We start from the raw sequence: 144179 nt of genomic DNA, 5'->3' as shown, positions 1-144179 counted from the left end.
GCAGACCCACCAGTGGGCTATTACAATGGACCACTGTAGGGTAATGTGGACCTGCACTAGAGGAGTGGCAATGTTAGAGGAGAGAAGGGGATTCAGAAGGAGAAAAGCATAAACATATTTGAAAATACACACACACACACACACACACACACACACACACACATTTAAAAATAAAGCTATCTTTAAAAACAACATGGTGTGGTGTCTAGGCAGTCAACCTTGGAGCCAGAAAGACGTGGATTCAAGTCCCAACTGTGACATGTGTTGACTATGTGACCCTGGGCAAATAATTTAACCTCTCATTGCCCTCAAGCAAACCCATTAGTACTCTAATGTACTGCAATAGGCATATATAAAAATATGATGCTATGACAAGAGCTAATTCTCATAAAGATTTTGAAGAGATGGAAAGATAGGGATCAGTTTATGTATATATATTTTTTCAGTCAACTTTCTTTTTTTAAAAAAAAATATAGGGTATGAGTTTTTTCCAAGTGTTTGGTATCCTCCTTCCTCTTTCAAAGGCATTGAGCCTTCAATGTCCTCAAAATTGCTTGGCTTCCTAAATGGACTTTCTTTAGTGATACTTGGTCTAACAAAGCTAATTACTGCCAGGACCAAGGAGTTGTGGCCCTATATCCACTTTCTTTTCTGGTAAGGGGCCCCAGTCTTCTGGACCAACATAGGCAGTCCAGATCAGATTCTGTTCTAGGGTAACCTGACTTTTAATGAGAGGAATTAGGCTCTCTTTTCTCCCACTCTTTGGCTCAACCTCTCCCTGGTACCTTGGAACAGTTTACTTAAACCTTAAGTTTGGACTATGTCTAGCATCTCCCCAAAAGAAGGGGAATGGAAAAGTACTCAATGAATAATATGAATCTGGAATAGGGTAGATATTTATTTCCAAACACAAAAGAAATGCTAAAAGACCTAAAAGACTCACAGCGCAGACTGGTTAGACTTGAGCAATCAGTAATTTATGACTTGGAACTACTATTGCAATCTTTTGGGAAGTTGAGTTAAAAACATTGGAACATAAAGCTGTAGAACAACTGACTAGGCTGTGTTGCATTTCACTTAAGTTATACATTGTTCAAACAACACTTGGTCTATATTTTCATGGGCTTCACCAGGGTTTAGGTGGTCATTTTCTCATGTGAAAAAAAATCCTCAGATTATTGCTGGTTGGCTCTCCCCAGTGGAGCTAGAACCTGTGGATATCTCAGAAAGAACTCATTATCTTTCTCCCTAAACCCTTCTCCCATCCTACCTTCCCTATTACTGTAGACAGCAACGTCATTCTGCCAGTTCCCCAGACCTGCAACCTAGGAGTCATCTTGGATTCCTCACTATCCTTCCCACTCCCTGCTCCCCATTCAAGCTGTTGCCAAGGCCTGTCTTTGCAACATCTCTCATCTTAGATCTGGCCAACAGGAAAATGGGCTGCTTTTCTCCTTCTGAATCCCCTTCTCTCCTCTAACGCTGCCACTCCTCTAGTGCAGGTCCACATTACTCCACAGTGGACTATTGTAATAGCCCACTGGTGGGTCTGCCTGTTTCAAGTTTCTCCTCACTTCAATCCATTCTTCATTCAGTCACTAAAGTGATTTTCTTAAACTGCAGTTTTGATCTTGTTCCCCCCGCCAATAAACTCCAGTGACTCCCTACTTTCCCAGTCTTCTTATACCTTATTTCCCAAAACATACTCTTTGATCTGTTGACAGTGTTCTCCTGGCTGTTTTACAAACAAGACATTCCATCTCTCAGCTCTAGGCAGTTTCTCAAACTGTCCCCTAGGCCTGGAATCTGCTCCCTACTCCTCTTTGACTACTGGCTTTCCTGGCTTCCTTTAAGCTCCAACTAAAATTCCATCTTCTACGGAAGCCTTTCCTAACCCCTCTTAATTCCAGTGCCTTCTCTCTTTTAATTATTTCCTTTTTATCCTATATGTAGCTTGCTTTGTATATATTTGTTTGCATGTTGTCTCCCCCATTAGATTGTAAGCTCCTTGAGGGCAGGGATTGTCTTTTGCCTCTTTTTGCATCCCCAGAATTTAGCACAGTGCCCAGGACATAGTAGGCACTTAATAAATGTTTATTGAGTGGTTGAAACTCACAAGTTTGCCTCCAAACCTAGACATGTCAATTTCAAGGTCAATGTTCAATCATTTACTCCAAAAAGGGAACAAGCAGAAAAAGCAGATGAAGTCCCAGTAACTAAGCTCTTCCTATGAATTACCTTGCTTCACTTAGCATGTGAGACCAGCCATTGTGATGCCCAGGGTAGGGAGACAAAGACCTGCCTTTCCCTCAGAAGAATTTTGGTGAAAGAGACACTTGCCCCATGAGAGAGAGAAAGTTGGAAACTGTCTTTTCTTTTTAACTGACAGAGCACTTACCACCCAAATCCCCTACAGCTGTCACAGGATTTCCTGCTTCACACCAAAGTGCCAAGCTCTCTCAGCACTGGCCTACCCTATGGTGACTAAAAACAGCCAGGGATATAGTCATCTTCAGATTGCACAAGCACAGTCACCACCATTGGTAAGAATCAGGCAAGGAAGCTCTGCTAATGCTCCATGTATTCCCTAATTATACTTGATCTAGTCTTACTATTCTTCCCATGCCTCTTTAGTGCCATTTCGATGTCCTATGTACCACATCAGTGGTAGTTCCATTATCATCGATGAAAAAAAGAGATTATTGTAGAAATCTTTACAAATCTTTTCCATTATTATTCTCTCTCTTTTTCCTTTTCCAGTCTCATCCTTAAGTATTCTGAGGATGACTCTGCTTCAATGGATCTCTGGTCAACCTTACTATAAACTTGCTTTTTCTCTCCACTGTTTCTAGAAGGTGTGAGGCTAATTTTATCCTAGGCTTCACCTGTTTTCACTCAGCCCCTTTTCCTTCTTTTTTTTTTTTGAAAGTCACCTTTTAATGAAAGTTTGAGCACATGTAGAGAAAATAAAAACACATTTAAATATTTATTAGCTTGCACTCAAAGTTGTAGTGTTATATTTGGTGATCTACCCACGACATACAGTGCCTGAATAAACAATCAGGGCTGACACAAATAAAATACTTATTAAATATTTTTAAAGGAAAATTTTAGAATTAATATTTTAAATCAATGTTAATATCACTGAGTATAATGAATAGTTCACAACCATAAAAATCTTGTCTATAAAATAAACATTTTGCACCAGGATCAATCCATTTCAACAATCAAAATTCTGCTGCCAGTAATATACCAGTTTAGATCATTTCAGCCTTACCCTAGCAAGGACAAAATATATATACATATATAATCTTAGAATTAGAAAGGTTCTTAGAAGCCATCTAGTCCATACTTCAAATGGTTTTCCAGATTCTAATTGAATCTATGCATCTTTGCACTGGCTATCCCCTATATTGGAGCAACTAGGTGGCACAGTGGACGGAGTGCTGGGCCTGAAGTCAGAAAGACTCATTTTTCCTGAGTTCGAATCTGGCCTTAAACATTTACTAACTATGTGACCCTGGGCAAGTCACTTAACCCTATTTGCCTCAGTTTGCTTATCTGTAAAATGATCTAGAGAAGTAAATGGCAAACCACTCATTTCTTTCCCAAGAAAACCCCAAAAGTCACAAAGAGTTGGATAGGACTGAACAACATTGCTCATATTTTTCCTTCTTTAAAAAAAAAAAAAAGAAATGGGTCTCCTTATTCTATCTGGAAATACAGGGCCACTGACAGGCTCAATCCCATTGTGACTGTAAGAACTTTAACCTGCTCTATTTCCAAACTGGGCTATTTGTTCCTCCTAGGTAACCTCGTCCTCCCCACTTCTCTACTTCCCACTCTCAAGAGCTCACCACATTAATTGCAGATTTACTACAAACACCAGATTGGCTTAGCACACTGACACTAAGAACTTCTGAACTTAAGAGATGTCAGACTCAGCATTTCTGGTAACATGATCATGCCCAACCCCCTAATTCTTTCTCATATCAGAGGTTTGATATTTAATTAACCCTGTCCCATGCTAGCTTACTTTTAGCCTATGAGCAATATAGTAGTGTCCATAGCCCCTTCTACTGTTTTATGGAGTTTATACCAGATGAAAAATTATTATTATTATGACAATAACTCAGAGCCCCCAGTTAGGAAAAATCCCCAACATTCAAATACATGGAGGTTTGCTTCTCTGTCCCATTTTGTGTATCTATAGCTAACTCCAGATCTCTTAATGTTTGAGGCAAAATAAGGATACAGGAATTTTTAGATAAAGTAAATAAGTAGAGGGTATTAGAGTGTCTGTTAGTAGAAAGATATGGAGATGGGAAGGTGGAGAAAGAGCAGGCTTTTGGGGGGAACAAACCTTAAAGATGTGAGTACAACCAAGTGACAGCTTCTGTCTCAACCCTGTGGTCTGAGATGCTTGCTTATCTCCCTTCTTTGCTGCAACTCAGATTTTTTTTTCATTTTCTCCTTTTGATTTTTCATTTTCATTTTCTGCTTTCAGTTGCTGCCCCTATGTTGCTGATTCTTTCACTTTCCACTCATTAATTCCTGCAGAGTGAATGTTGCCGCTGCTGCTGCTGAGCACTTGCATTGGGTCCCTTTAAAAACTCCTGGGTTACCTACAGTTCAAAGATAGTTCCAAATCACTCTCAGGGCTGAAAGGAAATATACTTATCCATCTGAACTACAAATTCCAGTTTACAAGTAAGTTCTCAAACCACCATTATATTTTTGTAATGTTTTTCCTGTCTGGTGCCTTTTAACTCTTTTTGGAAAAAAAAAGTATTCACTATATATATGAGAGTGCCACTTCACTATTGTCCACATATCTCTGGAAATATATTTTCCAACACATTTTTATTATTTTCCATTATCCATTTGCACTGAAATAACTAGCTATCAACATACATGTTGATTTAATTTGAGATAACATTCTTTGTGAATTCTTATACCCTGTAATCCTCTGCAACAGATTCAGGTTGAGTGACCCTGTGACTCATTAAAAAATATATGAGAAAAATGTCTATAAGCTATTATCTCTAATGTAATAAGTTATAAACAGTGAATTGTCTAAAATCTTTTATGTTTGTGCAGTAAAAAATTTACTCATCTAGATAATATTACTTAGATTCTATTTCCTTTGTTGAAAAGGTTTAAGATCAACAAAAGTGCTCTCTTATGTATAATTTCTTGCTATAGAAGTTAGGTTTAATGCGACCCAAGGAAGGATTTCCTAAATTAATTTGGCTAGGTGCAAGAAGGAATGAAATAAGCCTTTATTAAGTGCCTATCATGTAATAAACTCTGGTGCTAAGCCTTTTTTTTCTTATAAATACAAGCATACCACAGAGATATTGTGGGTTTTGTTCTAGACCACCACAATGAAATGAATATTGCAATAAAGTGAGTCATACAAATTTTTTGGTTTCCCAGTGCATATAAAAGTTATGTTTATGCTATACTGTAGTCTATTAAATGTGCAATAGTATTATGTCTAAAACACGTACGTACCTTAATTAAAATCCTTTATTGCTAAAAAACGCTAATCATCATCTGAGCCTTCAGAGAGTTTTAATCTTTTTGTTGGTGGAGAGTTTTGACTGGATGTTGACGGCTGCTGACTATCAGGGTGGTGGTTGTTGAAGATTGAGGTGGCTGTGGCAATTTTATAAAATAAGAGAACAGTGAAGTTTGCCAAAGAGATCGGACTCTTCCTTTCACATGAATACTTAGAGGCCATTATAGGGTTATTAATTGGCCTAATTTCAATATTGTTGTGTCTCAGGGAATAGGGAGGCCTAAGAGAGGCAGAGAGATGGAACAGCGGGTTGGTGGAGCAGTCAGGACACACACAACATTTATCTATTTAGTTTGCTGTCTTCAATGGATATGGTTCATGGAGCAAAACAATTACAATAGTAACATCAAAGATCACTGATTATAGATCACCATAACAGATATAATAATAATTTAAAAAAGTTTGAAATAATTGTTAGAGTTACCAAAATGTGACATTGAGACAAGATGTGAGCACATGCTGTTGGAAAAAATGATACCGATAGACTTATTCAATGTAGGGTTGCCACAAACTTTCAATTTGTTTTAAAAAAAATACAATGTCTGTGAAGCACAGCAAAATGAGGAATGCCTGTATTGTTTCATTTGACCCTGTGAAGTAGATGCTATTTTTATCCCCATTTTATAGTTGAGGAAGCTGAGGCAGACAGAAGTTGAATTACTTGCCCAGAGTCACATTGAGTATTTGACCCTGGATTTGAACTCATGCTTCTGACTCTAGGATCTAGCTGAACCATCCACTGAACCATCTACCTGCCTAGATTTTGGAATTTTGGATTCTGGATTTTGGATTTTAGATTTTGGAATCTGTTTTCGGAACCCAGAAATGTCCTCTGTCACATTTGTGGGTCATGTTAGGATCAGGTGCATTAGTAAGGACCAGCATTAAGACACAGACAGAAATTAGTTGTCTGTTAAAGTAAAGCCCAAAATAGGTGTCACTGCCAGAGCCTATAGGCTTGCCAATGATTCTGACTGAGGAGAAGCAATGGCAGACCTAGCCTGTGGCGCTCCTTATGATTCAGAGCAGGGCAGAGTTGAGGAAGGCACCCCTCAACCATAGAAGGCTTCAGCTTGAGTAATATTACCCAAGAGAAAGAGTAATTTCAGCAACACTCCTGATGACATGATGCCCTAAACAAGCTCCTAGCTTTCCCACTTCCACGTCAATCCCTTAGACATTAGTGTCTCCCAAGAAATCTTGGCTCCCCGTGTGAATTTCTGGTTTATACTCCCTTGGAAAATGATTTGGACACATTTCACCCCCTTTAAAGGAGGAAGCTAGGCGGTGCAGCAGAGTTCAAATGCAGTCTTACTAACTGTGTGATCCTGGGCAAGTCACTTAATCTCTATTTCCCTCAGTTTACAAAAGTACCTACTACTAGGACTCTTGTGAAGATCAAACGAGATAATATTCATAAAATGCTTACCAAAGTGCCTGGAACATAATAAGCACTATATAAATGCTGTTGTTCAGTTGTGTCCAACTCTTTGTGACCCCATTTGGGGTTTTCTTGACAAAGATGCTGGCATGGTTTTCCATTTACTTCTCTAGCTCATTTTTATAGATGAGGAAACTGAGACAAACAAGGTTAAGTGACTTGCCCTAGGTCACATAGCTAGTAAGTCTCAGGCCAAATTTGAACTCAGGAAGATGAGTCTTACTGACTCCAGGGCCAGCTCTCCAGGCACTATGGCACCACCTAGCTGCCCATATAAATGCTAGCTGTTATTATTTCCAATAGTAATTTTTACCTCAGCCATGATTATTACCCTACTGAGTCAATTCTCTTGCAGAGGTCATGCCTAAACTGTCTCTTTCCTCTTTAAGTTCTCTGGATGACCCATTGTTCAGGTATGGACCGAACAAGGTGACTTCTGCAGACCTTCTGAACTCTCAGATCCTATGATCCTGTCATCCACAAGTAAAGGAAAGTTTTCTTTAAATGTTAGGGGGGTTATGTTCATTATAATTTAGATCCACTGGACTGGGTAGGGAAGGAGAACAGATGACAGAGACGCTATGCAATGGAAAGATGGCAGTTACATACCAGACAGGAAGAAGAAATGCTTTTTAAAGACCTAGTGAGATGCAATTTGAAACTCTGTGACACAGCTGTCAATAGTCAGAAAGTGACACCTCCAGCTTGATCCAGCTGCTCTGTGACAATTGGTGATGGAGTAGCTCAATGGTAACAAAAAGGTTGTGATGTCCACAGGACAAAGAGATCAGTCCATGAAGAGTGATGGGCCAAGAATACAGCAGCTGCTGTCTTTTAACAAAGGACTGATCAGGTTTAACTTAAGTGGGATATCATCAAAGCTCAGATCTGTTATTTCCTTTTTGACATATATATCTAAAAGTTGCTGGGAAATGTACTGACAGCAGTCATGTAGTGTTTGGTATCCTAAAAAAGAAAAAGTCCTTTAAGGTCAACACAAGCCGGTTTCTTTTCAGAAAGAAGGCAAGCTGTTAGCTTAATTTTCTTCCACTCAATTTGCTTTTCTATTTGCATTTTAACTTGATTACTATTTTTTTTTGTTCTAAAATCCTATTGGCTTTCTGCATTTTGAATTCAACTGGGCTTTGGTTTCAAAACATGATTAAAACCTAGTTTGGCATTAACTCTGTTCATCTATTATTCCTCCTCACCATCCACTCCTCCTGCCAATGTTGACGTCGTTCTGTGTTTCCAACAGTGGCTGCCAAACACAACCTCAAAGGGAGTTGAAGATGTATATCCTTCATGAACATGACTTACAGGACAAACTTCCTCCTTCTTAGTTTTGGGAGAGCAGAGGGTTTTGAGATATTTGCTAGTTATAATTTCACCCAGCAAACTCAACCACTTCAGGCCATTCACACAAGCCTTTTCTATACCCCCAAATTTGATAAGAGGCTCTTTTTTTTTTTTTTGTTAGCAGTTGGTGATCTTTTCAGTAGAGAACATTTAGGATGTATAGGGATATGAGTGTGGCAAGGTGGAAGAAAGCAAGGTAGAAAATGCTTTGAGGTCACTGGCTAAAGTCTGTGCTTTATTTTTTGAAAATGTGGAGTTACTGAGAAGGCATAAGCCATGGTTGAACATAGCATACTCATCTGGTAACAAAATAGGAAGGGGAGTCAATGAAAGTGGAAGGCATTTAGAGGGGAAATTTTGGTAGTCTGTTTTTGCCTGAGCTAAATGTGGCTTAGATGAAGGATTTGGCAGTGGGATGCAATGAAAGGAATGCTGTCCCTTGGTCCTTCCCCCCTGCCCCCCAGTTCCCCTCACCATCCTGGAACAAGAGAGGGACACTATAATGTGACAGTGAACAAGAAAGCTTTTAGCTTGGTCTCTTCTTTGGACTGGCTCAGACTGATTGGTTGTGTATTTTAAGGGTCACCAGAGAGAAGTGGTAAAACACTATGGGCAAACACATTAATACCTCCTCATCTGCTATTACATCCTTTGATGACATCAGGTGAGCTGGGGAGAAAAACCCAATTCTGCCTCTTTCCCCACCCTCCACCTTCTGTAAGGAATGTCAGATTAAGATGTGTCAGATGTTGGGCAAGACTGTGGAACTGTCATGGTTGTGGGAATTATTTTAGTATTAGGGAAGGTTTTGGTATAAGAACTATTAAGTTGTCCCTCTAAGATAATACGTTTTGGGTCAGGGTGAGAAATTCCATTCAGATAATAGGAGATGCTGTTCTGCACTGAAAGAGGGAAGGCAGGAGCAGAGATGTGCATTTGGGAGTTATCCATGGCTCAGCTCAAACACCACTCCCCACATAAGGTCTCTCCTGGTCTGCTCAATTGTTGGTGCCCCGTCATGTCAAATTACTATTTAAAACAACCTTTGTATATATATACATCATATTTACTTTATCTGAGTATATGTCATTTTCCTTCAGTAGAATATAAATTTCTTGAGGACAGGGATTCTTCATTTTTGTCTCTGTGATCCCAGGGTTCAGCATGGTCCCTGGCACAACAGATGCCTAACATAAATGCCTGTTGAATTTGAATTGAATCCAAGTACAGATGACAATTGAAATACAATATCAAATAATCTCTTCAAGGGAGGAGAATCAATCAATCAGTAATAATTTACTAAGCACCTACTATGTGCCTACTATATGCTTAGTGTTGAGAATACAAAGATAGAAGCAAAAGTAGTCCTGCCCCAAGGAGCTTACAGTATAGCTAGAGAAGATAGATAATATATACATATATATATATATATATGCATACATTCACATATATATGTATATATGTATGTATGTATGTATTTGTTGTTTAGTCATTTCAGTCATGTCCAACTCTCCATGACCCCATTCGTTTTGTTGTTGTTTTTGTTTTTGGCAAAGATGCTGGAGTGATTTGCCATTTCCTTCTCCAGCTCATTTTTACAGATAAAGAACTAAGGCAAACAGGGTTAAGTGACTTGCCCAGGGTCTCACAGCTAATAAATGTCTGAAGCCAGATTTGACCTCAGGTCTTCCTGACTATAGGCCCAGCATTCTATCCACTGTGTTACCTAGCTGCCCATATATATTTATATGTATATGCAAAATACATACAAAATGCTTATCAGGTGCTTTTGAGAGAAAGGAGCTGTGAGCATCAGAAAAAGTATCCCATGTGGAAGGTAGCATTTGAGCTGGGCCTTGAAGAAAACTAAGAATTGTAAGAGATGAAATAAAGTGTAAGTACATTCCAGGACATCCAGTAGAAAGGCACAGAGTCAGGAGACGAGTCCCAAGTAGGAGGAGAAGCAGAATACTAATCACAGACTGATGGTGATAGTCTCTATACAGCAATTCACCCTGTGACTTCCACTGGGAACTGTGCCAGTGAATTGAGCAATGACTGGGGGTAAAGGGAAAGTCTCCCTCCGGGGGAAAAGAAGGGCATATATCTAAATATACATGAGAAGTATTGAATAAATAAAAATACACACATTGTGTGTGTATATACATACTTATATACATACATAGAGAAAGGTATACACACACACACACACATATATCATTGTCTATATAGAGGAATATATACATATACTTATGTAAAACATTATATGTTCCCAGATTTGAATACTATACATAGTACTATCTATAAATAGAAATGTGTGTTTGTATATAAATATATATAATACCCTGTACATTCCCAAAATATTAGTTTGTGTATAGATATATAATGTATATTTGTATACAGTAATATGTATGTAAAATATATATACATATATACAAATATGTACACAAATATATGTGTATATGAACAAAGTGTATAGAATTGGAAATATACAGCATATTAATTTGCTATATAACTAAATACATACACACATACACACACACACACAAACACACACACATATGACTGGAGCTGTGATTTCATTGATATAGGGAATTACCAAATAAGGAAACTTTCCCTGCCAATGCAGGTCAGCACTTTTTGGGCAACTTAGAGAATTAAGACAGTTGCCTCAGGCACTGAAAGGTTAAGTGACTTGCCTAGGGTTATACAACCAGGATATGTCAGAGGCAGAATTGGAATTCAGGTCTTCCTGGCTCCAAGATCAACTCTCTATCCACTATACCATGTGTGCTACCTCTCATGTGACACTTCACCCCCCCCTTCCTACATACAAACCAACATTTTATATATACTCAGATATTTTCATTTCATTTTAACGAGTTTTCCTCATGAAAACCAATTAAAATTTGAGGTTTAATATAGCATGTAGCAAAGATTTATGGAGCCAACAAATGTTAAATAGATTCATTTTAATCTAAAATCATGAAAGAGTCCCTACAGAGCTTCATAATAAGCAGTAAACACAGAAGACTATTCTCAGTGGTAAGTAATGTTGTTGAAATAAGCAGCACAAAACTATTGAGATTTCCAAGACAAAATCTTAATCTAATAATTTTTAGCACATCTGTGTCATTCAGAATTTTAAAATTATATTTGGTAAACTTTCATGTAACATTATAAAAACATGGATTTTATTGAAGTATGGGAATATGGATTTGCCTTTAAGCCCTAATCCATCACATAATCCATTAGCTGAAGACAAAATTGTTAAGCTCTAGACTGAGTTCTGTCACTTGCCCACTTAGAAGAATCAAATCTTCATTGCTGGGTCATCAATCTAGACCTTTTCTTATTCTAGTCAGTCTCTCTACCCTCCTTTTGCACACCTTCTGACTCCTCTACCACCCCAAATCTTCCTCTCCTTACAAAAGAGTAGCTTGGTTCTAATTCTTAATACCTAAAACTGTTTCCTTTAGAAATGAAATTATGGTAGAAAAAAATCAATGTGATCAACACATGAAGGGAACTAGATATTTACCATGAATTTAAGTGCAATCTAAAGACAAACCTCCTACTCATGGGGAAATCTGCTGGGGTTGGGAAACAGGTCAGAATGAAATTCCTGAGGCATATATTAAAATAGAGTAGAAAGTAGAAGTTGCTATCAAATGAACATTTACCTTAGTCTATTACAAACCCCACCATAGCATGTACTTGTTATGCATTAGATGTGTTTACTTTTGCAGCCAAATGTCTATTGTTGAAATATATTTATCAAATTTCATGTATTGTATCTGAGCAACCAAGTTTCTCATCCCAAATTTTGTATACTGTATGTTTTACATATGGTACCATGATTTACAAATGCTTGTTGAATGAGGCATGAACATTCAGAGTACCTCCTAATTATCAAGTTATCAAGTGTGCCAGGAATTCCTCTGCTTGGATCAGGAACTTGATATAATCCAGGGGTGATTCTGATTGGTGAGAGAAGCCTGGTCCAAGAACTCCATTCTTTTACAGCTGCTTCTGCCATCTCTGGGACCACATTTTTAGTCTATAAACATTTGTTAAGTGCCTACTATATCAGGAAAATTCATCTTCCTGAGTTCAAATCTGGCCTTGGACACTAGCTGTGTGACTCTGGGCAAGTCACTTAACTCTGTTTGCCTCAGTTTTTCATTTGTAAAATGAGCTGGAGAAGGAAATGGCAAACCACTTCAGTATCTTTGCCAAGAAAACCTCAGATGGGATCATAAAGATTTGGACATGACTAAAATGACTGAACAAGAACAACACATGTCATGCGCAGTGCTAAGCATTGAGGATACAAAGAAAAGCGAAAGGCAGTCCCTGCCCCCAAGATGCTCACAATCTAATAGGAGAGATAACAAGAAAATAAATATATGCAATCGAGCTATTTAAAGCTTATTAGCGGAGAATGATTAAGATAGGGAAGGCACTAGAATTAAGAGAGATTGGAAAGACTTCCTGTAGAATGTGGGATTTTAGCAGGCCCTTGAACAAAGTCAGGGCAGCCAGGAGGTGAAGATGAGCATGAGGGATAGTCAGAGAAAATGCATGAAGCTGAGAGATGGAGTGTCTTCGTTTGAAGAATAGCCCGAAAACCAGTGTCACTGCATCAGAGACTACGTGGGAGGGAGTAAAGTGTAAGAAGACTTGAAAGGTAGGGGTTGGGATTCTAGGTTATGAAGGGCTTTGAATGCCAAACATAGCATTTTGTATTTGACCCGGGAGGCAATAGGGAGCAAATGGTATTTATCGAGTTGGGGAGGGAGTGATATTTTCTTCTCTTTACCCCCAAAGGGGAAATTGTTCAAAATGCCTACAGAATCAAGCAAACTTCATGAAGTAAGAGATCATCGGTAACTTTGGAGAAAGCAGTTAGGTAGAATGATGAGGTCAGAAGATGGATTTTAAGTAGTTAAGAAGAGAATGAGAGAAGAGAAAGTGGACATTCCTATTGTAAACAGCCTTTTCAATAAGTTTAGCCACAAAGGGCAAAAGAACTAAAGAATCATAGGGATGGAAGGATCAATGAGGGTTTTTCAGGATAGCAAGGAATCAGCAAATTTGTAGGCAGTAGAGGAGTCAGCAGATAGTGAGAGAGAAAATAAGTGATAGAATGGAGATAACAGTTGGAGGAAACAGTATAGGTAGTTACCTGATCTATGTGCTTCCTTGAAGTACCTGGTTACTTGGAAGGATCATGTGTAATCTTTCCTGCATAGGACATGAATCCATATATGTGTCCCAACAGCTTTTAACTTTTCAATTCTGGTTTTCTTTCTCTCTATCCTATGAGTCCCTGCCCTCCATTTTAATTCTTTATAAAATATATAACAAAATACATATAGCAGTACTTTTTGTGGTATTGGAGACCTGGAAAAAAGGAGGTAGTCATTGATTGAGGAATACCTGGGAAATAATTATATATAATTTGAATCAGATATTATTATGCATTAGGAAAGGACAAATATGAGGATTTCAGAGAAGCACAGGAAATTTTGTATGAAATGATACAAAATTAAATAAGAACCAAAAGAACCATGTGAATAATGATATCAGTGCGAATTAAAAGATCACTGAAAATAATCTTGAATAATTGGAAACCAATGAATGTACTAAAAAAATGAAATATATCTTCCACCTCATAGAAGTGGTCATTGTCTCAAATGTTTTTGCTTTATTGTTTTGTTTTTGTTTTTTGCGAAAAGAATTGTTCAATCTGGAGGATGCAGAATATTATTTTTCCTCTCCCAGTTATGACTGTGGTGTAAACACAGGTAAAGAGGCATTAATTGTGTGTGTATCTATATCTATATATGTGTGGGTATTCATATATATGAATACCGTATATATATATGTATATACAGAGAGAGAAAAAGAGAGATGTCTAGGAGTACATCTATATATATATATATATATATATATATATATATAATATATATTATATATATATATATATATAATTATATTATATATATTTATTTTAAATCTTCTATAGAACATTATGAAAGGACAAAAAGGAGAATGTCACTGAATGAGAAGATATGGAAGGGTTATGATCTGATCTGTGTTGGAGAAGATACCCATATCAAGGAATTCTATCTACAGAACCAGCAACTTATCAAAGTATCATAAATTTCTTCTATTAGAAGAAAAAGTTTCCATGTAGAAAGTGAAAATCTGAGGATTTTTAGTTGTGGCTTCTTAGCTGATTCACTGAATAAATCTGTTTACTGCATCTGAGTCAATTATCTCAGTAGTCATTTCTATAAAAAGAAAATGTAATTTCTTTGTGAATTACTTTTCTATTCTTGACTGAAAGGTCCTTTCATCTTCACAGGAAACATTGGAATCCCAAATGTCCTCATGCTGAATGGGAAATCTATGCCAAGAGGGAATAAGGGAACAGAAATACTGTGTAAGAATTCGGTGAGGCGTATTGGGGATGGAAATAATAAAATGACAGTATCCTAGTTGCAGCTTTTCATATGTGGAAATGACACAGTTGATTGTCAAGATCTGTTTGAACCATGAACCCATCTTTGACCCTAGTCTTTTTGGATGAATCAGCTAGAGATGAAGTTCCTGCACTCATCTGAGTCCTGCTTCCTAGCTCAGTTTGGGTCACTTGGTCTAGCCCACAGTGAACTCTTGCATTGAGCCACACTCTGGGATCTGGTCAGTGTGAGCTAGATAAAGAAGCAGGGAGGTAGATAATGATGTTCTATATCTTTCTCTCTTCTGGACTAGTCTATATGTAATTGTATGTACATATGTTGTTCATATGTATATGTAGTTGGCACTTTGCTGCATACATTATTAATGTTTCATAGTTTAAGTTTTGTTTGCCCAACTAGGTTGTAAGCTCTTTGAGAGCAAGTAATACATTTTATATGTAACCAGTGACCCAGAACTGATGTTCTGGGTTTATAGGAAATAGACTTGATTGGAGGGGGAGGGGCACTACTTACATAATCTTTGTTTTTCTGGCTTTTTGGCTTCACCCAAGATCTTCTCTAGGGACTTCAGAATTTGGCATCTTTTGCATCCCATCCTCTACTCCCCTCCCAACTCTGTCCCAGGGTTTACCTTGGAAATAAATATTTAGTTTATGTTTAGTTCTCTACAAAAAAGAAAAAGATATCCAGCTCTCATACAAGTACTATAGGTAACAAGGCATCAAATATGGGACTGATTCATTTTAACATGACAATTAAAGAAAAAAAGGTATAATTGAAATTATACATAATCAAAACAAATCTCCTCCCTTCTCTAGGAGGCAGCTAGGAGGCACAGTGCATAGAGCACTGGGCCAGGAGTCAGGAAGAAATAGTTCAAATCCCGTCTCAGAAACTTAACAGTTGTGTGATCCTGGGCAAGTGACCTAACCACTGTCTTCCTCAGTTTCCTCAATTGTCAAATAGGGACAATAATAGCACCTACCTCCCAAGGTTTTGGGGATAATCAAATGAGATAATACTTGTAAAGTTCTTGGCATGTGCCTTATACATAATAGTCACTTAATAAATGCTTATGTCCTTATAGTGAGTCTCCTTCCCAGATGTATCTATGGTCCTTCTGACTTATAGTACTATCATAGATTGACCCTTCCCCCATCCCCAACAAACATATAAGGCAAAAGAACTCAGGGTTGTTAGAGTCAACTAATTCCAATAAACTCCACCTCACGGAGAGATGGGGCTTTGCAGTTCTTTACATTGATAGTAAACCCCAGAGGGGCTATCTCTACCTTAAAATGGGAAATTGTTCAAAATGCCTAGAGAATCAAGCAAACTCTGTCTCCTGGATTTGTGTATTCAGTATCCCTCACGGTCCCAGTGAAGGGCAAGGTCTGGGTGTGTTTTTCATATAAAGATTTTGTCTTGACTCCTGCTCCCACTTAGTTCTGGATCTTGATTTGGGCCAGGAAATCCTCTTCTGGGTCTTGAACACTTAGTTCAAGAGCATCTCTTGGGGGCAGCTAGGTGGCGCAGTGGATAGAGCACTGGCCCTGGATTCAGGAAGACCTGAGTTCAAATCTGGCCTCAGACATATAACACTTACTAGCTGTGTGACACTTAACCCCATTTCCTAGCCAAAAAAAAAAAAGAGCATCTCTGTCACTTCACTGCTGCCTCCAAATTTTCCTAGTTTTGTGTACCACCACTATGAGTGAGACATAGGTTCTATTGGCTCCATGGCATCGCCATTGATGAAAAGCTCCTTGAGATAGATGTGAGGTCCTCCACATTAAAGAGGTCAGTATCTTAACACTGCTCTCAGAAATGCCCGTAGTTGTTGAGGTTGACTTCTCATTTGGCTCATCCCACATCCTTCTAGTGTGGTGAGAACACATTCAATCTTATCCTGAATTTCTTCCTCTGTTGATCCTTCCAATTCCCAAGCACTGGAAGGTTCATTGCTTTTGTGGAGTTCTTTCCCAGTACTGTTTTCTATTTTCTCAGAAGCTTTTACATAAGAGCCACAAATTGTCATGATTTTAAGTACTGGGCCCTGGCTCAAAGACTTATGACCTTAACCTCCTCAGTAAAAGCCAAACTCACTACAGCATAAATCAAATCCGAAGAGTCTTTCTCCTTCAGGAAACGTAAACCTAGCCCCTAAACAAACTATAGAGTTTACATTGGAAGGATGTGTCATGTAAAATTATGAGAATATGTCTTTTTTGGATCCACTCTCTAGCAGAGCAGGATGTTCCCCATCTTTGAGTCATCATTGTCGCTGCTATGTGAGATCCTATGAGTACGTGTGCAGAGAAGCCAGGGAATGTTGTTGAGGCAGGTGTTTTGCTCTACAAGACTCAGAGTGGCTTCCAACCATGTTCCCATCTCTGTTTTCCTGATGTTGTGCCAATAGACTTCAGTTTGGGCAAATGAAAGCTGAGTTCTCTTTTCCAAGTACTCTCACTCAGAATTAATATCTCTATCTTTGTAATGAAAGACAATCTGGCTTTTTGGACTACATTGTTGCTTTTTGTGGATACAGCTTCATTCAGCCTTTGGTCTAGGCTTCTTCCCTCCAGTAGAGGGATTTGTCCCTGGTTTGTCTTGCAGTAGGATTGGCCATAGCCTCTTAGGTAAAATCCAATTGAATTTATGTGACTTTTGGTCTCAGTAGCCTATACTTTAGGAGATAATCTAGGGACACATGTGATTGGTTTCTGACATTTCTAAATACTCTTGGTCTACTATCTTCATGTCTATTTATTGGGACTAACCATTTCAACTTTAGATAAGTGGTAAAATGTCCTTGCCGTGGCCAAAGGATTTCATTATACATTAATCTCCTTGACACATGGGTTATTTTCATTGTCCATCTGCTCCATAGGTATTATTCACTTGATTTTTACTCTGTGAAGCGGACTTTCTCATCCTAAAACAAAGTTGCAGGTTGTCTCATTCCTCTCCCTCTCCCATTAGAGAGTATTGAACAATTTGACAGAATTGGCCTGTTTGCTTAGGCATCATTAAATTGCACATATGTCATTAGCAAGTCTTGGAGTACCATGACCTTAGGGCTTTACATTTTCAAGGTGTATATCAGGTCAGGTGCAAGCTCCCTGAGGCTTTCCATTAATCCCCTACATTTCTCAGACTCATTTCCACGCAACTCTTACTTTCAGTGGCATATCTTAGTCAAGGTTCTAAGAAATCTTTCTGGTGGGTAGAGATACTCCCCTAAGAATGACTAGAATTCATTATGTAAATTTTGGGTCCCTTATAACAGGACTGGGAGATGGACAGCCTGATCTACAGGCCTGATCACTGTCAATGTTACAATTGGGAAGCTGACAACTGGAGAAGATGCTCATACTGGGTTATTAACTGTTGCTAAAAATGTTGACATTGGGTCACTAACTACTCCTAGAAGTATAAAAAGTCACTAGTTACAGATGAAGATTTCATTTCTCTCAGCAATCCCTTTATGCCATCCTTAATTCATTCTGCTCTCTTCAGAAAGAGCATTGAACTCATTAATCAAGCCCTGTTCAGCAGTGGTAGGTTTGGTTACCATTTTGCAAGACTCAAAAAAAAAAAAGTCCTTCAAGTCTCAGTTTACCAATCAACATGAAGACTTTTCTGAGTGGTAATGCCTTGCCCTCCAAATTTCCTTATGTTAATCATGTGTATAGTCTGTATATGCTTATATATTTATACATTGTCTTCCTTGATACAATCTAAGCTCCTTGAGGGCAAGAACTGTTTTGTTTTTGTTTTGGTGTCTTCAGAACAGTCTCTGGCACACATATTAGGCGCTAAATAAACGCTTGTTAATTGTTTGACTGAAGCACACCACTTGTCAGCTCTCTTAGGGATATCTTCCAGTTTTCTGAAGCTCACATAGCACAGTGAATATATAATATTTTCTGTATACATCCCCCAGGAACTTGCACCATACCCTGTCCTGCCCCAGTCCACAGCATTATATAAAATCTCTTCAACAACATCACTACCATAATCAATGAGTACTCCTCCAAACTCACAGTCCTTGATGATCACATCCCATAATTATGGGGAGCCATAGTAGCTGTTCATTTTAGCAGAAAAATATACAATGTACACTAACAGTCCAACAAAATACATCATTAAATTTCAGCACAGTTTGACATTGTTTCCTTAGATCATTTTGCCTGGGTTGGTAATAGAGCTTATTTGTCTGATGTGGAAGGGGTGAAAAGGAACAGGAGAAACTATTGACAAATTACAGCCTTGTTCTTGAGGAAAAGGAAAACAAAAATTCTTCAATGGATTCCTGCAATATTAATGCAGATAGCTTCAGCATAACCCAACAACATCCATAAGTGAATGAATGAAAGAACATTTATTAAACACTCACTCTGTGCCTGACACTGCGCTTAAGTATTCAAGATGCAAAAATTTAAAGAGAGACAACTTCAACTCTCAAGGAGCTCATATTCTAATAGGCAAAGACAAAATATATAAAGGAGAAATGAGCATGGGAGTTTTGTTCTGGAGAGTTGGGGACTGGGGGAGGAATGTGGTACTAAGGGGTAGGCAGGACTGGGTGGCTAACTGGATAGATGGGATGTGAAACTAAAGTGTGGGCTCTGGAGAGAGCTAGCAGATATCATGGAGTTGGCTAAGTGGATTAGTTCACATACATTCAGTCAACTGAGTTGGGCCCTAGAGCAAGAGCTCCAAAGATTAGTGAATTCAGAAAGAGCTAGATATGGAGGTCCATGTCTCTGGCATGGTGTGGAAGATGTTAGTCCAGGTGGGGAGGAGCAGTTCATCCAAGAGAAGAAGATGGTGAATGGCCAGGGGTGGATGGCCACATGGGATATGAAGCTGAAGCATAGTCTGGGGCATTCTTCAAAGATCCTGTTCTATTCCCTATGAAAATACAGTAGATTCCCTGCTTAACTCTGGATCCCAGAGCTACTCAGGTTGAAAGTGGGGGAAAAACACAGCTCAAGCCTCAAAACTCTATGGACTGGGCAGGAATCACAAATCAAAGAGTAAAGCATTTACCTGAAACTGCAAATAAAGCAAGATAAAGTGTAGGAACAACCACATAGTAGAATAATTCTTAACCCAAAAAAAGCAAATGAGAACAATCTCCCAAAGAATAAAGAGCCAGTGGGGATAAAGGAGTAACTTCTTCCCCCATTGTTCACCAGCTAATGCTCAGATGAGATGGGGGTGACTGTTTGCATTATGGGTAAAACACCTTTCTGGGTAGCTCTTGGCCTCCATAGTTGACACTGGAATAAATTTCAGAAACCATCCAATAGAAAAGCTCCTCCTTGGTATTTATCACTCACCAAAAGTCACCTCCAATGCTTCTTTGCCCCTTCTTGGCCATTGCCCCCTCAGGTTTCTTCATGGCCATCTATTCAAGTTCCCTATTTCTTCTTACTGATGCTTTTAGATTAGTGTAATTACTTGTTTGTATTTAAACTGCATGGGCCTGAAGGCTGCCTTAAGTCAGCATTCTGACTTAAGTTGGACCATAGTGACCATGGATGTGCCTGGAGTTATTTATGCACTATATTCTTCCATCTAAGTTTTTCATCTACTCCATAGTTTCACATAGGTGGTACTTAAATGGCCCACCAGACAGCTGCCATCAGATGTCTTTTTTATTACCTTCTAAGGAGGATCCCCAGCCTCATTCCTAGCTGGGTGAGTGACTTTTCCTCACCTTATGGGACAAGCAGTATGCTTCCCCTATAGTCCCTGGTAAAAATGTTAGAGTCTCCCATTTTTGTCCTTCTGAGGCTGGGAGTAGCCTGTCCCCCTTGGTAGTCACATTTTGTCATGCTAATTATCCTGAAGATTTAATTTCTCTGGGAGTCACCAGAGAAGGGAAGGAGGAAGCACCGAAGCTACTAGTCATTCTTGCCATCACTGTGAAGCCTGGTCTGTCCCTCTTAAACTTGGAAGGCCTGAGATTAGAAGAGTTGGTTATACCCAGAAGGATGATTCATGTGTTTTGTCAAGGAAATTTGTTTGTCCACACTATCCAACCAAAGCTCATTCTGCTTCTGTCATTTTTGTTTAGAAGATCAAAAAGCTTTATTTTGTCTGTACCCCCTTTTGTTAGCATTTGGAAAAGTTTTTTCCTAAGCAATTTCTGATTGAGATTTTCTAATTTTACTCAGATTTGCCATGATGTTTATAATAATATGTGGATATTTTATGTAATGCTCTAAAGGCCTTAGTGGATTTTACAGATATGATCTCATTTTGAGCCTCATAATAACTTGCAAAGTAGGCACTGCAAGCATTAAGTAGCTCCAGTTGTAGATAAGGAGATAACTGGTAAAAATGTGAACGTGGACTTTGTATTTTATTCATCGATAGGTTTGACCACTGTATGGAAACATATAGCATGTCCTGGAAAATTTTCTCTAAGTTTTTCAAGGGTTAATCTATCTTATGCAGATTATTGAATCAAAAAATTTAAATACATTTGCTAGTTTTATTCATGCGGTACTAGATCATCTTGCCTTGCAGTGCCAATAATAAACATAAACTAAGAGACTATACACAGATAATTCCATCTGATGTACCAACATACATTGCAGAAGATGAATATAAGAATTTTACAGGATTCTGCAAACCATGTCCACATCTTCCTTGATATTTTACTTACAAGTTATAGGGAAGGGCAGAGAAAAAAAAATTTGAATTTATGCTTAACAACAAGAAATGGTGAAGTCCAAAGACTTAGAAGCTACTGAGGAGCCTCATATCTGAACACAGAGGTGCATCAACTCAAAATTAGCTCTCAGGAGTGATTGCTAAATTCTCAGTGTGAGCACTTAGACCTCCAAAATCAGAAAATGTTACAAAGCAGGGCTTGGTTTATTATTTTGTTGATTTCTAGGTGAAAGAAAGTGTTACAGAAAATATCAATAATGCAGATTGAACTTAAAGTGTGTCACAACTATCTTTTTTTTCCCTTCAGTGTCAATTGTTAATCATTTACCAGCATGCCACTGTTTGCACATCATACATCACTTCTAGAAAAGAAATATAAGCACATAGCAACATTACAAAATATAAAACTGACTATGCTTAAAAAATGTTTATTTTTTTAACATTCATTTTTAAATTTTAAGTTCTGAGCTCTCTCCCTTCCTGCAGTCCTCTAGTCCATTGAGAAGGCAAGCAATATGACACTCATTATACATGTGAAGAATTGACTATACTTTAACAGACAAGAAGTGGCCCATTAAAGACTTGGCAGTAATTTCAGATTCAGTTGTCTGTGTGTAGTCAGATCATTGAATGGTTAGGAGAAATGTGAGAAGAAAAGCTAAAGACAAGAGGAAGCTGCAAGTAATTTAAATAAGTCATCATCTATGAAAAGTGAGAAATGAATTTCTCCCAATACTCTTTGAAAATACTAAGGTTCTGAAGGGACTTATTTTTTTCTTCCATTAGTAGAATTATTAATCATCTTCATCAAATTGCTCAAAAAAATTTACCTTTCTATGATACTCTTGACTCTTTGGTTTGCATTTTGAACTGATATTCAGCTCTGGATTTCTCAGCAAGAATGCTGGAAAGCTCCCCAACTCCATTAAAGATTCCCCCAGCTAGAAGACACCTGAACTTCTTGGCAAGCAGAGAGGAGTGACAAAAAAAAAATGCCATATAGTTTAAAAGTTCATGATTATTTGCAAAACATGATGGAGGAGAAGAATTATTATGACAATATGACCTCACAAAACATAAAAAACAACTGAGGAGAAAAGCCTACAGAGGCCTTATGGGGAATCCAGCTAAGCTAGTTTTTTTAATTTTGTTTTTTATTCTGAGCCTAAACTCTCTAAAATGAGTGTCTTTATATATACAGCAGAGCACGAAAAAAGATTTTATATAAAACTGTGAATCTCTACTTCACAAAACCTTTTTTTAAACAAGTTAATAAATTCAACAATCACAGTAGGTAAATGGGTGGTTTTAATTACATAAAAATGAAAAGTTTTTGCACAAAAAAGATGCTAAAATTAAAAAAGAAACAGGCAAATGGGATAATATTTTCAACAAGTTTCTCTGATAAAGGTCTCATTTCTAAGATATATAATAAATTGATTCAAATTTATGAGTGTAAGTCATTCTCCTAGTTGATAAATGGTCACAGGATATGAACAGGCAATTTTCAGAAAAAGAAACCCAAACTGCTGATAATCATATTAAAATGCACTAATTCACTAACAGAGAAATGAAAATTAAAACAACTCTGAAATTCCATCTTATAATCATTAGATTGGTAAAGTTGAAAAAGGAAAACTATAAATGCTGTGAGAAACATAAATACATTAATGCCCTGTAGGTGGAGCTCTGAACTACTCCAGTCAGGCATTCTTAAAAAATAATTTAGAATTATGGAAAAAATGTTATTAAACTGTGCAAACTCTCAGACCTAGCAATGCCATTACTGTGTCTATAGTTCAAAGAGATCAAAGAGAGAGGAAAAGGTCTTATATGTACAAAAATATTTATAGCAGCTTTTTATTTTTTTTTGTAGCAAAGAACTGGAAATTGAGGGAGGTGTCCATAATTGGGAGACAAAGTGTGGTGTATGATGCTGTAACAAATGTTGAAAGAGTTTCAGAAAAAACTGGGAAGATTTATATAAATTGATCCTGAGTTAAGTGGGTTAACCATAAAAGACAATAAAATTACAAATATTGCAAAGACAAACAACTTTGAAAGACTTAAAAATCTGATCATTGCAGTGATCAATTATGATTCCAGAAGACTCATAATGAAACGTTAGCCACCTCCTAAAAGGGATCTGGTGGGGGCAGCTAGGTGACATCGTGGATAAGCTCCAGCCTTGGAGTCAGGAGGACCTGAGTTCAAATCCAGCCTCAGACACATGACACTAGCTGTGTGACCCTGGGCAAGTCACTTAACCCCGATTGCCTCACCAAAAAAGGAAAAAAATAGAGATGACGGTCTTAGAGAGAGCCGGTGTGTGTGTGTGGGTGGGGGGGTATTAGGAATATGGCTACTGCAGGAATTTGTTTCATTTACACATGTTTGTTATAAGTTTTTCAAAGTAGTCCTTCTTTATAATGTTGTTGTCCTAGTACAAATTGTTCTCCTGGTTCTGCTCACTTTATTTTGTATCAATTCCTATTGCTATCTTTCTTTGAAATTATCATTTCAAAGAAAAAGTAACAGATTCTTTTTTCTCATTTCTTACAGTGCAATACTATTCCTTTACATTCATATAACACAATTTGCTCACCTATTCCATAAATGACAGGCACCCCCATAATGTGCAGTTCTTTTCTTTTTCGTTCCATTTAATCTCCCCTTCAGGACCAGGAAGTTTGCTTTGTTTGTGATTATTTTCTCCTCTGAATTATCCTCCATCTTAATCCCTCCTCTCCTTATTTCTACCTCTTTCCCAGCTGAGTTTGAGGTATGAAATATTTTTATGCCAAACTATACACGTATGTGAGTAAGTGTATTAAACCCTCTTTTGTTCAAATAAAATATGTGCAATTCATGTAATGCCTCTTCCATTCCCCTCCTTCCTCAATATTTACATACTCTTCTCATCTATTCCAAATATAAGAAGTAGTAAGTTTCACTCCCTTCTTACTCTTTTCTTCACCATTATAATCTTCCTTTTACTCTCCTTTCTCTTTCCCCTCTTCAAATCCTCTGAAAAGAATCAATCCATTCCCAGGCATCTGCTTTTCTTATGCAACTCCCTCAATACCTTTGAGAACTTTGAGGTTCTGAAGGGACACACTTCTTCCCTTAGTAGAATTATCAATCATCTCCTTCCAATTGATCAAGTAAATTTACCTTTCTAGGATACCTGACTCTTGTGTTTGCATTTAAAATTGATATTCAGCTCTGGTCTTCTCATCAGGAATTTCTGAAAGTCCTCTATTCCATCAGATTCCCACTTTTTTCCCCTTGTAGGATGATACTCAGTTTGGTAGGTTATGTTATTTGTAGTTTTACACCCAAATTTGAAATTTAATCCTAACCTCTGGTTAGTTGTTACTTGAATTGCTTCTTTATGAGTGCTTATAGTATTTTATTTTTCTTTGATGTAGGAACTCTGGACTTTGGATATATATATTTCTGGGACTTTTTTTTTCTTTTTTCTTTCCAGAAGGTGATTCGTAGATTCTTCCTATCTTCACTTTACTCTTTGGGGCATCTGGGCTCCTGAACTGAACATCTTGGGGTTTGATTTCCCCCCCTGGATCTTTGAGGTTCAGAATGCTAGATCTTCAGGGTGCTCTATAAAGTCTCAGGACAGAGGGATAGGGATCTCAGGGCCCAGGGATCCCGTTATGAATATTGCTGCACTGGGCCTGACTTTTGGCACTCATTCTTGCTTCCAAGGACCTTACTGTGGGTTTCTGACAATCCTGGGGCTTCTTCAGGGGAACTTTCTACTCTTGTTGAGTCCTCCAGAACCATGCAGGCTACAAACATTTCTGGCCTATATCTGGTAAGGCTGGGAGGCTACTCTCTTGGTGTCCCCCTAGCTTTACTGGTACAAAGCTTTACTCGTGTTCCACTTTCCTATTGCCCATGGGCTTCTGGCTAACTTTTTTTTTTCTGTTTCCTCCCTCCCTCCCTCCCTTTCTCACTCCCTTCCTCCCTCCCTTCCTTCCTTCCTTCCTCCCTCCCTCTCTCCTTCCTTCCTTCCTTCCCTTTTCTTTCTCTCTTTCTGAGGCAGAAGAATCACTAGAGTTTTTCATTGGCTCTCTAGATCATTTGGTCTGGTTCAATTTTTAGTTGCTGTTTTTCCTAGAGTAAGTATGTGGGAGCTGAGCTGGCTGAGTTCACGCAGCTATATTGGACAGAAGTCTCCTAAATTCATACCAAGAACACTTATAGATGAAACTAGAAGGCTAAAAAAACATGCAAGTTATGGGACAAGTAATTTAGGCTTACACACAAAAAGGAATGCTAAACAAAGAATCACAATAAGCAATGATAAATTAACAAGATTAATAGTATTTAATACTTTTTCTTATAATTAGGATTTCATTCCCATAGGAGACTAATATTTATACTTCATCAGAATATGAAGCTTTTTGTGCCTTATAAGAGCAATTCACAAGACTGATGATTAGGCACTTTATATTTCTCCTCAAGTCACCACTGTAAAATCAAATAGATAAGCTCATCTTCTTTTTGGTAGCTGTCCTCTAATGCAGAATCTCCCCTTACTGCCAGCCTGGTCCTGCTGTTGGAAATGATAATTTTTTTCACTGGTTTCAAGAACTTTGGACCTTTCTTAGTCACATGGTGGGGGCAGTTAAGTGGCACAATGGATATTAGGACTGGGCCTGGAGTAAGGAAGACTCAACTTTCTGAGTCCAAATCTGACCTCAGACACTTACTAGCTGTGTGATTCTGGGTAAATCACTTAAGCCTGTTTGCCTCAGTTCCTCATCTATAAAATGAGCTAGAGAAGGATATGACAAATCACTCCAATATCTTTGCCAAAAAACCCCAAAAAACCCTTAAATGAGGTCACGAAGAGTCAGACATGACTGAAATGACTGAATAATAATAACAATAACAAAGTCACATTGTCACTACTAGTGCTGGATACATTAATCACAGGATACTTGTTCATCTAAAATAAAAACATTTTTTAAAAAAAAATAAGGATGCTAGGTAATGTAGTAGATAGAGAGCTGGACTTTGAGTCGGAAAGACCTGAGTTCAAGTCCTGCCATAGATACTTAGTAGTTGGGCAAATCACTTCACTTCTCCTTGCCCATTTCCTCATCTGTAAAATAGAGATAATAATCACTTCTACCTCCAAGTACCTAGCATGAAAGACTGTGGATCAAATGAGATCAATACGTAAACTTCTTTACAAACTTAAGTGCTACATTTGTAATTGTGTCATATCATATATCATAATTTCTAGTAGTACTATTATTACTGTAGCTATCAAAAAAAAAAAAAACAAAGATGCTTGTGGCCACAAGGAGGTCAGGTGGGATATAGGGATAATTGAGTCTTAGGATTCATTTCAGAATAGTCAAAATACCACACAGCCAGAAAGAATATGTTACTGCATTTCTACGGTGAATCTATTCTCATTGTCAATAATGGTGCAACCACATTTATGAACCTGATGAACCTGGTGAAGTACCTGATAACTGTCAATCAATCAACAAACATTTTTGTGAGGAATCAGCAATGGTACTTAAGGAAATGGAATCAAGAAGAGCCACTGGACTTAATAAAATGCATGTAGAAGGCAACACAATTTTAAAGAAACCCTGGGATATATTTTTAAGACATCTTAAAAGGGCAAAGATCCTAAAAGAATGGAAAACATCATGGATGCTGCTTTTACCAAAAATAAAATGAAATGAGAAGAAATAAGCAGCTTCCAAGCCATGTACCTAGTTTGAGTGAGTTGTGAAGGCCTAAGTTTGAGGTGGTTATGTGAGCTGAAAGAAATATTGTGAAGGTAGAAATGAAAAGATTTGAGAACAAATTATATGTGTGATGTGGGCATGAGTGAGGAATCAAGAATGGCACTGAGGTTGAGTCTAGGTGTCTGGGAAGATGGTAGTGTCCTTGGCAGTAACAGAAAAGTTGGGAAGAAGGGAGAAAGACAGTGAGTTCTATTTTGGACATGTTAAGTTAGAGATGCCTATCAGATATCCAATTTAAGATGTCCAAAAGGCAGTTGTTGATGATATGGACTGGAACTTGGGAGAGAGACTAGGATTGGATACAGAGATTTTGGAATCATCCTGCTATATCTATTATTTATTTTTTTTTAAAAAAAGCATTTTACTTGGTAGAGCAAAATATTCAAAAATTCCCCTCAAACAAGATGCCTCCAACATACATCTTAATGCTTGTTATAAATTACATGATATGATGTAATGATATGATATTCTATAATATGTGACTATAACTATCAGTTCTTCAAATAATGGCCTGAACTCACCAATAAGGTATTATTCTTTATTTATAGACCATACATGCCTGAAATTCCATAGCAAAAGCATCTGATTAAGACATGAAAGCAATATTAATAACAAGGGGACTTTGATTAACCAGCACAGAACCAAGCACAGATCACCAGTTTACTCCACTGAAGACCCCCTGCCACACTGACATTGAACTATTTACTATTAACTCTTTGAATCTGGTGACTCAATCATCCGTACTGGTGACAACATCCATTTAATTGCATTTTGGTCTAGCCTATATCTTGGCATCTTTGCCATAAGAGTAGCTTGAGACACTAGGTCTAAATCCTGCCTCTGATCTTTAATCCTTGGTCTGCATTTCAGTTTCCCTATCTGAAAAATGGAGATAATAACACCAGTACTTAGAACTCTAAGAGGGTTGGTTGTAAGCGTCATACTAAAGTACATAAATGTTAGCTATTTTTAAGTAATGGAGGTAGCTAAGTAGCTCAGTGGATAGAGTGCTGGGCCTGAAGTCAAGAAGTCCTAAATTCAAATCCAGTCTTAGATACGTACCAATTGTATGACCCAGTCAAGTCGCTTAATCTCTGTTTGCTTTAATCCCCTGGATGAGGAAATGGGAAACCACTCCAATGTCTTTGCTAAGAAAACTCCATGGATGGTGTTGGTATGTTATGGTCCTTGGGCTCACAAAGAGTCAGACATGACTGAAAAACAACAATTTCTGAGCCTATCAACTTCTCTTAGCTTATCCATTTCACAGAATTGTTGCGGGCAAAGCACTTTGTAAACCTAAAAACACTACATATACAAATATGAGTTATTATTAAGCACAATTTTCATTTTATATAAACCTTTTCTCTAAACACTGTTCCAATAAATATATTTGTCATTGTTGTTATTCAGTCATTTCAGTTGTGTCTGACTCTTTGTGATCCCATTTGGGATTTTTTTTTGGCAAAGATACTGGAGTGGTTTGCCATTTCCTTCTCCAGCTCATTTTACAGATGAGGAAACTGAGGCAAAATTCATATAAGTCCAATTTGCTATTAATTGAAACATTTTCCAGTAAAAATCTTTCAAGTTTTCTCACATTTCTATATATCTAACTTTTTTATTTGAATCTTCTTTCATTTTAGTTTAACAACTCTTATTTATTAATAACAGTCCTGCTACTTGTGTCATCCTTCTCTGAGATGAGAATTTTCCTAGTTAAGCCTCACAATTTTTTTTTTTACTTAAAGGCATTTTTTTTTCTCCTCAGGCTGACAGATTTCTACGAAATAGAGGGGAGGTATGTGTATACACATACAGTTTATAAAGTAAAAAACCACTTGGGTTGTACCAAAAATTGAAATCTAGTTTTTTATCTTTCAAATTGTCCAGTTACTGGTAAACAACTGGGGATCCAGCCTTCCAGCCTTCCATGCTTCTTTGACTGAGGGTGCTCACAGTGTTTTTTGCTCTTTAATTAGTGTTTGCATCCCCCTCCCCTCCTCTCCCTCCCCCAACCAATAAGTTTCTAAATTGAACCTGAGGTTGTTTATTCCTGTTCCACCTTTCATCTTTAATGGAAGGGAGGAGGAAGGGGAGAGAAAAGTCTTGCTAAAATCTAATTTACTGTATCTATATCAATCTCCATTTTACCAGTCTAAATACTCTGCCAGAACAGGAAATGAGGTCAGTCTGGCATGACCCAGTTTTGATGAAGCCCCACTAGCTTTTAGTGATCAATACTTCCCTTTCCAAGTGATATGATTTTGTGAGAAAGAGAGGTATCATTCATAGCACTATCTCCTAAAAATAATTGAGACATTTGCCATTCTCCAGGGCATCTCTTTCATTCTCAACATCTTTCAAAGATCACTGACAATAGCTCAGCAAACACATTTGCCACTTCTTTCAATACTTTGGGATGTAATTCATCTGGGCCAGCAGACTTGAATTCTTTGAGGGAAGCTGAATATTGTCTGACTATATCTTCACTTTTCATGTTTCTACTCTGGTCACCCTTATTTATTTTATCCTTCCAAGTCCCTAAGATCATTTTCTCTGGCAGAGATTTTAGCAAGCATTTGGCAAAGATTCTTATGTTTTGTTTGTCCATGAGATAAAAAGACATAGGCTATATTATAGTATAATTAGGTTGAATTAGATCAGTTTGAATGACCAGACACAAAGCAAGGTTATTAAAGGGGTGTGGTGAAACCAATATCTATCAATTTCCACCTACACTCCAACAAAAATGGATTAGTTTTCCTTTTAAAGGATACAAAGTTGTCCCTGGGATCCAATTGGCTTCTGCCACCCTTTACATAGTTCCTGGTGACCTAAGGGCATAAAAGTCTCACCAATATGAGTTTAGGCCCCCCTGATGTGTGGATGTCTGAATATCATGTGAAGCTTCTCACTTACATGTGCTTCCCTGTGGGGATGAGGAGGATGTGCGTATTCCTCTAAAAAGAACAGGGAGCAGGCTCCTACTCCACTGGAATGATTAGCTCAGTGGGTGCTGGAGGAAGGTATTTGGGAAGTTAAAGGAAGCACCAAGACTAGCATTTCCTGGTCGTTTTTGACCATCTTAATCAAACTCAAAGTGTACTGGATCTTGGCTTGAGGAAGCTAATAGTGCTGGTGGATGAACAAAGCATCAGGCTCTTAGCTGATAGAGATGAAGGTTGACAGGCTGCAGATGGGAACTTCCTTTGTTGTCTCCAAACACGAGGTTCTTCTTTTATTCTACATTCTAATTAGATTGGAACTGTGAGACAGCAGAATGAGAGTGGATGAGAAGAAAAGACTTGGGAACTCCTACAGTTTGTAAAATCACAACAAAAAAAACAAAAAACCCAGACTTATTACTTACTGGTCCTGGGATGTTCACTTTCAATTTTTTGGGAGCTGTCATTGTTCTTTCTACTTATGCTGTTGTCATTGTGTATATTGTGCTCTTGGCTCTGCTTATTTCACTCTGCATGAGTTCATGTAGATCTTTCCATGCTTCTTTGTATTCATCACGTACATTATTTCTTCCAGCAACATAATATTTCATTACATTCATATTTGATCTAGGGTTTATTTAAAGATCTCTTTCTTTCTTTTAAAGCATTTGTATAAAGTTCGCTTAAAATTAGCTGCTTTAATAGTAATTTTTATGTAAAAGGAACTAAATTCACATTAAGGAGATAAAATTGTTAAGTGAACTCAGTCAAGGACCCATTATACAGACTCTTAAGGAAAGCAAGTTCCTTGTAGCTTAGTCTGCATAGCAGGGGTGGTTCTGAGGGGGTAACTATAAACTCCTCGATACTCAAGCCACAAAAGTAATATTTTCTCATGTTTTAAAGAATTTTTATGTTTGTGATATGCTATTAAGCTGATTGGAGAAGGAAATGACAAACTAATCCAGTATCTTTGCCAAGAATTCCCCATTACAGGGTCATGAAGAGTCGGACACAACTGAATGACTGAACAACAATTAGGTTGATAAAAGAAATATATTCCACCTGGCACATTCCACAACTCAACTGGCCTCCATGAAAACAAATTCATGATGAAAAAACAGGGACCACAAAAAAACCCCTAAAAAGCAGGAATTATGTCAGTGGAAGTTGTGATGTGACATTTGCAGGGGTAACTCAAGAATTAGCCCATCTTCTTACATAAAGAGGCTTTTATTAGACTTGCTACTTAAGAGCCCAGTCCATACTGGCTCTAAGGATTTTATTTTTTTGGTTTTTAGAGTATTAGATTAATACAAAACCTCAAGTGCTTCAAACTTGGAAAACATTCTTTGGTATGAACATCTTTAAATATAAGCTTCAGAGAGTAAAATATAATTTTTAAAATCACTTTGGAAAAATAGGGCAATAGAGAAATGATGGAGTCTGGGTACATAATGTGATTTTTTTTTTCACAGTCATTAAGGGAATTTGTTTTTCTTGATAATAAGTACTTCTTAAAAGGGTTTTGTTTTTATTTTTTAAAGGGGAGAGGAATGTGAGGGTAAAAAATTTATTTTTGTTAATTAAAAAAATAAAATAAATGTTAAGAAAATAGGGTAACTGCTAGGACCACACACTTCAGGGTTTGGAAAGTAACATCTGAATTTTAGGACTGAATGACTGAAAGGATAATTCATAAATAAAATACAAATATTAACAGCAAAACTATTAAATTAATTTTTTTTCCAACAGGAATTCTATATAGGGGAAGGTAAAATTGGTGTAGTGGAAAGGACACTGGGCTTTGGTATAAAAAAAGCTTGGTCTGAGTCTTGATTATGAAATGCTGTGAGCAAGTCAAAAATCACTTGAAGCCTGAGTTGTGTGATCCAGGGCGAGTCATTTAATCTTGTTTGCTTCAGTTTCCTGATCTGTAAAATGAGCAGTAGAAGGAAATGGCAAACCACTCCAGTATCTTTATAAAGAAAACCCCAAATGTGGTCATAAAGAGTCAGACACAACCGAAACAACTGAATAACAACAAAACTGAAGGCCGTGTAATTATACTGACCAAACTGGGTTCCAGAAAAGAGATGAGAACACTCACCTCTTTTCTTTGCAGACACGGGGAACTATGAGTGTGCAATATTACATATTTGGCTGAATTGATAAATTCACTAGTTTTACTAAACTGCTTTCCCCCTCTTTTTATTTATTTTTGTTGAAAAGGGATAGCTCGCTGATATTTTTGGAACTGAAGGTGATATGAAAACAAAAATGTGAATAAAAATGTCAAAAAGTAAACTGAGGTGTTTATTAGTTATGCAAAGTTAAACTTTCCTAGTCAGCATTCTATGACATTTATGACTCAGTTAACAAATAATATCTTAAATCTGAATCCCAAAGCGAATAGAGTTTCACTTATTTCTTTCTGAACTCTTTGGTAAAAGCTGTTTTATAAATCCAAAGTTTTATTCTCCATTTGACTCCAACTTAAAAGTTTGGCCAGAATTCCTCCAGGGAATAAAAGGCAAATTAATTTCATGGCAAAGCATTTGGTAAAAGGAACTCTGTAATGGGAAAAACTAAAACAAGAGAAATTCAGATTTGGTATGACTAAATGATGACGCACGCCTATTTGAAAAAAATAAGATTCGTCATGTTAAAGAAAAATTGATTGTGGGAAAGGAGGAGAAAGAGGGAAGGATGGCTTATGGACAGGTATATAGTGCTATTGAACATTTGTTAAGTTATATGAAAACATAAAAGGCATAAGTGATCATTAATAATTTCAAATATAAGTTCAATTTAATTTAATAAGCATTTATTGAGATGATGCAGTATGATACAATGAATAGAGAGCTGACCTCTAAGTCAGAAAGACCTAGGATGAAGTTGAGTCTTTGACTCATACTAGCTGTTTGACCCCCTCACCCTCAACCCCAAAAGTCAATTAATCTCTGAATACCCCAGGAAATCCTTTAGGCTACAACTTGTTAAAGCAGATGCCAATTTGTATTGGCTAGAAATTCCCTATACCAACGAAATCAAAGGTCCATGGGAGAAAAGCCAGGTGGGTAGGGGATTTATTAAATGTCAAGTGCTAGTCATTGTACTTGGGGCTAAAGATATGAAGAAAAAGAAAATAATCCCTGCCCTCAAGCAGGGTCCTTGGGTCTCCGTTTTTCCATAAAATGAATGAGTTGTATTAAGATTGTCTCTGAGGTCCCTTCTAGCACTAAATCTATGATCTTTCATATATACACATAATCATATGCAAAATAAGTAAAAGGTAATGGGGGGTGGTGTGTGGCATTGGCAATATGAGTATCAAGAAAGGCCTCATGTAAATGGTGTCACTTGAGCTGAGCTTTGAAATAAATTAGGAGAAAGCACATTCCAGGGATGGGGGACAATAGCCTGTGTTAAGGCCTGGAGATTAGTGACAGAGCCTTATTGTGAGGAACAGCAAGAAGGCCAGTTTGGCTGGAACATAGTATGCACAGATGGGAGTAATGTCTAAGGCAGGGGTGAAGAACCAGTTGCCTCAAAGTCACATGTGGCCCTCTAGGTCCTCAAATGCAGCCCTCTGACTGAATCCAAACTTCACATAGCAAATCCTCTTTTTAAAATTATTTATTTTAGTTTTAGTTTTCAACATTTACTTCCATTATATTTTGAGTTTTAAATTTTCTCCCCCTCCCATTCCTCTCTCCCTCCCTCCACCCCAAGATGTTATGCAATCTGATATAGGCTCTGCTTTAAGATTCATATCAAGCATATTTTCCCATTAGTCATGATGTAAAGAACAATTAGAACTAATGGGAGGAACCATGAGAATGATGCAATAAAACAAAACAACAAAGGAAAAGGAGAGCAAATAGTATGCTTCCATCTGCATTCAGACGCTATAGTTCTTTCACTGGACGTGGATAGTATTTTCCTTCATGAGACTTTTGGAGATGTCTTAGATCCTTGCATTGCTGAGAAGGGCTAAGTCTATCAAAGTTAGTCATTGCACAACATGCCTGTTACTATGTACAGTGTTCTCCTGGTTCTGCTCACTTCACTCAGCATCAAAACGTACAAGTCTTTACAGTTTTTTTTGAAGTCTGCTTGCTCATCATTTCCTATAGCATAATAGTATTCCATTACATTCATATACCACAATTTGTTTAACCATTCCCCAATTGACGGGTATCCCCTCAATTTCCAATTCTTTGCCATCATAGAAAGAGGTGCTATAAATATTTTTGTATATGTGGGTCCTTTTCTCATTTTTATGATCTCTTTGGGATATAGACCTAGAAGTGCTATTGCTGGGTCAAAGGGTATGCACAATTTTATAGCCCTTTGGGCATAGTTCCAAATTGCTCTCCAAAATGTTTGGATCATTTAACAACTCCACCAACAATGCATTAGTGTTTCAATTTTCCCACATACTCTCCAACATTTATCATTGTCCTGTTTTGTCACATTAGCCAGTCTGATAGGTGTGATATGGTACCTCAGAGTCATTTTGATTTGCATTTCTCTAATCAATAGTGATTTAGAACATTTTTTTCATATGACTATAGACAGTTTTAGTTTCTTCCTCTGAAAACTGCCTGTTCATATCCTTTGACCATTTATCAATTGGGGAATTACTTGTATTTTTATAAATAACATAATAGGATTAATAATAGGATTTAACAATATATAATAATAATAATCCTCAATAATAGGATTTGTTCTGTTAAACTTCAACTCAGTCAAATGGCCGCAACCAAGCACTTAGAAGGCCACGTGAGGCCTCAAGGCCACAGGTTCCCCACCCCTGGCTAAGCCTTCGAAGGTAGGCAGGAACCCAGGTTGTAAAGTGATTTATGTGCCAAACAAGAGTTTGTATTTCATCCTAGAAGCAGGAGGAACCACGGGAGTTTGAATGGGGTGTGACACAGTCAGGCACATAATTCTGGAAAATAACTTTGGCAGCTGTGTGGAGGATGGGTTGGGCTGGGGAGGGACTGGAGACACGAGATCAATCAAGATGCTACAGAAATCGTACATGTGAAAGGCTATGAGGGACTGAATCCAGATGGTGGCTATGAGTATGGGGATGAAATGTGACATGTTGTGGAAAGAGAATCCGGAAGACTTAGCAACTGATTGGGTACATGTAGTGAGGGAGGATGTGGAGTCAAGGATAACTTTCAGCTTGCAAACCTGAGAGAATAGAAGGACTGAGGTGTCCTCAATAAGAAAGTTCAGAAGGAGGGCAAGTTTGGAGAGAAAGAGTAACTTCTGTTTGAGATATGCTGAGTTTTAAAAATTCCTGTGGACATCCAGACATTTGGCAATATAGAGCTAAACCAGTTCAGGAGAAAGAACAGGGCTGGATATACAGAGCTAGAAGTCATCTGTACAGAGAGATACTTAAATCTATAGGAGTTGATGAATTCACTGAAAGAGAGAATAGAGGAGAGGGGCCAGGACAGAGCCTTACAGAGCCTTGTGGATGCACCCTGATAGGTCCAGATATAGAGGATAATCCAATAAAAAGAGAACTTAGAAGTAGTTAGACAGGTAAGAACCTATCTAACAGTGTCATAAAAACCCAGAGAGAGTATTCAGGAGGAGACAGAGATCAACAGTATCAAATGCTGCAGAAAGGTTTAAAAGGGGGCAGCTAGGTGGCACAACGGATAGAGCACCAGCTCTGAAGTCAGGAGGACTTGAGTTCAAATCTGGTCTAAGACACATAACACTCATTAGCTGTGTGACCCTGGGCAAGTCACTTAACCCCACTGCCTAGCCAAAAACAAAATAAACAGAAAGGCTTAAAAAAAAAAAGGTGAGAACTGAGAAAAAGCCAAAATATTTGGCAAATAAGAAATCAATGGAAACTGTATTATTTAAATTTAATATTTTATTTCAGAAATCAACTTTTTCTCCTTCCTATCCCTTGGCTCCTATGAAAAAAAGAAAACAAATTCCTTTTTTAACAAATATGTACAGTCAAACAAAACAAATTTCTTCATTAGCTATTTTCAAAAAATACATGTTTCATTCTTCACCCTAAATGTATTACTTCTCTATCAGGATGTAGATAGCAAGCTTTATTATCAGTCCTCTGAAATTATGGAAGCCATTTCATTGATTGCTGTTCTTATCGCTTTCAAAGATGTTTGTTTGTATAGTGGTGTTGTTATTGTACAAATTGTTCTCCAGGTTTGCCTCATTTAATTCTTCATCAGGTTAGACAAGTCTTCAGAATTCTTCATTTTTATAAAACTAATGTTATAGTATCAATTTTCCTTCCAGTCCTGGTCACTTCACTCAACAGTTTATACAAATTTATACAGTTTATACAAATACTGTCATGACTCTTTGAATTAATTTATTTCCTCATTTCGTACAGCACGATAGTACACCATTAAATTCATATGCCATAATTTGTTCAGTTTTTTTTTAGTTTAGTTTTTTTTTTGCCACCATAAAAAGGGTATAATGTATTTTTGTATACACAAGTCCTTTTCCTCTTTCTTTGTTCTCTTTTGGGTGCAGGCCTAGCAGAGTTTTGGTTGGGTCAAAGGGTGTTGAGGGCTTGCACTGATGGGTTTGAGGATAAAGGTCATGTCAGGATGTTCCTGTTCCTGTCCATTATCTAAGAGCCCTCTAGGTCAGAACATAGCCTCTCCGACCTCTTCCAGGTGCTGTCTGTCCCTTGAGAGGATGAAGGATTTTTCAATAAACCTTGAAAGATAATTGGGAAGCGAGGAGACGACTCCGGGGGGATACTCCCCCCAGTTACTGTTACCATGAGAAAAATTAATTGTTGATATTTGGTTTTTTCCACTCTTGATTCTGTTCCCACGAATGGGGTATAAAAGCCCTAACTCTTAGATCAATAAACAGAGCTTGTTTATAACTTGCTACCCCCTGGTCCGCATTTTTTTTCTCTCTCCCTTTCTCTCTCTCTTTCTCTCCTTCTTTCTTTTTCACTCTTTTCAGCCTCACCAGAGATTAAACTTCATAGTGGACGCAGAAGTCTTCTACAGGTGGCGCCCAACGTGGGGCAATTGGGAGCCTGAAAGAATGGTTTGACCAAGGTGGGCTGCCTGCGGCCAGCAGCTCTGATGAGGAGCGCTCCACCCGTTTGAAACAAGATGGGAAAGGGGTCGCCGGAAAGTAGCGACTCCCGTTGTTTGAAAAAAGACAGCAAAAGGATCACCGGAAGGGAAAAGAGGAGATTCCTGCCATTTGAAAAAAGACGGCAAACAAGGTAAGGGCAGTAGATTCTTTCTAAGTAGTTTTATTCACCAGGTTAAGCGGAATTAGAAAAACAGATTGGTATGTGTGTTTTGAAGATATAAGTAGTAAAAACGGGACAAGTTTCATCAACAAAGCAGAAAGACCGAGAATATTATTTACAAGTATTAAAATCATTAATAAGAGATAGGGGATTATTAATCACTTTTGGACAGCTGGTTGACGCCCCCTCCACACTCTCCATGCCCTGAGCTGTAAAAAAGGCTCAAGCGACAGGATAAGTCACTATAAAACTACAGATTGCTTTGCCTCTTATAAACATCAAAACCTTAAGAAAGATTTTGCCTGGTTTTTGAATACCATGAAGAGAAAAGATAAAATAAAATAAAAATAGTATTACTTGATTTGTATAGGGGATTTCTGACAAGTTTCTCGCTTTTGGATTCTCCCTGTCATTTTGTTCTGTGTTTGTCTGTGTCTGTGTGAATGACGGTCTGTGATTAATGTTTATAATTTGTTTAATACTTTACTGCCAGGCTGCCAAGGGCTGAAACTGGATTCTGAATGGGGGAGAGAATGGGAGAAAAAATACTTCATTATTTAGGTTATATCATTGATAAAAAGCAAGTTGAGAAGGATCCTCAAAGTGTCAGGTCAGAATTAGAAAGATGTTAGATATGTGCAGTTTTAAAGGGACTTTAATCAAAGTCCATTAGAGGGATAATTAGGTAGAAGGAAGACAAGAAAGGTTAGGCATGTAGGGATGAGAGCAGTATGTGTTGAAAGCTTAAGGAAGGTATAATTTATTTGCACAGTGTGAACAGAGGGTTTGAGACCCAAAAGATTTGGAAACTTTTAGAGAACTGATAGGAAGAAATTCTTTCTTTTTGCATTCTAAAGCTCTGGCCAAAAGCTTTGAATGTACAAAGATAAGTTGTTGAAAAATATTCTCTTCCTTTCTCTTGCATCCCAGCCTTGGCCATGTTGGGGTGGGAAGAAAGAGAATGAGAAATAGAACAGATTAAGTATTTGGAACACAATCAAAAGATAATTTAGTTCATTCAAATCAGTAATATGTTTGTTTCAAGTTTTAAAAATCTAGTATCATTACAAATTGGTAAACTTTTATGTGTTATGTCAACCAATTTTTAATAATTTGGATGTTATTGAAATGTGAACTAAAAGATAGTAGGAAAGCAGTGTAAAGCCAGCTAGATTATTTTATCAAGTCCAGATAATCTTGTTTTATAATATTCTATAACTGTCAATTAGAAAATCAGGTATTCCCATCTGTATCTATGATTAACAAACAACTTAGAACTAAAACAATTTAAATATCATTTATGAAAATTACCAAATTGTTAACTAAGTTATCCTGAAGTCACTGTTTTAAAGTTAAAACCTAGACTTTTTAATTACTTATGAGTGAAAAGGAGGGGCACAAGGCAATTCCCTTTACTTTGTAAGTTTGCTAAGGCTCTTAGCAATCAGCTCTCTGAGCAAGGTCGTCTGCTCCGAGAGAAGAATTTGTTTATGTTATTGAGTTCCTAAACAATTCATTTAGCTTACTGAGAAATTGCAACTTTATATAAATGATTTCTAATAATTGGCTTTTTCACCAAGACAAGTTTAAATTTGGGAAAGAAAGGATGTTAAGTAAAATTTCTTATATATGTGAGTCCTAGTAAATCTTTACTGCTTATTATACTTCCATGAAAATAAAATGAACTGTATTTGGCCTTAAGCCATAATTAGTGAAACTTACTATTTGAGGTAAAGACTCTTAGGACTATAATTAATTTTTGTTTTAAGTTTGAATTTGGGTATATTTGTCTCCATTAAATCAGTATTTAAGGTTTTCTTGTTATGTTCTTTTAAGAAAGAATGTTTCCCACCAGGGGCTAAAATTTTGTTCATAAAAATTATTATACCTGTTAGGCAAAAATATTCCCAGAAAAAAGTGATTTATTATATGGATGATAAACTTTACAGTTATCCTACTACTACCAAACTCTCCTTATTAATGCCTAAGTTTTAACAAGCCTTTCAGTCTCATAGATTTATAATTACTCCTTAAAAGGTATAAAAGAAATCACCCTTTGCTTACTTTAAACTTTAGACATATTGGTTCTCAGTCTACAATTAGACCACACAAATACTACAAACTAGTCAAGATTCCTTAATAACTTTAATAATTTTCAAATGACTTTTTAAAGATATTAATTAGCTTTAGCCTACCTAATAGATCACTACTAATCAATTATTTTAAGATGAATTTAAACTAGTAGAATAAACATTGTTGAAACTCAATTAATTCCCCTTAATTTGTGGGGCACAATATTTCACATTTAATGAGAGCTGTTATTTTCTCCTGCTCACTGTTTGTGCTTTTCCTATACATAAAACTGACAAAATACAAAAGAAATCTAATAAATCTGTTTGGTTTCCTTAAAATTCACCTGTTTTTATTATTGAAAAGAAGTCAGGAAAACTGACAATGCTTTATGACTTCCTGGCCTTTGGTAATTATTGATTTAAAAGATTGCTTTTTAACTATTCCATTACAAAAAGCTAAAAATGATATATGGTGACGTATTTTGTAGCTGTTCCATCTAAAGTGAACTCACACATTTATTATTGCAGCTTTAATTAGCTTTACAATACTCTGGGCTTATTATAGCCCTGGAAAAAGTTTAAGAAAAATCTTCATTCTCCTACCTAGGTCATATTGTCACCAAAACAACAGTGAAACCACAAAAAGTACATTTACCTCTTAATTCTTTAACAGCATTTAATTTTAATGATTTTCAAAAACTTCTAGAACATATTAATTGGCTCCGACCACCACTCCAAATTACTACAGAACATTTGTGTAATTTCTTTTTTACATTAAGAGAAGATCCTTATTTAAAGTCCCCTAGCATATTAACTCTTAAAGCAAATATGAGCTTTAATTAGTCAAACAGAAAAACTCCTAAAACTCATTTCACCCATATTGCTTTATAGAAGTACAAGGTGCTATTCTTAGTACTCCAGTGTCCTCTACAATTTTTAATTTACAGAAAATATATTTGCAGTTATTCATCAACTTTATAATAAAATATAAACAGACACTCTTGTTTCCTCTTTAAAAGGTTGCCAAATTGCTGTTATTATTTTTTCTGGTCATATTGATATCGATAATCACTAACCATCTCTCAAAATATTAACCCTTTTTACTAATTATTCATGGGTGTTTCAAAAAATTGTTAAATTTAACCTCATTCCTTCAACACCCACTGCGTTTACCAATGGGTTAAATACAAATATATAACAGGATTTTGCTGAGCTTATCAATATTGTTTCTACTAGCAAATAATCTATTTATGTCTCTCAAAATATAGAGACTGCAAAGTTAAAATATATTACTAATACACAATTATATACCCCTTTATACCAACCTCAAAACTCACTTTGTTCATGTTATTACCTTATCTATATTGCCTATATACAAGTACATTTTAATTTGTCCAGACTTTTTACTGAAAAGTAATATCATTATTCTTAATTACAATTCTACCCAACACTTTTACAAGTTATTAATTGCTAACACTTGACCTTTTATTAAGTTTTTTGAGCCTTTTTATTGATTATATTCTGCCAATACAACCACCTTAACTATTGAGAAGAAAATATTTTGGGACTATTTTTAAATGAACTCCTACAGTATTACAAACATTGTATAAAGAATAATGATTATTTTTTAAAAATTAATAGCCTATTTCATATATATATATATATATATATATATATATATATATATATATATATATCAAAAGGCTTTTCTCCCAAACATAATTGACAATCGAATGTAACTTATATGCCTTCTTTTGAAAAGCTTTCTTCATGTTATAATTGATATTTTTTCTTCTTTCATTTTTGCCACTTTTCAAACAAGTGAAACAATTAAAACATGTAATCAATTATATTTTACAAGCCTTCACAACTATTGAGTGTACTTACACAAATTAAAATAAGTAATACTCCTACATGTGTTACTAAACATTTTCTTCTATTTATTCTTTTAATTACATTTCTCTAATCACCAATATTTTATATAATTAAAAACAAAAATATTAAAAAAATATTTTTTACAAAAAAGGGGGAATCTGGGCTATTGCCCCTTATTGACAATTGGCTATTAATTTTTGATAATTGGTTATATTTTTTACAATTGGCTATTAATTTTCTAAATATTAACAAAGATGAGTACACCTCAGCCTAAAAACATCCAGAGGCCCAGATCCATTACTGGATACATTACTAATGAGGGGATGAGGGTGTGCTTATATATTTTTCAGAAAACTTTGATAAACCTGCCTTGATACTGGAGAAAAATGTCAGAGCATGTATAACAACTCACAGCTTGAATACAAAGTATGAGAATTCAGGGGAAGCACAGAAGGAGCCAATCTACAGTAACGAGTTGCCTTCCCACATAGAGGTCAAGTGAAAGCTCCCTCTCATCAAGTGATAAAAGACTCCTGAACTTGTATTTTTAGCAATAGTAGCTTTACTTTCTGCTCAAGTGTGTAATGTACAGAATACTCAGCACTGGTTGCAACCTATCACAAATATGGACAAATTGGGACTATATATATACTAATAACACCTGTATATTCGGAAGACAAGAAGATCCCTATCTCCAGGACCAAGTCAATGTTATGATTACCCTCAGATCTCTAGCATCCAGGACACTTATATGTTTTTCAAAATTTAGTAACAATATTGAATCATGTCTTTTCTTTGTTACATCATTTGTTAATACCTATTTGTCTAATGGATATGTAAATTTTATTCAATCAAATACTGTTTTTGAATTGGAATGTTACTTGTGTCAATTGTACTCTCAAACAATGTATTGATCATAATGACTATATTGTACTTTTGGTAAAACAATAATCATTTATTATTTTCCCTACTAATATTTCACATGAATAGTTCCAGAACTCTAGAAAACATGCTCCAAAATTATTATTTCCTCCTTAAGTCAATCAAAACAATTTATTGGTCTCCTTATTATTGGTTCAATCATTATTGCTTCTTTTATTGTATCTACTACTGTTTTATCTATTGTGCTTCAATCTAAAATTTAAACTGCATAATTTGTATATTACTGACAAGTTTGAACTGCTCAGTATGCTAACAATTGGCCTACGATTTTACAATATTAAATTTATGTAGATACTATGGTGCAACAAGAATTGGATCTTTTAGAACAATCAGTAATTGCATTAGGTAAACATAACAACAACTAGAAACACACTTCAATTTGAAATGTGATTATCGCTATTCATTTGTGTAACTCCATATATGTATTCAAACTTTACTAATATAACTATTGAACAAATATTAAATAAGCTCCAAGGTGCATGGCACTCTGACAATATCACCTGGGACATTAATCAGCTATCCAAAATACAACATGAAATTGCTGATTCTCGTATTGATGGTATTGATCCTAAAGATATTGCAAACAAATTGTTAGATTGGATTAATCAACTTAATCCTTTTAAGAATGTATTAAGTTTGCTATTACATTTTTTACCTTGGCTATGTTTTGTATTAATTTTGTTTCCTCCTTCCCTGCTTGTTAAAATACACTCGCCATACTTTAGGTGAGATTTTTTTCATCCCTTCATCTTCTCAACTTAAACAGTCAGAGGGGGGAGATTGCTGAGGGCTTGCACTGATGGGTTTGAGGATAAAGGTCATGTCAGGATGTTCCTGTTCCTGTCCATTATCTAAGAGCCCTCTAGGTCAGAACATAGCCTCTCCGACCTCTTCCAGGTGCTGTCTGTCCCTTGAGAGGATGAAGGATTTTTCAATAAACCTTGAAAGATAATCGGGAAGCGAGGAGAAGACTCTGGGGGGATACTCCCCCCAGTTACTGTTACCATGAGAAAAATTAATTGTTGATACTTGGTTTTTTCCACTCTTGATTCTGTTCCCACGAATGGGGTATAAAAGCCCTAACTCTTAGATCAATAAATGGAGCTTGTTTATAACTTGCTACCCCCTGGTCTGCATTTTTTTTCTCTCTCTCTCTCTCTCTCTCTCTTTCTTTCCTTCTTTCTTTTTGACTCTTTTCAGCCTCACCGGAGAATTGAGGATGACACCTGGTTGTGAACCTGGGAAGAAAGTGGTACTCTCCACAGTAATAGGAAAGCTAGGAGGAAGGGAGGGTTTTAAGGAAACATAATGAGTTCACTTTTGGACATACTGAATTTAGGAAGCCTATGGGGCATCCAGCTGAAGATGTCTAATAGCTAGTTAGAGATGCAAGATTAGAGGTCAGGAGAGAGATCAGAGCTGGACAAACATAATCAACTATGTAGAGGTGATAATTTAATCTATGGGAGCTGAGGAAATCATCAAATAAAACAATGCAGAAGAGAAAAGGGCTCAGGACAGCAACTGGGTGACACCCACAGTTAGTAAGCGTTACTTAGCACAAAGGAAACTGGAGTGTCGGACAAGTAGGAGGAGAACGAGGAGAGAGCAACGTTGGGATAAAATGAAGAGAAGACAGCATCAAGAAGAGAGCGATTGACATTGTCAAAGGCTGCAAAGAGGTTAAGAAGGATGAGGATTGGGAAAAGGAAAGATCTGGCAATTAAGAGAGCATTAGAAACCTTGGAGGGAGCAGTTTCAAGTGAACGATGAGGGCAGAAGTCAGAATGCAGACAGTTAAGAAGATATGAGAGGAGAAGTGGAGGAACGCTCTGTTTCCAGATGGCCTTCTCCATGGCGATAGCCATGCAAAAGAGGAAAGACAAAGGATAACAGCCAGACAGGAGAGCTGGATTAATGAGGGTTTGTTTTTGTTTTTGTTTGTTTGAAGATGAAGCAGACATGGATATCTTTGTAAGCCGTAGAAAAGCAACCGGTAGGCAAGGGGACAGTGAAATAGAGTAAGAGAAAGAAGTTGATAGAGGAGGGCAATATGCTGGATAAGACAGGATGGAATATGATCATTTGTACACGTGATTTGGTTTGTCTGGGCAAAGAGAAGAGCCATCTCTTTATCTGAGACAAAGGTAAAAGTATCTGAGTAATTTGAGATGAGGAGGGGAGAAAAGGGAGCTCTTGGCAAATTGTCTCAATTTTTTTTTTAAATAAAATATGAAGCAAGGTTCTCAGCTGAGAGAGTGGAAGAGGGAAGCTATTAACAAGTTCAAAAAGGGATGAAAAGATTTATTAAACACTACTTACTGGGCTTGTTTGCTTTTGTATGTTGTGTACCTAATTTGTTCCAATGTTTGATCTATTTTTTTAAACCAGTATAGAAGTGTTTTGAAAATTACTCCTTTGTAGGATAGTTTGAGATTTGGTAGTTGCAAATAGAAAAAAAAACAGGAAGCAAAAATGTTTTATTTGAAACCATTTGCTCTATGAAGACCAAACCACTGGCATAGCTAGTCAGAAAATATTTATTAAGTGCTTACTATGTGCCAGGAGCTGTTAGCACAGCTAACTCTAATCTCTAAGCAGGTTATACAAGAAAGGCAAGAATCAGTGCCTCCACTTGAGGAGTTCACAAAGTGAGGTGAAAACATCAAGCTTTGCAAAACCAGTGTCCTCAGAAATAATTAGAACTCAGAGAGCCTGAGATTGCAGCCTTTGTATTCAGTTCTAGGAACATGGTATTCAAACTTCTGGAAATTTACTCAGGAAAATTTCTTAAAAGATTCTTTGAAATATTATTCAGGGAAAAAAATGATAGTTATACATATTTCCCAGAGAAAATTATCCACACTCTTGAAGTTGAACATAGGAGAAAATTTCACTGATGATGTGCTTAATATATAAATGGAATTATGATTTTCCTCAACTTTGGATAGTCTTCAAATTTCTCCAGGTACCACCTTAAGAAAGGGAAAAAAAAGTTAATTTAAACTTAAGTATATACAGGACCTCTGTATATAAGGATCCTGCCAGCCACACACTGATTTAGTTTTAAAATGTATTATCTATACTTCATTATATTTTTATCTATGTTGTTAAGCATTTTTCAATCTGGTTTGGGCTGCATTTGGGGGAGTGTGGGTCTCATGTGGCCCTTTTGTTTGACATGTAGCCTAGAACACTGAGAAACTAAATAACATTCCTAGGGTCACACAACCAGTATGTGTTAAAGGAGGACTTGGACCTAGGTCCTCTTACCTCCAAGCCCCACTCCTAATCCACTATACCAGGACGCCTCTGGAGGCGCTAAATATAGCACAAAAAACATTAGAAATAACTATGTGCTAAAAGATGAAAATGATTAAACAACATGTTGTGGCTTTTAGGTTAAACAAGCATCTGAAATGTTTCAAAACAGGATGTTAAGCTTAGCCTCAGGGAAATAGAGTTAATAACATTTGGGTACTGGAAGAGCTATTATATTAATAGCCCTTCTTAAATAGAGCAAAGATTCTCAGCTTTGACTTCTTCCCTCCATAAGCACATTTAGGACCATTTATTTGCATTTTTGAGCAGAGTTTTTTCTTGGATACTGAAAGGTGACTAGTACTTAATACCAAAAGACCTAAGAGCTATGACTGTCACTGTCCTATAGCTAATGAGAGAAAAGAGGATTGCTTCACCATCTCATAAAGTTAGGATGTAGTCCGCTGTGGAAGGGATATCCAACTCGATTATAGAAAGTTAGGGATGACACACAAAAACAAAGGATGACCACAAAACAGAATGACACAGAATCACAGAATTTCATAGTTGGAAGAGACCTCAGAGGCAATCTAACTCAAACTTATATTTGAACGAGAATGCCCTCAAGAGAGTGGGCATCCAGCCTCGGCCTGCAGATGTCCAATGAGGGAAAAACTACTCACTCCCAAATACACCCATTCCCTTTTTGGAAAGCACTAACTATTACAAAGTTTTTCTTTAGATCAAGTCTGTTATCTTTCTACAACATATAGTAACAAATACATATATGTATGTGTATATATATGTATGTATGTATGTATGTATGTATGTATGTATGTATGTATGAAAGTGGAAAGGAGAGGTCTATAAACACTAGATCTGAAACCTTCTATAAAGCTGTTTAATTATTAAAATGATAGATCTAGCTAAAAAATAGAAAAGTTGATCAGTGGAACGCATTAGATAAACTGTTATTTATGAATGTAAAGGAACATAGTAGCACAGATAAACCCAAAGACTTCAACTACTGAGAAAAGAGCACACAATTTGACACAAACTACTGGGAACTTGGAAAGAAGTTTGGCAGAAATTTGATACAGGCCAAAATTTCACACTGTACGCCATAATCATCTTCCAATGGACCTAACTTAGACATATAAGGTCACATCATGACTAAATTAGAGAAGCAAGGAAGAAAATACCTTTCACAACTACAGGTAAGGGAAAAGTTCATAACTAAACAAGGAATGGAAAGAGTCACAGACCAACCATAATTCCTGTATGCTACCCACACCTCCTGACAGAGGTGACAAACATTTTCAGGCTTGTGAGCAACGTAGGAATTTGTTTTGTTGACTATGCATATTTACTATAAAGGTTTTTGTTTCCCCTTTTTATTCAGTAGGAGTGGGGATGTAAGAGAGGAAGCTAGTGATAGGTTTGTGAAAAAAAAAGTCAAAGAAATTTTTAAAGATAAAGTTTTTTAAAATTTCAAATTGGTATTCTTTCCTTCCCCTCCCCAATTGAAAAAACAAGAAAAATGAAACCCCTGTTATAAACATGTATAGCCAAGAAAGCAAATTCCTCCACTGGCCATGTCCAAATATATCTGTACTCTAGGTCCATCACCTCTGTTAGGAGGCGGGTAATATGTTTCATCTTGATTCCTCTGGAACTGTGGTTGACCATTTTGGCTGTTGGTAATATACAGAAATGTTGATAATTTATGTGGGTTTATTTTATATCCTGCAACTTTGCTTCTGAAGTTAATTGTTTCAATTAACTTTTTTTTTAAAGTTGACTTTAGAGTTTTCTAAGCAAACCATCAAATTATCTGCAAAAGTTATCATTTTGTTTTTTCTTTGCCTACGCATACATCCTTAATTTCTTTTTCTTGTCTTATTGCTGTAGCCAGAATTTCTAGCACTGTTTTGAATAATAATGATGATAATGGACAACCCTGTTTCACCTTTGATTTTATTGGAAGCCACGAGCTTACCCCCATTACAGATAATGCTGGCTCTCAGTTTTAGATAGATACTACTTATATTAAGGAAAGATCTGTATATTCCTATGCATTGTAGAGTTTTTTTTTAAGCAAGATTAATTTTGCATCTTGTTAAAAGCTGTTTCTCAATCCACTGATAAAATCACATTTTTGTTGTTCTTGTTCTTAATATGACCAATTATGTTTATAATTTAACTAATACTGAACTAATGCTGCAATCTTGATATAAATCTGGCCAGGTAATAGTGTATAATCTTTGCGATGTGTTGCTGTGGTCTCCTGGCTTAAGTATCTTATTTAAAATTTTTGCATCAGTATTCATTATGATGCTGGTCTATGCTTTTCTTTCTGTTTTAACTCTCCTTGGTTTGGTATAAAGACCACATTTGTACCATAGAAAGAATTTGGTATGAATCTCCCTTTTCTTTTTTTTTTCTATAGCATTGGAATTAATCATTCTTTAAATGTTTAATAAAATTCATTTGTAAATCCATCTGTCACTGGGTTTCTTTCTTTGAGTTCATTTATGGACTGTTCAATTTCTTTTTCTAAATTGGGCTATTAAGGCCTCTATTTCTTGTTACAGTAATCCAGGCATTTTATATTTTTTGTAAACATTAATACATTTCATTGAGATTGTCACTTTTATGGTTATATCACTAAGCAAAACACTCTTAATCATTTCTTCTTTTTCTTCATTGGTCATGAGTCCAACTTTCAAATTTTTGATATTGCTAATTTCTTTTCTTTTTTCCTTCTAATTTCTTTTTCTGACACTGAACTTTTTAAATAATCTATTTTTTTTCTTCTGGTAAGCTGGAGTGTCATATTTTTGTTAGTATTCATCCATTTCATCTATATTATCAGTTATGTTGGCATATGATTGGGCAAAATAGTTTCTGATAGTCACCTTTATTTCATCAATTGTGAATCTTCCTTTTTCATTTTTGATAAAAAACATTTTACTCTGCTCTTTTTAAGTCAAATTAACAGTTTATCTATTTTATTAGTTTTTCAAAGTTAGCACCTAGTTTTATTCATCAATTAAAAGGTTTTTGTTTGTTATTTGTTTTATTTTTTTCCTTCCAATTTTGTTAATTGCTTCTTTGATTTTCAGAATTTTTATTTGGTATTTAACCAAGGGTTTTTTGATTTGTTGTTTTTCTAGTTTTTGTTGCTACATGCTCAATTAATTAATCTTTCTTTTGTTGATGAACATATTTAGAGATATATATTTCCCCTAAGGACTGCTTTAGCTATATCCTATAAATTTTGCTATGTTTTCAATTGGTGCCGTTGTCTTTGATGGAATTTTCTACAGTTTCTATGTTTTGTTCATTGACTCATCAATTTTTTACGATTGAGTTATTGAGTCTCCAATTAATTTCTTCTTTCTGCAAAGGCCCTTTAAGATAATTTTTATTTTATTGTGTTTGCGTAAAGAAGCATTTAGTATTTGTGTTTCTACATTCATTTGTAAAGTTTTTATACCTCAATACACATGGTCAATTTTTGTAAAGGTGGCGTGCACAGCTCAAAGGTATGCAAATGCCTTGCTCTTTCCATTCAGTAATCATCAAAGATCTCTCATTTCAATATGTTTTGAAGTTCTATTCAAGGTCTTCTTGTTTATCTTTTTGTTAAATTTGTCTAGGTATGAAAGGGATATATAGAGGTCCCTTACTATTACAGATGCACTGTTTATTTCTCCCTCAATTAACTTTTCTTTTAAATATTTAGAAGATATATTGTTTGGTGCATATATGTTAAGTACTGACATTGATGTATAAGCTATGGTACCTTTATGCATAATGCAGTTTCTCTGCTTATTTCTTCATATCAAGTTTATTTTTACTGTAGCCTTGCCTGAAAAATCATGACTGTTATCCCAGCTTTTGTAATTAAGACAAAAGAAAATAAGCACATAGAGTTATTAATATTAAAATAAAATATTACCTGTGATGTTGTTTTGCTCTGGAGCTTAAAATACAAGTTGTAAACAGTGCAAATGCAATGCCTTCAAAGGACCAACTTGCAAGAGCATATCCATACCATTCTATCACCTCTCCAGAGAAATTGGCTGCAGTAACATATTCAAACAAGCCTCCTAAAGTTAAGGAAAGCAAAACAAAAGAGTAAATTTACCATGAAAATCCTCCTCACAAAAAAGTGAAGTGATATCAGTTCATGCACATTAACTATTTTCAAGTGGTTTGTTTCATTGGCTTCCAGAGAAATATGCATTTAAATATGAAAAATCTCTTCCTTTCAGAATGTAAGTGGTGACTGGTGAGATTGGATAACTTACTTTTATCTTTCCAATTTCTATTTTTATACACTTCTCAATTAAGCAGGACACTGAATGTATTTAGCAACTTGGTTCTGATTTGTTTAAAGTTAAAAATATGGATCTAACTCAGGTTAGCTGAAGTTAAATTTTTCTGCTTTATCAATATTGCTGAACTGACACCAGATCAATTTTAAAATAAGATAAAATAGTACTATATAAGCCCCAAAGCCATTACCAGTAGACATGTGGTCAAGGATGATAACAAATGGTTCTCAAAGGAATTGCAAGCTATTAACAGCAAAATGAAAGAATGTTCTAAACTTCTAAAAAGAGAAGAAAATCAAAATAATCTCCACTAAAATTGGGAAAGATAACAAAAATTCAGCATAATCAATGTTGGAGAGGTTGTAGAGAGATAGGCACATGTGGAGTTATGAACTAATATCACCATTCTGGAAAGCAATTTGGAATAACTAGTGACTAATAAGCATCTAATGATAATAAGGGACAAAAATGTCAATACCCTTTGACTCAGGGATTCTACTGTTAATCATATCCTTCAAGAAGGTCACTGGTAAGAAGAAAAGCCCCACATAAATAAAAATATTTATTGCAGCACTTTTTTTTTGTGGTAGGAAAGAATTGAAAACAAAGTATCAACTGGAGAAGGCTAAACAAGTTGTGGTATATGAATACAACAGCGTATTACTATGCTATAGAAAACATGAAGACTTGCATGAGCTGATGGAAAATGAAGTAAGCAGAGCCAAGAAAACAGTACATGTAAAGGCTACATACAACAGTTTCAAAATGGAAAGAATAACGACCACAAGGGAAGAAAAATTTGTTATGAAATTATTAGGAACCAGCCTGGCCCCAAAGAAGAGCTATGTGAAGCCACCTCCCCTCTTATTTTTCAAAGGTTGGGGTCCAGAGAAGTGAGATGTTATGCATGTCAAATTTTTCCAATGTGTCGATCATTTTAATGAAATTTTTTTCTCTTCCTCCACTTTATTTTTAAAACTTTTGTCAAAAGGGATAGCTCTCTAGGAAAGGGGAAGAAGACTTATAAGGAGAAATATAGGTGAAGTAAAAATAAAAGATGTCAATTAAAATCTATTTTTTTAAAAAAATTCTTATGGTAAAATGCCTCTGGGAGGCCACTGTAGAACAACTTGCAATGTTAGGTTCCCTAGCCTGCTTCCAAAAGGGTTTTTATTGAACCTAATCCTTGAGGAAAAATAAAACATTCTTCCTGAATCTTTGGGCCAGGAATTGATCAGTGTTCTTTGCTTTAATTCAACTGAGGCAATGACAGTGACAAAAAGCTTTACTAAAAAAAATTAGTGGGGGAAGCTACATGGCACAGTGGATATAGCACTGGCCCTGGAGTCAGGAGGACCCGAGTTCAAATCCAGCCTCAGACACATAACACTTACTAGCTGTGTGACTTTAGGCAAGTCACTTAACCCCAGCTGCCTCACCAAAAAAAAAAAATTAAGGGAAGGTTTAAAATAAAGCAAAATTATAGACACATGATACAACTGCCAAGTTAAAAAGGTTTAAAATTAGTTAACAGGATCCTGTCTAATAAGCTTACCAAAAAACCATAAACTTTAACCTCTCCCCAAATCTGCTAACTCCCTGATATGTTCCTAAACAACTCAATCACTTAAATGGAAAAATTGGTGGAGGGATCCCTTAAGTATGGGAAGTTATTCTTTGTCATTTTCTCTTAAAGTTACCTGCCTAATAGTTGAGTCTCTAGTAAAATGCCAAAGGCAGCTCCCATTTGTAGGGCATTTTCAGTGTTATCTCAAACAGTTTCCAATTTAAGAAGCTAGGAAGAAAATTCCTTGGCAGCATACAGCAGTTGAAAGAATGCTGGGTTTCAGTTTTTTTTCCTTTATCTATAAATCATATCTAATGTACAAGGCTACTAGGAAAAAGGTCATCCAATAATGGTTTATTGAAGCGTAGAGTGGGGCTGGTTGGAGGTTCCCTGCTGGGGTAGTGGTGAGGCCAACATTGTTGAAGTGACGCAAATATGCACAAATAACAGAAGGGCGTGCTCTTTTCTTAGGCAACATCTCCATTACGTGGCAGAGAGCCTTCTGAGACTTGTCAAAGGTGCCATCACTTCGTGGTAGCAAAACAACAAAAACCCCTGAAAACAAAGTAGGTGTCCATTGTCTAGGTAATAACTGAGCAAACTGTAGTATAGAAAAATGGAACAGAATTGTACTGTTAAGAAATGATGAGTATAAAATATTCACAGAAATATGGTAATGATTTGTGAATTAATGCAGAGTAAAATATGAAGAACTAATAATATCCAAAATGACTTCAACAATGTAAATAGAAACAACCACAAAAAACCTTAAACACTTTAATTATAATGACTGCGCTAAAGAAAGTTCACTTCCCTTCCTCTCTGCAGATATGGTGGTGCTGGTTGTGGAATATTATACATATCATCAAATACGGTTCATATATTGGTAAGTTTTGTTGAACTATTTCTTTTTCTTTCTTTTATAATACTTGTTACAAAGGATGGAAAGCAGAGTAGGGGAGAAGGGAGCAATCTATTTGGAAATGAACACAATATAAAAATAGCATCAAAGAAAATGAGAAAATTTTTTTAAGAATGAGAAATACGAGCAATTCAGAGAAACATAACAAAATGTGTATGAACTGATGCAGAGTTAAAAAAAAAAAGCAGAACCAAGAAAACGAGATTCATGATACACACTCCTCCTTGAGGTAGAGTTGCCTGGATTAGAAGATAAGCTAATTCTCACTTCAGTTCCCTATGTTTCACCAGCCCCAGATCCCCATACCATTCTTCATCTCATCTAGCCATCCATCAAAAGACTTAGGCATAGACAGTGGGGGCATATTGCCCATTATCCTGCCACTCGCTAACTGCCTTCCCCCTACACTTTTCACCTTGCACAGGGAGAAATAATCAAGTCAATAGTACCACTGCAAAGGCTCCATTAGCAATCCCTATCACTGACAAGGACTACCCAATAGTTGAGTCTGTAGCAAAATGCCAAAGGCAGCTCCCTTTTGTGGGGCATTTTCACAGTAAAGAACAAAGTTCCTCTTGCTGGACACTACTCCCCAATGTGTGTTGTAACCCCATAGTGGAATACAAGCTCCTTATGGCACTGTTTTAATTTTTGTCTTTCAACATGTATTGATTAGCACAATGCCTGGCACACAGTAGACACTTAATAAATGCTTGCTGATTAACTAACTGATTGAATGAATACAGTACTGTAGACAACACACAAAAAAACATGTTAACTTTGATTATGTGAGTCTTGGTCTCAAAAGAAAGATGATAAAACAACCTTTCTTTCTCTTGGTAGAGAAATGGGGACTATGGGTTCACTATGTTGTATATGCTGTCAGATTTAATCATTGTGTTGAGTGGCTTTACTTAGGTTTTTTAAAAAAAGATTTGTTATAAGGAAGTGTTCTAATTTGGGATATCAGAAAATAACTTTGAGTATAAAAACAGAAAATGAGGGTAGAGTCAAAAGAGCAGAGTTGAGGCAGTAACCCAAACCCAGTGAACTTTCTCAAAATTCTCCTCCAAACAACTTTAAAATAATGCATCAAATAGAATTCTGGAGCAGTAGAGCCAACAAAAGATAAGACATTTCTCCAGCCCAAGAAAACTTGGGAGAATGAAAGGTGAGGTCCATGACATGGGGGGAGAGATCGGCCTGGAGTACATGCAGCAGCAACTGTAGTGGCGGGCCTTGGAGGTGGTTGTGAAACCAGCAGTGGCAACTTTGGAAGCTCTAATCCTAGAGACATTCCAGAGTAGAGAGGAGCATTAGTGCTTTCAGCTACATGGGAACAGGTGCCCTTCCAGTGTTAAGACCAGAGTATAGATTGAGGAGAGCAGTGATCACACCTCTCCTCAGATCACACCATGGTGTAAGCAATGAAAACTCACAGACCTACAGAATTGTTCTGAAAACAGCAGCATGAAAAAGCTTGATGCTTGGGACAGTACTTCCTCACCCACGGGTGAGTAGGGCTCAACTTTAACATAAAATTCAAAGTTAAGAAATAGGTTGGAAAAATAAGCAAATAATGAGAAAAAGAACCTACCCATAAAAAGCTACCATGGTGACAGGGAAGATTAAGACACAAATTCAGAAGAAGACAACAATATGAAAATAGCTAAAAGCAAAGCTTCAAAGAAAAATGCAAATTAGACACAAGCCCAACAAGAATTTCTAGAAGCGCTAAAGAAAGAAATGAGTGATAAAAGGAAAATTGGGAAAAGAAGTGAGAATGATGATGCGAGAAAATTATGAAAAAAGAGTTAAAAGCCTGCTAAAAGAGACACAAAATAATACTGAAGAAAATAATACCTTAAAAAACAGAATTGGCCAAATGGTAAAAAGAGGCACAAAAATTCACTGAAGAAAAGAATTCCATAAAAAGCAGAATTGGCAAAATGGGAAAATATAGGTACCAGAGCTCACTGGAGAAAATAATTCTTTAAAAATTAGAATTGGGCAAGTGGAGGCTAATGTCTATGAGACATCAAGAAATAATAAAATCGGGGCAGCTAGGTGGCACAGTGGATAGAGCACCAGCCCTGGAGTCAGGAGGACCTGAGTTCAAATCCAGCCTCAGACACATAATACTTCCTAGCTGTCTGACTCTGGGCAAGTCACTTAACCCTAATTGCCTCACAAAAAAAAAAAAAAACAACAAACCAAACCAAACCAAAACAAGAAACACACAAGAAGAAAAAAAAGAAAATGTGAAATATCTCATCAGAAAAACTGACTTGAAAATAGATTGAGGAGAGATAACTTAAGAATTATTGGACTACCTAAAAGGCATCATCAAAAAAAAGGGCCTAGACATGATCTTTTTTTTTTTAATTTTTATCTCATTTTAAAATTTTTTTTGTATTTTATTAATTTATTTTGATTTATCAACGATCACTTCCATATGCTTTTGAGTTTAAAATTTTTCTCCCATGGTGCACAATCTGATATAAACTATACATTTACATTCCTATTAAACATATTTTCACATTAGTGAAGTTGTAAGTAAAATTTAAAACCAATAGGAGGAACCATCAGAAAGAGGAAACAAAACTCAAAAGAAGAGAAAAAAAAATGATAGCGATTCAACTTCCATAGTTTTTTCTTTGGACGTGGATAGCATTTTCCATCATGAGGCCTCTAGAGATGTCTTAGATCCTTGTAATGCTGAGAAGGATTAAGTTTATCAATATTAGTCATCACACAACGTGGCTGTTATTGTGTACAAAGGTCTCTTGCTTCTGCTCACTTCACTCAGCATCAGACCATACAAGTCTTTCCAGGTTTTTCTGAAGTCAACCTGTTCATCATTTCTTATAGCACAATAGTATTCCATTACATTCATATACCACAACTTGCTCAGCCATTCCCCAATTGAAGGGCATCCTCTCAATTTTCAATTCTTTGCCACCACAAAAAGAGCCTGCTATGAATATTTTTGTACATGTGGACCTAGACATCATCTTTAAAGAAATTATCAAGGAAAACTACCCTGATATCCTAGAACCAGAGGGTAAAATAGAAATTGAAAGAATACAGCTATCACCTCCTGAAACAGATTCCAAATGAAAACTCCCAGGAGTATTATAGCCAAATTCCAGAGCTCCAAGGTCAAGGAGAAAATATTGCAAGCAGCCAGAAAGAAACCATTTAAATATAGCAAAGCCACACCATGATCACACAAGAATTAGCAGCTTCCACATTAAAGGAACGGAGGGCTTGGAAGATAATATTGCAGAAAGAAAGGAAGATAGGATTACAACCAAGAATTATCTGCACAGAAAAACTAAGTATTAATCTTTTAGAGGAAAAAATAGATATTTAATTAAATGGAGGATTTTCAAGCATTCATGATGAAAAGACTAGAGCTGACTAGAAAAATCTGACATTCAAACATAAGACTCAAGAGAAAAATTAAAAGGTAAACAGGAAAGAGAAATCACAAGAGATTTAATAAGTTCAAACTGTTTACCTTATTATATGGGAAGATGATACATGGAACTCCTAAAAATTTTATCATTATTATAACCATTAGGAGTCTACATAGACAGAGAGCACAGATGTGAATCAGTTATACTGGGATGATCTCAAAAAAAAATGAAGAAGTAAGAAAGAGTAATGTACTGGGACAAGGGGGAAAGGAGAGGTAGAATGGGAAATATTGTCTCACATAAATGAGGCATGCAAGGAAGAGCAAATAAATGTCTGAGGCCAAATTTGAACTCAGAAAGATGAGTTTTCCTAACTCCAGGCCTGGCACTCTATCCACTGTGCCACTTAGCTGCCCCTTTGGTAGTTACTACCTTGTAGTTAACTACTTTGTAAAAATTTGTATTTATTCACTAATATTTATGCTGTATATATTTTTATATATATTTGTCCTTGCCATTAGAATGTAAGTTCTTTGTGAGTAGGGAAGAAGCAATTAGGAACTAAGATCTTTCAGTTGTTTTTTAAGTGCTTACAAGTTTCTTTATAAAGATGTGAGACTAGTATAAAATATTGTTTTCTTTTCTCAATTTATAGTCTATTAGCATGTCCTTTTATACAATGCTAGACTGTATGTTGAGAAAGGAAAAGTTAAAATATGAACAAAATGTGAACTTGAATAAAAATCTGAGAAATTTTTTTTTTTGCTAAATAAGCCAATATCTCCCACATGTTTGGCTATAAAAACAATATTCCAAAGCACTAGTCCTCTCTGTAAAAGGGAGGAAAAGTGCACTTTCTCAATCCCTTTCAACTACAGGGTTCAGTTTACTTTTTTGATTCTGCACATCCACACCATGATGGTCATCACGTATGCCATTTTCCTGGTTCTGCTAATTTCACCAAAGCAGAGATTTTTGAGGAAGTGATGTGGAGGATGCATTGGAGAAGGGTGAGGCCAGCAGCCAGTTTAATTAATAGATTGATGGAACAGTCCAAGTTAGAGGTAATGAGAGTTGGGGTAGAAGCGGAGAGAGTGGAGAGAAGGACACGGCTGTAAGAGAAGTTGTGGAGGCATAACTGATTAAATCTGAGGGGTAAGGAAGAAAGAAGATTTGAGGATGACTTGATTTTCAAACCTAGGTGACTGGAATGATGCTGATACCCTTGACAGAAATAGGAAGTTTTTAGTGTATGACCATGGATTTAGGGGAGAAGAAAGTGAGTTCTGCACTTAAAAGGACCAGCTATTTCAGTATGATAGGGTTAGTTCAGGTTTGAGATGATCTGTACCCAAAGGACAGGTATCTTTGGAAAAGTTTTCATTCCCTTGGACCCCACTGCTGCCTAGAGAAGTTGTAAAATGCTTTGTGAATGACTTTATATGGCATAACTGAGTAGCAAATAAGAATACCATTCTTATTTATGCCCTCATTTCACTTCATTAGCAAAGCATAAGGCAACGCTCTCACCCTTGCCTTTTTACCTAGACTACAAAGTGGGAGGCTAGAACTGAACTGGTGTAACACAAATGCACAATGAATCTGATGATAACATCTCATATGTATATGGAGCTATACAAAGTACTTTTCTCACAACTCCTTGATCTCTGCTTTGATTCTGAATAGGTAGTTCAGATATTATTATTCCTCTTTTACTGAGAGCAAAGAACTTAAAATACACACACACACCACTATAATAACCAGATTAAAGGAAATGGAAATCCAAAAGTCTTTAAAACAATCTTAATTTGCCCACAAAAAACACAGAACATTACCTAAATGGTTCAATGGTGTAGTTGATCACGACCCTTAAAGCTCATTAGGCAGCTAATATTATACTCAAGTTGGATGCTTATCAGGATCTCACATGATTTTTGGTGCAATGCTAAAATAAATTCATTAACAGTTCATTCTAGCAGGATTTCTACTTACCTCTTGGTATTTTGTACCCAGTCTCTCCTGGTTTCCTCAAGTTTCTTAGGATATTATCAGAATAGATATTTATTAACATCCCTATTAACCAAATGGAACAACCTAATGGGGAAAAGAAATAAAAGTAAAGATTGCTTTAGTGGTTATAAATAATAATATCTACAAACTACACTAATATAAAATCTTTCTAAAACAATTTAATTGCTACTATTATGAGGACTGCTTCCTGTTTTACCACCTCCTTGGATATTATAAAAAAATTTAATTTTCTGCTTCAATCATTTAGGGACTATTAATACAATCTCCCAGGCTCCATATCTTTGTAGGAGAAGTTATTTGTACTATGTTAGAAAGTGAGTAAATCCTCCACCTCATAAACAAAGCACAAGGTAGAGTTCTCACCCTTCCTTTTCTACTTAACCCACAGCCAACTAGTCCAGTTGTGGTAAAAGTCACATATTTTTGGAAAGAGTAGTTGCCATACCTTAGATGGTTGAGGGCACACAGGGTACCTGTTGGAACAGTTTGGTAACTGAGTTGCCAGCTCAGGTGGATGGGGTTGCCCATGAAGGGTGAGAAGAGTTGTATAAATGAACCGAAAGGGTGAGAAAGACCATGCTCATAAAAACTTTTATGGTGAAAGGGATGCTCTGAGCATCATCGTCACCATCATATGCAGCAGTAACACATGAAAAACAATGTCAATGATACATGTAACTGGAAAAAGATGTATAGCTTCAATGACACACAAATACTAGAATCTCAAGACTGGAAAGGACCTCAGAGATCTGGCAGTCCAACCATCTCCTTCCTTTCTAGCCTTGTTAGGCTAGAAATCAATAAACATTTAAGTACCATTTGCCAGGCACTGGCTAAGCACTTTATAAATAATATCCCATTTTATCCTCACAACAACTCTGAGAGGTAGGTGCTATTATTATTCATGTTTTACAGTTAAGGAAACTGAAGTAGACAGAAGTTTAAGTGACTTGCCTAGGGTCACAAAGGTAGCAAGTGTCTGAAGTAGGTTCACTGTTCTATCTACTGTACACCTGACTACTTCAAGGAAGTGCCTCATTGGAGACGAAACATACAGAATAAAATAAACACATACACATATGTATATACACACACACACACATACATACATGTGTTAATTTTGAGGAGAAAGGCATTAATAGCTGGGGAGATCAGGAAAAGTTTCATGTGCAGCTTGAGGTAAGCTTTAAAGAAAAGGGGAGATTCTAAGAAGCAAAGGACACAGTAAATTACAGGTGTAGGAACAGCCTGTTCAAAGACTTGGGAGATGAGATGTCACATGTGACGAACAGCAAGAAGGCCATAAAGGAGAATAACATATAATAAGGCTAGAGCAGTAAACTGGAGCCACATTGAGGAGGACTTTAAATGCTCAAGAATTTGTATTTGATCCTAGAGGTAATGAGGAACCAGTGGAGTTTATGGAGCAAGGGAGTGACATGGTAAGACTTCTGCTTTAGGGAAATCACTCTGGCAGTACTTTGTACTCAAGAATGGAAAATGGCAGGTAATGAAGGGTGAGAAATCCACTCTGTGTTTTGTCAATGAAGTAGAAGAATGGGTATTACTAACAGTACTAACAATTCCTCTATAACTAGGTACTTTAGTATGATGGCCATAGTGACCAGTGAGGAGATCAAAGTGATGCAGTGAAGTAAAATTGACAAAATCTTGAAACAAATTGGATATGTGGTATGGTAGAGAGTAAAAAGTCAAGAATAATTCTGATGCAAACCTGGACGACTGGATGGTGAGACCCTTGAAAGAAACAGGAGTTTCTTTCCTACTTCTAGTAAAGAAGTAGGTTTCTCTAGTAAAGGTTCTAGTAAAGGTGTAGAAAGAGTCAAGTTCTGTTTTGGACATGTCATATTTGAGCTGCCCGTGAGACATTTACTTAGAAATGTCAAATAAAGAGTTGGTGATGTGGGACTGGAGCTCACGTGAACTCTGGGGTTGGATCTGGGAGTCATCTGCATATCAAAGCCAGGGGAATCAATGAGAAGAACTGCTACAGAATATCACTCCCACTTAGGGAAGTGATATGGATGATGACCTAGCAAAAGAGACCAAGAACAAATAGACAAGTAGGAAAAGATCCACAAGAGGGCAGAGTCACAGATAGAAAAGAACGTCCATCTAGGAGGAGGAGGTGGTCAACAGTGTCAAATATTACAGCTGTCATGAAGAATAAGTTTTGAGAAAAGGCTATCAGAGTTGGCAATTAAGAGAACATTGGTAAGTTTGGAGTGAGCAATTTCAATCAAGTAATAAGTTTGGAAGGCAGATTACAATGGGCTGAGAAAAGAAGTGGGGGAAATGTAAGTAGACAGTGCTTTCTAGGAGTTTGGCTTTGAGAGAGAGGAAAGACATAAGATGATAGCTTGAGAGGATGGTAGAATCAAGTGAGATTTTTAAGGAGAGGGAAGATCTAGGAATGTTTGTAGTCAGAAGGAAAGAAATCTGTAGTTATAGAAAGACTGAAGGTTAGAGTGGTAGAGGGGGTGTTAAGTTTGTTTTTTGTTTTTGTTTTTTAACTATATCAACCTGAAATTTACAGCTCTGCAACTTCTATCCACTACTCCTAGTTTTGTCCCCTGGGTTCAAGCAGAACAAGTCCACTTATTCTTTTCATCTAATAGTCCTTAAAATACTTGAAGGTAGCTATCATATCCTCCCCTAAGGCTTCTCTATGCTAAATATGGGGATGTGTGACCTGAGAAATACCTTCAGCTTCTTAGATGTCATGGTCTTCAATCAGTTAAACGCAATTATTTTTCATGCTTGTTGGATACTATTTCTAGTCTGACCATCACCAAATATTTACTAGGCTTACAACCAGTTCACTGATTTCCTCTATGGTTATTAGCTGAAGATAAACAAAAAAATTATTAATCAAATCGAGATATTTGCCTTGCCTCCCCCCACAGATTAATTTTTCATTATTGCAAAACAATTATGATACAAATCTCTGATTCTTATTACAGATAATATAGGTAGTGTTACACAGGAGTAGCTTGGTATATTGGATAAAGGTACAATCTCAAAATCAGAATATGAATTCTGAGTCTTATCTTTGACTCCTACTAGCTATGTGACCATTTGCAAGTCATTTAAATACTCAGTGAACCAAACACCTCTCTAGAATTACATTATGGGCCAGTTGCTGATCTACACTGGCACAGGAAGTTTCTGTTCTAGGAGCAGTCTACTCACCATGAGGTCACCACTGCCTGTAAGTATTATCTTTCCCAACTCGAACATGAACACCTTGAGTACAGGAGATGTCTGGATTGTTTGTATATGTATCCTCAGGACTTACAGTAAGTGCTTAATTGCATTACATCATTCCATTACCCTAAATTACCAAATTTTATTTAACCATTCCCCTCTTCTTGGACATTTAAGTTGCTCAGAGGTTTTTTGTTTGCTTGTTTTTTTACAAATATGATGCTATAGGCATCAATGCACAGTTGGATTTTTTTCTTTTAATAAATTCTATATTCCCAACGATATAAGTCAAAAGGTATGATTATTTTTGTAATTTTTACCACAAACTGCCAAATTGCTTCCCCAAAAGTTTCTACTAGAGTGCAAATTACATCATCAATAAATGTTTCTGTGTCTCCACAACCTTAATGACAATAGATCTCATGACTTTTTATTATTTTTTCCAATTTAGTGGGTGTGGAGGGATGCCTCAGAATTTTCTTAATTCAGTTTCTTGGATTATTAGTGAAGAAGAGCATTTCTCAAGTAGTAATTAACTAAATGTGTTTTCTTCTTCTTTCATAAACTGTTTATATCCCTTGGCTATTTAGCTATAAGTTACTAGAATCCATTTGCAATTTTTTGACATTCCCTTAGCTATTTTAGATGTCAAATTTTTATCTGTCAAACTCAAATGGATCTGTTATCTCATTGATTCAGGATATCTTTTCAACAATACAGATCAGAAATACAGATCATCCATGTCTGCTAATACCGCCAGACTCCTGTCTATATTCTTCCAAAAGTTCACCAAAGCAGGTCTACCCAGCATTCTGGAGGCATTCACTTTCTCCCTACATGATGGGTATATCAGTGAAGCACTCTGAACATCTACTTGGCATCCTGTGTTCTTGCCCCATATTGGCAAAAGCCCATATTCTCTTTCTGGCACATATTTCTTTGATGGCACCCTTTAGTTCTGCACTTTTTTGCTGTTCTTCATTGGTTATATGCAGCCTGTTCACATCCAACATTCACCTTTTCATTGCCTTCTGTGTGATGCTCATTCTTATTGTTTTTTTCCACCCTGAAACTGCATCTCCTATCTTGTCCAAGATGGAAGTGCTGTATCCACTCATAGGCTTGATCCCAATATTGACTGACACAGAAGCTTTAACCCATTTTGGGGGGGCTAAAAAAAATTTAAAAAATTTTTAAAAAATAATTTTTTTCCCCCAAATAGGCTGGTCCACCCTCCTTCTACTACCTGAAGCTCATCACACTGGTGTCAGACTTAATGCAGATACCTATTTAACTTTAGAAGTACTTCAGCTTAGAACTTTCTAACTCAAAACAATTCACTAGCCTCTGCCAAACTAGTAGCATATACCACCATGCTGGGCTCAACTTCAGTTCTTCAGAGTGATGTTACAGGTCTCCCACGCCATAAATAATTTTCCTTATTTAACATTTTAATTTTTGTACATTAGATATTTCATTTTAATATAATTAAGTACATTGATCTTATCTCTAATAAGTCCATCAATTAATTTAAAACAGAAACCAAGTCTCTTCCTTCTGTAATTAATACCTTATTCCACTTTAATTCCATCTTCTTTATAGAGATTTTAAAAATGTTTAAGCCTACCAATGAGCTCGAGTTAATTAATATGTATAGTGTGAAATAGGGTTCTAAATCCATTTCTTGCCATATTTTAAGCAATTTTTCAATACATTAAATAATATTTCCTATCCTTTTCACTTTGTATTAGTTTATCAAATACTAATCTTTTTTAATGCAATATCCCATCAGTTTTGGTATTCTACCACATCACTGTTCTCTGTGTCCCTAGGTTTGGAGGGTGGAGCCATGAACTCCAAAACCATTTAAGGCAGGAGCTATGTAACAGTGTACATAGCTCTTCTGAACTGATATTGTCTCTTAAACATTCTGTTGTTGTTGTCAGTTGTTCAGTCATGTTCAACTTTTTGTGATCCCCATGGACCAGAGCACGCTCTAGGCTTTTCTATACCTGAAACTTTACTGAATTCATTTATTATCTGTTACTTTTTTTTTTGCTTTATAGTTTGTCTCAATTAAATATGTCATTTACAAATCACTCAGTTCAACAATAGGCTATTAAGATCCTGATAGGTATTATGTACTGTCCTAGATGGGGATACAAATATAAAAACAAAACAATCAGTGCTTTCCAGAAGCTTATAAATACAAACTATATATAAAATACCAAGTAATGTTTTGCTGATGCGAAGTGAGGAGATCAGTAAAGGTATTAGTATACATGAACTGCGTCCTAAAGGGAATCAGGGATTTGAGGGAAGGAAGTGAAGCAAATGAGCATCCGAGGTATGGGGACAGGTTGTACAAAAGCCAGAGGAGGATGATGAAATGTTATGCCTGGAAACATCAATAGACAAGTTTGGCTAGAACATATATTGCTTTAGGGAAAGTAATGTGAAATGACTTGTCCTCTTCATTTCTAATGTTAATCATTTTTTGTCCTTTACTTTTGGTCTGGTTGCAACTGCTAGTATTCCCAGTATTAGGTTAAAGACAAGTATAGAGACTGAGTATCTTTGCTTTCGTTGGAATGCTTCTATTTTCTCCAAAGCATGTTACCTTGTGTTGAAGAAGAGCCCCCCATTGCTCTATTCCTTTTATTGTTTTTATTGCTAATGCATTTTGGAGTTTATCAAAGGCTTTTTCTGTATTTTTTCATGTAATCATGTCTTAAAAACATTTTATCTTTTCATGTTATAGTTTATATGTTGATAGTTTTTCTGATATTGAACCGGCCTTGAATGCTTTACCAATAGCTTTTATATATTTATATCTATATTCAGGTAGTTCATATTTTTTTACAATTATCTTTGCCAGATTTTATAATCAACATCCCAGTTTGGGCCTCATAAAAGGTATTGAGTAACATTCTATATTTCTCCATATTTATGAATGATTTCTATAACATAGGGTTTTTTTTCTCCTTGGAAGTTTAAAAGATTTAAGCCCAGATACTATCTGGGCCAGATATTCTTTTGTCAAGGTAATTCACTAATGATTTATTTCTTCCTCTGGGATTATTCTATCTAAATAATGAACAGTAGTGATGCTGTTGTATCAGTTTGGGTAAATAAACAAATGGACAAATAAAATAGATAATAACCTATTTCGTTTAAGTTCTTTAATTTATTAGTATTCACACTCTATGGCAGTATATTGGGAAGGTCACTTCTCAGTGCTCTAAGACTTATAGCAAAGGTTACTAAACCTGAATTGGTAGACAAGAGTTTTCTCATCCAGCATAGTTTGCTATATCAAAGAAATCATAGGACTAGTCCTTATAAAGAGGTGTAGTACTCCTTAATGTATTAATTTTTGTTGGCTGTGATTTCTCTTTTTCCATTTGTGCTTTTTGCTCCTCCTTTTTTAAAAAAAAATTGGTAGTAATTTGTTCATTTTACTGTTCTCTTTTGAAAAAAGTAATTCTCAGTTGCACACATCTACCATTCTTTTCTGTTCTGTGTATTTCTGCTCTCATCTTTATAATCACATTGCTCGAATTCTGTCTCTTTACTCTCCTTTGAACTAGCTTTGTTCCCTTTGTTTCCTATCTTCATTTGTAATTTCAATTATTGTTTCCTTTTCTCTTAGGTATTTTGCAATATGAATTTTCTTCTGTGAAGTGATTTGGCTGCTTCATATTGATAACATACAGTATCATCATTTTTATTGTTCTATTTGCTTTTTCTAATTTATTCTTGAAACCAATCCCTTAGATTATCTTGTTCTGCCATGTTTTTATATATTTTACTGTCAGCAATGTTCTTTAATTCTGATTTTATTAAATTGTGGTTTAAAAATACAGTAGGAATAATTTTAGCCTTTTACTATTTAGAGGGTTTCTCTTCTATGAATTAGTATGTGATCAATTTTTGTAAGTGATCCATGTATATTCACTATTTCTCCCATTTAGATTTACCACACAGCTACTAACTTCCCAACTTTTTAGAAAAGTTTGTTTCCATAGTTTTCTTCTTCTTCTTCTTCTTTTTGTTTTTGAGGCAATAAAGGTTAAGTGACTTGCCTGGGGTTGCAAGTAGTAAGCGTCTGAGGCCAGATTTAAACTCAGGTACTCCTGCCTCCAGTATTGGTGCTCTATCCACTGCACCCACCACCTTGCTGCCCCGTCGATAGCTTCTTTAGAGTTACTATGTTCTAATAATGAAGTGAGGAAATCCCCTACACTGTTATGTTTTTATCTGCTTCTTTCTATACTGGTGTTACTTTATTTTATGAGTATTTTAACTGCCAAATTGTTTGATATGTTTCATTTTTCATTTCACCAATGTAATACCTTTATTTCTCTACTTTGATGTTTCCAATGAGAATTCTACTTTATGCTATACTTTGCTTTCCTCCTGGACTCCTTACTGTTCCTTGAACAAGAGACTCCATCTCCCAGCTCTGGGCACTTTCACTGCCTGTCCTCTATACCCTCCCTCCTCATCTCTGCCTCAAGAGTAGGGGCTGTTTTTTGCCTTTCTTTGTTTTCCTAGCACTTAGCACAGGGGCCTGATATACAGTAGGTCCTTAATGTTTATTAACTATTATATTATCTTTCTCTAGTTATTTCTCTCAATGTCTTCCAGGTGCCATAGCTGCAAATAAACAGATGTGAGCATAAAGAAGGGGGGAAAATATCAATACTAACCTCATCCCAAATTACATTTATCAGTGGGCCAACAATGTGGAATCAAAGCAGTATACATAAATAAGTCACAGTAAAAGAAAATGTATGTTTTTGGAGGAAGAAAGCTATTCAAGTTAACTTTTTAATGCACTCATATTGTTCTTGCTGAAAACAACTGTTGCAGTTTCATGATGTGTTGTGGCAGAACCACCTCCAAAGAATTCAGTCAGCTCACCTCTAATCCAAGCATAGGCATTTATTGAGAGTGACACCTCTCATGAAGTGGGCTAAGTTCCAAGAGGAACCAGCAACTTAGTAAGACAATAAAGCAATTTTATGGTGTAATGATGCTGATTACACAACAGAAACTATGAATATTAAAAAGGCAGGAGGGGTTTGTTAAGGGATTAGGTAATGAGGAGGAGTCCAAGCTTCAGCAGAACTGTGTATGCCATTACCCACAATGCACACAGAAAAATCCATGGGCGGGGGGGGGAGGAGCTTGTATGTATGATATTATAAGCCTCTCTACGTCATAAGTTCACCTGAAGGAGAGCTTTTGTTATTACTGCACAGGTGCCTACTCAGGAAAAGTCCTTTCTATTGTTTTGGGGTCCACATCCTGGTGGTGTTCCTTTCTGATTGGCTGGCTGTCATGGTACTGTCTGAGACTAGATGGATGTGGTTGTGTGCATGGACACACCTGCTGTTTCTGTGGGAAATATGAAGAATGGGTCTAGGGGCAGTAGCTGGAACATGCTTGCTGTTCTGTGAGAAATGAGTTCATGGACATATCTGTTGTTCTAGTGAGCAGCGAGGCATGTATGAAGAAGTCAGGATATTGGGGAGGGGGGAGGTAGGAGCAGTGGGCCTGCTGTTTAATGGGGCCTATGATTGAGTCTGGGGGCCTGTGGTGTGATTAATGCCAGATTGTATGGTTAAATCAGGACATGCCTGCTGTTCAGTAGGGCCCATAAGCAAGTTAGAACATTGGGACTGAGAACATCTCTATTAGTATAACAATCTCTAATCTAAATAGTTAATTTATAAGCACTTCTAAACAGTCTACTAAGAGATGGTAGACTTAGCTATCCAAACTAATACTATCCAGGAACTTGGATAAAGCCAGCTGATAAAGGCACTAATAAATAAGAAACTTGTGTGGGCCTATTCCACGGGCCTTTAGGCTGAAGTTTAATAAGGTCTTCAGGATAACAATTTTATCAAGTAGACACATATTACATTTCATTCACATATTTTTAGAACCATGGAAAGGATCTGAGAGAAAAACTAGTCCAATTCCCAATTTTATGAGTGATGAAGTACACCAAGAGAGTAGAAGTGAATTATCCAAGGGCACTACGATTAAAACCCAGTTTTCTAATTCTAAGTCCAACACTTGTTCTACTAGGACCTTGTAACACATTTTATCTCATATGTGAAAGTTCTAATTCCAGAATATTTCTGACTACAGATAAGAGATACTGGTATTGTCTAGATTCCCTAGGGTCATAGTTTCCGAACATTTTGAGCTTAAGAACTCCATTGAAAAGGTTAAAAAAAATTAGGTTCCCACCTGAGAGTAGCTGTACTATTGGCAAAGCTCAAAACAATAGGACTCAATGTACTCAGGCTTTTCAGACTCTTGGCAATAACTCTTTGGCCTTAGTATGGGTCCAAGAACAGATAGCAAAGTATGGCTTTGGAGTTTTCTTCTACTCAGGTTTGCTGTCTGTATCCCTTGTCCTAGAGGAATAATGCATGGTTTTAGTTTCTCCTTTCCTTTCCCTTGTCTATACCATTAAAAAAGCATAGGATTCCATACCCCAATTGGACATATTATATTCCCTAATTTCACCTTTTATGTTCTACATTGTAGATAACAAATACTACTGGTGACAGAATTTTTCAGACTATCCACATCTTGGTACAGAGAGTCATTTATATAGTATGACGTAAGGGATGGTATCATAATTAGCTTTGAGAGGCAGTGTTTGAAAGGCTCAACTTGGTCCTTATCATTCTCATAGCTAGACTGAAAATTCCCCCAACAATCAATTCTGTAGTTTAGAAACCTTCTTCCAAGAACACAAACTAGTCCAGTAAATCAGGAGGGAAAAAGAAGACCTGAGAGAGAGTTGTGGAAGGGCAAAAGAGAAAATATAATAGTTGTTCAAGTAGGACTAGACTTATATAGTTAAGCATCTTATAATTCTTCAAAAGACCTATAATTTCTTAGATTACAAACAGCTAACAAATGTTATATGAACCAGATGCCTGAGATTATTAGTTAAAAAAAAAAAGAAACTCAGAGTTGTCTCATTCCTATACATCACCTGCTAAGGCACTCGTCTACTACTACCCATATAAGAGACTATTGCCACAAGTCATGTTAGTAGGCTTGGATTAATTTAACCAGCATGGCTCTGTTGTCAGAGGACCTAGGGTTAAAATATACTTCTGATGTTTACTACCTGTGTGACCTTGGGCAAGTCACTCAATCCCTATGGGCACCAATTTCTTCATCTGTAAAATGATGAGTTGTACTAATTGGCCTCTAAGCTTCCTTCCAGCTTTAGTTTGTTCTCTTTGAGCCTACTTTTATAATGAAATTAATGCTGCCTATGAAATATGGATTCTCTGGGCCTCAGTTTCTCCATCTGTAAAATAAGTTAGTTGGACTAGATCACCTTTAAGGACTCTTCTAACTCTTCACTGATAATCCCAAGATTTCTGATTATGTTGTCCACTATTGAAAAATTTAAGATTGTGCTAGACAATTAAAAAAAAAAGTAATTCATATTTATGTAACATTTCAAAGTTTACAAATTACAGAATATGAATTGAAAGGGATTGCAAAGGCCATCCAGTCTCGCTGAACATGGTTCTTCTCTATAACATACCAACAAGTATCCAGTCTTTGCCTAAAGACCTCTATGGAGAGAAAATCTATTGCCTCCCATCTATTGCCTTCTGTACTGCTCTTATTATTATTAGAAAGTTAAAGCTATCCCAAGTTGATGTGAAGTCCATGCCACTAATTTAAATTAAATACAAAGACGGTAGGTAAGCTAGCCTTCAAATACTATAATGTTTTATTACTTAAATGAAGAACAGGAAAAACTGTCATTTTTACACTAACCCCAAAGAAGGTAATGGAAGAATTATGATCTCCATTTTACTGATAAGGAAATGAAAGCCCAGAAAAGTTAAGTAAGCCAAGGCTAAAATCCACTTCTTCTGACTCCAAGAATGGTATACATTATATGATTACATTATATGATGTTGGCTCTCAATTGCAGGAATGCTATTTTATTATGTAGTTGGTTATGAAACTCACCTGTGATAAAACGGGGATCTTTTACCCAGTCATCAGAGTATACTGCATAATTACTCAAGTATTCGCTTTGTAAGTATCCATTAAGGGTACAGAACATGAATGCCAACAAGAATATGAAGACTGGTACTGGCTTTCCTCCACGAATCAGAAAAGGGAAAATTAATGACCTAAGGAAAAGAAGAAATATGTATTTTAATATCCAAATGGATCTGTGATCTCAACAAAGTGGATACTCCCTACAATGATGCAAATTATCTATCTACGTTTAGCCATCCTGTCTGCCTCTTGTCCCTTTCTTCCCATTACTTGCCAGGGATGGGGAAATGGAGGTGGAGGGTTTCATTTACTCAATGTTCTAGACCCAAGTTCAAATCCCTTATCACATACTTCTGAGCTGTGTGACCCTAAGCAAGTCACTTAATGGTTTTTGCTCCAGATTCCTCATTTGTAAACTTGAGATAATAAAGATATCAAATGAGATAAAATTTTTAAGCATTATATAAAAGTTAGCTTTTAAAAAAGGATGCTCAACTACTGTGAATAGGTTTGAAATTTCAAGCTGATAGCTATTTCCAGTCAGCTTGGCTGTGTGTTGGTCATGTTAATTTCACACTGGTTAGTTTTGATTGTTTTTTTTTTTCCTTTCCACTTACACTGATGTTATCTCTTATGTATGTTGTTTTCCTGGTTGTGCTTGCTTCATTTTGTACCAGTTTACACAATGCTTCTCTGTATTCCCTGTATTAATTCCATTTATGTACCCCAACTTATTTAGCCAGACCCCAATTGATGGGTATTTATTTTGTTTCCAGTTTTTTGCAACCATAAAAAGTGCTGCTATTTTTATACACACACACAACATGTATTACATAGCAATATAATATAAATTTCATATTACCAGCATATCATGCTAATTATCAATAGTATTGATAAAATATAATTATATATGGCATAATATATGAAATAAAATCTATGTATATATGCATGTGTGTATACATACATATGTGTATGTATAGACACAAAGATATCTTATTCTTTCTGTCTTTGACTTCCCTAGTGCAAAGGGCTGTTAACAAATACTAGATTGTACACTGTATTTGTCAGTGGTATTTTTTTTTAAGTAACAAATTAAAATGAACCATGGTGGAGCCAGTTGAGATATAATGGGTCAAAAGCTCTTGTTCTTAAATATTTGCAAAATTCCCTATATATGTTGGCTAGCAGACTATTATGAGATACTTACTGCTCTATCTAGAATCTTCAAGCAAAGACTGAATGATTACTTGTCAGGTATAAAGGGGGAATTCTTGTTTAGAAACAAGTTGTACTAAATGGCATTTGAAGACCCCTTTTTGTGTGAGATAACAAAAATCTAAGAAGTCTATAAGAGTATTGAGGCAGGACAAATTAAAATAGTTGGAAAACCTCACTGTTAAAATGACAATGGTTTACAAACCCCTGCCTTTTTCACAAAGTATCCTGCTTATTCATCACAATATTTAGTGAAGTATATAAGTACAAGTAGGATATATACCACCAAGATAACTAGTGTTGAGAGTCATGAATATATTAATTTATTTTGGATTTTTTCCTACAATACTAATTCCTAGAAGAGAAATTATAGTTTTAAGGAAGCTTTACAAAATTAATATTCTTGCTATATTTTAATTTTGGAAAACAGACACTGAAGCCAGTTAACCTAATACAATTTGACTGACTATGGTAGTAAATTATTACATACCCTATATAATACGTTTGCAAAAAAATACATGTGCATATGGAAGGAGGGAGGAAACTGGACTGATGGTGTTCAATTATAGAAATATAGTTCTTTAACAATGTAGCTTCAGAAAACTTCAGAAACCCATAAAAAACCACAGGTACAAGAGTTAAAAAATAATTCACAAGAAAAAAGATACTTTGTGCTCTTTTTGAAATATTTTGAAAATAGTACTTAAAGACAACAAAGAATTCAGTACTTGCAGTGCTTCAAATGTTAAGAGCATCTATAAAATGCAAGCATAGCTGGATTTCTTTGGATGATGTCAATTTATCAGTCTCTGCTCCTATCTCTCAAGATTATTAAGCAATAGCTGAATGACGTTCAATGGTTGAATGACTTCTTATCTCGAGATTACTGATTCATTACAGGTTGGATTAAAGAATTCGAAGTCCTTTGCAACTCTGGGAGCCTATGATTTCAAATCTGTTTTCTCTCTTTACTAACTAGTAAATTCAAAGCTAGGTCTTTAATTTGGGAAATAAAAGTGACCTTGTAGGTTTGAGGTTTTTTTGTTTTTAGCCTTTCAACATTCATCACTGGAAAATTTACTTAGATCTGCCTTCCTAACAGCACATTTGATACAGTAGCTGGTTTTATGTAACAATGGATGGTTTTTCCACAGGCTCTGTTTTCCATTGAATGTATTAGTTTACTGAGCATATCAGCCAATACTTCTATTTCGTAAGTAAAAGTCTCCAAAAATCAGAGGATAACTGTTTCGATTTTGCAAACTGTATGTACATTACTATACAACAACTTAAAAAAAAACCACTTTATGTAGACAATTGAAAGTATGCAATGAGACTAATTCATATTTGGATAGGTTTCTGCATGTCCCATTGGCTATTCCTTTATCCCCTGCTCAGATTAAGTATTTGCCCCTCTAGAGCTCAAACTAGATTTGGATTATTCCACTCATCTTAGGTCAGTGACAATCATTCCCATGGTATGAATGGCCTCAAGCGTTTCTCTGCATTTTAGGAAAAAGTCCTTCACAAAGCAGTAGCATTCCTATTTCCACACAGAGGTTTTGTAGTAAGTAGAAAGAGACCAGGAAACTTGGGTTTTACTAATGAGGCACATCAAAATTTCTCTGCAATCAGTAACCTATAAAATCTTTGGCTTGGATGAGCTGACTTTGGGGATTCCTACCAGTTATAAAATTGCATGCATGTTTTATAATTCTTGTTCTCTGAACAACCACATCACATAGGGCATGATGCCCTGAATGTGAAGGGTAGAGGGGAAAAGGCAAGGGAGAAGGATATAGGTACATGGAAGGAAAGGGATTTTATGCAGCCACCAATCCTGAATTTAAGTGGTGTATGAGTTCGGAAGCTATCTGTGTTTCTTCAACTGATATTCTTAAGCATTTTTTTATTGCAGAAGATGTTACCAAAAGTATTTCCTGTGGGGAAACATTTAAAAATAAGTTTAAGACCCCAGATTTAAGAGCTAGAAAGCACCTTCAAAACCATCTAAGTCCAAATGTCACTGTGGTGGTGTTATTTCAGTTGTGTCCAATTCTTCGGGGACTTCTTGGCAAAGATAGTTGGAAAGATTTGCTGCCTTTTCCTTCTTCAGTTCATTTTACTGATGAGGAAACTGAGGCAAACAGGGTTAAGTGACTTGCCCAGGGTTATACAGTTATAATCCTGCAGAGGCAGGATTCAAACCCAAGACTTTTGACTCCAAATCCAGCACTCTTCACTGTACCATGTTGCCTCTTCCTATGTATGTCAACAAAAAATTATGATTGTATATTAATTTACAAACAAAGCTTTTCAGGAATACATTAAATATGCAAAGTGACGGCACACTGTTAACAATAAACATTTCTTTATATGACTAAATTTGATGTCAAGTCTTACAAGTCTTCTGAATTTGGGAGTAAGACAAAGTTGAGTGATACAAAGAAATAAAATACTTTACTTCTATTTTGCCAATGCTAAACACAGTATATTCATACATTCAAATATTCCAGTGATGAACAAATACTAATTGGATGGTTCCTCCTCGTCTTCTTATTTAAACTTCATAACATTGAACCCTTAGTACTGCATTCCACAAAAAGTAAATGTGTTTGGCCAAAGAGGCACATTTATTAGAAGAAATAATATCTTTCATATTCTTTCCCTTTTCTCCACTCCAAAGAACAACACTACCCTAATTCAAGTACTTCTTCACTTCTCACTTGGTCTCTTTCAATTGCTTCCTAACTGATATTCCCATTGCCAGTCTCTCTCAAGTCACTTAAATTCAACAAGCATTTATTAATTACCTAATATGTGCCAGGCATTGTGCTAGGTCTTAGGAATGCAAAGTTAAAAACAAAATTCTCTGCCTAACTTAGCAGCTTGATTCTATTGGAGGAAAACAAGTAAACAGGTAAGTAAAATACTAGAGAGACAGACATTAGGATAACTAAAGGTGATAGAGACTGTGAACTATGTCAAATATATCACAGATGTTGAGCTTTTTCCAGCCACCTCCTGGTTTCCAGGCTATTCTTGTCTCCTGAAGTTGTTTATCAAATCTATCCAGACCCCTAGTTTGGAAGGGATTTCACTCACAAAGTCCTACTTCGCAGCCATATTGTTCCCAGGTTCTCTAAGGCAATCCCACCAGAAGTAAATTCTGGTAATCGTTGCAGCTTCTATCACGTTATAAAGGTTTCCTGGAAACCGTCGGGGTCAACTTTACAAAGACTAGCTAAGTACAGGGAGGCTCACGACCAGTAAGCTGACACAGCCTTTGGCCACCTTAGTTGGTCCTTTGTTAGAAGAAGCATAAATGGCATCATTATTAACGTCTTAACTTACTGGCGAAAAATGAGCCAAAGAAAACAAGAAACTTTCCTTAGCTCCTACAGTGAATTTAAAAAGTGAGGTTAAAAAAAAGAGGCAAAGGTTTACTAAATGGCCCGGGTGGAGTGGGGCGGGGATCTCGGGTGAAGCTGCCTGGCATCGCGTGTCCACAGGAGGAGGATTTCGTAGGTGGACAACACCTATCAGGGACAAAATAGTTGAAAACTCGGCCTCTAGGGACCACGGAAATCGGATCCCTCCGATCCTGTGGCTGGGCGCTCTCCTTTCATTTGAATGCTTTTGGCACCTGGTCTCTTCTATGCCTCCTCCCAAGGAGCAAAACTTACCGGGGTTAGGGGGAGTGCTTTGAAATGGGCTGAAGGTCACCCCCGACTCCAGAAGCTTCTGGTTCCCTTGAGGAGGGGAAGGAGGAGAAAGAGAAGGGGGGAACCCCCCCACCTCCAAACGCCATTACCTTTGCAGGTAGTGGATGATGAAGATGGCCAGGAGGATGCGATTGGGCCAGTGGCTGAGGCGCTGGGCCGGGGTGCAGGTGACCACGTAGAGGGGCACCAGCAAGCACGGCAGCTCCTGCACGACCCACGCCAGCTTCCCTGGCAGAGGCAGGCCGTGGCTGGCGCTGGCGTAGCGGCCGTAGGGCGATCCACTGATCGAGATCACTACCCAGAACATCAGACCCAAGAGCCCTACAAGGAAGGAAAGCATTTCCATGGGCCCTATTTCTGCCGCGAGCGTCATGGTCCCGGCAGCAAGGGCTGGGGCTCGGCCCGAGCCCGAGACGATCCGCGAGGGTGGCCCAGCAATACCGCCCCGAGGGGGCGGGGGCGGGGGCGAGGGCAGACAGGAAATACCGATTTGGAATCAAGGGATCAGTTTTATTCCGGTCTGGACGCCACAGCTCCGGACCAGGGTAAAGTGAAGCTGGGAAAAGACCAAAGAAACCCGCTGCCGGAAGAGTCTGCCACCCGGAAAGGTGAGAAGAGAATTTCAAAGGAGGCGGCTGAGGGGAGGGACCGAGAATCAGGAGGTCAGGGGCCGAGAATCAGGAGGTCAGGGGCTGAGGACGTCGAATTGACAGATGATCCCTTTAACTCCCGAGGAAGGCTTCCTATTGGACAAGAGGACCTCCTTTCTCTCCGCCCTCCATCTCCCCCAACCCCAGAAGATCCACGTGTGACCTGCTCTGAGCAAATCAAAAAATGCCGGTAATTCTAAGAGTAGCTCCTCGGGTCTCTCCAGACCCGCCCACGAGCAGCACAGTACTACGCCTGCGCCCCCGGCTTAGGGGCCATACTCAGTGCCTGCAAAACAAGGTCCTTCACAGAAAAGACATTTTGGGGTTTCGTCCTTACAGTTATCTGCCGTCAAAAACATTTCCGCCTTTCCAAGGGCTTTTTCCAGAGGAGAAGTCAGGTTTGGGGGTTCCTGGGGATTTCCTCCCCACTTCTATCCGTAGGCTCTTACGTACGCGACGCTTGCTGGGGCTGGGGCCTGAGGAGAAGGCCCCCTCGAGGTGGAACGAGCCGGCGGCATCATTCTGAAGCTCTTAGCGCGTGGCGTGCTCGCTGCCTCGGCAGCATGGGGCGGCGGTATCGGAACCGGCGGCGCTCGCAGCAGCAACAGCAGCAACGCCCAGAGTCTAGAGAGGACGCGGCGGACGGGGACGGGAAGCGGGATAAGTCGGTTAGGGCCACATTCCGGGGGGGGAGGGGCGGCTGGGACCGGCCATTGGGGAAATGGGCTGGAGGCCCCGGCGGGGCCGAGCCCCGAGCAGCGGGCGGTGAGGGGGGCAGTGGTCGGCGGCTCCCAGCGCTCCTGCCCGCCCGGCTCTGCGGAAGCTCCCCGCTCTTCGGGGACGACCGCAGGTGCGTTTGTCATCGTTTCTCGTTTTTCTTTAGGGCTGGGAGGGCGGTTACCCCGAGATCGTCAAAGAGAACAAGTTGTTTGAACACTACTACAAGGAGCTGAAAATCGTGCCCGAAGGCGAGTGGGAGCAGTTCATGCAGGCCCTCCGGGAGCCCCTCCCGGCCACTCTGAGAATCACGGGATACAAATGGTAAGGGCAGGGTGGGCGCGGCCGGAGTGGGCACGGCCCGGCTCGTCTGCGCCTTAAAACACGCTTTGGGAATTCAGTCATGTGACCAGCACGAAGAATGACAAGTGTGCGTTGAGGGCTAAGGGAAATGTGAAGTTGTGGACCGGCGTTTTAGAAAAAATTTAATCTCAGTATAAATTTTTGAGAAGTTTTAACAATCTTGCAAGAAAATCTGTCTTGCTTTTGGACTTTGTGCAGAGCATAAGCCATGATTTGACCATTTTACTTTTTGTATTCTGGGTTAGTTTACATAAATACTATCTGAGATCCTGTTATTGTAATAGAGTACTCAGTATTCAGCATGCACTTTTTTCCGTCTCTCCGTGCCTTATTGTTCTACGAGATTCCTGACCCTGTCATCTGCAGAGGTCCAATGTGCCTTTCATCTTAAATGGATTGTAGAGCTGGTACATATTAAGCCTTGTCCATGCTGTATCACTTTATCTTTTTCCCCCCCATACATATCTTGGCTGATCATCCCTTCGGTTATGGTGCTTTTGAGGTTCTGGTAATGTGTTGAAATCTGCTTTTATATCCATTTTGCATTTTTTTCTGTGTCAACCATGATATTGAGTTTCTGGAGATGTTTTTATATGTGTTTTTTAAAGCGAGTCTTTGTGGGGCAGTGGGGAAACTTTTACGTGCACAGTTTTCCAAATGTCATCCAGCCAGCTTTCTTACTCATTTCTGCTCCTAGCTTATTGTCCATTTGCATATATCTATGCTGATATATTAGTTATTCAGTTGCATGTCATAGACTGAGCAATAAGTAAGCATTTTTCATCTAGTTGATATTTACTGTATGAATTGATCTGTTGAGAGATCGTAGGCCTCATAAGGAGATGTTGCTGTGTTTTGGGCTTTGATGTGCTTGTCATAGTATCATTCATAAGAAGGAGCATCTGGAGGACATCACAGTCTTACAAGAGAGTCCCTCTTCCTTTTGAAATTTTTACAGGGCATTATCCGTGACAGCAGCAAATACTTTTGACCATCATACCTCTTGTTTTCTGGGTTAGTTGGTATAAATATTTAGAAGTTTGTTAAGGGCTGTCATAGTGATTGTATTTTTCAGTCTTCTGTGATCTTAAGATGCATGAGATATTCCTTGTGGGAGAAAGCCTTTAAGGCTGCATTCTGTTTTACTAAGTCAAATGTGTTTTTTAATGAAATAAGGAACCCAGTAGTATTTTCTTACAGCCAACATTAAGCAGTGGTCTGCTGTAGAAACTTATTTGTTAAGGCCATTTGTTCCATTGTCATCTGGAATGTAGCCTAGAGCTGAAAGGAATTTTAGACTGGTTAGTCCACCCTCTTCATTTTATAGTTAAGGAAACAGGCCTGAGGAGAACTTTCCTAAGTCATGCAGTTGAATTTGATTCTAGGTCTCCACAGATTCCAGACTTAATATACTTAATATGCCACAGAAATATACTTAATACTTGATCATTCTCATAAAGATCTCTGTAAACATGAGGCGGGGTGGCAGTGGCTTGGCAGTTATTAATGTCCTCTTGACAACTTTTTTTTTGTTGCTATCTGCATCTTATCCCTTCTGTAAGAAAGTATATGGAATGATCCCACAATGCTTTGGATTTGCTCTTTGTACTTGCTTTGGTCTAATTTTTTCCAATTCCTCTTTATTAATTGCTGTTTTTAGTATCTTATGATCACATTGGATACTGAAGTGTTTGGAGTCCAAATATTGTATTGCCACCCTCATTGTTGATAAAAATTGAGGTTTTGGAATGATGTGAAATCCTTTCTATTTTCTGTCTATGTGTTATACTCTCAGTACAGCCAAAAAGCTTTAAATAAACTAATAATATCAATCAATAGGAAATATAGTCAGGTCACTTATTGCATTAATTTTTAGATTATATTAGCATAAGTCAGTTAAGAAAAAAAACCTAAAAAACAGTACTGCCTCCAGAAAAAAAATCATTAATGAGGTGATCTTAATATGAGCTACAATGAAAAGGGAATTTTAAAAATGTTTGATTTGGAAGATAGATAATTTAATTATTTGGTCTTTGGGGAAAAAAATTGCAAAATTACTGAGTGTTGGCAGAATTTTTCCTCACTTTCCTTTGTCTTCTGCTTTTATGTCAAAAAGGTTTGAATCATAGAAATGATATTTAAGGAATAATTCTAGAAGCTAGTAATGAAGTATTTTTTAAACCTGTCACTTCTAAAGTAGCAAGAAAATGGGAAATGTTTAGGTTTTTTTCCCCAATAAGAGCAGTGATAAAAATGACAAATGCCTTCTTTTCTAGCATAAAAAAAGTTAGCTTTGGATTTTAAATGTGTTTGGAAACATTTCTTAAAGGAAAAAAAATAATGTTAAGTTTTCTTTTAAATCAAGCTGACAGCAGTTAAACACTGTTTACCTTCTCTCAACAGCCATGCAAAGGAAATTCTCCATTGCTTGAAGAACAAGTATTTCAAGGAACTAGAGGATCTGGTGGTAGATGGTCAGAAAGTTGAAGTACCACAGCCTTTAAGCTGGTAGGTTAAATCAGATTTCTTATTTCTGATTACTTTGGTATTTTAATCATTGCTACTATTGGTATGCTTAATTCTTCTTAATCTTTGCAACTAAAAGATGGTTTTGTAGCCTGACTGATTATTTTCTGTTTATTATGCTGTCACCACAGCTTCCATACTTAGTCCTCACCTTTGTGAATTGGGAAACTGACTTACATTAAATCATACTAAAAATGACTGACTAAGCTTAAACAAAAATTTGTTAACATATGAGGCAGTATTAAATATTTAATTTAATGAATTAGTTTAATTTATTTAATTAAATTAAGAATTAAATATTTTATTAAATATTAAAATAATTAATGATCAGTTACATAACAAGTTAAAAACAAAAAAGGTTACATAACAATTAAGATAAAAAGATGAGAAAGGATATAAGGGGCAGAGAGGAAGGAAATGGGGAACTGAGAAATTCCCAGGCACAGTCAGTGAGTCTTGGTAATTCAAATATAAGTGAATTCATAAAATTCATATCAGTGCAAAGCATTCTAGTTTAATTTCACATTTTCCATGTAGCCATCAAGAGCCAAATTAAAATTTCATCCAATTATGCCAAGATTTCTAGTTAAATTCAAAGCAATATAATGGTTTAGTGTAATGCTTTAATTCCAGTATTACTTTAAAGGTAATCTAAGACCCAGGGACATTAGTTTCACTGCCTACAGTAGCATACAGACTTAGTCTAATATTCAGTATCTTTGGCAGAATGACTGTGGCTTACCTTTGCAGCCTTTTGTAATACTTTTATACGATTTCTTGCTAATTTTGGAGAGTGAAATACCTGCCCCATTCCTCCTAGACCAGTATGCCCACTGTTCCTAGAACTTAGTTGCACATGGTTTCCCTGAAATCTTTTAACCTGTTCTGCCCCCGTGTTACCTGGTCTGGCTTCTGGGTTAGTCTATCCTAGAGAGAAGTTTTTCCTCTCCTACATTTTGTGCCGTTTCTTTGACATTTGTCATATACTGCTTTGTATGGCTGGGGTTTTGTGTGTACCAATTTACTTCCATTAGATTAAAGTAAATCTGACATTAATTATAAGTACTTTTTGGGAAGGGACTATGACATTGCCTCACAATGCTTTGCATGGAAATTATTTGGTTAAATAAAATTTTAAAAGTAATACTTTGAAATTGAAATAACACAAAATAAGACTCTGGCCTGGCTATTTTAATAAATAGAATATTACGGAAAAACAAAGTATTACATTGATAGATCTAAATCTAGAAAGGGCAACAGAATTAATCTTGTGTAACTCCCTTGTATTTTCTAGACCAGGAAAATAAAGTTGTGAGAGATTAAATGATGTTTTTTTTGTGACATTGAATAGATAGCAGAACCTAAATTTGAACTCAGGATTTCTGACTCCAAATCCATTTGTTCCTTTTATTATGCCTTCTAGTTGTTGGTCAATTTTGAAATACCTAGATTCTTTTTTATTAGTTGTAAAGATGCTTATAACAGTCAACTGAAAACTGAAAATATATAAATAACTCTTTTCTCTACAAATCCTCAGTTTTCAGCAAGGTATATAGCCATGCTTTTCCCCATTTTATTTGCAGGTGGCACATGGATAGGTGGCACAATGGATAAAGTTCTGGAATCAGGCCTGAATACAAATCTGGCCTCAGATACTTAGTAGTTGTATGACCGTGGGCAAGTCACTTCACTGTTTCTCTCTTTCTTCAACTGTAAAAATGGGAATCATAATAGTACCTCCCAAAATTGAAAGGGTGAAATGAGACAGTATTTGTAGAACAAAATGCTTAGTGTAGTGCCTGGGTCACAGTAGGTGCTATATAAATGCCAGCTATTATTATCATCATCATCATCATCATTGTTATTGGCTAATTGTCATCAGATGGCTCTTGTATAGTCGTGGACTTTTTAAAAATTCTTGTTGAATATTTGGGCCTACTTTTTCTCTTTTTTCTTTTGTTGAGTGCTCAGTGTTCCGTTGTATCTTCATCAGATTGAGGAAAAAATCATGAAATTAGAAGCAAATTTATTTGATGCAGTTAAGTTTTTTGAGGTGAAGAAGTTTGAAATTCATTTCTTAGGCTTTTACTGAGTATCATGTATGTATTCAGCATCTTACTAAGTACTGTGGGATATATAAAAGAAATATATGAGGGATTAAAAGATTGATCTGGTTGGAGATATGAAAGCAGCACAAATAATACTGGTGAATAGTGTATTACCTCATAATTTTTTGTCTAAAATTTCCCTAATCTCTTCCTGTATGTTTATCTTGAAAGTGATTTCCATAATCCTTTGTCACTCAGACCAAAATCTGGGCTATGTATTTCAATCTCAAGTGTTCTATAGCCAAACCAATTATTAAGTGCTGTGCTAAAAAGTAAGAAATGATTGAAGTTCTTTGTGCACAGGAATAACATAATGAAAGAAGTGATCAGGGAACATTGAAGGGAAAAGGGGAGCCATGGAAAAACTAGAATATGGTCTGAGAAGAAATCAAGAACATAAAGAATTGTCTGAGAAGTCAAAAACATTAATGGAGGGTAGAAGGAGAGGTTGTAGTTGATGGTGCCAGATACCCAGAAAGATGAAGAATAATTAAGTCAGAGAAAAAGTTACTGGATTTGGCAATGTCTGATGGCAGAAAGTAATAGGAAAAGGAAAGTTTTCAAATTACCTGTGCATATCATTTATCTGTGGTATCTCTATTATTCACTGTTGCAGATCAGGGCGTGTCCAGGGATTCAAATATATTGTTAGAAAAGCCTTTTTGGGCAGCTAGGTCACGCAGTGGATGGAGCACCAGCCCTGGATTCAGGAGGACCTGAGTTCAAATTTGACCTCAGACACTTGACACTTACTAGCTGTGTGACCCTGGGCAAGTCACTTAACCCCATTGCTTAGCAAAAAACAAACAAAAAAGAGGGCTTCCTTTTTATCCTAACAGCAATTTCAGATCAATACTGAAGAAGTACAGCTATTAGGGACAGTTTACTTCTAGACTTGAATTTTCACCTGACAGTGTTTTCCTAGATCTGTATTTTGTTTTTAACACTAGGGTGACATGGGCCTCTGATATCGAAAGGATATCCTAGGATGGGAGGAGGGGAAATCTTTGCTATGTGCAACATTATAACATTGTAAAAATATTCTGCATAGTGAGAAAGCTTAAATTTAAAACAAGCAATTTCTTACTTTCCAGCAATCTAAACATATTAGCCATTCAGACCTAAATTGCCTCATGTCTAAAATCGGGTTACTGCCTAAAATCCTATAAGTATTAAAAGTTCATACATTAAGAAGGCAGAATGCAGTCGACTCAATCTTTATGTCTCTACTCTCTGTTTGTATCAGATGCCTGTGATTTCTACCAGGATCTTTCCACTATACAGGAAAAATGGCATATAATTAGGTATTCATTAAAAGTCATGTTTTACACACCCCGAAAATTGTGTGACTTGTGATCTGCCTCTTCTATCCAAGATCTCCACAAGTGCCTCATTGTGCTGTGGAGGGGACCTTTGGTTTTTATGCCACAAGAGTGATCTCTAGGAAGCTTTTAACAAGCTGGAAAGATCTCACAGACAGTCTGTAGATGACTGCCTTACAGAGATTTAGCTTTAATTTGGAGAGGCTCATTGCCATTTATTGGCTGTAAGCTCACAAATATGTAAGGTGATTGTGATGCACTAATGAAATAACATGGCTTTTAAAGTATAGTCTTGCAGACTGTTCAGTCTAGCTTCACAGATTTAAGCAGGCCCTTTTAGAATTTATTAAAATGGTCAAGTAAATTGTATGAAATTCTCTATTCCATAGAGAGTCACTTTGGTTCAGAAATGAAAATGTACAAAACATAAATGTTTCTAGTCACAGTTTCATGGGAAGACATTCTATTAGAATTTCGTGCTTCGTAGTATTCCTCTTTGTATTTCAGAGGTATTATTTTAGACATTTTTTAGACCATAAAGCTACTGAACAATGCTTAGAAAAAATAAGCTGCTGATTAATACTTAGCTTTCTTTTTAAATCACTTGACTATGAATTTACAAAACCCCTCCAACTTTTTTTGTTTTTATTAGGTACCCAGAAGAGCTTGCATGGCACACAAATCTGAGTCGAAAAATCTTGAGGAAGTCTCCACAGCTGGAAAAATTCCACCAGTTTTTGGTTAGCGAAACTGAGTCTGTAAGTTTTGTTTTTTCAAACATGTAGACTGATAGAATGTTAAATTTGAAAGGGACATTAGAAATCTAGTACCACCATAGCCCTTCCCCCTAATCCATTTTACAATTTAATTCATCCTGTGTTAATTAAGTATCTACTAAGTGCAAAGTACATGGCACTGATGCTACAAAGACAAAAATGAACCTGTTCTTTACCACAAGAAACTTATATTCTAATGGGTATGAGGGCATTGAAGCCCAGAGAAGTGAAATAACTCCACCAAGGTGACACAGTTGGTTAATCGTAGCTCGTGAGGTCAACACATTGCTAAGTGTCTGTCAGCAATAGATTTCTCCCTTGGGCACAAGAGTATTGTGAGGGTGTGGTCAGGAAACGGGGATAGAGATCTGGGATTTCCATACCTGCATCTACATTTCTGGGTTGATTCTTTAGCAAGTAAGTGGCTGTAACCCACCACCTTTCCCCATTCTCCCTTACTTTCCTACTTCTAGGAGCTACAAGGAAGGAAAAGCCAAGGATAACACTGTTGATACCAAGTAAATAAAAAGTTATTTCCTTTCCTTATAGCTCAGCCCCTGTCTCAGAAAAGGGGAGGACAGGGAGTCTTTCTCTGATCCAGGTTAGTTCTCATAGCTTTAGAGTTGATCAAAGAAGAGGCAAAGCTCTATAAACTATTTTTACCCATTACATGGTTGAAGAATGAGGAGCAAAGTAAGAATGAAAAAGAGATCATGTCTTCCTAGTGGCTTAAGAATCTAGAAACCTAAATCCCTGGGCTTAAACAGTAGAACAGTTCTTTTTTGTTGGCTGCATCAAGTGCCAGGGTCTGCCCAGGCTGTTCTTCCCACACCCTGAGATATCTTCCCTTTATTTTCACTTCCATTTCCCTAATCAGGAAATCTTGGGAGACTCACTGGCTTAAAAGTCAACTTCCCTTCACCTTTTCCTTTTACTATCCTGCTCACATATACATCTGAGCCCTCACATAAGGGATTCTAGAGGGAAAGGGGGGGATATCAGGATTAGTACTACCAGTTGTAACTGACATTGATGTGTTACATTGAGGTTTACAAAGTACTTTACATTTCAGTCTGGGCTAGGAATGAAATAAAGAAAGATGGAATAGTATCTAGCTTCTTTCAATTTATGGGGACCGGACCCTCTAGCCTCCGATATCTTCGATCTATGTGGAGGTCCTCAGATAGAAGCTGGATGATAATGACTTATTGGGGATGAGATCTTTGATTTGATTAGAGGTTGAATTAAATAACTTCTGAGGGTTCTTTCCAATGCAATTGACAGGTTTTTAATATGCTGGTTAAAGAAAGAGCCTGAATAATTCATTTGAAAGACTACACTTCACAGTGAGTGAAAATGAATATACTTCTAACTTTATAGAACTCTTTTATATCAATTGACTTAGTTAAGAAGCCTAGTTTAAAAAATAGTTAATTTAATAATTGAGTTGTAGAGAACCTTCAGAAGTGATCTGATCCAGCCCATTTGCAATAAAGAACCGAAGGAATTTTAAGATAATTTATACTCAGCTCATTTCTTGCTTCCTTATTTTTCTTAAAATGAAACTTTATGGGCCCTAAGGTTAGATATTAGGGCACCTCACCAAATGACAAAGATCTAATTTAAGACTATGACCAAAAAGACACTATTAACTCTCTATACTGTTTTTGACCCAGAGATACCACTATTATGTCTTTACCCCAAAGACATTTAAAAAAGGAAAAGAGGAATATATACAAAAAATAATTAGAGAAGCTCTTTTTATAGTGGGAAAGAACTGGAAACAAAAGAGGTGCTCATCAAATGGGAAATGAGTAATTATGTTATAGGAACATAATGTAAATACTATTGTGTTATAAGATGATGGAAGGGATAGTTTCAGAAAACCTGGAAAACTTGTACAAACTGACGCAAAATTAAATGAGTAAAACCAGAACAATTTATATAATGATAATAGCAACCTTATAAGACAATTTTGAGAGACTTAGATCAACCATGATTTTAGAGTACTGATGGTGAAGCATATGTAGCTCACCCCTGACAAATACAGAATAAGACATATTTTTGGGTGTGGTGAATGTGGAAATTTGTTTTGTTTGCTTCATAGTATGGGGAGAATCACAGACTTAACTTGTGGTGAACCTGGAAAAGAGAGAGACTGCAGTTTATGGATACTTGATATGTTGTCCCTCTCAAGAGCCCATAGACCTATTTTGTGTGTGTGTGTGTGTGTGTGTGTGTGTGTGTGTGGTGCTCCAGAGAGCAAAAAGAGGACCAGAAGATGTAAGTTAATGGTGATGTAGATTTTGTCTCAGCATAAGAAAAAACTTTCCCCAAAATGGAACTCTCCAATAGTGGAATGACCTGCTTTGTAAAGGGTTGTCATCATCTATAACTGGAAATTATTAAAGTACAGGCTCAATGACTCCTGGGCATTTTGTGAGTAGAATTCTCACATTAGATGGGAAATTGAACTGGATTAGTTAAGGGGTCTTTCCAAATCAGATTCATTAATCCTCTCTATATAATTTTCAAAGTCATTTTTTTTGGGAGTGAGGGGTGTGGGGGAAGACAAGACCTATCAAGGAATATCCTTAATATACTTTTGTGACAAAGCTATCTTAAAAAGTGATTTGAAATTCGTTTAAATATATTTGGATTATGATTATGTAGCAAATTATGAACACATGTTTATTTTTGTGTTTACATTGCAATAAAAGACATGATATGTTGGCTTTTTATTTTGAAATAAGTGTTTTTGTGTTTGTGTGTATTTCCCTTTTTATAAACATAGGTAGTTACTGATACTTTTTTCTTCAGGGAAATATTAGTCGTCAAGAAGCTGTCAGTATGATTCCACCCTTGCTGCTTAATGTTCAGCCTCATCATAAGGTATTGTTTATTTTTAAAACTTATGTGTTTTTTTTTAATATAGAAGAAAACTAAAGGATTTAGGATTACTTGGAAACATAAGTGTATGCCAGAGTCATTCAAAAAATTAGTAAGTTCTGCCTTTTACATGTAAAAGTAATAATGGGTAACATTTACGTGGGGTTTAATATGTGCCAGATGCTGTGTTTAGTGCTTACGATTATTTTCTCATTTGATCCTTACAACTACCCATTAAACAGATGAGGAAACTGAGGCAAACAGAGGTTAAACGACTTGCCCAGGATTACATAACTTGTAAGTGTCTGAGGCCAGATTTGAACTCTGATCTTCCTTATTCCAGGCCCAGCACTCTATCCACTGCTGCTGTATTAATTGATAATTGAACTCATTTGTCCATTATCCATTTCAACAAATATTAAGTGCTTAAAAATAAAGTTCTTTAGTTCATGCTTACAGTAGCCCTTAAGGAAGGGGCAGTGTATTTTAGTGCATTTCATAAAGCTTCCTTGGAGGATACAGTTTTCAAAACAAAAATATCAAATACTTTTTCCTGTTTTTATGAATAGATTTTAGATATGTGTGCAGCACCTGGATCAAAGACTGCCCAGTTAATTGAAATGCTTCATGCTGATATGAATGTTTCCTTTCCAGGTATGTGATGGTATATTGCTTAGGTGGGGGAAATGGTTTATGTTTTAGGGGAAAGGCCAAAACACAGTCTGGAACTGTGGTATCTATAAAATTAGGTGTTTTATTTAATTTGAGATGATTTTCAAAATTAAAGCAAAGCTGGTTATTTTTGTACCAAACTTACAACTACGAATTTCATGTTCATGATGTGACAACTATCCCTTGTTTGGAGATTGTTATTAATATTTAACTCCTGCTATTAGAAACTATTTTTAGTGATCTTCAAGGTTAATTCAAAATCTTGAATGTTAACAAGTTAGGATGACACTTTTGTCCTTGATTTTTTTCTCATTACTAGCTTCTTATTTATTCCTGTGTTATTTCCCAAAACAGGGTTAAGAATGAAGAATTTACACTGATTGGTTATTGAACTAAATTGGTTCTAAAACTGATTGGTTATATGAACTGAAGGGCAAAAAGTAGTTTAAATTCAATTTCCATTTATATCCTTCAAGTCTGTAAAGGAGTTTGTCTTTGAAAAGATTGCTTTTTTACTTACAAGGCTATAGGAAATAATACATTAAACAATAAGATCAGCACTTAACTTTAACGCTTAATCTAGGTGACAGTGAACTAGACAGCTACTCTGCTTTGCCTTTGCATAACATATTTGATCTCTTCTGAAAGTAATTTTGTATATCTTTAGATTGTTAATTAATATTCTTATCAGGGAATAGGATTATTTAGAAGCAAATCTATACTGTCCAATCCTGAAACAATGGAGCAACTTGCCTTATGTTTTTCAGTCTTGGTCTCTCTTGTTAGCCATAGATTAGTCTTTTGAGTCTGCTTCTGTTTCAGTACTTTCATGGACAGGAATTTATTCTGTTTTTTGTTATTTTCTGCCATTTGCTAATAAAAAGCTTTAATGAAAGGGTTATACCAGGGATATTGAATTGTCTTCCTCATGCTTTCAACTGAATTCATTTGAAAATTATTTTTTAAGAAAATGTTTTAGAGCAACAGTGAAGATAATTGAAGGTTGTAAATATTTACTTGCTTTTTTTTTAACTAGACATGGTAGGAAGAACTGAAGATCTGAAATTGTTGTACTGAACAAGCTTGATAATGCCACTTTTTCTTTTTCCAGCTTGTAGAGATCATTTGAATCATTGACCTTAGGAAAGTGAATCCCACTTTTGAACTTGCTTGTATGTAAAATGTATCTTTAGCTCTCCCTTTTCACCACAACAGTGCCTTTACTGAGTTGTAAATTAAAGCTTAAGCTTTTTTCTTCCCTGAAGACATCTGGATATTGCTTATTTTATTAACTTTCCATACTGTTACTGTGTGAAATTGATTTTTGTTTTATCTGACATTACAATTTTATGTTCCCAGAGGGATTTGTTATTGCTAATGATGTTGACAACAAACGCTGCTATTTGCTGGTTCATCAAGCAAAAAGGTTAAGCAGTCCTTGTATCATGGTTGTAAACCATGATGCTTCTAGCATTCCTAGATTGCAAATAGACATGGATGGAAAGAAGGAGGTTCTCTTCTATGATAGAATTCTGTGTGATGTGCCCTGCAGGTATTTTATGCTGTTTTTTTCCTCTACTGATATAGTATATTATTGTTTTGTTTTATTTTTTAAGGCAATTGGGGTTAAGTGACTTGCCCAGGGTCACACAGCTAATAAGTGTCAAGTATTTGGTCTGAGGCCAGATTTGAACTCAGGTCCTCCTGACTTCAGGGCTGGTGCTCTATCCACTGCGCCACCTACCTGCCCCCGATATAGTATATTATTTACAGTACATCAGACTTTTGCTAAAATCATTAATCTTGTAGACAAGTTGTTTTTTTTTTTTTTAAGTACAGTGGAATTCTTTTTAAAGCATGCTGTAAGTTGATGTGACATCTAAGCATACAGTTCTCCTTTTGGACTCTGCTCTCTTTTAAAAGGGAGCAAAAAAGTTTCAAACTAATTTATGTTCTAGAATTAATTGAAGCAATAGCTAATTTTGGTGTACATTAAAGTAGTTTATGGTTGTTGTATTGCTCTCTTCTAAAGAGGAGTGTGGCACTTGAGACTCCAGATCTTAAAGCCCTTCTGATTTATATTAAAGTTGTAGTATGATAGCTTATACCAGTGGTTGGCAAAAAAGCAACATGGCTTTAAAAATTCTTTGGGGGTAATACTTCAAAAAGGCACAAGATGATGACATTGCTTTATGAGCTTATATGTTCATTATGGTACTCTATTCTGTATGTCTGCCGTATTTATCTCTTTGGATGAAACCCTGTCTCGTGTCTGTTTTATTTCGTGTCAGTAGTATGTCATTAGTTTTATTTCATGTAGTGTATGTCAATTTATCGTTTTTTTCCCCTGTTGTGTATATCTCAGTGTGCCAGTGATTGTTAATAATTCATATTCTTGTTAAGTGTTCTGTGTAGGCACTGGGGAAACATGATGAAAAAGAAAACAGTCCTTGACCTCAGGGAATTTATCATTTAAAGTGTTTTGGAGGGGAGGGATCCAAGCCAGTTAGAAGGAAACTTTAGGTACCACTATAGCACAAGTTTAAAATGACTTAGAAGTCACTGGTGGCATGAGAAATTCAAGAAGTCCTTTCTCTGTGTTTTATGTCTTACTTCTCAGCCTGTCTGTTTCCCAGCTCTTTCTGCCACCTATCTCAATTTAATTAGCTGTTATTAGAGAATTGTCATTTATTTTTATTAAATATTTTTTGCTTCATTCTTATTTTTAAACATGATTAAAACCTTTTCCTTTTTTATCTTTTAGAGTAAAACCACAATTAATTTCTTTTTAAAGTAATTCTTTTATTGATTTTTATTTGTGGGTCATTGATCCTTGAAAGAAAAATGGTTCTCTGCCCTTCCTTTAGAAATCAGTCACATTTAGCAGTTTGCTCCCTGTGTTACCATATAGAGCTAACTTAACAGTCTTATGTGGGGTTATTTTTAAGTTAGGTAGATTTCACATCAAGACTTAAAATATGCAGCAACCTTTCACAGATGATTTTAAGCAATCACAATTATTATCAAGGAAATGAATTAAAAATTGCAATTACAATTCATATTTTTTCATTCCAGTCTTACAACTTTGCAAAGAGGTTTTCAGTAGTAATTACCTTTAATTGAAAATTAATGAGGCATTCAAAAACCTCTGTTGAATAAAGTTTCCAAATTACTCAAATTAAAAACAAAGTTACAATTCATTTTATAGTAGACAGTACATTGTATTCCAGCATTTTTAAAAGATAGGTGAGTTCATTCCTAGTTAGTGCAAGATTGTTTTCAAATTGTCATTTTAAAAAAATCTGTTTGTAAGAATTTAGTCAGAAAATGTACATCTTTATTATTTTCCAAGTCTATGCAGTGTTTTTAATACGCAAATTTCTCTTTTCAGTGGAGATGGTACCATGAGGAAAAACATTGATGTATGGAAAAAGTGGACAACACTAAATAGTTTGCAACTACATGGGTAAAATATGTGTTAAATTACATGTAACTTTTCAGAATGAGATTTTCTTTGAAGTAGACCTGTTTGACAAAATAAAAATTTGAAGGGAAAAAAATTTATCTTAGCTAAAGTTCTTCAACTTATGAAAAGGATCAGACCATTAGAAGTTCCACTTCAAATTTCATCATGTTTTTGTAGGCCCTAAAAATTGGTGAGAGTCCAGATTACTTTATGAAGATTCAAAATTAGCTGATTTAGAAAATTTTCATGAAGAATTCTTTAGTAATCTAGTATATGGTAAATATGTTAAATTGGGGATTCTGAAAAATCTACGTAGGAGTATTAATGTAGAGATTTTTTAAAAATCTAAACACAATAGCAACGTGTTGCTAATGTAGGTGTTGTGCTATTTCTTTAGCTTTGCTATCTAAATGACTTGTTTATTATAATGTCCTACTAATTATCCTTTTATTTCTCTATTTTTTCCAAGTTTTTTTTGTTCTATAACCTATGTTCTTAGATGTAGAAGTTCCATATTTACTGTAAAAGTAATTTCATCTTAAATAGTTTGAATAGGAATGGTACCTACTGTACTGAAGACGATTTCCTTAGTAGATTAAGTAATCTTTCCCTGAGGATATATAAATCAGATGTCAAAACAATTAGTAGAAAATAGTATTTTTTTTAATTTTTAAAAGTAAAATAATTACTTCTATTTATATGTGTGGTATAACAGTTCCTTTTAGTTAGATAATTTTGAAAGCAAAATTTAATAAGCTGATTACATTTTTACTTTCTTGGAAGTTTCCTTTTGTGATCCAGCAAGTTTCTTAGAAGCAGTTTTGAGAGTTTTGGTTGATTTTGGCTCTTCATATTGAGATCAAGCAAGAGAAGATCCTAAATACTTTTCATTGCTTGCAGCAAGAGTTGAGACAAAGTGAAATTCTTTTGATGTAAAACCACCTCATCATGCATTTGTTAATAGTTATACAAGTTAAGCTTGTATGATGAACTGTGAGTTAACTTGCAAATGGTGATATTCTGTAGTAGACCAACTAAGTTTCAATGCTTAGCTAAAAGAATTCTGTACAGAATCCTGAACATATTGTCTTTGGCATTGCAAGGTTCTCCTAAGCCATGGTTAGACCAGCAGCGGATACCACATAATCTATAACCATTTTCATCCTGGATATATAGTATATTTGTAGTCAGACAAGATCTGGTTTTTCCCATGAGCATAATAACTGCTAAGAGACCCTAACCCAAGAGAAAGAATTCTGGAAGAAAAAAAAAAATTCCAATTCTAAAATATTCCATTTTACGCTGTTACTTATTTTATAGGCCCTGACCATTTGCTGGATTGTTTGGCTAGTTTAACAGCAAATACTTGGTGTGTTTTTGAAGTTACCTTTTTTAACCTAGTGTTTGTTCTATTTTTATGAATTGGTCAAAGTATTTAAGGAACTTCTAGTAAAGTATTCTAGAGGGTTTGTGGATTTCTTTTGGGAGGGAAGTCCATTTCTATTTAATCTAGTTATATTATCCTTTTAGGTTACAGCTTAGGATAGTAACACGTGGGGTTGAGCAGCTGGCAGAGGGTGGCAGGATGGTGTATTCTACATGTTCATTAAATCCTATTGAGGATGAAGCAGTCATAGCCTCACTGTTGGAGAAAAGTGAAGGTAAAAATTATTATTTTAAAATTTGTACATGCATGTAGTGTATAGTTGAATAACATGTTTAACATTTCTTAAACTACCTGGAAATTTGTTGCATTCCTTTCTGAGTGTTTTATACATATTGATTGGAAAGTTGGTATGACCTAACACTGATTTCTGTAACCATTGGACAATATAAAAAATATTAGCTCTCTGTCTACGTTTTTAAGTAAAGCTCTTAACCTTTCATATTTCGTATCCAAAAGACCAAAGGAAGGAGAAATTATATACATAATTTATTTATTGGTACCTTGACTAATCTTTGCAAAACATTTTCCATGTAATTGTAACCATTATTGTTAGCTTTATCTGCAGAGGCAATATTTACAACCAGTTGTGCTTTTTAAAAAATTACCCATTTGTCTTTATTATTCAATAAGGTCCTTTGATTTTGAGCTTTTTAAGTTTTTTCTAGGTTCAGTGTTGCATGTCTTTTATTTTTCTTTATTGCATATCTGTCTATATAAAATACATTGCAAAAAAACTTTGAGATCATAAATATTTGCTTTTAAAATACTTTAAATGCTAAAAAGTTTTGATAAGAATTATTTGATGTATAATTTCCATGAATTATACATACCTAATAAAATTAATACACAGAAATTTCCCAGGTCACTTTTTTGATCATGTGGCAACTAAGATTTTTTTAGAGGTAGCTAAGAATTTACTTTATATTTTCTTGCTTTCATACTTTCAGGAAAGGGAAAAACCAAATTACATCCAAAGTCCTTCCTTTGATTTGATTGTCAAAAGACAAGTTCAGTGAAGAAAAGAACAATCTCAGATTTGAAGTTTCCAAATTTGTAATTGAATTTGTAGCTTTCTCAGCTTCATTTAATATTTTCAGCTTTATTTTACAGTGTAGGCTACCCCCCTCGGCTCTATGTTGCCACATACTTCTTTTTTAAGCATATAGCTTTCACTTATTTAGATTCTCTGGAAGGGCCCTTAAAGAACATAATCCATTCCTTCCTCTGGTGGTATATTTTTAAAAAATAGTGTCTCCCTAAATTCTTTCCTTTCAGTCAAGCCCCACATCTACCCAGTTATCAGGTTTTATTTGATTATATCTCAAAAAAATCTTTTATATCCATACCCTCTCCATTTTATGGCTGCTACCACTTAGTTGGTCTCTTGGCATACATCTTTTCCCTTCTCCAATATAGCTACCAAATGAGTCTTGACCTCCTTCTACATTTGAGTTTAGTCTATCTTGCCGAAGACTTTATTTTAGATATTTGCTTACCCATACTGAAAGGAGAGCTTGCTGCCTCCTGCCTACATTCCCACTCCCCTGATGCTCGGAATGTGAAACTGTAGACGCTAAGCCCACTGCCCCTTCAGCGCTATAGCAATATTGCCTCATTTAGATACTTAGGGGTGCAGTCTACCATCACTCTTCATCCTTCCTAAGAAGGCTTATTAGCTGGCGTAGAATTTCTTCTCTACACTGTACCATTTCCCTCATTCTTGGAGAACTTCAGTGTGTATAATGTCCTCTTAAACATGCTGGCCTCTCATTTCATCCTCCTCCTTAATTCCTTAACTCAGTTTGTTGCACTGATTTTAACCAGTCAGATACAAATCTTAGAAAATATTTCCTTGAGGCAAATAAAGGTAAAACTAGGGTTGGAGATTTTGTGTTTTCTCCCCCCAATTAAAGAAACAAACTTAGAATTTCTAATAATTTATTATAATGATTTATAATGGGAGATATTTAACTAGTGTTTATTTGTGTGTGTGAGAATATATATACACCCATATGTATAATTTAATATATTGTAAATCCCAATCTTGTTATTAACTCTTTTCTCTCTTGTACAGGTGCTTTGGAGCTTGCTGATGTTTCTTCTGAGTTGCCAGGTTTAAAGTGGATGCCTGGGATCACACAGTGGAGGGTAATAAAGAAAATCTTAAAGATGTTTTAAGTGGTTTTAGCTATAAATGACCTATAGAAGAATCCTTCATAGAAGGATTCACCAGTGGCTGAATTACTATTACATTTAATTCAGTAACTTCAGTAAGATAATATTTGGGTACAGAGATTAAGCATAGTTAATAATGAAATAATTTGTAATGTCATGCTACAAAAATACTGGTATTATGATTTCCCAGCCTTACTATGAATAGAAAATGTGTTGTTTTATTCCCTTCTCCTGAATTACATACTTTTATTTTCTCTAGGATAAAACTATAAGCAGCTCTTTTAAGTATGAAATAATTCACTGCTTGAGACTAAAGTGAGGGAGTCTGAAAGTTGTTAAATTTAAGGTTTCAGATTTTATCATTTAATATCTATGCACATTTTCCCTATGAGTCTCTTTCATCATCGTTTACTTTTTAACACAAATGTGAACTTAATACCAGTAATGAAAATTATGGAACTTTTGTGCTTTTTTATATTCAGACAGCATTGATAGACTCAATTGATATGTTTTTGTTTTTTTTCCTGCAGGTAATGACAAAAGATGGACAGTGGTTTGCGGATTGGAAAGATGTACCTCAGAGCAGGCATACTCAAATTCGCCCTACTATGTTCCCCCCAAAAGATGAAGAAAATCTAAAGAAAATGAACTTAGAACGTTGGTGAGTTTGCATATATTGGTGATTGTACACACTCTTATGTACTTTTAGCTTTGAAGGTTTGAGGTGAAAAGGTTGGTTTATTTGTAGGAATTCTTTTGGTAGGCTTTACACATCTCCAGATCGATGTGTGCTACGTCCCTTAGGTGAGTGTTGGTTATTTACAGGAATTTGGGGTCTTCGGTGACCTCTCTTATCTTCCAATTGTATGCAACCCGTGTCAGATTCTCTGGTCACATTCGAGGTGTGTAAAAGTATTTGCACAGGTGTAAGGACCCTTCCTCGCTTGAGATACTTATATTCCCTGTACACATGCAAACTTGTAGCTTCTAAGTTTTATTCCTGGTAGGTAGGGAAATGAAGCATGCTATCAGAATCATGGCTGGGCATACAAGTGAAAGGGATCAAAATTATTTGAAAGAATTTTGAGTTCTTACTTGATTGGTAGTCATGATCATTGTTTTATAATGAACTGATAGAGAAGTTATGATACTTGCTGCAAATGTAGTATTTTAACCACCTCTTAGCAAAGCAATTGTACTGCCAAATTTGTGAAGGACAGAATTTGATAACTCTACAAGTTCTGGTGTTTTATCTTTGTGTTTCTATGCTATTCGGATATGTGGATTTTTTGTTTTTTTTTTAATAAACAAGATTACCATGACCAATTTCTCAGATAACTTGCTGGTTATTTTTATGTATAAAAATAATTCACCAAATTGATGAATAGCTTGAATGTGTTTGTTTTTTGTTTTTTAATTAGCCTTCGGATATTACCACATCACCAGAACACTGGAGGGTTCTTTGTGGCAGTATTAGTCAAGAAGTCTTCAATGCCCTGGAATAAACGTCAGCCCAAGGTAAAATTCGTTCTTAGAATATTTCTACTAAGTAATTGTACTTTTCAGCTGAAACTAATAAGTCAGAAGTAGAGGGAGTGTGAAGGAGGTTACCAGGGGCTTGTCTACCTTGCTGTTCTACAAGTATTAGGTGTTACTATTACCTTCCTATCATCAACCTCAGTGAGGAGAAGAAACTCAGACTCAAAGGAGTAGTGAATTCTTAGTCATTAGTATTGTTAAAGCATACGCTAGGTAACATTGGACAGGGATGCTATGCATAAAGGTAATGAGTAGACATGAGTTTTGTAACTGAATACTGCTTGTTTTATGAAATAGTTTTTTTGTTTTGAATGTTTTCCTTTGTTCAGGTTTATCCCTAAAGTATATGGGAAGAGGAACACCTCCCTCCCTCTTTACAGTAAAAATATGGGTTTTGGTAAGCAAGTCTATTGCCACTTAGTGCTTTATGGTTGTATGAAGTTTAGTTCTGTTTTTTTTTCTCCCTCCAGAATTAAAATATTCTTAATGTATGTTTCATTGGAAGGTTTCTATTGAACTTTTTGTTGATTTTAATTACTCTGCTTTGGACTAAACTTTTGACAACTAAAACTGTACAAAATATATGATTGTATGCCCATTCTGGAATAGGTTGACTATTCTGTGAAATAAATAAAAGACCAGTTTGTGAATGTTGATAAAAGAATATTGAGTTTCCTTAAATATGGTTAGTTAAAGCTCATGACTTCCATTTCATGGCAGAGAATATTCATATTAGAGGTATTAATTAGAGGTCCTCATGTGGTCTGAATGCAATTCATGTCTGAAGCTTGGCTAAGCTGTTTCAGATGGAAATGTTAACTGTCTGTAGCTGGAGTTTCCAGCTTATATTCTAACATTAATTAGACTTGAAGAAAGGAGTGTAAAGCAACAAAAATCCTGGACTCAGATTTGTGGGATATGAATTTGTATTCCAGCTGTGTGACCCTGGACAGTCCTTAACCTTAGTTTCTTGTGTAAAGTGATTAGGTTGGACAAGAATTATCTCTAAAGGTTTTTTCAGTCTCTAATAAATCTTTCCATCTACAAAACAAGGTGAACTGTATTATCTTTTTTAAAAATTTTATTTTTAATATATTGTTAATCACCAGGGTCTGCCTTCTGATCCTCCCACCTCAGCCCCTGACCCTTCCCCTCAATTGAGAACACAAGAACAAAACCTATTACAAATATATATATATATATATATATATATATAGTGAATTAAAATAAATTTCCATGCTGGCCATGACCAAAAAATTTTTGTCTTTGATATCTGAGCCCTTTGTCTCTATCAGGAGGTGGACAACATGTTTAATCATTAATCTTCTAGGATCTTGATTGGTTGTTATGCTGATGAGAGTTCAGCAGAGTAGTGTGCCATTACATTTATAAACCATAACTTGTTCCATCTTGTGGGCACAAAGAGCTTTAAATATTTTTTCGTACATTCTTAGCATTTGTTTTGCTTCAAATTAATTCCATCCTTCATATATCTTCTAATTCCCCGTCCTCCTCCCCCCATTTTCCTTCCCTTTCTGTTTGACTAGTGAGGAAATGGATTTCTGTACCCAACTCTGTGTGTGTGTGTGTGTGTGTGTGTGTGTGTGTGTGTATGTGTATTCATTGTGCTTCCTTCTTTTGCCACTTCAGATGAGAGTGAGGTTCAAATGACAGCCACTGCCCCCAGTATATGCCTCCTTGTTTGTATGGATGTTCCACTGGTGCACCATGATTATGTGAGATAATTTTCCTTTCCTTTCCTTAATCTTTCTTTTCCTTCCCCTTGTGCCCCAGTGTATTCCTCTTCACTTTTGTTTTCATTCTTTTCTTAAGGTCAAGACGTAACATTCCCAGACCTTGTCTAATTGACAGGGTCTTTTTGACTCTGATGCTGATGATGTCCAGAAGGAACGTGTTCTGATATTTGAATAAAAGCGGTTTATCCTCATTTAGTCCTTTATCATTGTTGATTCGTGCTTACCTTTTTACATCTCTTTTCATTCCTATGTTAGAACTTTGAAGGGTCTGTGCAGTTCTGGTCTTTTCATCAGGAATGCTTAGAAGGCTTCTATTTCATTAAAAATCCATTTTTTTCCCGTGTAGGATTATAATCAGTTTTGCTGGGTAGGTTGTTCATGACTGTAAGCCCATATCCTTTGCTTTCATGAATATCATATTCCAAGTTCTCTGCTCCTCAATGGTGGTGACTGTTAAATCGTATGTGATCCTGACTGTGACCCCTCAGCACTTGAAGTTTTCTTTCTGGCTGCTTGCACTATATTTTCTTTGATATGGAAACTGTGGATTTTGGCAGTGATGTTCTTGCAAGTTTCATTTGGGGGTTTCTTTCAGGAGATGATGGGGTGGATTCTTTCTGTTTCTACTTTGTCCTCTGGTTCTAAGAGATCTGCACAGTTTTCTTTTGAGATTTTTTGAAATACAATGTCTAGGCTTTTTTTGGTCATGGTATTCATAGTCCAAGGATTCTTAAATCTTTTTCCCCGTGATCTGTTTTCTCAGTCACTTGATTTTGCTGAGATACCCTACAATTGCTTCTATTTCTCCAACCTTTTGATTGTGTTTTAATATTTCGTGTTGCCTTGCAGAGTCATTGGCTTCTATTTGGGCTGTTCTAATATATTGCAAGTTTGTTGCTTGGGCAAGGTTCTACACGAAAGCTGTTAATTCTCTTTCTAGTTCTTTCTTCTATGGAGCTTAATTGTTTTCAGATTTTTCCTTAAGTGCTTTCATTCTGTTTTATAAAAAATTGTAACTTTTTTTGAGCTCTTGTTTTAAATCTCTTATAAGAATTCTAATTGACTTTGTGCCTAAGCTGTGTTGTTCTCTGAGGCTTTCCTTGTGGATGTTTTGGAGTCATTTTCTTTTTGCCTTTGTGAGTAGAGTGTCCCTGCCACCACAATAGCTTATTATGGTAGGGTTCTTTTTTTTATTTGCTCACTTTTCTAGCCTACCTCCTGACTTTGGACTTGATGTTAGGGCTAGGTTCAGCCACACTTCTAGATAGAAGATCTGGGCTGGTCCTATTGCTGCTTTCCTGTGGTTGATTGTTGTGTTACTCTATGATCTGAGGCATAGGCTGGGGACCTGGGAACTTTCAGTGCCCAAAGTGATCTGATACAGGAGAGAGTCTGATTGCTACCCCCTTCGTCTGAGCACTGTGAATTCTGTCCGAGGTATAGGGCTGAGCAACAAACATCTGCTGCACCTCGACCCCTGAGAAGTTCTCTTGGTTCAGAATGGCAGAATTCCCCTTGGTCTGGCATTCTTGCCTTAGTTATTCCTCTGCTGGCTAGGCAATATACTAGAATTGAAACTCTGCTTTGTGCCTAGTTTCTGAGCCACCTCAGTGCTGCGGCTGGCTTCTGAACGTCTTCCTTTCTTGATACATTAATGCTATCCATGGATGCCACCCACCCTCCTCTGTGACCCAACACAAAGCTGCTAGTTGGCACTGGTTTCTCTTTCGCTATGACCCAAAACAGGTCTGGGCACCTCAGTGCTGCGGCTGGCTTCTGAACGTCTTCCTTTCTTGATACATTAATGCTATCCATGGATGCCACCCACCCTCCTCTGTGACCCAACACAAAGCTGCTAGTTGGCACTGGTTTCTCTTTCGCTATGACCCAAAACAGGTCTGGGAATATCTTGCATGTCTGGGACTTCCTCTTGCTGCTGTATGGCCCTCACTAAGGGCCAACTCCATACCCAGGTAAGTTCACAACCTCCACCCGGTGTCCCTAGACCTCTTTGTCTGTTTCCTGTGCCAAACTAGGCTGGACAAAGGACTCGTAACTTTTTCTGGGTTTCCCCACCAGAATTCAGTTTGGTGCATTTTCTGGATGTTTGGAGGAGTTTGAGGGGAGCTCACTGCAGTGCTTCCTACCACTGCCCTCTTCCAGGGTTATAATTATCTCAGTCCCTTGTGGAAATGCCTTCATTAAAATATGATTTTAAATGATTTCTGCTAACTTTAAAGAACATTTGAAAGAGCCTCTGGATGTTTTGCAAAAGCAGAATTGAAGCTGTTGTTCCTGTTAACTCAAAATTCTTTATAAATAAGTCCTTATAATTCCTTCTAGTTTATTTCAGAGAAACATTTTTTTTTCCTTTTCAGATGAATTTGCTCTCATTCTTATAAAAATTCAAAGTTTGCAAAGACAATATGTATCTATTACATATAGACTCTGGCAGAATGACCTGCATGTTAGCTGCTTGTAACTGTTAGAGCAGGGGCTCTTAATGTGGAAACTGTACTTTTTTTTTTAAATTTTGATAGCTGCATTCAGTATAATTTGTTTCCTTTGTAATTCCATGTGTTTTATTTTATACATTTAAAAATAGTATAAAAAAAGGGTCCATAGCTTTCACTAGACTGTCAGAGGTATCCATGACACAAAGGTTTTAAGAAGCCCAGTTTTAGAGACTTTTTGAATATCTAAATGATTTGTATCCACTGGTTTCCTGTTTTCTATATGTGTGTGGCATAAATATGTATACATGCACCTCACACCTTCAAACTTGTTAGACTTGATTTCCCCATAGGACCTGCTGGAATCATTTAGGGTCATATGCACTTATGGCATATGTACACAAGCATCAGATGTGCTTGCTTTTTTGTATTTTAAACTATGTCTAAACCATAGGCATGCAAGCATTTCAGTTTTTCCTCATTAAAACAAGCACTAATTTTCAGACTCTTGCTGCATTTTATTCATGTGCAATATTGGGATAGAGCTCATTTCCACACTTGAAAGGTTTAGCTTATATTTAGTTTAGATTATATTAAGTTCATAATACCTGTATTTCAAACTCTATTAATTCTATTAAGGAGAATACAAATTAAGGTTAAATGAGAGAGATAGGTCATTTGATGGCCAAGGTCCAGTTTAACCTTGGTTCTGTGCATTGGAGTTGATGATTTGCACACTGGTAATGCAAGTTGAAGTTCTGTATATGTAAAATATATTACTGACTCTGATGGTTCTCTGATAGCTCCAGCGAAAATCTCCTATAGATACAGAAGCTGCGGAATCTAGCCCTTCAGTCCCTGTAGAGATGACTGCTTCAGCCCCTACAGAAACAAGTCTTACAGCTTCTGTAGAAACAGGTGACAGATCTGTTACTGAAACTGAGGGGGAAGAAAACATACAAAGAACTCAGAATTTGGAGAGTGACATGAACAAGAAAGATGGTGTTTGTGGGTAAGCAGTTCATATCCTCATTTGAATGTTTTTATAGTTTCTAAGACCAATGTTAAATTGGATGGGATTTGAGAAGCGCACTTTTAAAAAATATAGCTAGATTATTTCCTTTAGGTGGGATGGAGCAGTAGAAAGCACACACTTAGTTGGCATAAAAGTTAAAGATATAAGTTTCTATTTCCTAGTTTATGGTACTTCACAATTTGTTTTCTAAGAATTTTTTCTGTTCTTTGCTTGGAGTCAATAAATTTGACAAAGTCTGGTCAAAATCAGAATTCTATCAGTAGCTTATATGTGAAGCTTAGGGGGGGTATGGAAAGGTGGAAGAGGAAAATTTGAGAATATATTTTTGCTTTTTTGTTTAAATAGTATTAATTACCATGATAATTAATTACAAATTTGTTGGTCTTATCACATGATGCTTTAGCCCACCCCCATCAAAGAAAATGAAGTTATTTGGATTTAAGGAAGATCCATTTGTATTTATTCCTGAAGATGATCCATTATTTCCACCTATCCAGTAAGAATAATTTGTTGTTTTTATTTTAATGAATTAACAAATAATGTGTAATCATTAATGGTTGTTCTTGTATTGGGCTAGATCATAAAAGACATCATATTAATGTACCTTTTTAATGAAAGGACTATCAAACTAAGTTCAGATAAAATGGGAACTCTTACATTACTGTTTAATGTGGTAAAAATATTGGGGTGTCTACTACAGCCAATAATATAATATATGAAGCAGAATAAAAATAAATATCTGAAAAAGTACAGTTTGTGTCCTACATTAATGATAATTTCTTAACATTAATGTTCAGGTTTTCTGGTATTGTAAACCAAAATTCTCACTTGAGTTTTAAAGTAGTTTTCTGTTAAATGCTTTTATCTTTCTTTAAGTGGACCTTATTAATTAAACTGATCACACCTGAAGTGGGAGTTTACATTTACTTTTATATCAAACAGCCTCTCAGATCAATTATTCTTATCATGTGTAAAAATACTGTGTTTTATTTGACACTTAAAGCTGCTAAATGTATTCAGATTGCTGTTGGGAGACTTTTCTAAAATATGTCAGCTTTTAATCCTATTAATAATTGGGGTTTTTTAAAGGTTTTAATTGCCCAGCATTGTTTTCTTAGATAACTGCAGCAGCTTGATCTTCCCTTTACTTTTAATCATTAACTTTTCTATTTTTCTTTAGATATAAAGTATGCTCTGGTAGTTCATAATTAGTACCTTGCATAAGCATCCCTAAAAAGTTGGGTGTTGTGTAAGATGTGTGAAGTGCGCTTATTCAGATGTTAATAGTGGCGTCAGTTAACAGTTTCTTGTTGCTACCCATCTGTAAACATTACCATCATGCATTCTCTTTCTAGGCTGCTCAGGGCCATTTTCCTGGTCTTATTGGTCCTGTTGATTAGGTCTGTTACGGTAGGTAGGCGATGTTTCTTAAATGGACATTTTATTACATAAATGAAAATAAAACTACTTTCAGCCATAGATAGTGCAAATGAATCTTTAGTTTGGAACCAGTTGTGATTTAAGGAGCAAAATAGCCCTAAATTATAATAAAGTGTTTAAAGTCAAAACCTGTGGATAGAGAGTAAATCATATCTCTTCATAGATGATGTATTTGGAAACAGTTTGGAACTCAAGAAGTCATAAATTAATGAATTCTGAACTTAAGACATATAAAATACATTATTTTGTTTGCAGGAATTTCTATGCTTTGGCACCTTCATTCCCAAAGATGAATTTATTAACTCGAACCCAAGAAGGGAAGAAAAGACAATTATATATGGTTTCAAAGGAGCTAAGAAATGTGCTGCTGAATAATAGTGAGAGGATGAAGGTATAACTTAACATTTTAATAACCAATGTATAAATAAGGATATTTGCCTCTTATGTCTATTTTGGAAATAAGCCTTGACTTCTACAAATATACATATAGTTTGTGAATGTTAATAACTAGGAGCTATCTTTTTAAAGTTTTTAAATTAGGTAAGAAAGTATTAGGATTGAAATAACCCTGCCCAGTGCTAAAATCTGTTATGTTGTTTTCAGACTTCTTAGCAATTAACTTACCTTAAGATTTATAGATTTTAAAAGTTAGTTTAAATAAAACTAAAATAACATTTTGTGACTGCCTATCCTAAATCATTTCTTACTAGTACCTTTATGTAATGCGGTTCTCACAACTTGTATCACCAGACTGTCTCATACTTGAGACTGAGCTATAACATGGCTTCTTCCACTGAGAAAGAAGTTGGGAAAGTGAAGCTAAGGAGTGTACAGCAGCATAAACTTGCATTTTGTAGGTCACCTTTCTACTCTTTTTATTATGTTCCTTTATTCTTTTCTCTTCTTTCCTCCTCTCTCATCACAATCTTCTCTGTCATAATTATCTTAACTAAATACACACAATATATAGGAAAATCTCACCTTTTTGAGAGGCAGCGTATTCTCTTGGAAAGAACTCTGGATTGGGAGTAGGAAGAGCTGGGTTCAAATTCTGGCTGTACAATTTACTATCCTAAATAAGTCTCTTAAGGTTTCTGGGCCAGTTTGATCTCTAAAGTGAGGGGTTTAGATTGTTTGGGCTCTTAAGGTCCCTTCTTGTTCTAAATCTCTGGTTTGCATCTTCTCTAAAGCATTGAACTCTGAGCCACCCTTCCTAAGCCCATGCTGTAGAAAGATACCACATTTGAATTCAGAAACAGCAGCTGTGTTTTTTTGGTTGTTTGTTTGTTTTTGACATATATTCCCCATTTTATGGTTGATAGGCCTGCTTCATCATTCTCCCCCCCCCCCCAATTTATCTATGTCTTAGAAAGGAAGGACAAATCAGGAACCATTTTATTCCATCATACCCTCAATAAAAGTGAATATGTTTCTTTTTGAATCTGAGTACCCACCCTCAAACTTTATAATTCCCAACCTTCAAGTATGTTTTTATCATTTGCAGGTTATTAACACAGGGATAAAAGTATGGTCTCGGAATAATGATGGTGAACAATTTGGTTGTGCATTCCGCCTGGCACAAGAGGTAACTCTGAAATTCCTGATTTCTAGTCACAGAATTTTATAAATTTTGCAAAGCTAGTCTCTAAATGCTGAAACTGATTTACCAAACACCAAATTTCAGACTTCAGGTGTGTCTTTCCCAAGGCTGAAATGAAAACACTCAATACTTGAGTTTTATTAGAATTCGGTATTCAAAGATATCTGTTTCTTAATTTTAAAAGATGTGTTGGGGTTTTTTTGTTTGTTTAGATGAAAATGATGACATTTTGATTATCTTTCTTTATTCCAACAGGGAATATATACATTGTATCCATTTATTAATTCAAGAATCATTGTTGTGTGTATAGAAGATATTAAAATTTTATTAACCCAGGAAAACCCATTTTTTAGTAAGTTTAGCAGCGAGACACACAAACAAGCTAAGGATATGGGTAAGTTTTTGTTATGTGAACGATGGAAGAATATAATCAAAATGAAGTTAATTTAGATTGGCCATTATGCTTTTTAAAATACAGGGGTTTTTTTTGCTTTTACATTTTTCATGTTAAGTTAAAACCACATCATGTTTTTAGCTTTATTTTCTGTCTTTATTGGTATCAGTATATTAATACCAGCACTTTGTTGAGTCAGATCTGATTTTTCCATTTTCTCAAAAATATTTTTCTCACAACCATTATTTGTACCAGCCAAAATACTCTCATGAGCAAAGTTTGTGCAAGTAAACTTAGGTCTCCTAACCTGGATTTTTGACATCCAAGACTCCTCACCTATCATTAGCATTATCTTAAGAAAAAAAAAGCATGTGGTCTTTCGAGTTCAGTTGGGAAAGCAATGCTGTATGCATACAAAGACAAAAATGAAAGTCTCAGCCCTCAAGAAGCTTGTTTTCCACTTTAAATTATACTAACCACTTTATTAGTGACTGGAGTTTCCCAAACAAGTTTTCTTGTAACTTCATCTGCCAGATACAGTTTTGTTTGATGCTCTCTCCTCTAAAACTCTCCGAAGACTGCTTAGAAAATAGTTCAGTAGGACATCAAGCCAAAAAACTAAGCAGTCAAAAGCAGCAGCCTAACCACAGATTGAAATTTATCTGATTGCATTTACGAATTGTAATTTCTTTTTTTCTTTATGTAAAAATACCAAAATACTTCCCAGATAGAAATAAGATACGTAGAATATGTTATTTTAAAATATCTCCAAGTAATCCAGAAACAAGTGAGAAAGGAACTTGAACAATAGAACAAAGTGATCGAAGCTTCAGTCTTATGTGTAAACATTTAGTTAAATATGTAAATATTCACCGTAAGCCATGTTTCATTTGACATTTTGAACAATATTATTTAGATAAAATAAAATGAAAAATTATTACATCCTCTGTGCAAGGTAGTTAAAAAGTACTGAAGATCTTGCATAAAATTGAGCCTTATTTACCGTTTTTTAATTTTTATATTTCATGCACTTGTCTGTTAATGTAGATAAGAACTTCATATTTCTTCTTGAGAAAAAAAAGCATTCTTTTTCCTCTAGTTTGTGCTCATTTTATCCCTATTTTATTCCATCTATTTTAACCTATTTCATCCTGTATTTCTGGCTCGATTTTATAGAATATAAATGGTAATGATTATTTCTCTTTTATGAAGAGAATGCAGCTTTTACTGGTCCTTAGAAAGTACAAAAGATTATAAGAAATGTCATGTTGGAGCTTTCCAGTGGTCCATCTAGTACAGTATTTTGTCTCCTGATAGTAACTAAGGGTGTAAAGGATTTCCATATGTTATCAACTCAGATATTTTGCTTTTATTTTTTCAATGATATTCTTAATTATTACAGTAGTAGCTGGAAACAGCATTATTGTAGAGTGCATGATGCTGCTAGAGATGGCATTTAACTTTTTTGATTTAGAGTAATTTAATCTTTATATCACCTTCCTAACTTCTGGTTCTGTCAGTGGCCCTTTGCTTCTTAAGAGTGCCAGATTGCCTTCATTCCCTATACCCAGTCATTTGTCAAGTTTTATTCTTCCCTCACTTGCATCTATTTTGATTCCCTCTTCTACCGCCTTAATCTAGGCACTCCTCAGCAAACCACATTTTAGCTGTCCTTTCTGATTCCAGGGTCTTTGACTCTGTCTTGCCCCTTTAGCTTCCAGATACTCCTTCAGATGGATTAGAATTGTTTTGTTCAGCCCCACATAACAGAACGAGCGATAATAGGTGGAAATTGGAAAGAAGTAGATGTAGGGTTGATGTAAAGGAGAACTTCCAGACAGTTAAGCTATCCAAAAGTGGAATGATCTTTCTGAGGAGTTAGGTGTCTTACCCCTCAGTAGAGAGAGGTCTTTAAGCCAAGACTGGATGAACACTTTTTCAAGTTTGTTGAAACACAGCATTTCATAGTTCAGGACCTGTAATCAAGAAGGCCTGGATTTCTCTTCTGTGATTGTGGTCATGTCTCTTAACTTCTCTGTGCCTCAGTCTTTTAATTTGTAAATTGGAGCAAGTGATATTTAATAGTACCTATCTCATAGGCAAATGGGATCATGTATGTAATGTCCTGGTTTGCAAAATCATTTGATATTAATAAGCTCCTTGGTACATGGGACTGGTTTTTTTTTTGTCTTTTTTTGGCTTTGTATCCACAGCTCAGTGCTTTGCATATATTAGGTACTTATTAAAAAGCTTGTTGTATTGGATTATGTAGGAAGTCTTTGTTCAGATACAAGTTTGATTAGATGACCTCTTAAGTTTCCTTCCATCCCCGAGATTCTGTGATCCTAAAATACTATCTTTGTTATCTTAATTCCCCACTCAAAAAAAAAACCATTATCACCACCAGATTTCTTTGCAATATCAAATCTAAAGTCCTCTGGTGGAATTTCAAAACCCTTTTGTAATCTAGCTTTGTTGTACCTCATCATATTTTAAGAAATATCCAAGCTTTCCTTGACTACACTTCCTTAATCTCCCCTTTCTCTGAATTCCTGTAGCACATCTGTATCATCATTTTGCCGTTTGATTTTATAGTGTATATATTGTCTGAATATTTTGTGTGTAGATACCATGTCTCTCTAGCTAGATCATAAACATCTTCTTAAAGGTGTGGTCCATTTTTTACACTTTGTATCCTCCACAGTGCTGAGTACATTGTAGGTTGTCACCAAATAATCCTTGACATCATTTAAGCTAGAAATGGTACTAGTAAATATCTTTGGTTTCTCTTCCAGCTAAAGGAAGCATTGTCCTGAAATATGAACCAGATGCTCAGTAAGTAAACAAATGTCCTTTGATTAAATGGTTAGGTGGAGGATTTAGAGTTTTCATTTGTGAGAGGGCATTTTGAAATGGTAGGAATTTGAATGATTTTCATTTATCTTGAAATTTTATTTAAAATAATTTGAAAGGCAAATTCTGAAAAGCTCTCCAGAACACTACTGGGAACATTTGAAAACTAAACTTTTATCTAGCTCTGTTAGCATATGTATTGCAGTCAACAGCTGTTACCCGTGCATTTTGAGAGCACCTTGAAGAAAATGCCAGCTTAAAACTGCCTCTGAATTTAGTTAACTCTAGAAGAAAAATCACTCCCCAGAGCTTTAAGCAGAAATAAATCTTGAAAATTCTTTGAGAAATTAATAATGTCTTTAAAAGAATTTTATTTCTTCTTGTTGAATCCGGTCTGGGTAAGTAGCAGTAGAACTGCAAACTAAGGGTGTTCCTGACATTACCTGGCTAAATAAACTTGGAAACAGTGCCTTTTTTTTTTCCCCTTCAGTTCAGAATGGCAGGTTCTTGGGTTGGAAGTACAAAAGTAAAGCAAGTACTTTACAGGTTATTAGGAAATCGCTAGAAAATGGCTTAAAAATCTTAGAATAGTTGTCTTCTTCATCCCTTTTTATCATTCTTCTTCCTATTGTTGGCTTGACCGGAGATAGGCTCTGCTAGTCCTCCCTTGGTCTAGTAATGAGATGCAGCTTTTATCACTACCTCTTTGTGTGTTCTGAAATTATTGATTGTCTTCTATGTGCATCCTGCTAATGCTAGCCATGAGGGTAACTCAAGCCTGGCTCCTGATCTTAGGACTCTGAAACCCAGATGAGATTTAAACAGGTAGAATTGATAAACAGTGCAAGACAATATGTGATTAAATACCACAGGATGTAGTACAGACAAGAAATAAGTGCTGTAAGAATTCAGAAGAAATTTTAATGTACATTTGAGCTGTGAAAGAGCCTTATTGAAGAGATGTAGAGGTTGAGCTAAATCTTTTTAATTTTTAGGCAGTTGGGGTTAAGTGATTTGCCCAGGGTCACACAGATAGTAAATATTAAGTATTTGGTCTGAGGCTGGATTTGCACTCAGATCCTCCTGACTCTAGGGCTGATGCTCTGTCCACTGTGCCACCTAGCTGCCCCGGTTGAGCTAAATATTGAAAAGATGTGTATGATTTGGATAATGAGAGCCGTATAGTAATGGGAGTGAAAAAGATATGGTATATCCAGGAGGCAAGGATTAATGTGGTTAGAACAGGGCTTGTATAATGTCGAGTAGTAAAAAATAAGTTCATTGGTTGAATGCTAGGTTTGGGAATTTGGGGTTATATTCTATTCACACAAAAAGAATTAGAAGTTTTAAAGTAGATTAAGTGATATGATGAAATTAGTATCTTAAGACCTTTAGTTTGGCACTGTTATTTAGGTACATTGGAGGAAACCAGTTAGGAAGAATTGAGCTAGGATGATGGCAGTGGGATCAGATAGAAAGGGATGGTAAATGAGGCATTCTATGGAAAACTCGACAGGATTTGTTATCTGAGTGAAATGTAGGAAAGAGGAAAAAATGAAAGCTGTTTCTGAAGTGTGGGAAAAGTCATTTCATTAACAGAAATAAAAAAAGTTAGGGGGAAAAAACTTCTAAGGGAATGGGACAGAAGAGAAATGAATTCATTTTTAAGACACGTGAAGTAGCATCTTAGAATTCTCAGACCGTATTATGTGAAGAACAGTTGCCAATCTGCATTGGTAATGAGGATTTCTTCACTATGAGGTCTCTACACCATGAAATTTCAAAGGTTTTTTTTTTTAATATCAGGCAGTGTTTTTCTTTTTAACCAGCATCCCCAGTAATAAGTATCTTGGTGCAAAAAGTATAGGGTTGGATTGTTTTTTCCTTAAGAATGTTGTCCATTGAGATCTGTTGATTGGTTTCTTAGTTCAGCATAGGGATTAGAGACTGGACCTATGCTTCCATTGGCATAGGGATTTTCTGCTAAGAAGTTAACCCGATCATCACGACTTGGCACCTTCCCTTCTACTCTATTCTCATAGCGTTCATCTTGGGGAGGCTGAGAAAGGAAGGGACCTCAGTCACTATGAAATCATTGACAATATTTGCTGTTATCTCATGTACTACATCTTTTGACTTTTTTAATTACTTCATTGTTCATATGAAAAAATGGAATATTTTCATATTTCGGATACAGGAAACCAGATACTCTTCAGTGTCCTATTGTGTTGTGTGGATGGCGTGGAAAGACTTCAATTCGTGCTTTTGTGCCCAAGAATGAACGACTTCATTACCTAAGGATGATGGGAGTGGAGGTGTTCAGAGAGAAGAGAAAAGAAGAGTCTAAAAATAAATTAGAGGAGAGCCAGGCCATTGCTAAGCAAATAGATAAGGAAATGGATATGGAATGCAGAACAAAAGAATTGGTCAACTCAGATTCACAAATGGAAGAAGACTTGGATGAGTTGATGCAGGAACCATTGGAAAGTACACTTGATGAACCGGAGAGTAAAACAGGAAATGACAAGCCACAAGATTCTGAAAATGAAACCCAGTGTTGACCATAATAATACCAAAGACTCAGTGCTTTTTAGTTTGCATCTGCCTGTCTTGCTTTGTTGAGTTAAAAATCTAGAACTTTGACTTGTAATATATTTTTAAAAATTTATTTACAAACAAGAGGCATGAACATCATCATACACAGCCTCTCATTTTACTCTTGTGTGGAGCTTAGCAAGAGATATTTTTCAGCTGCTTACAAAATAACTGCTTTTCTTGGCTCCTTTGTTTTTATGACACTGCTGGTTTTGGTATGTCTATTGCCGGCAATGGACTTTGCACTAGTAAAATTTTATTTCTGTTGTGAAGCCTGAAGAATAAAACTGCTTATGGGTTTTCCTTTTTTAGAACCCTTTTGTGTTATGCCTGTATTCATTGGAAAGAATTCTTCTAAAGTACAGATGAATGGATCTTAAGGTCCATTAATGATTTTTAAAATACATGCATACGTATATATACATACATATACACATACACACGTGTGTGTGTGTGTGTGTGTATATGTATATATATATATATATATGAACCCTTATGAAAAATGCTGTTTGCTTTAATAATTGTGTGAGTTGCACATTTTCATGGTACATTTTTATGCAATGAGGTTAATATCTGAGTTTTCAGGTAACCATTATACTTTTTGAAATAAAGGACAAGTAAACTTTTTCTCAGAATAGTTTATTATTTATTGTGATTTTGCTTACCAATAGAAAATGGTCTTATTTAACTGAATCTTTTATATGGTTCTGTTTTTATTATTAGTGCCTCCACTTGCTTTTTTAACTTTCAAGTACTTAACTTTGCAGTCTGGCTTTCAACTTCATCATTCATGAAACTGCTTTCCAAAGTTACCAGTGATCTCTTACTTGACAAATTTAATGGACTTTTCTCAGTCCTCATATTGATCTCTGTAGCCTTTGACACTGTCAGTTACACTCTTCTTTATACTCTCCTCATGATTTTCATGATGACTTTCATGACAACTTTTTCTCGTTTCTCCATGTTGATCTCTTCCTTTGCTGATTCTTCAGGTAACATCAGCTAACTGTAGGTATCCCTCTTGAGACTGCCTTTCCTCTTATCTTCTCCCTCTATAGTATTTCACTTGGTGATATCAACTCCCATGGATTAACTTTTATATGACTGAAGATGAAAGAAAAGGACCTATATGTACAAAAAATATTTATAACAGCTCTTTTCTTGGGGCAAAGAATTAGAAACTGAGAGGACGCCCATCAATTGGGGAATGGCCGAACAAGTTGTGTATGTGATTATGATGGAATACTCTTCTGCTATAAGAAATGATAAACAGGATGCTCTCAGGAAAACCTGGAAAGACTTGCATAGGCTAATGCAAAGTGAAATGTACTGTGCACAAAGTAATAGCAGTATTCTAAGATGTTCATCTGTGAATTACCTGGCAATTCTCAGCAGTACAATGATCCAAGACAACTCTGAAGTACTTAGGATGAAAAATGCTATCCATTCCTAGAGAAAGAACTGATGGTGTCTGAATACAGTTTGAATCATATTTTTTTAACTTTATTTTTTTGAGTGATTTTTTTTTGTCTGTTTTCTTTCACAATATGGCTTTTATATTTTTTGCATGACTACATGTGTATAACCTATATCAAATTGCTTGTCTTCTCAGTGAGGGAGGTGGGGTGGGAGAAAGGGAAAGAATTCATAACGCAAAGTTTTAAAAACCAATGTTAAAAATGGTTTTTTTATGTGTAACTGGGAAAAATAATAAGATAATGAAATTTGGAAAAAAAAGTCTTAAAAGTCATAAGGGTCTAACCGTAAAAATGAACCTTGTGGTCTTTTAAAATTATCAGACAGATAACTTTAAAAATGGGAAAATAATTTTACTTTCTTTATCAATATAATTTTATGTATAAAATCCTTAATCTAATTTTGAGAACTTACTAGTAAAACATACTGAAAGCTTGAATTTTCCATACTAGATATATTTAGAAGCCAATCATATGCATATGTATATAGTTCTTAGAAAAAACTAATTCTATTACTTTCTCAAAATTTGCTACTTTAATTAGAAAACTTTTACATTACATCTTTGTCTTATTACAATGTCTAATTCTACCTTTAGGAGGATATATCCCTATATTATAATTTGATCACAAATACAGATAAAAATTGTAAGTTATTTTTTTATAGTTGCATCCTCTTACAGTAAACTCAGAGATGTTCCAGTAACAATCTATTAATTGATTTAGTATTGTACTTAGAAAACCTACTGGTCACCTGGCCAGATTATGAAAATTTGCTGTGGCAGGAAAAGAAGGGACAGTGTTAAAATAATGTCAGGACTCATCCTGTCAAGGACACAGACTGCCCTGACATATGCCATTACAGGGAAAACTCCCTTAGCTCTATTTGATTCCAGGCACAAGTCACAGAGTATCAAAAACTAGTCTCAGGATTAACCATGTGGGGAAATTTCCTGTTAAGAAAGGAAATAGTACTATGGGGAAACTGAGTTAAGGGGATCCTACCTTAGGCCATGCCAAGGTTTGTTTCTTCTCCCCCCCCCCCCCGAGTTTTCCCAGGGCCAGACATCCACCTGGAGCAGTTCTCAGACTGTAAGTACATTCAGTTTTCTACACTGGGCTTCATGACAATTCATACAACTATCATTGTAATAACAAAGCAATAGCAAATTATATTCCCAAGAGTTTTTACCTCAAGTAGCAAAATTTCACTAACCATAGCTTAGGACTTGAATATCTTTAAACCACTATGTACATTTTCATAATTTTTGTAAGTGATGGGCAAGATTTTTCAAATGAAAACTTAACTATTATGGTAAGCGTTATCAGTTTTAAAACAAAATGTACCCCATTAAATATTTTAAGTTTTCAGATTTCTTTTTTTATCATGTTCTTCTAAAAGTTCAATTCATAATCTAACAGTATCCAGATTTTTAAGTTTTTAACAGCATTTCTGATAAATTATTCCCCAAATTTCACAATATAAGAGAATTTAGAAATATGCAAAGTATCCTATATTTAAAACATGAAACAAAACTTATTACTAGTCAGATGATACCAATTCAGCCAAATTCATTTCCAAATTGTCTTACATAGAAAATCATTAATGTTATTACATTTGGTATTTTATACTAATCACATCTAAAACCTGGCATGCAATTACATTCAGTTAAAGAAATTATTATAGTAAACATTTATGTAGTGCTTACCATATGCCAGTCACTGTGTTAAGCACTTCACAATTGTTTCTTGGCATAGTGCTGATAGATTGTCTAGGTTTCATAGGCATATAAAATGAAGACAGCAGAATGGCTCTGTAGACTTCAATTTGGTAGGCAGTCTTTTACCTCTTCTGTCCCACACTTTCCTTCAGAGCCTCACAAACACCAGTGCTGAATACAAAATTTGACATTCTTATGCAAGATTCATGAGAAGCATGAAAAGGTAACATAATGGACTCAATAAGGTTAAACTATTTACATTCCTGTGTAGGAAGATGATTCATGTAACTCCTAAGGATTTAATCATTAGAGCAATTAGATGGAGTCTACATAGAGGAAACTGAGTCAAATATATTTGGATGATTCACCACCCCCCCCCCAAAATGAAGGGATGAGAAAGAGGGATGCACTGGGAGAAGGGGGATGGAAGAGGAAGAATGAAGAAAATTATCTCACATAGAAGAGGTGTGCAAGGAAGAACTTTTAGTGGGGAGGAGAAGATGCTTGAACCTCACTGTCATCAGAATTGACTCAAAGAGGGAAAATATATGTACACATGCACTGGGTATAGGAATCTATCTTACCCAACAAGGAAGTGGGGGGGGGGAAAGGAATAAGAAATAAGAGTGTCAGGATGATAAAAGGAAGGGCAGGTTAAGAGAGTTGACTAGTGGTCAGAAACAAAACAAACTTTGGAGGAGGGACAGGGAAAAAAGAAGGATGAACTAGAAAATGGATTGGAGATAAATACACAGTTCGTAATCATAACTGTGCATGTGAATGGAATGAACTTTTATCCATAAGATGGGAGTGGTTAACAGAATGGATTAGAAACCAGTATCCAATAATATGTCGTTTACAAAAAGAGGCACTTGAAACATAAAGACACAGAACTAAAATTGAGGATTGGAGCAGAATCCATTATGCTTCAGCTAAAGTAAAAAAAAAAAAGGTAGGGGTAGCAATCATGATCTCAGACAAAGCAAAAGCAAAAATAGACTTAATTAAAAGATAATCAGAGAAACATTTTAATAAAAGGTGCCATAGAAAATGAATATTGAAAATTACAGCAAATTGCTCTGATAAAGACTTCATTTCTCAAATATGTGTGGAACTGGGTCAAATTTATAAAAATAAGAGCCATTCCCCAATTAACAAATAGGCAAAGGATATGAATAGGGAATTTTCAGAAGAAGAAATCAAGGTTATCTATAGTCATATAAAAAAATGCTCTAAATCAGTATTGATTGGAGAAAGGCAAACAAAAACAACTGAGGTACCACCTCACACCTATCAGATTGGCTAACATGACAGAAAAGGAAAATGATAAATATTGGAGTGGATGTGGAAAAAAAAAAGTTGCAAAATGATCCAATCATTCTAGAGAACAATTTGGCACTATATCCAAAAGGCTATAAAACTGCATACTCCTTAACCCGGCAATACCATTGCTAGGTCTGTATCCCAAAGAGATCAAAGGAAAAGACCTATGTGTGTATGTGTGTGTGTGTGTGTGTGTGTGTGTAGCAATTCTTTTTGGGGTGGCAAAGAATTGGAAATTGAGGGGAATCCCATCAATTGGGAAATGGCTGGGCAAGTTGTAATATATGATTGTGATGGAATACTATTGTACTATTTGAATGATGAGGGAGTTGGTTTCAGAAAAACTTGGGAAAACCTATATGAACTGATGCAGAGTAAAGTGAGCCAAACCAGAGAATCCGTATACATAGTAACAGCGATATTCTAAGGATGATCAACTGTGAAATGCTTAACTAGTTTGATCAATATAATAATCCAAGACAATTTTGAAGGATTCCACGATGAAAAATGTTATCCACCTTCAAAGACAGAATTGATAAACTCTGTAAATCAAAATATAATTTTTTTTCACTTGTTAAATTTGTCTTGCTTCTTTGTGATATGGTTAATATGGAAATATGATTTCATATGTATAATTGATTTCATATTGCCTTTTCCATGGGTAGAGGGCTGGTGGGAGGGAGAGAATTTGGAACTCAAAATTGAAAAAGAAAAAAGAATATTAAAAATAAATAGTAAATTTTAACAAATGTGTGCATATATATGTGTGTGTATATGTGTGTGTGAGTTTACTATCAATTTTACTGATACAAAGGGTTGTAGCATGCAATTTACAAATAACAAAAAATTTACAATATCTTTATTGTTTGAATAAATAAATACATGTTCTAGAAAATCACATTATTTAAAAAAAAAAAAAGAGTAGTGGGGAATAAAGCAGGATAGGTAAAGAGCCAGTCTGTGGAGAACTTGAATAACAGAGTTTAGATTTGATTTGCAAGGTAATACTTCTAATGCATTTTGAGCAGAGAAAAAAGATAAACTCAAGTTTCTCAGAGTTGTAAAGGGCATCATAATGAAAATGTTCTCAAAACATTTTTTTTTCTGTGGGATAAACAAGGTACTCCATCTCCCACCTGCATGCATTTTCACTGATTGTCCCTTGTGCTTGGAATTTTCTCCTTTCCTAGCTCTGCTTTCTGGCTTTCTTCAAGTCCCAACTAAAATCCCACCTATTACAAGAAGGCTTCCTTGATCCCCCTTAGTTTGAGGGCCTTCCTTTTGTTGATTATCTTCAATTTATCCTTCATACATCTTGTTAAAAGTTGTTTGCATGTTGTCTCCCTCATTAGACTGAGAGGGAGTTTTTCCTTGTTTTTCTTTGTATCCCCAGCACTTAGCAGAGTGCCTGGTATATAGTAGGTACTTAATAAATGCTTGTTTGCTGACTGACAGGGAGAACTCTTGAGTAAGGGAGGACAGCTAGTTAGGAAGCTAACATGAAAATTTTATCCATAAGATGGGAGTGGTTAACAGAATGGATTAGAAACCAGTATCCAATAATATTTAGTGATAAGGTTGAGGAAGTACTAGACGTTGTTAATAGCAGCAATATAGAAGAAACAATCTGAGACATTGAGATAAAAGAATCAAGAAAAAGTGGAGTAATTGTTAGAATAACTCATCATTAGTCCTTTTGTGAATAAGGATAGGAGAAAGGAAAGTTAAATTTCTAAGCTTTAGAGACTGGAAGGATGGCAATGCTATATAAAAATGAAAACTTGTGAAGGAGAGACAGTTTGGAAAGCAGTGGATAAGCAGCATCCTCTAATGGAAAGTCCTATATTTGAAGTCAGAGGACCTATCTTCATTTTGGGGTCTGCTACTTAGTATCTGTATAACCTTGGTGTTGCAGACTATTCTAATATCAGCATTCTCATTCAGTATTGGGGTAAAATGAGGCTAACAGATTGAATTTTACTTTGCCCTAACACAGCAAGGGTATGCAACAAGATACCTTGGTACTTAAATCCTCCTGATGTGGCCCCCTTGTTTCCATGAATTCATCTGTTCATCAGGGTAGGTTATGGTAAAGTACATTTCTATGCTCTTCAGAAATCCACCAAGTCAGAAAGGCCTGGACTCTATGTGGCTGGGACTTTTTAATAGCCTTAGAAGACTAGGAAGTTATGCCAAGGAAGCTAGAGTCAATTAGGTCCCTTTGTCTTCTTTTAGGTAAAGTCTCACCATATTGTGGGTGGGAAGAAAAAAAAAAACCTGTCATGGAAACTGGTCCTATCACACTTTGGGTAAGTAACTTTATGATAAATTATGGTGATTCACATGGGCAAAAATGAAACTTAGAATTATGACATTTTGTACAAGAAACTGAAGACCATATAAACAAAAGTAAATTTTCATTCCTGTTGCTAATCAAAAAGCAAAGATTTCAAAGAGCAAAAGAGAGATTGGAGAAGTAAAGAACTTCTTTCCTCTCTCAACTAGTTCAAAAGCTATTGCCTAAAAATGAGATTTGGCTTTCTGGGCCCCAGACTAAAATACAGGGATAACAGACCCCTAGCCAGGGATATAGTATACTTAACAAAGTCTGTTAAAAGTGTATTTTCCAGGAGTCTTGCAAACTTGATCAAAAGGCCTTTTAAATTGCCAAAGAAAGGGAGAGAGGGAGACAGAGTAGTACAAACACTATGCTATATTCTAAAGAGAATAAGCACAATGGTTGAGGAATAGTAATAGAGATGCTTATAAATTCACAGGAAACAAAATTCCAGAAAGGAGTAGCAATAAAATGCAGAAAAATATGATAAACAAGATGAGCTAAAGACCACAGATTTTGAACTTGAAGGAACATTAGGTGTCACTTTGCATTTTGCAGATGAGGGAGTAGACTGGGATGGGGAACTGTGGCCCTGAGGCCATGTGTGGCCTCGTGGTGGCAGGTTCCCCTCCATTGGAGTAGACCCAGTTGTGATGTGAGCTGTCCAAGGTTTCACAGGTAGCACTTTGAACCTGGGTCCATAGATGCCAAGCTGAGGGCTTTCTCCACTGCACATGCTGCTCCTAGATACTAATGTAAAGGAGGCAGATTTGTCAGGCCTCACTGAGACTTGGTGGAGTGGAACTGATGCCTGCATCATGGATCTGGAAGGACAAACCTTAATCAGAAGAAAGAAGATGGGGACACATGACAAGAGTGGGGAATCGTGGTGGAGAACATTTGGGTGAAAATTGGTAGATGTAGAAAGAGAAGCGATACTGGCCACTAGGACAGAAAGAAAAAAATAGAAGATTTCAGGAAATATGACACAAGTCTGACCTGAATATCTGCCAAACTGCTACCTGTCAAACTCATAATTTTTTTCCTTAATAAAAATTTCAGCCTTCCAAAGGTGAAGAAACACTCCCAAATCAGTGTGAATTTACATTTTGTAAGCAAGAACTTCTTAAAAACTCCTGATTCTCTAGGAAACAAATAGCACGGTATCTTAAAATTGTAAAAAGCACTAAGCTGAAGACTGGCAGTCCAAACATAATGATCCAAAACCAGCCCCAAAACATTGATCTTTAAAGCAATGAGTCACATTCTTTTAAAACCAGAGAGCTCCAAACAGGCAAATTTCCTCTGAATCTAATCACAGGGACATTTCTATAGACTTCATTATCTTACTCTGCCAAATGTTGGCTTTGCTTTTCCAAAAACCGATCAGCTTACTGTTAGGACATTTTATAAGCCACCCACTGATTTAACTGCTTTTAAATGGTAGGGACAGCAGGGGGCAGCACACTGTTGTTCACAGATGGGATGCTCTGTAACACAAGCCTGTATCTTTGGCCATAGGAACTGGTTTAGCTGCAGGTTGATTTGAAAGACTCTGCAGTAAGCCCTGGCAGTAACACAGCAATTAGATTGTAGCTGGGTCATACAGGGTTTTCCCTTTTGTTTCGTGGGATGGAGGCAGTGGGGGAGGAGGGGTATTTGAGAGGCAGGGAGGCATTCTGCATTCAGACAGGGTTGTGTAAATGCATTATTCTAGTTTGGACGAGTCAAGCCCTGGGTTCATCAGCTATGCCTTCAAGTAGACATCCAATTTGGGCATCCCATGGTTAGAATTAATTCACCTAACCTTTTGAAGCTTAGAAAGGTAGGTTTAGCTTTACACTTGGTCCATGGTTGTTTGATTTCCTCTTTTTTAATATTCTAAATCTGATCAGCCACATTCATGGAGTCTTTCTTTGGGGTTGTAGGGAGATATAAACATCCACAAGGTTTCTGTTCTTGGTAAATTCACAATCTAGTCTAATAGCCTGAATATAAGGGACTTTATAAAAAGTAATGGATATTTGACTGCCTGGCACTTCCTTTCTTGAAATGGAATTTATAGAAATGCTAACCCCTGGAAAGTGGGAATTGTCTTTTGCTCGCCTTTGTTATTGTTTTGTCTTACATTGGGGGTAACAAATCACAGTTTGAGAACTGGAAGGGACCTCAGAGAACCAATAGTCTTATCCCTTCATTTAACAAAAAGGAAACTGAGGACCAGAGAGGTTGCTCAAGGTCATATAGGTAGTGACAGAGCCAGGTTTGAGGTCTCCAAATACCTCTTTGTATAGTACCACACTGTTTATGGATTCAGGTTGATGGAGTTAATGAAGTCTTTGAGACAGTAATAAATGATACTATACCACATCTGTTCCTCCCTCCAGGAACCATAATTCTCCCTTTCCCGACTCCCTGTTATGATATCCTCTGGGGAAAAACTGGTTTGATAATCAGGAGACTAATAATTAATTATATCTGGCATTTATGTAGCATTTTAAAGTTAATAAAGCACTTACATTTTACTTTAACCTCACAACAACCCTGAAAGGTCAGGCATATTATCCCAATTTTATAGATGAACAAAGTAAGCATGAGAGAGTTTAAATGACTTCCCTGGGTCACACAGCTAGTGTCAGAAATGGGATCTGAATCCAGGTCTTTCTTGACTCTAGCATGTTATCCATTATGCCACATTAACTCTTTGATTTTTCAAAACTTCTTCTAATGCTCTCTTCTGGACTTCCCTTTTCTATCAAAGGCACCTCCATCTGTCCAGTTTTCTGTTCATAACCTGGACATTATCACCGACCCTCATCCCAAATATCCAATCAGTCACCGAATCTTGCCATTTCTCCCTTTATCACATCTCTCATACCTGACCTTGTTTCTCTACTCACACAGCTGCCATCTTAGCTCAGGGCTTTATCAACTCCCACATTAACCATGGCAACAGCTTACCTAATTAGTTTCCCTACCCCAAGTCTTTCCTCACTCTCATCCACCACACACTACTCTCAAAGTATTCTTCCTTAAGTGTAGATCTGACCATACAATTGCATTATTTAATCAACTCCAGTGGCTTCCTATTGCCTTTAATATGAAATATAATCTCTTTTTAGCTTTTCAAGTCTTATACAACCTATTTTTAACTCATTGTTCCAGCATCACTGGACATGACTCTCCCTTTTTCACTCTGTAGTCCCTCCAAACTGGCCTTCTCTCTGTTCTCACACATGACACTTATGCCTCCCATCTCTATGCCTTTGTACTGTTATTCCTTCATTCCTGAAACACACTCCCTACTTACTACCTCACAGAGTCCTTGTCTTCCTTTAAGACCCAGATCAAGTGCTGTCTTTGGTATGAAGCTTTTTCTGATTCCCCCAAATATGAATGCCGTTACTACTTCATAGTTATTTGTTGTTCTTTGTTGTTCAGTTGTTTTTCAGTCATGTCTGATTCTTCATGACTCCATTTGGGGTTTTCTTGGCAAAGATACTCCAGATCATTTTACAGATGAGCAAATAGGTAAACAGGATTAAGTGAATTAATCAGGGTCACACAGCTAGCTAGTGTCTGAAGCCAGATTTTAACTCAGAAAGAGGAGTCTTCCTGACTCCAGTCCTGACATTCTATGCACACCATGCCATCTAGCTGCCCCTTTTGTAGTTACTACCTTGTAGTTAACTGCTTTGTGTAAGTTTGTATTTATTTACTAATATTCATGCTGTATATATTTTTATGTATACTTGTCTCCCCCATTAGAATGTGAGTTTTCTGTGAGTAGGAATTATTTCATTCTTTGTCCTTGTATCCCCAGTACCTACTATAGTGCCAGGCATATAATATATGCTAAATAAATATATATTGATCAATTGATATTAGGCCAGGTTCCTTTTCTGGACCTCAGGTCTCCTTATCTGTAAAATGAGGGGAGGATTATAATAGAAGACCTTTAAATTCCTTGGAACTCTGTTATTCTGTGTTATCCTGTCTTCCAGTTTGATGTGAGTGCTAGAATGAATTTCATTAAAGAGATAGATTCTTTCACTTCTCCTGGTCCCCTACCATTTAGTTATTCAGCAGTCACCTTCTGATATATAAATTGGCTTTCCCTTTCTACACGCTTGTGTTCAAATCACCCACCCAAGCAAGTCCCAGAGACCTCTAGGTCATGCCATTCACTGGTGAGAAAGTATAGATTGATGATCTTTTTCCAATATTAAGTCATGGACTCACTGAAAAGGACCTTAGTGATCACGGAAATTAACGCATTTTACAGTTAAGAAATTGCTACCTAGAGAGGTTAAATGACTTTCTGAGGTCACACAATTAGCAAGGGGCAGAAATGGAAATAGTACTCAAGCTTCTTGACTTCCAGTCTAGTAGTATTTCCACTGTCCCATGCTGTACTCAGTATAACAGACCAGCAGATTTTAAGATGTAATAAAGCCTCACGTAAATCACAAAATGGCATCTACCTCCCAGGGTTGATGTGAGGATCAAATGAGAAAATATTTGTTTAAAAAAAAAAAAGCAAGGGGCAGCTAGGTGGCACAGTGGATAGAGCACTGGCCCTGAAGTCAGGAGGACCTGAGTTCAAATCTGGCCTCAGACCAAACATTTGACAGTAACTAGCAGTGTGTCACTTAACCCCAATCGCCTAAAAAGCAAAAAAATTAAAATTAAATTAAAAAAAGCACTTAGCACAGTGTTTAGCTAGGTACTATACAAATGCTTATTTCTTTTATAGCTATTAGCAGTCATCTTCAGAATATTCAAATATATGTTATTTTGTCATGTCTGACTCTTTGTGACCCCATTTGAAGTTTTCTTGGCAAAGATACTGGAGTGGTTTGCCATTTCCTTCTCCAACTCATTTTACAGTGAGGAAGCTGAGGGCAAATAGAGTCAAGTGCCTTTCCCAGGATCACACAATTAATAAGTATCTGAGGCTGGAGTTGAACGCATGAAGATGAGTCTTCCTAATTTCAAGCCTAGCACTCTATTCACTGTGTCACCTAGCTTCCCATTCAAATGTATATGCGATCTCATTGATTCAGAAGCTCCATCCGACAAAATGGATGACAACTCATTCGTGCCTGCCCATCCTATGTTGACTTGTTCATAGCCTTCCATAAGTTTGCTATGGTGGGAGCTGGGAAGGGTAAAGTTCTATCTAATGTGCAGGCTTTTCTTGATTTCATCTAACCTCATGATGTTACCAGGCTATCCACCTGTCATCCCTTCCCCTTCCAGGTGATGAGCCCTAATTCCCTTCCTAGGATACATTTCTGATTATATCTTTTATTCCTTCTCTTTAGAGTTCCTCATTGATTATGCAGTGTATCCTGTTCACACCCACCATGTTCCTGTTGCCCTCAGTGTCATATTCAAGTTGCATGTCTTCCTGCTGTATAGCAAAACCACAATATTAGTATAATAAATATGAGCCTTTGCTCTCATAAGAGACTTGGAATCACTAAAGGTGCTTTGCAATCTTTGGAATATACTTGTGAAATTATGATGAGTGCTATATTAATGTAACAAGTGAGAAAATAAGAGCTTATTAGCAAGTAAGTTTTCTCTTAATTCCTACCCTGTTATTTTATTTATGAAGGCCAGTATTAGATATCCTTTCCCTTGAGTCCTACCCATTGGCCCCTTAGGTAATTTCTGAAGGGAAGAGGAGGCATTCTATCACTCCCCAGAATATGCACATCTTGCTTTTAATCTCCTCCCATATTTCCCTTTCTCTGCTACCTGACTTCTGGGTTAGACCATTCTACTCCCATATCCATAGAATAACCTTCACATATGCTCTCTTGGTAACAATTAGTGGAAGTTCTTCACTAAAAGAGAGTACACTAGTTCCCACAAAATACACAACCTATATTTAGTCAATTTGCCTTTACGTAAATTCCTTATTTGTTTTGGATCTTCTCTGAAGATGGAAAACAGCCCAAATTCTATTGGATTATACTGACAAAGTCACATATGAGGAAACATTAATGTTGTCCCATCTCAGTTCTTAACTTTTAATACTAATGCAATATGATAATTATTGGTGGTTTATGTAGTGCTTTAAACTTTTAAATGGATTTTACAAATATTATCTCATTTGAACTTCACAATAACCCTGTGAGGTAGGTGTTCTACTGTCAAAGGCCTAGCTTTTTATCCTATATCATGCTATATTTATAATATGCCAATGGGAAATAAAACTGAGGGTGAGCTACTGTTGAATGATTCTAACAATTCCTGAGTAAAAATAGTAGAACAAAACGTTTCCCCTTCCTCTCTACTGGATTTTTTTCTTTGTTTCCTTAAACTTGCTTCAAGCCCATAATCATAAGCATTATGTTTTCTATCTATATTCTACCTATAATACAGCTGTCTACATATTAGTCTGCATCCAGAGAGGCTTCTCTGCCTTTTCAGATTTTCTTATAGCTCTTTGTCTGAATATCTCTTTTCTCTCCCTTATTCCTTACCTTGTATTTTTCTCAATTACGTGTCTTCACATTGCCTCCTCTTCAAGACAAAGACTTCCTTCTTTTTTATCTTTTTATATCCCAAACCTACCACAAAGCCTTTTATACACTAGGCCTTAATAAATGTTTGCTAAATTGAATTGAATTTGTGCCTACAAATCATCAGTGCTTTTTCTGGGGGCAGGGGACAAGGAGACAGGAGAATATAAACATGCTTCAATACTTCCATCAGCTTCACCTCTCCACACCCAGGACCAAGGTTAGTAGAACAGAACCTAAATGATATGCTTTGAGGCATGTCAGTGTGAAAATACTCCTGAGATTAACATGTCTGTTTTCCATGAATTACCTTACTATACACCTGTAGTGGACACACAGTAAGCCTGTTTGCAGAAAGGAACCAAGCAATATTTTCACATCAAGAAAGCCCTGACTCCCCAAAATCTTGTTCCTGCCACCAACTAACTGTTTATTAATGCCTGAAGTATCTCCATCAGTGGTTCTTTTTCTAATATGTGGGTTAGAGACATCTCCATTCCAAATGTTCACACAATTTGTGCTTGACTGTTTTAGAGCCATCAGAGCTCGTATTGGTCCGATCAGACACAGTTGGACATGCCGTATGTTGTTCCCAACATAGTGGTGTCATTTTGGTCTTGTTCAATTACAAAAGACTACAACCAAAGGTCTTTTTTTTTTTATAAAGGATTTCTAATCAAATTGTAAATCCTTAGTGTGAATTATTATATGATTGTAATAATTTCCCAGGAAATATGGAGGAGGATGAAAGAATTAAGTGCCTGAGAAAGGGCACACCAACAGGGAATTGAAAGTGTGTGTGTGTGTGTGTGTGTGTGTGTGTGTGTGTGTTATGTGTGGAGAGAAGGTTACTTGAAGAAAAAAAATCTGTCTTCTTCACAGTTAGACCAGAGCAAACTCTGCCCATCTTTCTTTTCTCCAATCTCTGACTAGGCTGTGCAGATTGTATCTTATGAGAAAACCTCAGATGGATTGTTATAGTGCATGGTTGGGCTTGCTGCTTTCAGAACAATCTCCTAGCACTGGATTTCATTCTGGCAAGGACTTTGAAAGAGGTCAGTAGTTGGAGTGCTGGGAAAAAAAATGTTCCAGGCATGGGGGACAGCCATTTGGTTCTATTGACCACAGTTTCCTCCTAGACATTCTCTCTCTCTCTCTTTTTAAAAAAAATTTTGTTTATTATTTATTTATTTATTTTGTGAAGCAATTGGGGTTAAGTGACTTGCCACTTAAGTCACATAACTAGGAAGTGTATGTGTCTGAGGCCGAATTTGAACTCAGGTCCTCCTGACTCTAGGGTGCCCACCCAGCTGCCCCTCTCTTTCTAGGTTCTTTTGTGACACTGCCATCTCCTTGTTCTCTTCCTCCCCCTCAAGGCTCTTCTTAGTTCCTTTGCTGAATCATCATCAGAGACCTAATTCATTCCTAAGAGGGTACTCTAGGACTCTTCATTTTTCTGTCTACTTTTTTTTTTTTAATCTTGGTGGTCTCAGTTCCCAGGAGTTCAGCTATCATTTCTTCATGCAGACTCCCTAGTTTCTCACCTGAGCTTCTAACCCATATCATTATCTATATCCCATCCTATTAAGAAGCAGCTAGGTGCCATGGATAGAACATTGGGCCTGGAATCAGGAAGACCTGAGTTCAAATCAACCCATCCTTAGATACTTACTAGCTGTATGACCTTGGGCAAGTTACTTAACTTCTGTTTGCCTCAGTTTCTTTGACTATAAAATGTGGATAGCACCTACCTCCCAGGGTTGTTGTGAGGATCATATGAGTTCGTATTTGCTAAGTGCTTAGCATAGTTCCTTGCACATAGTAGGTACTATATATGCTAGCTATTATTGTTGTTATTGTTATCATCATCATCATCATCATCATCATCATCATGAGGTGCTCATTTGAAATAGTTGTCCCACAGGTATCTCAAACTTACCATGTTCAAAAATGACCTGGGCCCTCTTTTGAAGTTCTGTGTTTCCACCGAAGGTACCACTACTTTTTTGGTCATCCAGGCTCACAACCCAGAAGTCATACATTATGTAAAGTGCAAATCTGCATCTCAGGATAAAACTGAAAATTTGTACCCAGGGTATTAGGTTCTGTGGCCAATCAATCCTCAGGTTTCTGCACCTGAAGAAGCATCTCCTTGTTTATTCAAATGCAGAAACATAGCTACAGGGTATGGATTTGCATTGGAAAGTAGAAAAACAGCTGTTGAAATTACACAGAGAAATCAGACCTGAGGGTAGGAAGGCACTTTCCCCTTCATTTGCATTCTGCTTGCAAGCATATGGTGAATATTGCATTCTATTGACAATCTCCCATAACAGACAAAAAGAGCACAGAGGGCTTCACGTTTTCCAAAATAATAAGATTTGGAGCCCAGCCTACCCCCCTCATTTTACAGAGCGTGAACCTGGGGCTCAGAGGAGTAAAGGAACTTTTCCAAGGACTGAACAAAAGTCCTCTGATGGCAAGCTTTGCATGACATTAATGCAGCACGAAGACTTTATGTTGTTTCATCAGGAGGACCAGCACAATTAGCCATAGAAGCATCGTACTGGGAGGCATCTAACCCACCTCCCAGTCTCTAAACACAACTAAACTAGTATTGTTACTTGTCTTCCAAACTCATTTAGCCAACAAAACTTGTGTTTCAGATAGTCCCTGTTTAGATTTTCCAAAGTCCATCCCACTCTCCATAAAGTTTTATAGTTTTTAGTGCATGTTTCAAGTACATCTTCATAACAACCCTAAGAGAAGCAGCTAAAACACTATGACTATTGCCATTTTTTGAGATAAAGAAACTGAGGCTTAGAAGTTAAGTGAAGTGCTCAAAGTAACGGTTGGGTTTGGGGTAAGAGTACCTGAGTTCAAATCCCACTTCTTTCATTTATTTAACTTGGGCAGGACACTTAGCCTCTCTGGCACCATAAACAGTAAATAATTGCCCAATTATGTTACAAACATATATATATATATATATGTATGTATATATACACATATATACATATATATATTTGTCTATGATAAGCATGTGTATCTTTGAAGTATTATAGGTTTGTTTCTGCAATGATACAAACCGTCATGATGGTATACACAATAATGCTGGCGTTTGTGCAGCAATGACATCAAGCTCTGACTGCCTCTGATTGGTTGGGACGTATCCTTACTGATATTTTAGCTTATCGTCAAATGGTTTCCAAACCACCACAAAGAAAGGTTCAACATTTGAGCACAAACCAATTTCCAGCCAAAGGTCAGACACAGGCACATATTCTCGTTTGCATTCTGTTTACTGCACCTGAGTAGTTCCCTCATTCCCTTTTGTTATCTGTGATTGTACCTCATCAGCTGTACAGTCACGTGATCAAGATCTTCTGAACATTTGCCTTTTTGTGGCTCACATATCAAAGCTATTTGATAGCCATGATCGCTGGGCATGCACATGCACATTATATGCCGTCTTGAAACCATCATGCACCATTATATTCTGCAAAAAACCCAAACCTTAACTGGCTTCTCATTGCAATATTAAGACTTTTTTTTCTGATTTAAATTTATCCTCTGTCTTAATCTTTTATTTGCAAAATTTTTGATGAACTGGTTGGCAACAATGGTCAATTTTTGAGTAAAGTTTCTGTTACAGTAGAGCCAGCATGCCAGTGGTAAAAGAGAAAAAAGTCCCATCTTTAGAGATGATTTCTTTATAAAGGTTAGTTTTTAAACAAACATTGTTAAAATGAAGAATGCAATTGAATTTTAATTACCTTTATCATTTAATGTAGTACTTGTCATTAGCCGGTAGAAAAATAAATATTTTATATAGCAACTAGTTATTCATTTTTTGTCAATTGGCTAGGTTATTGAAAATTTTAAAAATTGAATTTCCATCGTCCAGCAGAGGGCATATTCAAGAGATGTTACAAAGGTGAAATCAACAGGCCCTAACAACACATTAGAGATGGAGAGGGGAATGGGCTAATAGATAGTGAGGAGTCCAGGATGACTCCTAGGTTGCAAACATAAGGGATTGGAAAGATGGTGTTACCCTCTATGGTAGAGTTAGAGAGGTTTTAGGGGGAAAGATAATGAGTTCAATTTTGGAAATGTTGGGTTTAAGGTGTCTACTAGACATGCAGTTCAAGATGTCTGAAAGGTTTGGAAGCCAGCAGAGAGATTGGGGCAGGATAAGTAGATCTGACAATCATTAGCATAGCGATGGTAATTAAATCCATGGGAGCTGATGACATCTCCAAGTGAAGCAGTAAAGAGGGAGAAAAAAAGAGGGCAGAGGACAAAATTCTGAGAGATGACTATGGTTAGAGGAAACCCTAAGTCAGAGAGGTTAAATGATTGGCCCAAGGTCACACAAGAAGTAACAGAAGCAGCTTTGAACCCAGTTCTTCTGATCCCACAGCTATTGCTCTTTTCAGTATACCACACTCTCTTTGTAGATATTATCATTTCTATTTTTCTGTTGAGGAAACTGAGGCTCAGAGAGACGGAATGTCTTGCCCTTGGTGTTACCAAGGGCAAGCTTCAGTATGGGGAGAGAAATTGTTCAGGTCCTACATGTGTGTGTTCCTGTGAATGCATACCAGACCATAGGTTTTCAAATTGAGGCACTATATTGCTGTCTTATGTTCAGCTTGGGATCCCCTCAGCTCATTTTCTGCACTATTGGCACTTAGCTAGCTCTTCTCTGTAAAGCTTTTGTGCAGTTTATTTTTCCTCCCGTAGATGCACTTCTTCACGCTGTAATAAACTGACCATTTCTCCAACTTCATCAAGGTCATCTGGAATTTTAAGGCTCTGCTTCCCCACTTGTTATTGCCCATCTGCTCTCTAGGCTATCATTGTAGGCTCTAAGTATACTGGGTAGGTCCCCTCCTGGGCTCTCCTCAGAATGCTCCACTTGTGGCCAAAATTGATAATGATTCTTTGGCAGAAGTAAGCAACATCAGGGTCTCCAAAGTCATTCGTTTGACCCTGGTGCTTACATAGCTGAGGATGATTTATTTTTCATTTGTATTCAACTTCATTCTGCTTACCCAGGGGAAGGGCCACGGAATTAGGAAGAGAGCTGAATTTAAAGATCACGGTGCAGTGGAAATCCAGACAGCTGGAATTGGAGACAGGAGACATAGGCTTGCATGTGGGCTTTGCCACTGACTAGCTGTGACCTTTGTAATTAACTTCACTTTTCTGGGCTTCAGTTCCCTCATCTGTAAAATGAAATAGTTGGACTAGATGCCTCCTAAGGTCCCTTCCAGCTTTAACAAGCTGTGAACTGTAAGAATATTTGAAAAAAATATGAAGTTTTACTCCTTTCAAGTGTGTACAACAAATGGAACTAAGGTAACCAAGTCTTGCCTAATTTAGGTCATTTAGGGAACTGCTTTTTAAGGAATAGATTGGGTCCCTTTGAAATTAGCTTGCCAGTTGTTTGGCTGGTAATGGGGCTTTCTAAAGTCCTTGAAAACAGTTCGTTTTCTTAAGTGTTGAATGGTGTTTACAGTGTTCCATTGCTTGGAAGATCTTTTCTTCGGAGTATGAGGATAAACTCCAGCTTTCTCCCTATCTAAACAATCACCAATTCTGAATTAGTTGGGGCTGAACTTTCTGGAAGAAAAAGCTTTACGATTATCTGACCAGATGAAGTCGACTTTGCCTTCACTGAGAGGATCATTTGACCTCAGGTCTTTCAAATTTCCCTCCCTATATTTTAAAGATTCTTTTTATCTTCACCTATTCTTCATCCCTTCCAATAATAGCTCACTTTTATAGAGTGTTTTATATGTGTTTTCTCATTTAATCCTCACAACAAGATGAAGTAGGTGTCATTATCTCTATTTTTCAGGTGGGGAAATTGAGTCTAAGAGATATTAAGTAACTTAGTATGTTCACACAGCTAGAGAATGTCAGAGGAGGGATATTAATCTAGTATCTTATCCACTTCACTATGCTGACTCTTACTATGTATGCAGCAATATAATTCTTTATTTGGTCTTGCCCTTTTGGAATTTCAGCCTTCATCAAATGACTGTGAAATGAGGAGGCCACCATTTGAGTATCTCTGGGTATCTTCTTCCCTTCCTCTGGAAATGGCTAATGTGACCGCTCACTGGTATACAGTTTACAGAAATTTCCTGCATAATGTCCAAAGCATCATTCATCAATGTTGAAGGTGGCAACATGTTGACCCTGCAAGTCATTGTTCAAAGCTTGGTTAATGTTTGTATCTTCAAATGAACTGCAATTTAGACTTGGATCTGTAACCAAGCCACTAGATTAAAAGGAATTGGCAATGTTCCCGTCTTCCATTAGGAGCCCATCATTCCATCCTTGGCTCCCCCTTTCACTCTCTACGAGTGATTTCATCTCTAGCCAGCAACACAAAGATTCTAGGGATATCTGTCTTCTACCTGAGAGATCCATTTTAAAATTTGAAAGTCAATTTGAGCTCCTCAGAAATAGAATAAACACTTCACATTAATGTATCAATGCTAATACTTATATTAATACTAATGCTAATTAATTGGATAATAAATGTGAAAGTGCTTTATAACAGTAAAACACAAGAGGTATACCTCATTTTATTGTGCTTTGTATGTTGTGCTTCCCAAATATTGCACTTTTTACAAATTGAAGGTTTGTGACAACTCTGCATTGAGCAAGTCTATCAATGCCATTTTTCTAACAACGTGTCACATTTCTGTGTCACATTTTGGTGATTCTCACAATATTTCAAACTTTTTCATTATTATCATATCTGTTATGGTGATCTGTGATCAGTGATCTTTGATGTTACTATCATAATTGTTTTGGGGAGCCACAAAACATTCCCATGTAAGACAACAAACTCAATCGATAAATGTTGTATGTGTTCTGATTGTTCTACTGTCTGGCTCTCTCTCCTTCTCAGGGTTCTCTATTCCTTAAGACACAACAATATTGAAGAATATAACACAAACTTAGCTGATAAAGTAATGGCAGGGTTTGAGAGGACTGACTCTGATTTTGAAAAGTTCTACTGTGGGTAAAATGCTATCAAATAGCATCCCACACTACAGAGAAATCTTTCATGAAAGGAAAAGGCAACTGACCCATCAAACCTCATTGTTGTCTTATTTTAAGAAATTGCCACAGGCACACCAGCCTTCAGCAACCACCACCCTAATCAGTCAGAAGCCATCAGCACTGAGGCAAGACCCTCCAGCAGCAAAAAGATTACGAATTGCTAAAGGCTCAGACTATGGTAAACAGAAATAAAGTATTTTTTAATTAAGGTATGTACATTGTTTATTTGGATATAATACTATTGTGTACTTAATAGGTTACAGTATAGTATAAACATAATTTTATATGTACAGGGAAACAAATTCATATGATTTGCTTTATTGCAATATTCATTTAATTGTGGTGCTCTGAAACCAAAACCACAATATATCCAAATATGTCTGTATATGAAATGCGAACTATTATCATTAGTACTAACAAACTTATGATACCATTTTATGATACCAACCGGAGAACATATGCCTAAGAAAATCCGTTCAGAATGTGATTTCATCCCACAAATATTGAACATAATGCTAGAGCTGAGACTGAATTCTGGGGCTTCGCTAGGTCTATTTATTCAGTAGAGGATTCACAAATTTAGTATTAAGTCAAAAGGCCTACTCAGTTAAACATAGTGATCACCATACAATGAATTAATTTTTAGCTTGAGGACTGTTATCTGTCATATTCCCAGCATGAATAAAGACGGAAAATTGAAATCCTTGTCAATCACACTGCTGTTGTACCCTGTGGTGCATTGGGTCTTAATATTTGACTTGCCGCTACACTTTCTAGACCCACAGATATTGCCATCTGATTTGCCAATGTACCCTTAAGACTTCTGGTTCTTGCCAACTGTCTTGCAGCTGAACCCTTAGGACCATCTGGCCTTTCCATCTACCGTGAAGCTGAATTCTCCTATGTGTATTTTCTCCTTCAATTAGAAAATGAGTTGCTAAAGAGAACTTCATTTTTCTATTTGGATCCCCAGAATTTAGCACAGAGATTTGCACATACCAAGACTTAATAATGCTTTGTCATTCATTCATTGAAGACAACAGTTATCTGAAGAATCTTTCATTCAGTTCGATTCAACAAAGTTAATTGGCTACAATGTGCAAAGAACGGGTGAAGATGCTATCGTTTCCCAAAGGCAAACAATCCCACTTTCCTTTTTTTATTTAATTTTGGGTATGGTTCATTTTCTATCTACAGTAACTGCTCAAGATATATGTACTAATGGATCAGCTCTATTAATTATCCATTTATTGCATATCACAGTCTTGGCAAATGGGTATACTTTATCCATCTGGTTTTTCAGACGTGGATATAGTTAGGCCAATTTATGTGAAAATAAAGAGTGAACCATTAGTAATTCACTCAATGTCAAATGTTTTATAGTTCTATGTCTAGGAAACTGGGTAGATTTCCTATGGCATTTGTAGGAATACATGAATGAGAATTGCATAGGATAAGGCATGACTGGGTTCTGATCTACATGGTTGGAATGAATACCCATATTGATGAGATCACAAATCCAAAAACAGTAAGCCTTTTTTTTTTTTTTTTTTGGTGAGGCAGGTGGGATTAAGTGACTTGCCCAGGGTCACACAGCTAGTAAGTGTCAAGTGTCTGAGGCTGCATTTGAACTCAGGTCCTCCTGACTCCAAGGCAAGAGCTCTATCCACTGTTCCACCTAACTTTTCCAAAAAAAAAAAGTAAGTCTTAAAGAAGATGGAAATTAGAAATTAAATGAGTGGTGTGGTTGCTAACCCCTTTGCTTGTGTTTCTATTTATGTCAATCCAAAACTAGGTAATAGAATTCACATAATGGGAAGTTACTACAGTTTGTAGCTGCCCTTTCAAGGCTAAATCCTTCACATAGATTGTTCTTTTGCCCCTATGAACAACCCAAAGAAGATGGAAATTAGAAATTAAATGAGTGGTGTGGTTGCTAACCCCTTTGCTAGTGTTTCTATTTATGTCAATCCAAAACTAGGTAATAGAATTCACATAATGGGAAGTTACTACAGTTTGTAGCTGCCCTTTCAAGGCTAAATCCTTCACATAGATTGTTCTTTTGCCCCTATGAACAACCCAATTAGTTGAAAAGATTTTTCTTTTTTTAGGCAATTGGGGTTAAGTGGCTTGCCCGGGATCACAACAGCTAGCAAGCATCAAGTGTTTGGTCTGAGGCCAGATTTGAACTCAGGTCCTCCTGATTTCAGGGCCAGTGCTCTATCTACTGCACCATGTAGCTGCCCGTTAAAAGACTTTCAATCGTCCTTCATTACTACTAGTCCTTGATGCTTGAGCACACTCCCGCACAGCAGTCCCTCTAGACCACTTCCTCTGTTCTTAAGTCTTCTCCTTCTCTCCCTCACAATTTTCACATGAATCACCAGAAGTAATTTTCATCTTACCTTACAGAGCAGATTGTACTGTTGAGCAGAAGCTCCCTGATGTTCTGTCTTCTCAGCCTATCCCTTTCATTCTCTCATCCTTCTGTTCAGTCTCAGAGGAACATTTTTCACTCCTTTTCAAGATAATCACTTCATCACAGGTCTTCAGCACCACATACCTGCCTCATTCTATCCTTTGAGCTTTTCTCTCTACTTTCAGTTGTTGTTCAGTTCCAATTCATTTAGTGCTAACCTGTTCTCCATTTCCTGAGGCTGAAGAATTCTTGGAATCTTCCAAACTTTGGTGCTTCTCAGAACCTTAAGCTAAGGAAGCTCTCACTGATTAACCCCACCTCAGATGTATATTTCTTTTTCTCTGAATTCCTCAAACATACTGTATGATCTACACCATAGCATCCTATACTAGTCTCTATATTGCCTGGGTATTGCTCTTACTGGTTTCCCAGGCGTGTTCTGTCACCTAATTAAATTGTATATTACTTGAAGGGAATGCGCTTTTGTAGCGTGCCTTGTAGGAGACCTAAACACTAAGTGTTTTTGCAGTGAGTCCTTTCTAAAAGTTTCTGAAGCTGTGGTTAAGCAATTTTGAGCTCACACAAACCATTCTCTTCTTACCTATGTCTTGCTCTATGCTGATTCATTCAGACTCTTAGACCTTTCAAGGTGACTGGATTTTCTTATCAGGCAAATATTTACCTGCTTTGACATCTGCAAGTCTTTTCCACTGAGACACTATTAACTGAGTTTGTCCTTATTCATGCATTTATCTTATGCTCTACTCCCTCTTATATTTGTTTTCAAGTAATTTAGTTCCCTATTATGACAGCAACCCTGTTCATGCTCAAATACCAGATCTTTGAAAAAAGAGTTGGAATCAGAAACATGACAGAAAATACTACACTAGGGAATGAAGTGAATCAACTCATTCCAGTCTATTCTGAAAAGTCCTGGGGGCAAAAATTGCAAATGGACATTTTTAAATTTAGAAAATTTTTAAATGAACTAAGAGTAGTTCTTCCTAGGCAATGTTGGTACTTTCTGGAATAAATTCTGGGAAGTGAGTAAGACCAATATGGTTTCTCTAAAATGCTAGATTCACAGAATCTTGGAGATGGATGGAACCTCAAGAAACATAATCTACTAGGGGATGGTTATATACAAAAAGAAGATGAAGAAAGTACTCAGGAGGATCAAAGAGAATTTGTTTTATCATTCTTCCACATGACAACCCTTTGAATATTTGAAAGCAACTAATCATGTAGTGTGCTCCCCCTCCATCACACCCCTCCCCTCCAACATCTGCCCCACCAACAGTCTTCTCTTCTCTAAGCATTCTCAATTCCTTCAACTAATACTTCTATGGCATACTCTCTGTCCCCTCCCTGTCCTGATCATTCTCCTTTGAATATGTTCCAAGTTGTCAATACTCAAATGCTCAAGTGGGTCTGCAATCTTGTCAGTGGGGCTATTTTCTCCAAGAAGGCCTAATTCAACCCTTCCTTATCTGCCCATCCTGTACACATTCTTTCATAAGTTTGCTAGAGGGGATCCACCCAACAATCTGGAGGTCTTCTTCCATGTCTCCTGACATCACAAGGATAACAGTGGCGCACTCTAGCTATCCACCTGCATCCCTTCGTCTCACCACCTGACTTGCTCTTCTTCTCTTCCTAACATACATTTCCCTGATAACATTTTTCACTCTTGTTTTTCTTTGAAGTTTCTTACAGATTGTGTTTTTCAACATGATGACTGATGGCCATTTTGTACCTCTCCATTGTCCTCTGTGTGATATTAATTTTTTATTCTTCAAAGACTATTGCATTCCATGTCTCTACAAATAAGCAATTCTGGTAGAATGTTAGTGTTGAAAATATGGGTCTTTGTTTCCAAGAGAAGTTTGGTGCCATTAAAGGAGCTTTTCAAATTCCCAAAGGCAGTCTTGTCCACTCCCCTCCTCGGGTTAAACTCTGAGCTCAACTTGTCTAGATATACATGCTGATAGACAAGCCGTATCGGATGTCCTTCAAAATGCCTGTCAATTTAGACTGTAGGCTTTCTTTATCCACTTGGCCTTTCCTGGGTGTGGCTGGACCAAACTCTTTTGCATGGTATTAATATTTTCCAGGAGACTCTGCAATATTTCAGATATAAAATATTTCAATATTTTCAACCAGAAAATGTAATTTGCAAATAGGAGCATCTAGAGGACCACACCATCTATAAATAATCCCTCTTCAACTTGGCTTTTCTCCTCATCCTTCCAAAACTTCCACCCTGTTTTTCACATTTTTTTTTGCATATTGTCTTTTACCATTAGATTATGAGTTCCTGGAAAGCAGGATTGTCTTTCTTTTTCCTATTTGTGTCCACAGTGTTTAGCATAGTACCTGGCATTTACTAGGTACTTAATAAATGTTTATTGGTTGACTGACTGGCCAACTGCAATGGATCTCCTCCATCAGGGTGACTAATGTTCTTCATGTTTTATGCCTCATCTGAGGTTTATTTTCAGCGAGTTGTTAAACAAGATTATTTCTATTGTATCTTTCAAGGAATCTTGAATGATTTTGACATATGGATGGGATACACATTGTTGGAAGAGTCTGAAAAAGAGCCTTTAAGGTAATGTTTTGCTTTACTGAATCAAATACTTTTCCCCAATCTACAGACATTAAGAACAGTGGTCTCTTGCATTCTCTACATCTTTCACTTCAGCACAAAATGATAAAATCTATGATCCATTTTTGAATATTGCTTGCAAAAGCCTGATGTTTGCAGACTAATACTCTCACAGAGAGGATGACCTCAGTTGATGCATGTGTAAGGATGGAGTTGAAACCACCCATTTGGCAATGGTACTTTGACTAGGTACAAATACTTTTTTAAAAAAAATTAATCAGAACTATGTTCAGGGCCTATATACCTCCTTGAATCATTGTATGAGACACTAGGTCACCCAATAAGTACTTTATATATAAGCTACTTTGAAATCCAGAAAGAAGAGATTCTAAATCTCTGGATTCAGGAGGTTGAAGCAAGCATTGAACAAAAGGGAGGACTAAGCTGTGCCGTAGAAGGGCGATGTAGAGCACAGTCCTTGACTCTGTGTGTACCATGGAAAAGAAGATGCAGGTTCTTACTTGATAAATCTACCTGCGCTAGAAGAGGTGGGGTGATTTTGTCCCCATCCTTACCCTAGTAAAGTTTAATTTCTTTCTCTTTTGTTGGCAAAATAATACATAAGTAAAAGTTTTTGTATTTTATTCCCATATCTTAAAGGATTATCTTGTACACCCACTTTGGAGGTATACTCTCAAAGAAGAATATTAGATTTGGAATTAGGAAGACCTGGGTTTAAATCCTATATTTTATACTAACTTTGAGACCATGAACAATTCATTCAGTCTCTTTGAGCTTTTGTTTCATCTTCCAAAAAATGGAAATAATTTTTCTCCTTACCAATCAATCCTCCACACAGCTGCTAAAATAAACTACTTAAGGCACAGGTCTGACCATGTCATTCTCCTACTAAAAATCTTCAGTGGCTCCCTCTTGTCTTTAGGATAAAGCATAAATTCCGTATCATTCTCCATTATGCCCTTTATGTTTTTGCCTCATCTTACATCTCTAGCACATCACTTCTCTGCCAATAGTTGGGAAAGATATTCTAAACTCAATTATTTTAATTCTTAATCTCTTTATCTTTCTACTTCATTGGGTTATAGAAGGGGGTTGGTGGACTGAAGGTTATCATAGTTAGTAGAAGGATTCTAAATCCTTCCTTACTCTTCTCACCTCAGATTCAGTTGACTGTGGATTTAGATGGATTCTTGAGTAGGTCTTTTTAAAAAATCAATTTATTTTAAACTTAAATACAAAACCTTAAATACAAAATAAGACAAGAAAAAGAAATTTATTATAAACTTAAATAAAAATAAAAGAAAAAAAAGCATTGCTATGTGCACAGCAGAAATTAAGAGAGCATTCAAAATACACAGCAATAAATTTCCACTTCCCCACATGTACAAAAATATTTATAGCAGCTTTTTTTTGTGGTAGCAAAGAATTGGAAATTGAGGGAATGCCTATCAGTTGGGGAATGGCTGAACAAGTTGTGATATATGAATGTAATGGAATACTATTGTTCTATAAGAAATAGTGAGCAGGCAGATTTCAGAAAAACCTGGACTTACATGAATTGATATTGGATGAAATGAGCAGAACCAGAAGAGCATTGTACATAATAACAACAACACTGTGCAATGACCAACTTTGATAGACTTAGCTCTTCTCATCAATGCAATGATCTAAGAAAATTCCAAAAGACTCACTGATAGAAAATACTATCCACATCCAGAGAAAGAACTATGGAGTCTGAACGCAGATTGAAGCATACTATTTTTTCTCTCTCTCTTTTTTCTTTCTCATGGTTTTTCCCTTTTGTTCTATTCTTCTTTCAAAACATGACTAACATGGAAATATGTTTAATATGATTGTACACGTATAGCCTATATCAGATTGGATGCCATCTTGAGGGGGAAGGGGGGAAAAACTTACATCTCAATATCTTATAAAAGTGAATGTTGAAAACTAAAAGTAATTAAGTAAATAAATTTAAAAAAATTCCATTTCAAGAAAGCCTATATAATAAATACTACTCATTGTATTCAGAGCTGTCCATCTTTTTTTTTGCTTCCTGAATGTAAATATTCTTTTGTTCTCTGTGTGCTTTTTACTTTGTTCTTTTTCTCCCTCTTCTTCACCACTTCCCCCAAGAAGGTACAATTAAGTGCATATATATATATATATATATATATGTATATATGCACATATATATGTATATATGCATGCACACACATATATACATATATACACATACATATGTACACTTATATACACATAAATGTACTTAAATGCCTATAATCATACTCACATGCAGGCATATACATTCATATGCATCCATGCAAAACTGTACTATATTTATTTGTCCTAAGTCTTATATCGTACTTTCATATGCTCAAAAAATTTCTGGGAGGTAGTATACCTAATTAGCAAGAAACTTAAAATTAGGTATTCTTAGCTTTACCAGTAATGACCTCAGGGAAGTTTCTTAAACTTTCTATGACTTTGTTCCTTCATGAATGAAAAGAGAAACACAAATAGTGGCATAGCATGGCTTAACAAAAGACTTAAATATGGAATATAGAACATTAAAACTTTTAAGTGCTACATAAATGATTTAAAAACATGTATAGCTCCCTGCCAGCTAGTGATAATCATTTCTCAGCAATCATATCATCCACAAGTTCAATTTCAGAGCTATGGGGTCATAACTGTGAAATGACTCCATTTAAAGGAAGCCCAAAATAGAATAATTGTCTTGGTATTTATTGAACAGGACTGCATTATCCTAATGAATAAGTTATACTGTGAGTTTGTTGGTTAAGTTATTACTGTGACCTTAACTGATCTCACTGTTTTACAACATTTAACATTACGGTAGGTTTTTAAAATTGAAATAAACAAACCAATAAAAAAGTAGGTTTTATTATTGAGGCAATGTAATGTTATAAAAACAACAACAACAACAACAACAACAACAACAACAACAACAGCACTACAGCTGAAATCAGGAGAGGTCTAGGTTCACATTCTACTTCTGCTTCTCATTAACTATGTGACCACTTAACTTCTCTGAGCTTTAGTATCCAATCAACCATCCAGATTGTCTTGGACTGGAAATTTGTTTTACTCTGTCTTTTTGTGGGTTCTGCTGCTCTAGAATTTGTTTAGAGCCATTTTTACAGGTATTTGGAGGGATTTGGGGGAGAGCTCAAGCTCTTCCATCTTGGCTCAGCCCTCCATGCTTTAGCATTAACATCTGTAAGATGGGCATGCTGATCCATGTAGTATCCCCCTAGCTCTGAAGGTTTTTGTGAATACAGCACCTCCTCTGGGGTTACTCTACCAACCTTTACTTGAGATGGGGAACTCAGATTTTCTTATTTAGAAACCTTCTAGGGCTATATGTATATATATATATATATATATATATATATATATATATATATATATATATATATATATATATATATGTATGTATGTGTGTGTGTGTGTGTGTGTGTGTGTGTGTGTGTGTTTACTCACAAGCTCCCATTTAGTACGCTCCCCCCATAGTAATCAACCAGTTGATAGCAATTAGCTTTTACAAAGGGATATTTACTGAGAAGGTATAGCAAGGACAAAGATACTAAAACATCCCTCCAAATGGGGGGAGGTTGTTTCACTATTTCTTGGCGATAGCTGGCACAGGTGTTTGACACAAAACATTCCCTCCTAACCTGGGTGCACATTCTTCCTTTTGAATACACGTAAGTTTCCTGGGCAGAATAGGCTCAAACTTGAAACACGAAAGTATTAAGGCACAAATGTATATCTTGTGACTCATGTTTCTAGGAATTCTTTTTTTTTTCTTGTGGAATTCCAACTGGGCTCATTTTCAAGTATTATATGGTGAGATGTCTTGGCTGGTGGATCAGCTGACCACTGTGCTGAATCAGAGCTGGCTTATCACTAAACTCAGCTACTATTGCTATTGCCTCTGGTGGACTCTGCTATTTATTCCAGTTACTGAAGGAAACTCTGGATAGGGGGCAAATAAATGAGTACAGTGGGAAACACTAACCATATGACATTATTATTCTTTTGAGTGTCTGTTGTGTATATAGCACTATATAAGAAATCATGAAGGACTATTTTTAAAAAAAAGCATATTGAGATGAATGTGGGCTGTACTAGAAGATCATCAGGCCATTCTGCTTTCACTTTCTTGCCTTTCCAGATCTGACCCTTTAGTTCAATTTTATACCAAATCACAACTTTCCATTACTTCCACCATTGAACTACTCTGTTCACTACAAATCAAAGTTGTTTTATCTCAACTCAGACTCACTGCCACATGGAAATCCTTTAACTCTTTCAAACCTTTTCATCTCTTCTCAAAGCTCCCTTGTCTTCCTCTCCCACCTTCTCAGCTATAAATCTTGCTTCATATTTCGCTGAAAAAACATTGAGGTCATTTGCCAAGAGCCTCTTCTCCATTCCTCCTCATCTCATATCACCCAAATGCCTTCTGCCACTATCTCTTCCACTGTCTCACATGAAGAGGTGTCCTGAAGCAAATCCCTTCACATGCTCCAGTGATCCCATTCCAACCCATTCTTCCAGCAGATTACCCTTTCATTATCTTTGCTCTTTTCACTCTCTCCTTATCTACTGACTGCTTCCTTACTGGACAAAAACAGGTGTAGGTGTCCCCATTGCCAAAACAAAACCCCTCACTTGATCCATCCATCCCTCCAAGTTACTCTGCCATAATTTTTCCCTTTTATGGCTAAACTCCTTGAGAAAGCCATTTATAATTGATATCTCTGCTTCCTTTCCTCTTACTCTCTTCTTACCCCTCTAATGTCTTGTTTTAGACCTGTACTTGCATCCAGGTACACTTTGTAGTATAGTAGGTGCTAGATGAACAAAGGCAAACACCCCCCCACCCTCCACCCCCCGTCTTCAACAGCTGTACTCAGACCTTTTCAGTCTTGCTCCCAAATTGCTTCCTTTTTTGGGGAGTTTGAAAATAATCTCCCAAGATATTTTGAAAGGTACCCATATGAGCTACCAATAGAGTTAATAAGAATTAAGGAGACAAGTGGTATGAAAGGAAAATTTTGAACTTAGGGCTTTGACTGGAAGAATCTGAAAAACAACAGAGAAAAGGGCAATGTGAAGGATGGTAGGGATGAGGGGGGGAAGGAATGATTCACAGGTTTTCATTTTAGCCAGCTGAACATTTCTAACTGGTGTTTGCCTCTCAAAAGAACTGAAATTTCCCTAAGCAATGAGCTTTTCAGATCTGGTAACCTAATAGCAACCCATCCCAGCTGAAGACCAGCAGATGGTAGCAGAGATTAGAAGCAGCTCAGTAACGTCACTGTACTACAGTTGAAGATCACTAGATGGCAGAAGAGAGCCACAAAACTCAATGAAGCTCTCTAGCTGAGAGAAATGTGATGAAATCATCAGCAGCTCTGGAGCATCAAAAGCATGATTTGCCCTGCCCATATTGTTCACTGACCACAAGAGCTCCTCATATAAGTACCCTTTCTGTTCATGTTAGCTGGTCACATACATTTCTTGAATGCATTCCTCTTTCACTGGTGGAGTGGTAACCTGTGGCAGAGTTTATCACTGAGTAATCTTTCATATCAAACTTTGTTATCAAATGTATTTTGCTTTGAACCAATCAATGTGTTCTCTAGCTGGTCTTGTAAAAGAAAAACACTGACAGTGGCTTGTGAGCAATGTATTCAAGTGAATGTGGGCCCACAAAGCATTGTGAACTTGAGGAATAGCTTTCTTGGGGCTAATTTGTATAGAGGCCCTGGGTTTTACATATGAAATGAAAGGCTTTGAACTAACTAGATAGCCTCTAAAATTCCTTCCACTGTACTGTTCTAGGCCTTGAGAATTTTTTCTGATTCTTGACAGGAATGCCATCTATGTTTCTTTATAGAAGCAAATAAAATATTTAGCAGTGTTTGTTTCATTATATAACCAAAGGCAATATGAGACACATCATTTCATGGAACATTTGGTCATTTTGCCTTACAGCACTCATGACGAGGGTAAGAAAAAAATCACCATGAAGATAGACATTTGTAGTTTATGTGCTAATAGCTGTTATAGAGGAGAAAGGTAGTGAAATTCCACAAAGAACTTGACAAGATCCTTCAGGCCTTTTGCGCGCACACGCGTATGCGCGCGCGCGCGCGTGTGTGTGTGTATGTGTGTGCACACTAGCACACTAAATACATATATTAATATTTAGTGGCTTCAGAGTACAGGAAAGGAAAACAGGAAAAAATGGAAAATATATTTAAGAATTTAAAAAAAATCCAAACTTTACTTGAAGACCTCTAGTGAAGAGGAAATCCACTGTCCCTTGTCCCAGGAAATTGGCAGTTAGTTTATATTCAAACTCCCTGCCAGCTGGAAAGGGCTGGTTTTTTTTTTTTGGCTAGGTGGTGGGGTTAAATGAGTTGCCCAGGGTCACACAGCTAGTAAGTGTTATGTGTCTGAGGCCGAATTTGAACTCAGGTCCTCCTGACTGCAGGGCCTATGTTCTATCCACTGTACCACCTAGCTGCCCCTTGGAAAGAGCTGTTTTTAACTGTTATTATATGCCTTACTTTGATAGGGTGACACAGGGGATTTGAGCCTCCCAGAGGCCTTCTATGGATAGCAGGGCAGGGAGTCAACTGAAGTCCTTCACAGGTTGAGAGTGTGTTTTCTGGTCATTAGTCAGGGATTCTACATTTTTGGGACTGGGAGAGGAAGATGAGAATTAGTCTTAGAACAGGCATAGAGTACCTATTAATTTAAGCTTTCACTTTTTTTTTTGCCTTTTTTTGGTGAGGCAATCGGGGTTAAGTATGTCTGAGGCTGGATTTGAACTGAGGTCCCTCCTGACTCCAAGGCTGGAGCTCTATCCCCTGTGCCACCTAGCTGCCCCAAGCTTTCACTTTCAAGAGCTCTGAGAATAGCAGAGGGTGGAGTTAGTTTTCTTTCAATTGCTAGGGAAGAAGAGAGATTGGACACGGTGTCTGTGACTCTTCCCATAGGTAAGATGCTGTAAGCAAGAGATCTGTATCTGAGTCATAAGTCCTTCACTGGATCCTTGAAGTAAGAGCCTGGTTTTAAAGGTTCTGATCTTGTGGGTGAGAAGCTTCATGACTGGGGCTTTGCTTCTAGAGATGAAGGCATCTGCTGTCTGACCCTGGAGATCGGGTTTAGATTCTAGAGAGGAGAGTGGAAGTCTCACTTTGGTTTTCAGCTAGGTCCTATCTAGCAACAGAGACTTTGCCCTGGTCTCAACATGGTGGTAATAGGTAGCATCAATTCAGTGAGTTGGGAAAGAGTAACAATAGATGCCAGGGCATTAAGTTACAGGGAGGAGGCTTAGGGGGACTCCTCATAGCATAAGAAGACAGATGTTTGGTTGCCCTGGTGATAGTTGATTTCAGCAGCTTTCTCTCTGGGACTTCCCACTCTTCTTTGCCATATTTTTCATTAACCATCTCTTTAACAATAGGCTCTAGAAGTTGTTGTCAGGAGTTGAAGTCAATTTCACTGGCCTCTAGTTTGCAGATTCCAAAAGGGAAACCTGGGGCAATCTTTGACCTTCTCCAATCCTGCAGGATCTATTCCCAAATCTCTCAATAGTGTCTCATCGAATACACCCAGTTCTTTCAGTAACCAAGGATGTAGTCTATTTGGGTCAGGAGACTTGAACACATCAAAGGTAACTTGGTGCTCTCTTACCATCTCCCTACTTGTGTTGAGTATCAACTCTCAATTAGAAATTTGTATTCTGTCCTTTCCATTCCAAAGATCATTCCATTTGACAGAGGAAACAAAATAAAAGATGAACAACTTTGCCTTTCCTCAGTAGTCAATTATAATCCCAGCAACCTAAAATAGTCAGTCAATGAACATTTATTAAGCACCTAATATTTGCCAGGCAATGGGCTAAGCATTTGAGATACACATATAAAAAGAAAGATGATCCCTCCCCTTAAGAAGCTTAAATATAATGGGAGGAAGACAAAGCACAAAAGGAAGCTGATGGTGTTGGAGGGAAGAAGGAAAGGTACTGGATACTAGGTGCCTTCAAGATATGCTGAAATAGTCCAAAGGAGTGAAGTTGGGTGGGAAATGAAGAGATGGTTGACCTGGGAGTCCTCCTTAAATGGAAGTTTGGGGAGGTAATTTCCACTCTCCAATCAGAGGGAGAGGCCCCAGGGGAAGAGGGTACTGATGAGGCACTGATAAAACAGTTATTCTATGCCTTCTTTCATCTTCTTGAGGGAGGGAGGGGAGGAGGCATAGAGCTTTAAAAATATAAACCCTTTTTGTTATCCTTATTTTTCTTTGCCATCTTCAATTCATTCTGCACTTTAGCATTTAAGACATTAATTTTACGGGATTATGCCAAGCTTTTGTATTCATGTTCTGTTACCTGCACATCCTTCATTCCCAATCTGCTCTATATGTCTTTAAAAAAAAAACCCTAAGTTGGTTGATGAATTCCCTGGGCATCCATGTTGGTCTCTTTAGACAAACTCCCATTTTGCTCCTCATCAGAATTGTCTCTGTGTTTTCAGAATTTCATTCTTGAGAGCTCCCCGTATCTTCTGAAATCTCTCCTTTGAGGCCTTTAAAATCTCCTCCCCAAATCTAGATTGCATGCCAGGCTGTTTGCTTTCCTCTTCTCTGTCAAAAATTCTAGGAAGAAGTTGTCACTTCCTCCAGAATTGCAACCATTTCTGACCCAACAATCTAATTGATTAGAATCAATCCAGAATAGGATTCTTATTGGTTCTACGGTAATTGTAAGGCACATCAAGAAGTGGTTAGGTCTTCTGCTTTGGGCAGGAAGTGAGTTTCTGCAGATGCCTGGGTAATTGAAATCTCTCATTACTACCACATCCACATCTCTTCCAGGTTTATCTATTCCCTCTTTGTCCAGGTAGTTTGATATTGCCTAGCATCCAGACTAATGACTATTGAAACTTATCATCGAGGCTATGGCATGATGTCAAATGGGCAGAGCATTGAGTTGGCCCATCAGTATACGTATTTTGGACAGAAACTGCTTATGGGTAATGACCTCGGTCCAGAATTGAGTAGTGGGGAGGGGTAGCTAGGTGGTGCAGATAGAACTCCGACCTTGGAGTCAGGAGAACCTCAGTTCAAATCCAAACTCAGACATGTGACACTAGCTGTGTGACCTTGGGCAAGTCACTTAACCCCATTGCCTCACCAAAGAAAAGCAAAGCAGAATTGAATAGGAGGAAAAGAAAGAGTTTTACTGCTGTTGGGAAAATTACATGCCACTTGAAATGATCCTAAGCTGCTCCCTGTCACAAAAATCCATCTTTTTAAAAACCACGAATATTCACTGGATGATACCAAATGGCTGTGAATCATTGAACACAACAATTTTAAAAGAATACAAATTTTAGGTGACCCGAAGAGCAATGGAGAGATACTTGAGAGCTGTAAATAGGCCATAGTATATTACCAATGATGACTTATATATGACATAGAGTAAAAGACATCATCTGAGAGATGAACTCCAGAAAAGATTATTGTCCAGTCATGTCGTGAGAGCAATAGAT

The 144179-nt window shown here is 36.6% G+C and overlaps 2 protein-coding genes and 1 long non-coding RNA gene across 3 annotated transcripts; 1 reads left to right on the top strand and 2 right to left on the bottom strand.

Annotated features, from left to right (window-relative positions):
* Positions 1–4303: 4303 nt before the first annotated feature.
* Positions 4304–15500, bottom strand: LOC110220409 (uncharacterized). The gene is made up of 3 exons (XR_002327861.2): positions 15389–15500; positions 5518–5661; positions 4304–4625 (listed from the first exon to the last, which is right to left on the bottom strand). It is a non-coding gene; the product is annotated as an uncharacterized LOC110220409 (long non-coding RNA).
* Positions 15501–45016: 29516 nt separating this feature from the next.
* SRD5A1 (steroid 5 alpha-reductase 1) lies at positions 45017–75068 on the bottom strand. The gene is made up of 5 exons (XM_021004450.2): positions 74365–75068; positions 69300–69466; positions 58002–58103; positions 49720–49870; positions 45017–45469 (listed from the first exon to the last, which is right to left on the bottom strand). Exons 1-5 carry the CDS (start codon positions 74646–74648, stop codon positions 45403–45405), a joined length of 771 nt encoding a protein of 256 aa, XP_020860109.1. The 5' UTR covers positions 74649–75068; the 3' UTR covers positions 45017–45402.
* Positions 75069–75180: 112 nt separating this feature from the next.
* NSUN2 (NOP2/Sun RNA methyltransferase 2) lies at positions 75181–109680 on the top strand. Its single transcript, XM_021004448.2, has 19 exons — positions 75181–75593; positions 75809–75966; positions 78409–78513; positions 82614–82719; positions 85558–85629; positions 86196–86280; positions 87658–87850; positions 89690–89764; positions 91295–91425; positions 93286–93359; positions 93917–94047; positions 94808–94904; positions 99939–100147; positions 100575–100667; positions 101867–102002; positions 103116–103196; positions 103467–103605; positions 106401–106440; positions 108656–109680. Exons 1-19 carry the CDS (start codon positions 75489–75491, stop codon positions 109017–109019), a joined length of 2394 nt encoding a protein of 797 aa, XP_020860107.1. The 5' UTR covers positions 75181–75488; the 3' UTR covers positions 109020–109680.
* Positions 109681–144179: the final 34499 nt, after the last annotated feature.

The sequence above is a fragment of the Phascolarctos cinereus genome, unplaced genomic scaffold, assembly GCF_003287225.1.
Source record: "Phascolarctos cinereus isolate Bilbo 61053 unplaced genomic scaffold, phaCin_HiC Scaffold_4;HRSCAF=312, whole genome shotgun sequence".
NCBI lineage: Eukaryota > Metazoa > Chordata > Mammalia > Diprotodontia > Phascolarctidae > Phascolarctos > Phascolarctos cinereus.
This window is presented reverse-complemented; position numbering and strand designations above follow the sequence as displayed.

Coding starts and splice junctions, on each gene's coding strand:
- SRD5A1 (XM_021004450.2), bottom strand. CDS start 74,648: ATGACGCTCGCGGCAGAAATAGGGCCCATGGAAATGCTTTCCTTCCTT. Junction 58,104..69,299: donor AGATCCCCGTTTTATCACAG/GTGAGTTTCATA, acceptor TTTCCCCATTAG/GTTGTTCCATTTGGTTAATA. Junction 49,871..58,001: donor TGGGTACAAAATACCAAGAG/GTAAGTAGAAAT, acceptor CCTTAACTTTAG/GAGGCTTGTTTGAATATGTT.
- NSUN2 (XM_021004448.2), top strand. CDS start 75,489: ATGGGGCGGCGGTATCGGAACCGGCGGCGCTCGCAGCAGCAACAGCAG. Junction 75,967..78,408: donor AGAATCACGGGATACAAATG/GTAAGGGCAGGG, acceptor TTCTCTCAACAG/CCATGCAAAGGAAATTCTCC. Junction 82,720..85,557: donor TGGTTAGCGAAACTGAGTCT/GTAAGTTTTGTT, acceptor TTTTTTCTTCAG/GGAAATATTAGTCGTCAAGA.